General features: G+C 39.1%; 2 protein-coding genes across 4 annotated transcripts; one reads left to right on the top strand and one right to left on the bottom strand.

The window, feature by feature from the left end:
* Positions 1-10,444: 10,444 nt before the first annotated feature.
* On the bottom strand, positions 10,445-89,466 carry LOC145772233 (gamma-1-syntrophin-like). Of its 3 annotated transcripts, none has more exons than XM_082584085.1 (12): positions 89,271-89,466; positions 77,200-77,314; positions 58,604-58,742; positions 51,174-51,362; positions 50,239-50,521; positions 47,710-47,842; positions 32,049-32,189; positions 28,196-28,355; positions 26,234-26,298; positions 14,286-14,378; positions 13,833-13,943; positions 10,445-11,402 (listed from the first exon to the last, which is right to left on the bottom strand). In XM_082584085.1, the coding sequence occupies exons 2-12, from the start codon at positions 77,200-77,202 to the stop codon at positions 11,214-11,216; spliced, it is 1,506 nt and encodes a 501-aa protein (XP_082440211.1). In that variant the 5' UTR covers positions 77,203-77,314; positions 89,271-89,466; the 3' UTR covers positions 10,445-11,213. The 3 variants fall into 3 exon arrangements, with proteins under 3 accessions (XP_082440211.1, XP_082440212.1, XP_082440213.1); XM_082584086.1 differs by lacking the exon at positions 89,271-89,466 and adding an exon at positions 85,618-85,752; XM_082584087.1 differs by lacking the exons at positions 13,833-13,943; positions 14,286-14,378.
* LOC145771998 (uncharacterized) lies at positions 16,573-25,373 on the top strand. Its single transcript, XM_082583798.1, has 11 exons — positions 16,573-16,913; positions 17,585-17,664; positions 17,874-18,051; positions 18,340-18,523; positions 18,811-19,002; positions 19,318-19,477; positions 21,407-21,568; positions 21,661-22,238; positions 22,412-22,552; positions 24,177-24,303; positions 24,428-25,373. Exons 1-11 carry the CDS (start codon positions 16,747-16,749, stop codon positions 24,829-24,831), a joined length of 2,373 nt encoding a protein of 790 aa, XP_082439924.1. The 5' UTR covers positions 16,573-16,746; the 3' UTR covers positions 24,832-25,373.
* Positions 89,467-124,366: the final 34,900 nt, after the last annotated feature.

The following is a 124,366-nucleotide window of genomic DNA, read 5'->3' as shown; positions in this document are numbered from 1 at the left end:
AAACCACCAGAAATAACCAATCAAGGCTTTGTTAGTCCAAGGATAGATTCAAAATCAACCAACCACTAACCAGCATGTAAGTTACTACAAACTCTTTGCAACTAGTTTTATTAATAGGAAAATAGGCACAGAGCACAAAAAGATTGATGAAAATACACAGAACAAGGCAAAACAGTAATGCAGCAATGTCCAAGGCGTTTCAATATCAAATATTTACTCCTCATAGTCAGAGTCTTCTTCCACATTCCACTATGGGGCTGTTCCCGACAATGGTTCACCAAATCAAACGTCATATAAAAACCGTTCAGGTCTACTGAATCTTAGCGTATTACCTCATGGAATTTTTCCTAAAAATGAGCCAAGATTGCACCATCGTTCGTAAGACTTGTATCACACCTGTTGAGAATTACTTCACAATGCATATGGATTATTACATCACAGTAACTGTGTACGTGAGTTTGAGATGTTGCGGTCTATTCTGGTCATTCGTAAAATGATTGCTTGAAAGTTGGTAGCATATTTAACTGTTTGCTTAGTGCTTGCCAGCTGGACGAAAATTCCGTCTTTATCTAAGTAGTTTGGATTGTAGTGACAAGTTTTTAGTGGTGTATCGCGTTGCACCCCATTTTCGATAGCCGCGGGCTAATTTTACAGAAATACAAATTTGAATAGACGTTTCAAAGGAGTGTTTCTTTTTCGGTCATTACATACAGACGAACGGATCCGGGAATCTTATGTTACAATTTTCCCACGAAGAGATTATGGTTTACCGCTGTGACCAGGGGCAAGTGTGCATTCAAGCCTGTCATGTAGGCTACTATCATGCTTCTTCAAGATATTCTGTCAGTGATTGAACGTCTTTCACTTTCTAAGGAATTATAGAGCAAGGGCTTGTGTAAAGGGATCAGTGGAGTACTCAACCAGTGTAGCCTACCGCGGCTTTAAAAGCCAAATACTTTGCGTCATGGCAATCATGTCTGTAGCCAAGTTGGCTGTATCTGAGGATTTTAAACTGGGTGATTTCTGGTCTTTAGCTTTAATCTTTTAACTTTTTCAAAATATATTTTACAGTCCTTTATGTCACTTCCTTTCATGGTGGTCAACTAAAAGCGCTCACAGATCATTTCGTTCCAGCCGGTGCTGGTCATGTTGGCGCTTTCTCTGCATTCTCTCTGTAATGCCAAACTCTTTGTCACAGATAACAATGACCGCGTGTGGGCATATGGTGAGTTATGGAATCCAATCTGCCATCCAAAGAACGCAGATATTTTTTAACTGCTGTCATCGAAGCCCTGCTTAGTTGTTACGTCATAGTTGTGTGTGCCTTTGGTACTGTAGTTCTGTAGTGTTATGTTATTGCTTTAAGTTGTATTGTAATTTACGTTGATGCTGATTGCTTTGTTGCTACGTTGCCTTAAGTTCCTTTGTCGTTTTTACTGGTGTGTTTATGTTTAGTCTGATTTCATTTTGCAGTTTATGTCTCAGTCTTTTAGCGGAATAAACTTCTTCATAGAGGAATTGTAGATGGTTTCACTACATTTTATTCCGCTAAAAAAGTATGGATTTGAAAGACTTGCGCCTTAGACTCTTAGCTGCGGACCCGCAAAGTAAAGACGCTAAACGACAATGGGTGCATTGGTATAAGTCTTTTACAATTTATGTAGAGAAGCTTGGAGAAGTTTCAGCTAAGACAAATTGAATTTGCTTATAAATCACATAGACGCTTCAATATATGAACTGGTGTGTGAGACAACAAATTATGATGAAGCTATCGAACAGCTGAAGCGCCTTTATGAGAAGGTTTCTAACCCCATGTTTTCTCGATTTGTTTTAAAAACTAGGAACTAGGAAGCAGAAGCCAGATGAATCATTAGACGAGTACATGCAGACCCTAAAACGATTGAGCCTCTCCTGTGACTTTCGGGCCGTATCGGCAGTTGCGCATAAAGAGGAAGCTATTCGTGACGCGTTTATCGCTGGGATTTCGTCAAATAACATTAAACAACGCTTGCTAGAGGACAAAACTGCTTCGCTACAACAAACTTTTGATAAAGCTTGATCCTTAGATGATGCCCAAACGTTTTGCAATCGTTTTGAAATGACTGCGAGCCAGACTCCGTCTTCACTTGATTGTGGCGCAACAGCTTTTGAAACTCGTCCTACCTTTAAAATGGAAGATTCCTCAGATAAGGAAGAAAGCTCAGATGTTAGCGCCGCGTTGGTTGAAAAGTGTAACTATTGCGGAAATAGGCGACATAGTAGAAGATATTGCCCTGCTCGTGAAGTTATTTGTTTCAAATGTTCCAAAAAAGGTCATTTCTCAAAAGTTTGTCGTCTTTCCAGGGTAAATCGAAAACCTATTTATTCATCTGCTTCTACTCCACGAGATGTCATTATGAATATGACAACCGAATCTTTCGACACCCACGAAAAGGTCAACGTCCCTGTTACAGTTAACGGAGTTCAAGCCAATGCTCTCATTGACACTGGCTCTACCCTTTGTCACATGAGCGACCGTCGACCTGTTATCAGACGCGGTCAAATGGCCACGCCCTTCACTAGTTTTGAAATTTTATATAGAAGGAATTTTCCTAAAACGCTGATATTTCTTGACTTTTAGTTTTTATCATTTGAGCATCGTTTAAACCTAATTTGATTATTTTTGGAACTCTATGTGGTTCACAATAACCATTTTGTCATAGGTTGTTCAGAAATTTTGTCTAAATTCCTAGATTTTGGCAATCGGCATCGAAATGACTCATCGCTTCTACTATTGTATACACAGTGGCCGCAGTCAACCGTGAGTCAAGTCATCAATCACACATTAAAACTAAGAACAAAACGCAATGGGACTCATAGTACAATTTATCGTTTTATCTCAATCCAAACAGTTTTTGTTGCGTCATTGCAAGGCAAGTAAAGTTGACCAGTTTTTACGAAGATAAGACGTGTTCATAACATGAAAAGCAAACTTTGGCAACTAGGAATGATCCGTTACTTTAGTTTAGTATTTACACTTTGCTACTTCTGAAAAGAAAAACAGAGCTAATCACAACCGAATCATCAACCACAGCCATCCACAAAGCGTTTTGTACCATATGTGTAGACGACATCAGAGGAACAGGTTATTCCAAAATAAGAAATAATCTCGGCAAAGTTTCTCATCATGCAACATGCCTTTTTGCACAAAGCACATGTTGAAACTATGTATGTTTCAGTGTTGGGCGCGATAACTCATTTTTCAGTTAAGCGATAACGATAATCGATAAACGAAAAATGCCTAAAGCGATAACGATAAACGATAAATCAAAAAAAAGTTAAGCGATAACGATAAGCGATAAATTATCGCCGATAATGTCCGATGACGATAATTTTTTTTTCTTGATTAGCGCTGCCCCATCCCATGCAGCACGAACTGTTTTCATCAACATGACGAAAAATCGAACATAATATACTGTAAAGGGACAAAACTTTTTGTAAGTTATGCATGAATAGAATCGCAACAGCGGCAGTAGGTATCTAATCTTCAACCTCTTGATCCAGAATCAAACCACTGAGGTAACCGCCGTGCTTATAATTATACCTTCATTCTATTTGAATAATTATACCTTCATTCTATTTGAATAAGGCCTTCTGATGATCCGTTAGGTGAAACAATTTGTAAAGGCTTCAGGCAAGGATATCTAGAACAACGGGATTGCTGACTCTGTTTTGAAGTGGACAATAGGAGGGTTACTGCATCATTACTGCACAAACTAAAATGTGGATTTCTCAACATACAACCCATTTCTTGTTTTTAAAATGATGCTTGAAGATGAAATAATTAAAAAAAAGCAAAATAAATTTGAAAATGTGGCCGTTTTTCCCCAAACCGCCACCAAGTGGTAAAAAATACACAAATTTTAAACACAAATATTTTTAATACCACTTACTGGATTTGAATCAAATTTTAACAGAATGTTTATAAGTATCAAGACTGCAGCTCTATGGAAGGAAATGAAGATATTTTGAGAAAATAAAAAGTTATTCGAATTGTTGCATTTTTTTAAAAATTTTTGATCCTCGGACATGAAACAAATGGGTGCCAACAGCATCATGGACAAAATTTACAAAATTCTTTGACCAGAGGCTTTGCATGTTTACTCTGTCTGATAGTGTTAAAAATTTGAAATCGATTGGCAAATAAATGAAAGAGATATTTGGGATTAAAATTTGGTACTTGGTCAAAAATCACATTTTACGAAAAACAACAATAAACATTTTCAACACCTTAAAGCCTCCTTTATCATAAGTAGACCCTTTTTTGCCTCTGTTTGGGTTTGTAATTTTTTCTTAAATGCTTTAAATGTTTTTCCCCTGGCCTTGGATGTGTCAAAGCTTTTTTTTTTTGATTTGTCAAGTTAAAACTTGTCGAGTATTTGGCAGATTTCTGAATATGCAGAGATTTTGCTACTGTCTTGTTTTCCTAATTTTTTTTGCTGAAGTAGAAGGTTGGCAAAAAGGGCTTTGATCATCTGTTGTTGGATGGCTGTCTGGTGTTACAGGAAAGGTTACACTTGTGTTACAGTAACAGTTCATCAAGTCTACCACCATTGTTAGACTTACAACCAACCTTATCCAACTTTCTTTGTTTAGCAATACCACGAAATTGAATTTTCTTACTTCTTTTCATGTTTTTTTTATTTCCTATTTTTGATGACTAAAACTTGCCCAAAAGTGATGCAATAATCAATTAAATATGAAAACTAAAGCTGTGTTCAATACTCAATAGTCTTGGATGACTAACAGCAAAAGTTTGCTTTAAAATGATGATCTTAAGTTATAGACAAGGCCAGCCATTAGTTGTTGCTATGGGCGTTGCTAGGGAAGATGTCTAGGAGTGCCCACTTTCAAGACCATATTTTAGCTTCACAGCAGGGATATCTAGAAAAGGCGACTTCTCAACAGCGTAATTGACTCGCGCTTTCGCCTTTTTCATTTTCGGGCGTTAACAGCGCTGACCCTTCTAGTGTCCATCGCTTTATCGAAATTTGCAAAGTCAGCAATCCCGTTGTTCTAGATATCCCTGGCTTCAGGTAGTAATAACTATATTTGATTTAATTATACCTTCAGATACCAGTTGGATGCTTTTATCAATTGAGTTACACTGCCGCTTACGTGCAGTAGGAAAAATAATTAAATCAAATGAATATACCATAAAAAATTCCAAGCTTTGTATTTTGCTTTCTGCTTAAAGGGCTGTTTACAGCAAAGTTACCAATAATTGAAAAAATTCCTAAAAACGCAAAATGCTTGAAAATTTATCAGTAATCTTAAGCGTTATTGGTAGTAAAAATGTGCATACTGTGAAATCCATCAAGCTTGTCAAATTAGTCGTGTTTGTTTAAGAACAATAACATAATTATCGTAATTTACTGATAATTTCAGATAATTTTTTTTGCTTTCTTTGTGAACACCTTCATTAAAGCAATGGCAGAACGCTGAGTTGTTGAGATAAGAATTACAATATAGGCACTGTATTAGTGGGAATAAAAATATTTGATTGAGGTATAGGCTAGGTCGCATAGGTAAATGAGAAAGGTTATACTGTATTTAGCATAATTTTACCACGCAACTCGATGCGCCTATTGTCATGCAAAAACTACTACAAGATGCAGAAATGTGATGTTGGTCTGCATGTTAAATGCTTCAAGCAATATCATATTCCGCAATGACTTGTTTCAGTGATATTGTGTTACTTTGCTAATTTTCATCTTCATATTTTTTGAACTTTCATTTTAATAAAATGCTTGATGACAATAATGACATGACAAGACATGAACAAGACATTTCCCATTTATCACTTTGAGCATAGTTAATAATATTAACTATGCTTTGAGCGATAAGTAAAATGTAATAACGCTTAAGCATTACGCACAAGAAACTTGTGAAATTTGTTAACGGATTTGCCTAGCGTCTTATATATAGGACGTCTTTTTTCTCAAAAAGTACAAACACAATTAGGAAAAAAATAATTGTGATATGTTCTTTAGGTCATAATTATGCAATATTTAAATTTTCCGAAAACATTTTTAAGTACTTTCACTTTCGGCACAAATGGGTTAACTTTATAAGTTAAATGGCACTTAGGAATTTGGTTATTATTTTTGGATTAAAGTTATATCGCCAAGCTAGAAAAAAATCGATCTTATAGTCTATAACCGATCTTGTGTTGTTATTGTGTGTGGATTTTGTCTTTTAAACTGAGTTTGTGACGTAATCGCAAGTCTCAAGGCAAGTTCTTGCAATTTTAGTTAATCTACTCATCTAAAGATTTAACGCGCTTAAAACAGTAAGTTTCATGTTTTGACGAGAGGGATTTTATTTTTTTATGACAATTACTAAAAACTAACACTTCCAACGAAAAAAGAAAACACAAGAATAAAATAGTTGATCGTGAGGTGGCGCGAAAGACCATGTTTCCGATGTAAAAGCGGCCTCGCATTGCGACACTTTCAAAAACCACTTGCCAATTTCTTTCGCTTCCCTTCAAAGGAATCTGTGCTGTCTGTGCGCTTACATTTTAATTGTAAAATTCACTCGCGATTGCTGATTGCAGCAAAACAACAAAAGACTTGTTGCATGCATTTCATTGCATTGCAATTTGCAACTCCAAAAATTATTGTGTTGTCAGGGCCGTCGCTGCAGGGGGCGTGCCCCCTCCCTTGACAACGACCTGTGCACATACACGTCAGGCACTGAAGAAGAACTGGTTTTAATTTTAGTTTCATTAACTAGGTGGCTAGTAAAAATATTACTTTTCATGGTCTTTCCACTTGTGCGTTGATCCGAAATAAAATTTATCGGCGATTAATTATCGGCGATAATCAAATATTGCCTTTGGCGATAACGATAAACGATAACTGAAAAAATGATTGAACGATAACGATAAGCGATAAAAATTTATCGCCGATAATTATCGCCGATAAATTATCTGTATGTTATTGCCCATCACTGCTCATCACTGTATGTTATTGCCATTCATGACATGTAGGCCTACAGTTGAGAAGGAGCGATCATGTATGTTATTGCCATTCATGACATGTAGGCCTACAGTTGAGAAGGAGCGATCTTCCTGGCGTCAGCACTACCTGACTGCTCACGACAGAACAGCGAGCATTGTGTTTCGCTAAGCTGAATTTTTCATAACTCCACGATCATTCGATGTGTGTTGATCCAGAATTGTGGTACATTTCATTTTGAATCTTGAAAAGTAAAATTAACTTTTCTTACATTGTCTTGACATTGCCAGACTCAAGTTAAACAACCCAGACAGACAAACCCGTCATTTTTACATTGATTCAACGTCTGAAAAATGACGGGTTTGTCTGTCTGGGAAATTTAGCAAAAAGCAGGCAGCCCAGGCAGAAAAGTTGGCTTTTATATCGTTTCAACGTTTAGCTACATTGAAAAGTATCAAAAAGAAGTTTTTTTTCTTTTGATTCTAAAACATTTTGGCAGATTAAAATGAAAGCTACACTCTATGAAATGAAACGCCTGACAAAACAGCTGACTGGAAATCGTGTTACCTGTACTTCTAACCCAGCCAGTAAATCAACGCGGAATCTAATGGGGCAGGTGTATCCTCATTGACTGGCTCATTATTAGTTGTAATTTGTTCGGGAAATTCCAAAGGTGGTTTGTTTATCTCATCATGTCCAGGCAGATTGTGTGAGTTTGCAGGGCTCCCGGGATCAGGATCGGGATCAGGGCTCCCGGGATCAGGATCAGTGCCTTTGGTACTGTAGTTTTGGAAGGGTGAATGTTATTGCTTTAAGTTGTATTGTAGTTTACGTTGTTGCTGATTGCTTTGTTGCTACGTTGCCTTAAGTTCCTTTGTCGTTTTTATACTGGTGTGTTTATGTTTAGTCTGATTTCAGTTTGCAGTTTATGTCTCAGTCTTTTAGCGGAATAGGCTAAACTTCTTCATAGAGGAATTGTGGATGGTTTCACTACATGTGGCACTGCTGGTTTCATTTCAATTGTTCATCTGAAGTCGTATAGGCCTAGTAGTGAGCAATAGCAGTTATTTTGCAGAGCAGGTTTGTTAAAGAGTTTCATGTTAAGTTGTAGGGTTTAATTTTGTAATTATTATGTTTATGATAGTTTAATTAATAGCCTATTCCATTTGAATTTAGACATAGCAATGGTTCAATGAATTAAAGCTTTCTTAAGGTGTATGAATATTTATCAACACATTCATCATAATTTAATTCATTGATTATGGAAATTGGACAAGTTCCTGAAACCTGATCGTTTAGAGGTGGACTCGCATTTACGCAAGCACAGAGTTTAAGCACTGGCTAAAAAACATTCCGTCACTTCATTAGAATCACAGATGTCGAAACCAATCCTTCTCTACACAAGTTGAGTATAGGGGAGACTCGGGTAAGTTGGCCCAGCAAAATGAAAAATTGAATTTGTGAGCTAATAACAAAACATAATGTTAAAGCGAATGCTATTGAAGAGTAGAGAATTCATCACTCTAGAAGTGGACATATTCTTGCATCAAACAAACATTCTTAGGTATATAATTTTTCAAGTTTTCCGAAAAAAATAAAATGGACCATCTTGCCTTCCTGTGCGGGTAATTTGGCCCACCATGGAAGGTAAGTTGGCCACGTGCCCATCTACGGTATATTAAACAGTGGAAAAGTTCTTTCTCCCCAATTTTATTTTCTTTCTAATTATTTCTTGGTTTTATAGAGGCATACATACCGTACATAATTTATTCTATGTATGCATTCATGTATGGTTTATAATATAATCTATTAGGCTATAATGCTGTATTTTACCTCAGTAAACTTTTTTTACATGAGTAGCCTACACCAAATAAGCTTTCGAAAATAACAAAGGTTGTATCAAGCATCATGTAGTTGGAACGGCATGCCTTTATTCCTAACGATCTGGTCACCTTAACGATACTGATAGGTAGGACCTTGTTTGCAATAGGCTACAAATCCCATTTTTGCATGGGTACCAATATCGGATCATTTTTTAATCTATCTCCGAAACGAGGTACGTTTTACACCGTCGTTTGAGAAGTGGTTGATACACATTTCCGCGATTGGTTTTCTTGATCTAATTACTTACCATTATTCTATTATTACCATATGGGTTAGGAAAAAGTTGTCGCAATTTGTGGCATAAAAACGATGTTAGGAAGTGTATTATTGTTATTGATCGTTTAAAGCCGCGATTTATTTACTTTGGATAGGCTACTTCAATCTTTATCATTCTATGTAATACCTCATGAAGGCAAGTTGGCCAACGTACCCACCCACGAAATGGGCCAACTTCCCTGCATGGCAACCATATTGTAAAAACTAAAATTTATGTCAAACTATCGAGCTTCTAACAACGGTTTCACCGTCAAAGTGAGCCTTAATAACCACTCTAGCGCTGCACTCACTAAATAATAACCTTTCTTATATAGTAAGAAAAAACTTACTCGACATCTAAAAAATTCTAAAAATCATAATTTTTCATACAAAAATTGTGCTCACATGTTTATACTGCTTGCTAGAGCCTCCCAACCTGGTGATAAGGTAGTTTCAACAGCACTTTCTCAGTATGCGTACGATACGTAACAATAACTATTGTAGTTGAAAAATTATTTAGAGTGGGCCAACTTACCTGAGTTTCTCCTACTTGAAAATCTTGTGTCAGCATCTGTGTTTAACTACGACGAGGCCATCGCGGTGCTTGAAGCTACATGTGTTAAACTCAAAAATGGAATATTTGCTAGACATCTTTGGTTTTATTTATTTAACTGTTAAGTTGATATTCTTCTTGCTGATTCGTTGTCTGCTAGGATGGTCCTGTATGAGTGGATAGTTTATTCTATACAACGCCCGCTACACTTCCACCTGCGATACTGTAAGATCTGGATGTAAAAAGCTTTAAATAAAAAATGCGCTATCGTCGACTGCGTAACCGAGTGGTGAAAACGTCTGCGCGATGTTCGAACTGGACGTGGGTTCGACTCCGCTCCAGAGCACGTGGCTGTGTCCCGGCAAAGACACTTTATGGCAAGCCGCTTACGGGGAACAGCTCATTTAAGTATTGGTGGTTGCGTCCCCAGCATGCATCAAGCCATCCATGACCAAACATACGGTGCGTAGGTATTAATATTTTATTTCTCTGTAATGATATGTGTGTGGACTTAGCATGCACAAGTGGGGCCTGGCTCCATCAGAATGCGAGTGTGGTGCCACGGAACAGACTGCAGACCATGTCATCCACCACTGCCTAACCCACCGGCCTCCACACGGTGCGCACGGACTGAGGGTCCTGGACGACGAGACTGCTGAGTGGCTGATGATTTCCTGCCCTCCAACCTAGCCTGGAAAGATCTGCTCATACGGCGACGAATCTAACATTGAGAAATAACCTAAACTTTATGTCTAGTTCGTTTTTTATTTCGCAACCATCAATTACGACGCCAGCTCAATCCACCTGCTTAGGATGATACACAACAACAGCGGCGCCATTTACCAATTGACACACCGGAGCTAATTGCAATGCTATATATAACAACATATGAATTGAAACATCATTAGATTTCGTTAATTACAACAGAATCGCTGTGAAGCCGCTCGTTTGTTCTAAAGCTGTGAGACACCACCTAAACCTACAATCTGCACTCCTGGCCAGAACAGCTGCTGCTAGATGAAAACAAAGTGATAATAGAATTCCTTTGTTTCGAAAAATCGTGAATGTTCATGACATTATTGCTGTGTCAGAAAAGCATGGAGCTTGAGATCTGGCGAACACAGCTTCAAGTTTATCTTCCCAGATACCTCGGAAAACATGACGGAAGATGACTGATAAAGTTTATCCTAGTGAAATGGAGCAAAGGATGCGAGAGTAGACTCAGGGTGGCATGGTGATGATCTCTATGATGCTGGAATCTTCATGACTGAATTGGTGCAATTAAAGCAGCTTTGTGATACTAAACCTCAGAATAGGTCTTGGGCAATACAAACTTTTTATACTACACGAATCCTAAATCCTCTAATGGCGGCAAGAACAAACTGACAAGAAGAACGCATGAAAGCATCGAAATTGCAGCAACAGTAAAATACGTTTGGCACAAAATAGAAATTATGCATTTTAAATTGTTGACGTCACAAAAACATTTAAATTGCGCAAGATTTCCACGCGAAGTTATGTCAACGTCGCATGTCCTCCAGTGTGGAAGTTCCGTTCACGACGCGTGACGTGGCGTCATGCAGTTTGCGCGACGCAGTGTTTTGTGCGGTGACTTTGTTGAGGAAAGCGGGATCGACCAGGGATAGCTTCGCGGCGAGGAAGGCGTGAACACAGAAAAGTAGTGGATACGCACTCGCACACTTAAAACTCTGTGGAGGTGATAGTGTTAAGAATTCGCACAAGAAAGAATTCGCTGCTTGTTCAATGTTCATGCAACACAAAAAAAAACCATTACAATAGATTACATACAAGTTAGAAGAACATATAAGGGTACAACACACGATTCTTTAATTAAAACGTGTAACAGGAAGACCCCCCGCATGTAACTGCCTACAGAAGTCAAGATTTGATGAGGGCTTCATGGAATGTTGTGTCGCGCTCGGAAAAGTAATTACGAAGAAACTCAAACGAGTCCAACGAAGGTTTTGTTCTGTGGCATGTTGTGATCTTTTGTTGATCTTTATATTTGACAAATCCAAAGGCTTCTTCACCCACGTGGCTGAAGCTCACATCGTGTAAACTTTATACAACATCACGATTAGGAAGGAATCCTAGCGATCACTAGCCAAATATTTATTTTTTAGGTGCTTTGAATGTTAGACCTGCTATGCGGTATATTGGGGGTAACCTACTGATTTTAAAAATGTAATCATTTTTTTTCCATTAGCTCTAGTTTTGGAGATATTCTATAATATTCCCTGTGACACTGTAGTTTGCCTAGTTTTCATATATTACAACCAGAATGCATGTCGACGTTTTCAAGGCATATTATTGGCAGAATGTCAACATAATTGTGTATCCCCAAATAATAACATCTTAATAACTTCAAAGCAGTCAAAGATATTAGGCACAACTTTGATACAGCATTCTTATAAGTCTGGATTGACAAAACGTTTGGACTATTTACCGGGAAAGGATTGTTGGAAAGATTTTGAACATGCGCTCTTAAACTTTGAAAAACCCTCTTAGAACGTTATTGAAAAAGCAAGTGGGATAATTATAAACACTGCAATATGACCGCTTTTTCTTCTGGCATTATTCTCACTTCAAGTGGGGTCGCCGGTGAACAATGCAGTCCTTCACATCACTCTGTCGCAAGCATCTTCCTTCTTCATTGCTACTATTTCCAGATCTTCTGCCACAATTCCTCCATCTTCTTTTCGCCCTTCCTCGCTTTCTTGTACCAACTTCCAATTGTCTTATTCTTCTTACGACGTGACCCAACTATTTAAGACGCATCTCTCTTAGCTTATGTTTCAGCTCTCCGACTTGCATTCGTTTTCCGATAATTTAATTCTCACTCGGTCCTGCTTTGTGAAACCGAGACCATCGCAACATTTTCATTCCAACCACATGCCTGAGGTGGACACGAACATTGGCTTCCTTGCTTTCCCGTCCACTTAATCTAAATCTTCAACCACCGTGCGTAAGCCTGGATACAAAAAAAATCAACCCCTTGCTCCTTGTGTCTTTATCAGGACAACAGCCTGCATCCCATACAACATTGCTGGTCTCTCCATAGTTTTATAGAGTTTCCCCTTCAGCGTTTCTGGCATCTTTCTGCCACACATGATTCTTGTTATATTATTTTCTTCCATGCTCCCATTCTGCCTAACATCTTCTTGCCACCTCTCTGTCGCTTCTTCCGTTCTCATGGACTGTCGAACTAAGACAAACTATTTCACATGTTCCACCACTTTTCCTTGTATTTGAGTTTTGGCATAGGTTTTTACGGCCGGATTCCTTTCCAGCCGCCCACTCTCTCCATTTACCCGAGCTTGGGACCGGCAACCAGCTGGTCGGAAGAGGTCCACGTCCCAGTTTGGTAGGCCGGTTTTAATGACCCCAACTTTGTTATTTTGTGTTTCAAAACAGTCACTGTTGAACAAACTGTGCTCAACGTGTTCGCCAAGAACAAAAACATGACGTAGCTAGCACGTATATATTTTGGGGGGTTGGTTAGTATGTGCAGATGTGAGTGAGCCCGGCAACGAGTCACCGAAGGCGGGGACCCACAGAGAGATTTGGGGGGCTTTCCCAGAATATTGGGGAAAAATATCCTTAAAATTGCGCATTCTGAGAGTTTCAGGTTAAATCAATAGTAAAACTTTGTTAAATGCTGCAACAGAATGTGAAATTTTTATTTAAATTATTTGGGGGGGGGGGGGGGGGGCAATTGCATCCCTTGACGACGCCCCTGTTTAGAAACAAAAGTTTATAACGATTCCCTAAAATAAATCGACGTTTTTATGCTAATTTTTTATGGTCAATATAATTAATAATTTGTTGCTCAGTGGATGATTTTAGGGTTTCACAGTGTGGATTGAAAATGATTAAAATGAGATATTATTATTATCTTCCCTACCAGCAGTGCCAATGCATACGAGTATTTGTAAATGTTTCCCCTTGTTACGTGTGCTTTATCCAACACTGCTTGATTGTGTTGCGTGTATTTTATTACATGCAACCTGCTTTGTTGTTGTTTTAAATTGGTTGAATATTTCCAGCTGTTGTTGTGTGTTTATTTTGTTGTACAGTTCGATTGAGGATAAGTCGACATACAAAGATAATGAAGCCACCTGCTTATCGAGCTGATCAGTCAATCTGTTGTGGAAGTTGAAGGTTATGAGGTCGCCTCCATCGTCGCTGGACCCTTTCAACTGAGAAAACTTGTAGCTCCAGACCAGCTCCTGGAACATTGGTGCAAACAATTCTTTGTATATTGCACTAAGCACTCACATGCGTCACGGCCGTCACGCGTCACTTCTCTCATGGCGTAAACAACAGATGGCTTAGTGAAAAGCAAGACGAACATTTGCATCGACTTGTATTGGGTTAAGAATAATTGTATAAAAACTCAAAGCAAATATATAATTTACATAAATAAAGATTGATTTGGATCGAGAAGACATACCGAGCCTTCAAGCTCGCAGTGGATTTTTATAGATGGCCAGGTCGTATGGAAAGTACAGTTACATAAAGAAAGAAATTAAATGACACAAAATCTTGAAGGAGTGTGGGAAAGACGTTACCTGAGCTTCGGTGTCGATTAGCTTCAAGCCATCATTGAAGTGGATAGTGAGAGAACATGGCCGACCGTTGTAGACGCAAGAGTACGAGATGTTCTGCAACATACTTTCAAAATATAGCGGCACATTCTGCTTGAAGAGAGTGCAGCATCCGCATTCACACCTAGTTGCACCTGCGATGTTTACTAAGGGTGTTTCACATTTTCACCATTTACGACTTCCAAACACCTTAGGGTCCGATTTGCTGAGGTTTTGGGTAAAAACTCGACTCCCAAACTTTTATCTCATGATGACGTCACAAACATGACGAAGCTGATATACAATAGTACAATTCCGGATGACTTCACTAAAAATATTCTAATTCCAATACTAACATTAACAAAAAAATTAGATGCGAGGAACACAGGACTATAAGTCTGACACCACACATCAGCAAAATGCTATAGGTGATGGTCTTTACAACTTGCCGATGAAAGTTTTTGAACAGCCGAGTGTAGTGAAGTAAAATTGCTTCTCCCAAAATATTTCAGGTTTATCTATTGTAGGCTATTTGCCACATTGGCAATGATGTGGTATATTTCAATTGCTTTTGCTAAGACAAGCGTCTGAGAAACAATCCTACTCAATAAAGTTCTTTTACAAAAGTAATATCAAACAAAAAGAAGCTGATTGACTCTAGAACTGCCAAGATCTTTCAAAACCTAAAACAATCAAGCGGTCACATATGATCGCTGTTTCATAATACCGATATTATTCTTCGTGTACAATATTTTATAGAGTTTCGCATTCGTAAATTTATCATCGTAAACTGTCATAATAATAATTAAAACTCCTGGATGCTCTAAGTCCAGTTTAACGGACGAAATACCATTTACTTGAAAATGAAAGACGGTCAAAAATGACAGCTTAGTACTTCTAGTGTTAATCGTTGGTATCAATGGTCTGGTGAAGCAATGGATTATGGCGCCAATGGGTATTGTGTTAATGGCAGTCGCAGCAATGGACCAGCCACGCTAACATCAGACTGCTGCTGGTTGTCGCGTCATTAGACGAACAACAAAAACCATGACTTCGGCTACAATTAATAACCCTGTTTCCAACAATAACATAGCCAGACAACAATGATACGAGCGATTAGAAGGCTTGCGGAACAATAAGGCGATAGAACAGGTTGAACAAGTAAACTGCTGCCTTGCCGGGGGCGATCACCAGCCAGTTGTCGACTGATCGATGGATGCTTTAATGTTGGGTCAATCGTAAACTACGTTGAGAATGCACAAGCAAACAAGAAATTCGCCAGAAACGTTTAGGATTCGCCAAGAATTTATGACAAAAGGTTCTTGCTATGTTGATAAATTATAATTGCTCCAGCTGCACTAATGTTTCAGGAAAGTTAGCATTGAAAGACTAAGACTTGTTCAAGCAAACTTTGCTTTGAGAGACAGGAAATTGGTTCAGTGACAATTCACAGAAAGCAACGAACTAGTTCCAACACAAATCTTGAATAAGTATTGAGTTGATTACTTCGGTGGTTCCTTACCACTCTAAGTGTTCTGCCATGCCAGACAGACAGATAGCTTTTACCTGATCTAGCCCTCTGAAGAAGTCAGTGGTGTCTGACGTTATAATAAATGCAGATTATCATCTGTAACATCTTGTGATATAATTTAACTTATTTTACACCAGAAGAGCGCATCATGCTATTAAATTGAATACTTGGTAAACAGTCTCATTCCATTTTTACCAAAGAAGCCATGTTAAAGAGTAGACCAACATCTTACATTTATTAGTGAGTTACGTGAAAGAAAGAGGTGTTCGATAAAACATAGCTCCATAAACTATGTGACAGGCAACTCCGTGGTTGACCAGTGAGCTATAAGTTATATTGACCAGTTGATTAGAGAAATACATCAACCAACATCGAATCGACGTGAATTTAAAGGCGAAACAAACTAGCGACTTCTCACAATTACATCATGTCACCGAATCCCCAAGTTCGCGACAAGACAATTGGCCTGGTTTCACGAATTTGTCCATATCATCCAAGAATTGTCAGGCCGTTAGTGCTGCTGTCAGGCTGTTGGTGCTTCTACTAGCCTCTAGGGCCTAGATGGTCAAGGAACTATTGTAGGCAAATGCGTATCTCATTGCTTGGAAGACTTCTTGAAAAAATCATATTATCTATTATTAAAATCCTATTATTGAAAAAATTAATTACCAAGCTGATAGCAATATTATAAATTGATAGAAAAAATTATTACTTTGTTTTTGTTTTAATCACAGCAAATAACTAAGCAATTTCTCGTTGTATGTGCAACATAAAGTGGAACTAACATACTTATGACGCACGGACACAGCCTCAGACGTTTACATCTAAGAGCAGATTGACAAGTATAACGGCAAGAAAAAAAACAGACAAGTACACAAAAGAAAATTAAATACCAGGAATAGGAAGCAAGTTTATATGATGTGTTGGTATGGTTTGTGGAAAAGCACAATTTTCTCTTGGGCGTTTATCAATGTTATTACCTTCGTGACGTTATCACACAGCCAGAGCACCACTTCCCATCCGCAGGGCCATTGTTCAAGCTATCTGAATCGATACACTAGTCAGGAACAATGCGTTTACAGGTGAGATATAATGTTTGCGCTTAGCTTGACGATACAATCGAAAGTTTACCAGCTGCGTGTGGTGTATCACGTCTACAACGTATTGGTCAGTTCGTAGTATGGACTGTTATTTAACACGAGTTCATTACACAGATACACACTATAAACCTTGTCTTGCACAAAGGTTAATCTTTTGGATCCATTGCTTACCCACACACCACGATCGCCACCTGCACACACGCATGCAAGCTTATGAGAAACCACTTGTCTTGTTTAACCAAGTTGCCAAGTCAATAATTGATACAGCAAATAAACAAATTATAGGCTCCACCACCGCTTACATTGAACAACACGATTTTTGCCGCACAAAATGTGAATACTGTAGTGATAGACACAGTATATCGAGAAACAAGCACTGGAGAGGGCAAAGATAGCTGAAATATGATAACCAACTTTAACTTGTGTTCGACGCAAATAATTAAAAAATAACCAATAACAAGTAAAAAGGAAAGTTGAAAGCAATAACTGAGCAACTTCGTTTTTGCAAATGTGTTGCATCAAATTGCAAAAAATGAAGTGTGGCTGTTGAGCTTATTTAAGCTATGATCACCTTCTTGACACAAACCCTTCGCTATGAGAACATTACTTTATAAGACTAGTTCCTTGTCATAAGCGATTACGGATTGTTGCAGTTTCATCGTTCCCAAAAAGGACAAGGATCAATGTCCGGGATTAGCGGCTGAGGTGGACGATTTGAAGGAGCAGATGAAACGTGAGCTCTCTTTACACACGCGATGACCTCACACGCGATGTCGTCACCAAGTATTACTTTAATCTGAATGTTAAGCATGCATCAGTTTCAGAGTTAAACGTCTGAAATTATTATTTCTTACATTCATTTGTTTCGTCTGGTCACACTGCTTAGTCTGGTGGACTTCAATCCGATTATCTCAATAACATAATACTGTACATGCTTTGCAGAAATGCAGCGATGGAAGGAAGGCATTGATAGGAACATCTTACTGCTGTCAAATAGCAAAGAGGATAACAGGCGACTAGGGATCGCAGAGGCAAGGGCCCAAATGTGGACGGAGAGATTCAACAATCTAACAGCCGAGAACAACAGGCTACGAGATCACAAATCCCGACTTGAGATCGAGTCGGTCAAGTTATATTTTAATTATATATTTTAATTATTTGGCTAAATTAATAAAGAAGTCTATGCTTGATATTTTTCTTTTAAACATGAAAATTTGATCAAAGTCAATCACATAACTTAAAACAAATATGAAATGTTACATCTAAATCAAACCAACACGTGCACTACACAAAAAAGTCCGATTCTAAACATATCACTTCCACACCAGAAAACACGTACTTTGTGAGTGGCAAAGTAAAATCCAGGTAAGGATTTGCAAAAAGACTGAATTACCCCTTTCCTTTTCAGATTAAGCCAAAATACAATCAACGCGCAAGAAGCAAAAGCGCAACTGGAAGAAATATCAAAAGTTCAATTTCCTCTTCAACAAAACTATACCAGGCTACGAACTGCATATTTCGCTCTGGAGCGTCGGCTGGGAGAGCTCCAGGCGCAATATGATCGACTGGAAGGAGAGTACAAAGAAGTAAAGGTAGTGATACCTGTTGCTAATAGTACTTCACTTTACATCCATCTACAATCGCTGTTGTTTTTTGACAGGTTTAATTGGCTTAACATTTTCCAAAGTAAAGTAATAAGTGAACATTGCGCAAAAAATGTCAAACTAATTTTCATTGCCACCATGTCATCTATGTCTATGCCAAGGTTAAGTAGTTATCAGAAAACATCAATGTGAATTATGTATGTTTCCAAAAAGTAACACTACACCAGCACAAAGTTGACAGTAGTTGAAAACGTAACAAGCTGTTTCTCATACAGACAGCAAAAAATTGCTCAGACGTGAATAAGCATCTTCCTTCATGTGCAATCATCAAGCAATGGGGTTATACCAAATCAGGGGATGCTATGATTGACCCGGACGGTGAGGGAGGTGTAAACCCTTTCTTGGTGTACTGTGACATGGATAGCGACCCCACCACAGGAATCACCATCATTAAGCATGGAAACCAGGTTAGACGGATAGGAAAGATTCATCAGCAGTGAATTAACGACACGATTACATGCGCTATATTTAAGTGTGAATAACCAGTGCAGCAAGAGTTAGTCTGTTCATGATGTTGTCAAGTGTAGATAACCAAATAGCTGTGGAACAGATTCTGGCGCTATCGGCTATGCCCAGTGGGCCACTTTATCTAACCCAGATCTGGTTAGGATCTAGTCAGATCCGTACCCGATCTGATACAGATCTGGATCAGATAAAGTGGCTGTTTGGGTGGTTTGCAATGGATGATGAGCTTATCAAGCCTGCACTTCGCTAACTTGCAGCCCAAGTATCCGGTGTCGAACTGCGAAGAAGCTGGGTGTTTCTCATTGCCGGTACAGTACGAGGCGACACTGGAGCAGATCAAAACGCTGATGTCGATATCTCTGGCATGCGAACAGTTCATCAGATACGATTGCTTCGATTCTAAACTGTTAAAAGATAGTAAGTAGCATGACCGAATTGACCGTGGGGACTGTGCATTCTCCTTGTGACAAAGGAGTTCCTGGTTTCAAGTCGTAGTGTGAACATGCCATCGGTGAAAATTGCACAATAAAACACCTTCACACTTAAAATACAAATAAAAACCTTGGCATTGGTGTAAACGTCAAACTCATCTAACAATGAGGCAATGCACGCATTTAGGCTTACACATCAAGAGCCTGCTATATGAACGAAACTGGTTGAAAACGCTACTGGCTTTGCTTACTGCATCATAACAAAGCTACAAGAAATACAAAAGCGTGTGATTGACAAAACCAGTAACCTTGTAATAGGATGTGACGTTCATCACATGACACTTGCAACTTCCCTAAGACGCCTGCCTTCCCAGCGGCCGATATCAATTTAATCAGCACCACTAAACACATCGACCTTAGCTTGGAATCTCTGTTGGTTACTCAGTTACCATATCGACGACATTAAATGTCTTAGGTTAAAATAGTTACAATTTTGTAAACTTCCGCTTGCTGCCTATCCACGCGCATCAACTGTGAACGCAAAAAAAATTGAAAAAAAAACCAAACAAACCGAGAACAGGCAAGTAAATGAAAATTAATTTGGAAACAAAGTTTGATTTAAACGTAACGCACTAAACAAGTCTTCTGTTGGATTTTGAAACAGACTTGGTATTTGTGGTTATAATTGTCTGAAAGTACAAGCGTATAACTTTAATACGTAATAAAATACAGTAGACCTACATAAAACACAACCAATACGGTAAGGAAATTCGAATTTTTGCATGGCTACTTTTTTCTATTGCCGATAACTAAGTCTTGGGGTCTCTTGTTTGACTATTTTTTAATAGTTCCATGCTATTGGTGCTATTTAATAGTTCCGCACGATCAGATCAATAACGGATCCAGGGGAGAGCACTTGGTCCTAAACACATGAAATTTCTGTTTTTTTTTTGGGGGGGGGGGGAGGAAAACACTGGCTAACGCAAATTTTGGAGCAACAAAGATTTTGGTGCACTCACTAACTAACTAAAGATAAAAGGAGTTTTGAGGGTTTTCGAGAGTGGGAATCCGAAAAAAAGTTCGTTTTTTTTCGTATCAAATATGTTTTTTTTTTCACTGCAGCCATCACAACAAAAAACACTTTTATCTAATGCTCTTCTAATTGCTCACAAGTGAAAAATTGATTTCGGTATATTTAACATGATTTTGAAAAGTGTGAAGGGAATTAAGGGGCAGCACTTACCTTCACTACTGGTGAAAAGGCATCTAGCTTATTTTAGGCAACCAACACACATCTTCGGAAATTTAGTAATGAGTCTAATTTAACAGAAAAAGACCTGGGATTTATTTCAGGGCCACTGGTCGTCGCCAAAAAGGTTAACGTGTGATGCCTTCAGTTGAAAAACAGATTTGATAACGCAAAAACGGACCTTATTTTCAAATTTGCCCTAAAAACAATCGATTTGTTCATGCAGCAGAAAGTTGGTTTCAAATTGTTGACCTGAGAAATGTTCTTGGTCGCTCAATTTTATTAATTTAACTGGTGGCATAAGGCATGCATATTTTCAGCAGTGTGTGTAAGGGATAGATATTTTTGTATCCCTCAAAACATGACAAAATAATACCCTACAACATTCTGAAGAAAACACGTTGCTCAATAAACACTAGTGCAAAAAGAAGCTTTATGAAATCTGAAAGAATTCTTTTCCATTCGCTTTCAGACGAAGTCCAGTAAGATTTGCTACTTTTTACACACTCAAGTTGTTTATATCAAAATTATTATCAGTTTGATACCGATACGCTGATAGTGTTTAGATTTTACTGATATAAAAGTTTAACCTCAGCTAAGATTTATGTATCCACTCGACAAGGTTAAATAAACGATTAGTTCATTAATAACCGTCTTCGTTTGCAGACACAGCATGGTGGGTGTCGAGCAGAGGAGAAAAGATGCGATATTGGGGAGGTGCATCTCCTGGGAGCAACAAATGCGCCTGCGGAATGGACAACACGTGTGTGCCCACAACAGAAGTGTGTAACTGTGATGCTGATAAGGAAGAGTGGGCATTTGATGAAGGTAACAGTTGATCGGCTGTCATTACCATTCGCCTGTCACGTCCTCGCGGTGTGTTTCCTCTATTTTCAACATAATCACGTTTGTGTTGTCAGGAATGCTGAGAGACAGATCCACACTCCCTGTTGTCAATCTCAACTTCGGAGACGTTAATGACGCGGCAGGAGAAAGAGGCAATGTCACTCTTGGCCCTCTAAAGTGCAAGTGGAACATCAATATGAGCGTGCCATCGTGCGACGCACTGTTGCAGGCTGGAGTCACAGGGACTGGCTTCTTCATGGTAGACGAGGATGGTAGAGGTCCACTTCCCCCCAGAAGAACGCTGTGCAACCTCCCAGATTTCGTCACCATATCGGAGCGCACACGCACGAACCTGCAGGAGCCTGGTATTGACATCCCGGCCACCAGAAATCCGAACGAATACATATTCACCAGCTGTGGAAAGGATGAGAACCACCAGGGGCCGACCGAGCGACAATGTAACGGAACTTATCAAGATACCAATGTGCGTATCACCGTCAGGGATGGCACACAAATATGGATGGTGCCAAAAACAGGACGCTATAGGATCAGAGCAATGGCGCCCTCAGGATTCCACCTGGAGCCAGAGAAAAGAGGAAGAGGAGCAGATATGCAAGCCGAGTTCATCTTGGAGAAAAGCACGGAAATAAGAGTAAATAGCTTTTAAGTTACCTTTCGTAAATGCAGGAAATGTAAACAACAACAGTAAGTTCATTACTGGCCTTTAAGCGCTCATGCTTGATATAAACCGCTTAAAAATATGGAGTATCAGATTATGTGGCTTTAATTTCAAGGCTAGAATCTTAACTATCACCTGATCTCTAGATTATCATTGGGCAGAGAGGCAACCGCCACGCGGGATCAGGAGGTACCTTCATCATTAGAATGTTCGAGACTTACACGTCACAGCCATTGCTTATCGCGGGAGCAGGTGGAAGTTCAAACAGCAGAAGGGGAGACGCAACGGTTAGTAGACGCAATCAGTGAAATGTCCTGCATTTTGTTAACTAATTTTTCTCGAGTGCACTTCAAGCAACAAATGGCAAAGAAAGATATTTTACTACGACAGAATTTGTTGGAAAAAAGTAAAACAACTAGTAAGTAAGACAGTAAAAATAAAGTTGAAGACATTCAGTCTTTCGGGGCCGGTCAAGAACGACCTGAAAGCAGTGCGTCGTATTGAGCAGTGCGTCGTATTAAGCAGTGTCAGAATGTGGTAACTGAAGGCTGACAAAGGTTTAAGAGCAAAGAGCGTTTTCTAGTAATACAATTTAAACTCTTAAATCGATGCTTTTTTAACAGTAATGCACTTAGACTGGTATGAATCAGTCGGTCATCAGACCACTCGGCATGCGGCAACTCAGCAAGTAGGCCTACATGGCAACTACTGCCCAAGTTAACCAATGAGATTTACTTGCTCAGTTTGGACATGCTTGGTCATCGCTTGTTAAACTGAATTTTCTGACTTGTGACACGCCAGGTTTCGGCTTGCTCAGTTGTTACTTGCTTAGTTTCATCATTTACCAACTTCAGCCACTTGCTGAAATGTTGCTAGATCAGTGTCACTTAACTGCCATTTGCTTAGTTCACAACGGCTGGCTTGTAGGAGACTCGTACCAGTCAACCGCTTCAAGTAGATACTTTTCCTGGGTTAATTTTTAGGATCAGAAAGGTTTTACTAGATTGATTATAATTAGAATAACGTTTCTCTTTCTGACTATATTCGGTCGCCGGTGCAGATTTTAGATTTCCTCAGTAATCTAGTACGCATATCCTCTGTTTATATATAATTTGCCAGCTTCTATATCCCTTCTTATGTAGCCTTTCATCTCCTTTGAAACTTTACTCACTTCCTCTACCCCACTTTCTCCCGTTGAATAGATTTACTTATGTGATCATTCTCCTTCCTCAAAACATGCCCTTTCCATCTAAACGTGTATCTGTTAAGCTTTCTTGGCAGACTTCCACGTTCATCTTCTTTTACACCACTTTGACTCTGATTATAAACACTTTCATTATACCAAAAGAAACGCGTAGTACTTTCAATCTGATCACTTTCAATGTTTTATCTTGTTTTGAGGTTTTGGAACCGTTTCAATTTCGCAGAGCACGGCTGGTTGAACCATTGTTGTGTGCAGTTGTGCACTGGACACTCTTCTTTTCATCCAATTTGAAACTTTGTTTTTGCGACGAGTAAAAATTTGAACTACTTCTACACGATTGACATAGTAGTGAAAAGCACAAACAAATCTTCAATAGGCGTTGAATGGCATTAATTACAATAGCATTTAAAAATAGGAAAGGTGACATTCTGATTTGTTTAAAAACTTTTTGTCAAAAGTTAAGACGCCATCAAGCTTGACCTTGCAGCTTTCAAGTAATTCATTTATCAATTACTTCGTGTGTGTGTTTGTACATACAATTCACTGATTCTAAATTCAAACACTACCTGCCTTGCGCATAGCTGGAATGTTACCGGCGAACGTTTGTCGCATTGATTCAACACTAAACTTTGAACGGCAACAATTAACAAATTGACATCATTAAAAGGCAAGAAAATTATCTTTCATCAAATATGACACATACGCAGACACTGGATGCGAGCAAGAACGAAAATGCTAAAGACAGTTCTGGCGTAGGCCAGAACTTCGGCGCAGGAGGCAGGGACGGTAATGGAGGATATAGAGGTGGAGCTCGAACGGGGCCTAACACAGCAGGTAAAATATTGGTACTAAAAGCCCAAAAAAGTAAATATAAAGCAATCTATGGCGTATCCATAGCTACAAGAACAATATTCAGTGGCGGCGACACCATACAGCTTATTCTAAACAATCAACGCAGGTGGCGGCGCCGGATTCAAAACTGATGGCGAAAAATCGAGTGACGATCGATTCATTCCACTTCCTACAAAAGCAATCAAGGCCAACACGAACGGGATCGGCAACCTTGCAGCAGGAGTGGGCGGAACTTACACCTACATCACTTCATCGGGAGTGAAACGAGCTCTTCATGGGGGCTTTGGTGGAGGTGGTTCGGCATCTAAAAATGGTCCTGGAGGTGGTGGAGGGTATTCAGGAGGTGGCGGGGGCCCAGCTAATGGATTTTCTGGAGGTGGGGGCTCCTATGTGAGGGCTACTGAAGCAACAGGGTATACTTTCCAATATAATTCAAATCCTCACGGTGGGGCAAGGATTATCTATTTGGGGGTAGCCCCCGGCCAAACAGATAAGGAAAACAAGTTTTGAATCAATGAAATGGCTTCACTACAATTGCAACCTCAACAAAAATTGAAATATAAAAATTATGAAGTTGAAACTATTTGATTGTGAATAATCTTACCACTTGTGTGAAGTGTGCACCCCACGGCCGTCGGCCACGGCATGAAGACCTCATAACAACCCTACGGCCCACATTAGCATTATCGGACAAAATTCCATCATCGGTCGAAATAATGATTTGAAAAGTATATCAGTTAAAAAATTGCTTCATTATCTTCAGTTCATTTTATTCTTGCAAGTTCCAGCACATTAGAAAGTGTTCAATTCAAGGGCAATTTGTGTACGACAATCCGTCCAAAGAACAGCGCAGCGGCTCGCCGCGAAAGCAGTCCAGCGTGGTTGCATGCTTGTGCCATAGCGACCAATATACACATGGGCAAAATAAAGCTAAAATAAAAATGACTCGAAGATTAGTATGTCCCTTCGCCGTTTTGTCCCTTCTGTTGCATCGTATCTGTGATCGCAGTGTACTGCATGTTGTTGTAATGGGCGCAAAATAAAGCATAATTATTGTTATTGTTGTGATTATTACAGGCCTTGTCAACGTGCAAACTTGAGGCCGATGTAATTTTGATCTTGAACTCTAAAAATAACTTTATGTTACTTTGAAATGATAGTTTTGAGAATCCAATTTGCCAAAGTTTGAATACTGGATCTCAAATCACTGTAAAACTTTGAATTTTACATTAAAAAATGATTAGTATTTCCCTATTACCTCACTCTTTTCGTGTTACCAGACTCTTTTTAGATTTTCAGCACAAGTGCTAAAATCTAGCCAATTTTTTGTATGGCAAAAATAGCAATAAGTAGCTCACTCACACAAGATATACACAAAGACTATATCTATTAACTACTGCTCAAACTATGCACTTTTCCTTTTCGGCTACTGACAGATCGGCTCCGGAAATGTGAAGTTGCACATTGGCATGGTTTGTGTACACGGGTCGCCATGGTACGTTTTTTTGCTTAATTAAGCAAAAACAAAGAAATAATTTCTTTTTACAAGTTCATGTGAACTGCTGTCAGTGTTCCAACAATACTGCAAGTAACTTTACGGTCCGTTACATCCTATGACGTGGAATTGTAAATGTTATTGATTTCTATTTTTGTTTATTGCATTGTGCTTGAGAACCACATAAGTGATATGCCACTGAAATGCACCTAATCCGTTCACTTCGCACAAGCTAAGCGGCTCGCAAGGAAGTTACTTGGTTAATGGCTTTTGTTGCACTACCTGACTACCAGGATGTGTACCATATTATGCTATTTTCGTTTGAATAACGTGTGTCCGCAAAAGCAATCTGAACACCTGTTTAACCACGGTCGTGGCCTTACAATTGCCGGTATTCTCACAATACCCTGACATTACCTTTAAATCAAAGACAGCTTGATGCGTGGACTTTTGTAGACTGCTTTCCCATCTTTGAACGTCAGCTGAAATGTAATGGCCACGTTGACACTATTCGTACAAGCTGTCAATGCGTCCAACAAATAGCACCAAGTCAAGTCGAACTCAAAATTAATCACCACTCATTGTAGACTTAAAAGTTAACTAGAACAGTTTTCGATGCTTTTCAGAAATTATATTATGTTGTACGATAAGTTTAGCAAGCCATTGATTGCATTTGTTGCTCGGAAACCTCAAGTTCGGCGTTCCTTGCGGTCAATGTGTGCAAACAGTTAACTGTGTACACGTCGTTGCAAAAACAAATACTTTCGTTATCAAAAATCGTTGTTTTGAGAACAATGAAGAAAAGGTACATTGGCTAGGTCAAGATAAACATGTTACCGTCAGCGTATTTGTAATCTGCAGGTCTCTACAGCAGATAAAGTTTATTGCCCAATCAGAAGGCAAGATTTAAATCAGCTGATTGCAGTCATGTGACTAATGCGGCACGTGAAGGGAAATGGTTATTTCAATGACGTGGGTTCGATGCCCACCCCTGTCATTACTCTTTTTTATTCTGTAATTACAAGGGCAATTAACTGATTCTGTTGAATATTTTATTGTTTTTTTTTCATTGATTTAAATTTATTTTTTCGTTAAAGTGGCCTTATTTTAAATAGAAAATACATGCAACAATGGTTCATTTAGTCAAATTTTCATTAGGTTAATGTTTTTGAATTTTTAGGTCAATAAAAACTTGCTCTAGCAATTCTCAAACAAACTTTAAAGCAAGAATCAACTCTCTGGCTGAGTGCCAGAAGAGTCACAATGACTGCAGTTAGCTGGTTCATAAGGAACATTGTCCTATGTTAAAGTGCCCACCGACCAAAAGATCTCATCTGCTGCAGCGACTTACGGATTACAAATACGCTGACTGACAGACAGTCAGGGCCTTTGACCTGTAATAGATATTTTGTCTACACATATTCGCACGTAAATAACAGAAATATTCATGCGCTTCACTGCACGAAAGAGTAAAAAGCTTGTGAAACTTTCGAAATGGATTTTAAGTTGATATCGTTATATTTATTTAATTTGTTAATTTAGCCATCTCAATATAAAACTTCGTAAGCTAACTTTTCAATAAAAATCTTCTTTTGATTTTTCCAGTGTTTTGGACGGAAAGTTCAAAAAAATTATTCCAGAGGTCTTAGAATGTACTGTTGTTTCCTAAAATTAGGGCTAAAGTTGAAATTACAATTATCCCCAGTTACCTATACGAACGTTTGCTTGCTTGACGTGTTTTGCGAAGTGACCCCTCAAGAGTTGATGTAGGCATCGCGCTGCGTTCTCGCAAAACTATTTCAGAACTACCGAGGTTTTTTACAACCTAAGTAACAACTTTTGTGACCGCTGTTTAAAGTACCGACTTTATTTTATGTAACCAGTAAAATATGATATTGCAAATACTGCACTGCACAAACTACAGATGTAACAGAAAAAACTGTCTCGTCAATGTAAAGTTTAATAAAAGTGATTAAAAGTCTTGAAAGCTTTCAGACCAAATTTTAAAACAGATAAAACGTCATTTGCTCAAAAATGACCGCTCGATGCGTTGGTGTCAAAGTGGAGAGGGCAATCGAAAAGATATTATGCTCATCACTGTGATGCAGCACCGAATGCTTTATTACGTAGTAGAAAGAATAAAACTTTTAACGCTTCATTAAAAATGGCTGCAAAAATCGCGTAAATCGAACAATTAGAAAAAATATAAATTGTCAACAAGGTAAAGAGAAACAGGAAATTATTGGGAAAATAATTATTAAAAAAGTAACAAAATCCGTTGAAGTTTGTTCTCCACGCTTTATCAAGTCCAATCTGTCTTGGATGTGATTCATTTAAGCGGTTGACTGCATTACCATAACAGAGCCTGGACTTGCTAACCTGGAGTGGATACATTGCAGTACATCGGCGGTTCGGCACCATATTGGATACTGAAGCAATTCTTTCTCCCATCTAGCAACCTGGAAGTTGGGTGCGTACGACACAGACACTCGTACAACTTGTAAATGCGTTGGCAAGAGCCCCATTCTTCTCGGGTTGTCTGTGACAACAAACATACACAAATCACCATTTTTCAGTGTTGAACCAATACCTCAAAGGGTTGAGCCAACACAACGTAAGCATTTAATTTTGCAGTTGTTGCGTCGGGAAGAATTCCAATGAGGTTAAGCACACAAGGCCATCATGGGAAAGATAAACATGGTAGTGCTATGTGAGGACCACACAGACAAACACGACAGGTGACGAAAATCAACTGCCAATAGTTTAACATATCGCTAAGTTTTACATCACTAAAAAATACAATCAATGACAGATCAACACTAGACGATGGGACGGCTAGTGGTGCTCAGTTTCATACTTGCCCAGAGCACACGAGAGTGCATTGTACGCTAGCGCAACTACAAGAACACTATTGTCACATCCCGCAGAGAGGAAAGCATGGTCGACTGTACTCGTGCAATCCTTCATATTCGTCCCATGGACGTGATTTGTTTCACGCCTTGCTAGGCATCAATGCGTTGGTATGAAACACAGTCGCAATTGAAGCGAAAGTGGCACAAATGAGGTGGTTTCACTTCAGTAGCCGGGAAAAAACGTTTCTAAAAGTAGGTGCAACAGAATGTGCACAATATATATCGACGGTCGAAAACAAAAAAGTTGTAAGTGACATTTTTGAGAAATTCGCTTTTTTGTATTTTCAAAACCTATGCATTTAGGGCTATCTACTACTATTTCCAGCTTGTTTCTATCGTGTTTGTATAACGAGATATTCCAAGCCATTCATGAAAAATTTGAAAACAAAAAAGACGTATGTAACACATTAACATAACATAACACAAGTGATTAAATTGCTCTCAATTCCTTTTATTTGAAAATTTCATCGAAAAAGAAATGTGGCAATCAGTAAAGTATAGAAACGTGCTTCATTTAATAGTTACAGATATTAATGGTCAAAATAACAAAATTAAAAAAAGAAAAATTTTTTTTGGATTTTTGCTTTTTACTCCAAAGTGTAAAACTGCACTTACGACTTTTTTGTTTTCGACCGTCGATATGACTGCTTAAAAAAGTTCACAATATGAATTATAATTATTATTGAAGTTCTTTCATAAGTGTATTTCGATGACAACGGATTTGGCTTTATTTAACTTATAAGTTTACATCTTTTTTTCAAATGAGTCCTGAGCAACCGAAATAAAATCCGTTGTCAATGAAGAATACGTTCTAAGAGTCTCAATAACTGTATTGCGTTTACCTACATACCGATATTGACAATCGTCGTTTTTTTCCTATGCTTGACATCGACAAAATGTTAAACATTCTTTGGCCTATTTTCACCAGATTGCTGGAGATTTTGGATGGCGGTAGAAGTTAATTCAACCACTCAGAGTTATGTACAATTGAACAGCTTTTATTGGATTTGTAGCGAATGGTATTGTTTGCTTATTAAAGTAACTAAGATGTAAGGAATTCGGTCCCATACTAAAATCAATTACCTGATACGCGATCCTATTTGTCACATTTTGAATACCGCTACTGGTAGCCTACCCGTGACGGCTGGTGCTGTTTGTGAGCAGTAGGGCTGCAATCGTTTTCACGGGAGGGGGTCTCCCCCCAGAAAAAAATTGAAAAATCGCATTAAATTTAATGCGTTCTGAGCATGTTTTTACCCCAAATTTTGAAAAAAATGCACTCAAACGTTGTTGAAAAGTTGATGTATTCCTAAGCTGTATTTAAAAAAACTAACAGCATTGCTTTGGAGACAAACTTTACTAGTATTGAGCTTAGTCTTGACTAGCCTAGCCGTTGCATACAAGGTTTAAGTGATTTTGAGATGCCCTATCACTTCCTATAGGCCCTTTCCTATCACTTCCTACCTGTTGAATACCCTAACTCTACAGCTAACACTTCTACAGTTATGGCTCATCGCTATTCTGCAAAATAAAAACTAACTTTAAAAAGTCTGTAAAGTTATTCTGTTAGGAGGGGCTGTTTTCCATGCAGCCTCAACAGATTCAAAAATTGCTGTAAAATACCAAAAGAGGTGGAGCTACAAGAATAATTTTTAACCAATCTGAGCGCTTAAAATCCAGAATCTCGGACTGCAAAGCAGTTTGCCCAAAATCGGTGTTGCCAAACGAAACTTTTAATACTTTAATTTTCGATCCGCAATTCTCAAGTGAAAAAAGTAACCGGGTCGGACAAACACAGAGGAAAACATATTTCCCTCTTCTCTTTCTTTCTGGTGGGGCTGCAGCCCTGCAGCCCCATGGCACGAGCCGCCACTGTAGCCTACTGTCTGACTGAAACTTCTCACTTTTTTATATTTTGCTGACTCGTAATGATATAAAAGAATGTAAATAATCAGGCCATATCTCTGGGTAGTAAAGCCTGATTAAAAACCTGGTATCTCATTATGGCTTATTTTTAGTGATGATATTCAGATGATTTAACAGATGAACTCTTTGTTAAAGTTACATAATCCTTATTTATGATGTTCGTTTAGTTTCATTATGATGTAACAAAAACATTTGCGAAATAATAATGTGCTAGATTAAAGCGCCCTTCAACCTTTTTGTCATCGGGGAGCCCCCTGATTTACTTTCAAGTTTGTTACGGAACCCCCACTAATAACAATTCAGATTAAAACAATAACGTTCTTGTTGCATAACAATGAACAAGTGACGCAACAAGTATCAATGTTTCTTTTTTGGCTAGTGTATTGACTGCACTCAACATTTCGTTTAACTTTAAACTAACTGGCCTACTTGAAGTGCCATCACTCTTCTTCCACATACACCACATGGGTCAATTGTGGTGTGTCAATTCAAGCAGAAAGAAGTGAATAGCAATAAGCCCTTTATATTACAACTGTTGAATTTTTCGCAAGCGGTCGTTGAATTTGTTAGCAAGAAAATGATTGAATGCTCGACTGTATCACTCTTTACTACTGTCTGTAGTGTACTCTCTAGGAAATAATAGTTGATTTCGCAATGATGACGCAACAATGAATCTCACTTTTCTGGCCTAACTTTTGTCTGTGAGAAGTACATATTATCTTCGCTAATGTTTTTAAAAATGCAGGTTAAATGATTTTTGTGTGTCTGCGAGTCAAAAATAACAAATTGTGCAACAACAGGCTCGGGCCATACATACAACAACGTATCGGGGCGGACTTGTGAGACCCTTGCTATATACGGATACGATCAGAAATGATTAGAAAAACATTGTAAAAACGAAAAGAAAATGCAACGGAACGACTTAGACCTGGAAAGCAAAATGCTTGCAACCGACTTTCAAAAAGCGCAAAAAAAAAACAAATCCTTGAAGAACTGACTGCTGCAAATAGGCTATCAAGGTTTCTATTGCGATGTAATAAAACGCTTTCTCCACGCAATAAAATTGCGCCATAGCAAGCTAGCGTTTAAAAGTCTGGTGAAGTTGATGCGCATTGCGCATTTTCAGACTTTTTAAGCTATTTTAGAATGAATTTTATTTGTTAAATACTTAAAATTTCAAAAATGCATCGCGAGCCGCACCAAAACGTCCTCGCGGGTTGCGTGTTTGAGACCTTTGTTCTATAGTGAGTAGTCAGTATTGTGCTGGCACCGGAAAGACCGCTCCTTCTAAACAAGGTTAAGAACCTCCGATTTAAACTGGCGCGTATCAAAGGATGTTGTGTAAATGCTCGTTTTTGCAATTATAAAATCGTTATACTCCATGTGTAGCTTACCGGTGGGGAATCGAACACGAAAATGTTACATCCAGATAACACGACGAAGCAAGGCTTCCAAGACTGCATCGTCGTCCGTTCCGACACCCAGCCCATGTGTGCCACGTCATCGCCGGTGATGTCATCCTTTATGGTATCCACCTGTCAAACGGAGCAACTTTATAACAGGCTATTATACTGAGGTTGTTTATCATCACTCTTTCATGCCTCAAATCAAATGAAATCTAACTAGAGAATATCGTGCTGATAGTTCTCGTCCTAATGGTTCTATAGCACGCCACACAAGCTTGTTTCCGCTATAATCTACCTACACTAAAGATTTCAAATTTCGAGATAAATTAAAGTCTTGATTATACCTGATGACCAGAAGAAGCTTTTTTAAATAGATGCTTTATTTCGTTTCAATTTAGTTTTGAGATAAATTTTGGAGTGAAGAATTTCGTTTCGACCACAAGTTTGTTGCACACAGCCCTAGAAGCTTGTAGTCGCCGGAACTTACAAAAATATCTTAATGTCACATATTTGGTATTTTTAAGTTGATTTAATGCAAATATAACGTATAGGGTAGAAAAACAAAGCTTTAAAAGAATGTTAAGAAACCGAAAAAAAATGTCGGGGTTACGTCAATAAACGAAACAATTGGAGATTAGAAAATCTTCTTAGAAGATCTTTGCAACATTAAAAAAACATAATTATCAATGCCCGACAATCAGAGTTGCATTGAAACACATATTGCTTAGCATATATAAGCATAGCCTATTTGATCTTAGTTGGTGTGCTTGCGGACTCACCCAGAGCCTTCCGCGGACTCATTTGAGTCCGCGGACTCGGGTTGGGAAACACTGTCTTAGAATTTAGATGCATTGCTGATAAGACAATATGATCAGGTTAGCCTTTAGTCAATTAGTGCACAACTGTACCGGTAGGTTACCAGTTATATGCCATGGGTATTTTTTTGCCACAATTGACTTTGTAAAAAATAACGCGTTAAAATATTTTTTGAAAATTTTGTAATTTGCGGTGTGCGGTTCAGTGAAAGTTCCAGATAAATTGCAATGTGCGGATAGATGAGTCAGTTGCGGTGCGGTGTGCGGATAAAAATTTTGGGTTCGCTGCATCTCTACTAAATACCCATTGTCAGTGTTGCAGGGCGTTTTTAATTAAAAATAGTATTTATTGTAATGACGTCAGTACGAGTTAATAAGAAAGCATAGGAATCAAAAATATCACAACCTACAACTGATAATCTTTTTCCGCGAGTGGGAAGCAAAACTAACCCAGTTTAGTGGACAAAACTCGCGGATCTGGCAATTCATGAAAATAATCTGGCATCGTCAATAATTAAAAAAAAAAAATAAAAAAAAAAAATAAAAACGATCGTTTTTTTGCACTAACAATCTGTCTAATATTTAAATGTTGAAACAAAAATTTTCACTTTTGCTTCCTTGAAATGCGTACATCTGTTGTGAAATAATCTGTTGTGAACATCTGTTGTGAATAATCTGTTGTGAAGTAATCTGTTGTGAAGTAATCTGTTGTGAAGTAATCTGTTGTGAACATCTGTTGTGAAATAATCAAGACATCGGTAAGTTGCCAAAATAAAACTTCGTCACTAAATGTTTCATTAAAATCTTCTTTCGACTTCACCAATGATTCAAAAAGATGCGTAGTGTGATGAAATAATCAAAAAAGTGTAAAGTATCACACTAAATTTGGTAAATTCAAGTTTATTACGTTTAAATTGAAAGAACTTGAATTTGTCAATTTAGTTTGGTACAGTCCACTTTTTTATCGATAAGTTAACTTGTATCAGTCGATTAGACTGTAGAATGTAGATTCACCAATCAAACTTTAAAGAACATCATTATGCTCCATATAATACTCATTGTAATAAGCTATTTGAACGATGAAAAGAAAGAAATGACAGGAATGAAATAAATAAATAAACTAATAAAAGAAATTAGGACAAGCAACAAAAGAGGTTGATTGTTAACACGGTCGCCACTGGGAGCATGAGACCACACTTCTGATTTACAGGACTTAGTCAAAGTCAAACTGGCAAATGCGCGGTCGGACAGTTTTTACGATAATGCGCGGTCCATCAAATTAGAGTATCAAAACAAGTATTAATCGGCGATTCCATACGATAATATCAAACCTCCATCTTTACACTCTGACTACAAAAAAAACGTCAAACTTAGGAGTAATCAAGCATTGATTTCAACCACCTATTTTTTTTGCGCAAAATCAACTTTACTACCGGTTTTGCGAACTTTGATCTGCCGCTTTGCAAGGCAACGTGACAAAGTTACTTTGCGCTTTAGTCCAACGCAGAGTGGTCACACTTTAACCTGAATGAAAAAATTTCTACTTTCTTTCCCAATTAAAATCATTAATCAGCGCATTCGAAAAGGTTTTCGAGAATTTCGTTATTGCGCGGTGACGCTCATTTTTGTGGTAAACAACTTTACCTCGGTTCCTACTTTTTTCTCCGTTATTCTCTTTTAAATACCGGCGCGCGTATCTTGCTCCTCGTTCGATAAGTTGGAATTACGTTATTCATTATGACGCAACCGAAGGCTTTAATTTATCACATGGCTCAGTAGCCCAGACAGCAGACGTTGTATCAATGCAAAAATGACGGATTTTGCTGTCTGAGGTTAAATGGGTGAAAACACTAAATTTAAAAAAGAGGTTGTGATTTTCTTTTTAAAAGGTCAGAACGAGCTTAAGAAAATATAGTGAGGTTGTGATTTTCTTTAAAAGGTCAGAACGAGCTTAAAAAAATATAGTTTAACAATAACTATTAATTAGCCTGTGACGCTATATATTCTCATATAAATAACGTATTTTTTGAAAAATGCAGGCTTCCTAACACTTTACTCTATTTCATTATTCTAAAGCTATCTTTACTTATATTATACAATGGCTTCTTTGTGGACTGAAGGCATAATGCAGTTAGCTCTTGAAGAAATCAAATTAGGCACCAGTAGCGTGCGAAAAGTTTCCAAGAAATACAGTATTCCAGAAAGCACTATAAGGGGCAGGATAGCAAGGATGGATGACGTTTCTGCACGAAAAATGGGTCGGAAGCCAGAACTGGATGAGGAAGTAGAGGCGTCCTTGGCTCAGTGCGTAAAGGTTCTGTGCCAGCATGGGTTTAGCCCACAGCAGAACGACATTCTGGACGTGGTTCAAGAATATTTAGAAATCAACAACTTCGAAACTAGGTTTACATCAGGGAAGCCGGGTTATGATTGGCTACGCAATTTTATGAAACGTAATCATCTGTCCATGAAAAGAGCTAATATGATAAGTAGCGCAAGAAAATCTGCTACATGTAATCCATTTATCATTTATGGTTTCTACAATCTCCTTTGGGAGGTGGTAAATGGCTACAACTATGGCGACCTGTGTATACAGATCGCCATGGCTACAACCTGCAACCGCACCAGGTGCGGAATTGCGATGAATCTGGTTTCCCACACGATCCAGCAAGATGCAAAGTCGTGAGTCCACGTGGAAAAACAGCTTACAAAGTGACTTGTGGAGCAGGTCGGCAAAATACAACGGTTCTGGCTAGTTGTAATGCTGCAGGTGATCTGTTATCCCCACTGGTCATCTTTCAAAGGAAAAATCTACATAGTACGTGGAAGGGTACTACCGAACTTAGCGGCACTACATACGCTGTCAGTGAGAATGGGTGGATGGACAGTGACGTGTTTCTGGAGTGGTTCCAACATTTTATTGCAACAGTAAAGGTGAGACCCATTTTGCTATTGATGGACGGACATCTCAGTCACGTGTCAGCCAGAGTCATAAAAACAGCTTTGGACAACAACATTATTTTAATGAAATTTCCACCTCATGTCACCGATGTATTACAGCCACTAGATGTAACTTGTTTTGGTCAATTAAAACGAAAGTGGGAAGAGGTTCTAAATAAATGGTGTACTGTTTATGGAGTCAAGCAGGCACTTGGAAAGTCTTTTTTTGTGGATGAACTCTGCAGAATTTGGCGAGACTGCCTTAATGAAAAAAACGTTAAAAGGGGCTTTGAAACTACTGGATTATATCCAGTGGATGAGTCGAAATATCCAGGAGAGCGTTTAGATAGACGGCTGGTGAAAAGATACGAAAAGTGGGTGACAGAGGGAAAGATGAAGATTTACTTGCCACAGCTTTAAATACGTCCCAGAAATATAGGCCTGCTACTGCAACACTTCCTGCTTCCAGTAGCACAGCTACAGCGATCACAGCAGAGGGATTGTGTGATTGCAATGTCTGTTTGGCTATTGGGAAAAAACCTGACCTTCCACCTGGTGATGGAATGGAGTGGGTAGCGGCGTGGATTTCACGGCCTATTGCACTTGCACAACCGCAAGATAGTGCAACAGCTAGCTTTGAGGAGCTGTTGCTAACCATAATAAAGGAGCCAACGTCACGACCCCCTCAGAAACGGCGAAAGGTGGACTTGAAAGGACAGGTGATAACTAGTGACGACTTTTTAAAGGCAATCCAAGAAAAGGAGGAGAGGATTTCAAAAAAGAAAAATGGTGTTGTTGGGAAAGAAAAGCGAGCCAAGTGTTCCCTGTTTTCGCAAGCTTCCAGTTGGGAACATAATTTGAAATTGTTTTGGCAAACTATGTCTCCACCAAACGATGAAGCATCAGTCAGAAGTCGATGGTATGCATCATGCATGTATACTATATATCCCTCAAAGAAGAAGAACTTGCTCTACATTGGACGTGCATTGCGTCGGTTTCTGACTGAGGAGGATGGTCCAATAGCAAGTCTTGAAATAGACTGCTGCTTGAAGGAGCCTACTGGCGAGGAAGGAGTATATGACATGAAATTGAGGCCCTTCGCGGTGGTCGATGGCAAAAAAAGAGGACAGAGCTGTAGCATACCAACGCTTTGTTAAAAACTTCGAAAATTAGTTTGTTTATTTAATGTCGTTTATTTATAGAAAACAATGGAAAAAAAACTTCACAGCTGCATTTCTACTTTCTTTTACCACCAATCGTCTCTTTGTTCAATGCACATTTTTGTTTTTATTGTATTAGGGCTATCTTCCGACTCTTTTCATGGTATTATTGCATCACAATATTTCTTAGCGTAAACACTATCTTTCTCAGGTTGACATGCACGTTATTTGAATGTATTCGCTGCTTAGCGTAGTATTAAATATGCTGGAGTGAAAATATGGAACTCCTTACCTGTGAATTTCCGCAAGTTATTATTTTATTCTTTTATAAAAACAAAATAAATATTCCCTGAACGCCAACTATTAAGATTCTGAGTAATTTTGATTTATTTTTTTGTTATTTGCTATTTTTGTTTATATTTCTGCAGAAGTTTAGCAACTAACACTCTGACTCCATTTCGTTTTTGAAATATTCATCATGTTATTTCTTGATTTCAATGTATTTGTCCTTAGTGACTGGTAAAGTTTATCGCTCATTTGTACCGTACTTTTCGTTAATTAACTGCTATCGCAATTTTCGCAACTAAAGATTTTTATTAGAAATAAGGGTATCTGCTTGACTCGAAGACTTATGGTCTGGTCGCAGATCCCCGCTGCTGGGAATTCTTACTATTGTTGCAGTATTTTTGTTCACTGTTTGTACCTACAACGAAATAATCCAATCACAATGAGGTAACGTTGATAAAACTTCTGTGTTAAAGAAACGTATTTTTTTGCGAAACTAGTAAATGAATTGTCAGGTCTAGAGTTAAAACAACCCAGCCAGGAAAAGTCGATGTTTTAACGTTGATCTAACGTCTAACGACGTTGAATCAACGTTAAAACATTGACTTGTGCAAACTGGAGAGTGTGGCAATAAGTGGCAGATTTATTCGCTGTTGTTTAAAGACGTAATTCACTAGTTTTATCATGGACCACGCATTAATAAAAAGTGCGTGAATGCGCGAGTAATTGCGATAATTACCGTGACGCGAAACCACAAGTCGCAAGTTTGCAATTTTTTGCATAATTATAGAGCAATACTAGACCAACATAACTGAACAAAAACAAGACAAATTTTCCGCTTATTAAATGATGTAGAATAAAGTTTTTAAAAAACCTCCGCGCATTTGCCTGTTTGACTAGTTATTCAGCTGCTATAATTCAACCAGTGGTGGATTTAGGGCAAAATTTTAAGGGGGCGCCAAAGAAGTATGGAACAACCTCGCCGCAAATGGCTTGGGAAATTTTTTGCATTTTTATCAATAAAATTGCCTATCTAAGTCAGGTAGGCTACCAGTCATTCCCACATCACAAATCAACACCAGAAGTGACAATCAGTTGTAAAGTTGAGGCAATGCCATAATGCCGCTCGTGGCAATTAAAAGCAATAACGAACGTGAAATCATAATTTAGGTATTTTCAACTAAAACTTTAGGCTATACAACGGTGATTGCTCCAAGTGAATGAAAAGGGGTAACTACCAAAATCCATTTCAATAAATCACCAACCTAGAGTGCCTGAAGCTCACTGGTGCATAGCCCAAAAAAATGCAGTATAAAAAACATTCAAACGATGAGGCCTAGGTGTACTTAGTACAAGTTAGTGGTACTCAGGTAAGATATTGCGAATAAAAAAATAATTCAAATATGAACAAAGCGCTTGCAGCAATAAGAGTCTACTATTTCTATTTTGTAGAAGAAGCGAAATCGGGCCTATGCCCTATCAGTAAAACAAAATATTGTGAACTGACAATGATGCAATTGAGCAAAAGAACAATAAGATTAAACTACTCATGCTGATAATGTTGCAAAAACGTCTCTATATATACGTAATTGTAATTTGTAACAACGTATAAAAATGACATTAGATTTCCTCAAACAAGTAATTCGATCGCAAACATGTTTTGAATAAAATACGTAATAAATTTAGCAGAGATGTGTTCAAGGCCTGATCCAGCTTTACTGTCCAAAAGGTTGATGTATGGCATTCCATCCTATCTCTCTGCCTAAACTGCCATAAAATCTGGATTGCTACCATGCAATATATTATTTAAACTTGAGTTAAAAAAAGTTTCTTTTTATGTGATGAAAGGTCATCGTTACGCACACAATATATAAAAGGTTATTAGCGGTTAGTAGGTCTACTTGCCGAGACTAAACATCACGCATTGTTTTACGTTAGTAAAACGGAAATTCACAAGTTAAAGTATAGCATAAAAAGGAAATTTGCATGCAGACATAAAAAAAAAATAAATTGGAATTTTAGGGGGCGCCGCGGCACCATAGGTAAATCCGCCCTTGAATTCAACACTTTCTTTTGCAGTTCTTTGTTATGATAAATGAAAACAGGTGTTACTTGAAAAAATGTATGCAACTCGCATTAAAACAACACCATTGGTAAACATTTCTATTCCTTGCTTCGACGTTGTTTACGAAAACTCGTTAACCTCTGCTAGTGGGGTCATCACTGGCGCTGACTTACGGGGTTACGGGGTGGCCACGCGGGGTGGGATGGCGCAACGAATAAGGCGTTGGCTTTCCAATTATGCAATCCTGGTTCGACTCCCGGCTTCAGCTGGTTGTTGAAAAACACCGCTCACCTCTACCCAGGGTGTAATAAATTGGGTGGGCGTAGTTGCTGAAGTAAAGGCGGCCGAGAGAAAGGAACTGGCCACTCTACTCTCCTTAGTGCCGAAGGCTTAGTATAATGAGAACCTTATCTTCTCATTCCCCAAAGCTCAGTACCTGAGTATGGGACCTTTACCTTTACTTAAAAAGAAAACAACTCTCTCGTAGACAAGCTAAATTGAAAAGTAAACCCTGGCTGACTAGAGGATTGCTCGTCTCCATACGAAACAAACAAAAAATGTACAAAACTCACTTTCTAACAGAAGGCGAAACAGGAATATATATTTATAAAAAATATACACTCAAATAAACCAACTAAGATTAACAGTAGGACAGCATAAACGCAGTATTTTTAAAACCAACTTAACAGTAATGAACCCAAACAAATTTGAACTATTATAAATTCTCTTTTGCCCAATAGAAAGAAAACAACCCTAAATGTTGATTGTAGTCACAGTGATGATAAACTGGAAAACAATCCAAAAATAATAGTTGAGAGTTTTAAATAATATCGCAAGCCACCTCGCCGAACGAGTTGAAACTAATAAAACAATTAATTTTAAAGACTTTTCAAGTAATCGTATTTCCTCATCTTTTTTCCTTGAACCACCAGACGTGTACGAAATAATAGAATACACCATCTAAAATTAAATAAATCAGCAGGGGGTAATGGTATCTCGCCTTATTTCCTTCGAGTATCATAGCTTTGCCTCTATCCATCCTTTTCGACCACTCATTTTCGAATGGTATATTTCCAGATGTTCTCAAAATTGCTAAAATCATTCCAATTTATAAATCTGGAAGCAAACTTGAATTAAATAATTATAGACCAATTTCTCTACTGTCATGCTTTTCAAAGATTCTAGAAAAATTAAAGTTCAAACGATTGACATCGTTTATAAATAAGTATTCGATCTTAACGCCTACACAATATGGCTTTCGTGCCAATCAATCAACAAGTCATATGCTGCTCTAGACATTATTACCACCTCATATGAGCAGAACATTGAATTGACTGGACTTGTTTTACTAGATCTTAAAAAAGCCTTTGACACTGTTCATCACAAAAAACTCTTGCATAAACTCGATCATTATGGCATTCGAGGAGTTGCCAATGCTTTACTTACTTCCTACTTGAAAAACCGTAAACACTTGGTGTCTATAGGACAAGAAAATTCTAAATTAAAAGAAATAAAATTTGGTGTCCCCTTAGGGTCCATATTAGGACCACTTCTCTTTTTACTATACATAAATGATATATCAAACTGTGTTTCTTGTGTTCCTAGATTATTTGCTGATGCCAATTGACTTGTCATTAAAGCCGATACATTATTAAGTCTTCAAAGTTTAATTAATCTTGAATCAAACGTTTGATCAAATCACAATCGTAGATCAAAAAGAATCAAACGTTGGATCACTGTCAATTCACTCACGATACATGCTTCTAAGTCTAACTTTTTAATAATTGCACTTAAAACCAACCACATATCAACTAATGTTGAAGTATTACGGCAATTTTACGGCAACATCCAACTAAAAAACGTTGACACTGCTAAACACACTGATATCTTCACTGACAAGAATCTTTCTTTTTTTCATCACATTGATGCTCTATCTTCCAAACTCTCTAAATCTGTTGACATACTCTCTAAATTGAAACATCGTTTATCAACCAAAGCTATGCTTCTGCTGTAGGCTACTATTCTCTCATGCATCCTTACCATTATATACGGCTGATAGGTAGGGCAATATATGGTTTGAACCCAAAAAATTGCAACAAAAGGTTTTTCAACTGATTTGATTAGTATTGGGTGTCAGTATTAACACATTCAAAATCTTAAGGGATTCAACTTCCGGAAAGTGGTTATTTTCAAGATGGCTTCCAAGATGGCTGCCAAACCATTAAAATAACAGTAAATTGACCATAACTCGGTCATCATATGACCAAAACATGTAGTTTTGGTGTCTATATCTAGGTTTTTATACCCTGTGAAGTCAATGAGACCATTCTCAGAATTGTTGAATTATCTGATAGCCTATAAATTCAATATGGCAATCCAAGATGGCTGCCAAAAGCTATGACCGTTACGTTTGGCAACGATGGTAGTAGTAACCTGGAAACAAAGCGCTGCAATACATTTGGTCAAGAAAATTACAACATCCAAGTCCTTTGTTCACCCTGAACTTTTTCATCCTACATCATCCTCTACCAAATTTCAATGCTTCAGAGTTTACTACCAGATTATGGTCTGGATGGGTAGGCTACTGACGATGGTGAGTGGTATGGATGCTCTAGACTGGGGATAGAAAGTAGACAATAATCAGATGGTTCCAATCATGACGGACATGAAAGCTTCCCCGGACAACCTACTGAAAATGATACACTGCAATTGCGAATCGTGTCCACCTCACTGTAGTTGCCGGAGATATGGGCTACCATGCCATGCTGGATGTGGAGTCCACATTGTGGACCATGCCAAACTGGTTCATGTGTCAACCCATACAGCAATCACATAATTACAGACGATGACATCGAGAATGACAGCGATGAGCTTTAGTAATTTGCTTTCTTTACGCTGATTATGTCAAGAGTCTACTGTACATGACCACATCGTGTGAACTCTTTATGCCTGCTTAGTTTAACCAAATATATATAGAAATTTAACGGGTTTTTTAATAACCAATACATTGTTATAGTTCATTATTAATTGGTTTGGCAGCCATCTTGGATTGCCATATTGAATTTATAGGCTATCAGATAATTCAACAATTCTGAGAATGGTCTCATTAACATTACAAGGTATAAAAACCTAGATATAGACACCAAAACTACATGTTTTTGGTCATATGATGACCGAGTTATGGTCAATTCACTGTTATTTTAATGGTTTGGCAGCCACCTTGAAAATAACCACTTTCCGGAAGTTGGATCCCTTAAGATTTTAAATATGTTAATACTGACACCCAATACTAATCAAATCAGTTGAAAAACCTTTATTTGCATTTTTTTGGGGTAAGGGTACTATATGTCATAAATTGCCCTACCAATGACAAGTTGGGGGTCGTAATACAAAACACATATTGGAAAGCTTGGTGTTTTGCCAAATAAGGCAGTCAATGCTGTTGCGAAAGGCAAATGGGCTGACCATGTTACACCCTTGACCCTTGTATAAACAACTCAATATCCTAAAGTTAAAAGATCTGTACAACTTTGAAATTGCTAAATTTATGTACCAGTTTAGTTTTAACTCATTACCGTACCCGGCGGCCGGCACTTTTTAAAACTACTTTAAAAAATGCAATGAAATTCACAACTTTACTACTCGAAACTCGACCAACCTAGATTACTATTATTATCGATGCACAACCACTAAACTACAACGCTCTATAAAATACTCTGGAGCAAAAAGTTGGAATAATATACCAGTTGAAATTCGCAAATCCTCCTTCACAACTTTTAAAAGAATGTACAAAAAGAAAATAATTGACACAGATTAGGCATGGAAAGAATAATATTGAACATAAATAGAAAAGACAAGATTAGAAATGAAGTTATCAGAAACAAAACTTGTATCAAAGATGTCATAGAAACGGCAACAAACCTAAAGTGGCAATGGGCGGGACATGTAGCAAGAATGAAAGACAACAGATGGGCCAGGATAACCACAGAATGGACACCAAGATATGCAAGAAGAAATAGAGGGAGACCAAAAAGAAGATGGCGAGATGACATAGAAGAAAAGATTGGCATCACCTGGATGAGAACAGCAAAAGACAGAATGGTGTGGAAACATATGTGGAGGCCATCTGCCAGCAGTGACATGACCGGCTGATGATGATGATGATGATTAGGCAAAAGCTAAATTACTAATCAGACTTGCAATTGTAATACAGGCTACGTTGGCCTACCTAAGTTTTTAATTTCTTATCATGTTAGTTTAGACAACTTCACTGTTATCTATTTATTTGTCTCAATTAGCCAAGTATAATTATCATTGATGAGTTAAGGGGTGGCTGCTTGACTTGAAGACCCGGAACGGTCACTTCGCAGCCTCTCGCTGCTGTGATGCTATCGTCATTTTCTTTTCTTTTTTTCATTGTAGTCTTTTCAACAGTTTACTGTGCATTGTGTTTTGATATATCGTACATCTTTTTCGCAGCAGCCAATAAACATCTAGGCTATCTATCTATATATCCAGTGCAAATATTTTTTTTAAATGCTGAAAAAAAAACAGATAAGCTACTGCCTTAACAACTTGTTGTTTATCAATCTCAATCTGTGCTTCGTTTAGCTTCTTAACATTAAAAACAATGGCAACACTTCTGGTATAAAGATCATTAAAAGATCAGAAAATTAATTAAGCGCCGGTTCGACATCGCTCTAGAGCATGTGGCAGTGTCCTTTGCAAGGCAGCGAAAGGCATGCAGTCTATTGCGCAGTGGCACTCTTCCCTTCATTTCTTCTATGATTATAAACATAACACTGCTCAAAGAAGAAATTCTCACAACCCTTCTTTAGGCTGTGGCCTACTGAACTGAACATTACGTCACATTTCAACTCTTGTTTTTAGTGAACGTGATGTTTGCCTGCTCAAGGTGCTTATATAGCCTTCAATCGTGCCTAATATATTCTGTTGAAGATTTCAATGTTTTTTGATGAGTTACTTTTTTTTTCGTTCAAGCCGCCTTATTTTAAATATAAAACGCAAGAAACAATGGTTCATTTAGTCAAATTGCACGTGTGACTTCTGAAACGAAGACGTTTCAAGATCAAGCGGCGCTGGTTCGACTCTCGGCATGTGGGCTTGAGCAACGCAGTCTAAAGACTGCTCTCCATTCAGCGGCATCTAATGGATGGAATAATTTCTGGCAACAAGACTTCAACAATCGGAAACTTGACTCTGCCAATCTCCTTGACCGGGCCTGATCTAAGATCATGTTCTAAAAACAGCTAAACCTGAAATACAATTAGCTTGCTTTTTCCCTTGTACATTAGCATCGGGCTTCTTAGGCCCGTAATCGCTGTTTGTGTTTGGACTCGCTCAGTTAGCAAAGAAATTAAACTTTCTGATTTTTCCCTTGCTAGTTGGTGATTGCTGACTTTCGTTGTTTGTTAAGAGTGGCACAAGTATTCTAAGTCAAAAGTTCACAAAGTGGGTCGACACCCAAATTAGGTAACTTGTACATTATACAAAGGCTATAATCCCGACCTTGCTTTTGTTAGCTCAAAATACATCAACTCCTTTAAAAGAACAATCCTCGAACCCGTACCCAAGTCCCAACACCTCCCAGTATGCATCAACGTAAACCCAGTAATTCAGCCCCGAATCTCCAAACCACTGTCACGGTTCAATTTCTGCAAAGCTAACTGGGACAACTTTACACAAGTACTAGACGCAGAAATCGACAATATACCCCCCACACCCCAATCATACGCTGTTTTTCAAAAACTGGTTTGGAAGGTCTCAACACAGACCATACCAAGAGGAAGCCGCAAAGAATACATACCTGGTCTCACAACTGAAAGCAAAGAAGTGTATGAAGAATACCTGAACCCCTCAACAAACTCGATGAAGAAAGAAAAACGCGCTGGAGAGAAATGATAGAGTCAACTGACCTTCGCCATAATAGCTAGAAAGCATGTGCTACCATAAAAAAATTAAATTCTGATAACCAACTGCAAATAACCTCGCAGCAGTCACACCAAACAAACTCGCCAACCAACTGCTTCTTAATGGAAAGACCAAAGCCAAGCACCGATACCACAAACCCACCAGGCACAAAAACGATACTTTACTAGAAAGGGAAACCCACAATCAACTTTTCACACCAGCAGACCTCCAGGTAGCCTTCAAACACTTGAATAGTGGTAAAGCAACTGGCCTAGATGGAATCACTACTGAACAGATCCTCCATTTTGGTACGAAAGCTAAATCCTGGCTCTTAAAATTCTTCAACAATTGTCTGGCCGGTGCAACAATCCCAAAGATCTGGAGAAAAGCAAAAGTAGTAGCTCTTTTGAAACCCCAAAAAGATACCTCTTCCCCAAAGAATTTTATGCATCCTCATGAAAGTATACAAACGCGTCATACTAAGTAGGATCTCAACGCAAGTAGATGACCAACTCACACATGACCAAGCAGGTTTTCGACCAGGGCGCTCTTGCTGCGGTAAAGTTTTAAACCTAACTCAATATATAGAGGATGGATTCGAACAGAAACTCGCCACTGGAACCGTCTTCGTAGACCTATCTGCCGCTTATGATACCATCAACCATAGGGCCTTGCTTCTTAAACTGGATCAAGTCATCAAGAACCCCACAATCAACCAAGCTATTCAATCACTTCTTACAAATAAACAATTTTTTGTTGAGATGAATGGTCGCAAAAGCCGCTGGAGAACCCAACGTAATGGCCTGCTGCAAGGCTCTATGCTTGCACCTATCTTACTTAACATATACATTATACAACAACGATCAACCAAAACCTCCCAACGTACGTCGTTTCATTTATGCCGATGACCTCTGCCTACTGCCTAGTTACCCGATCAAAAATTTTCTCGGTGATAGAAAAGACTTTAACAGGAGCACTCTCCGAGTATTCCACCTATTACAAGCCTACTGGAGCTTAAATGCAAACCCTTCCAAAACCCAAGTAACATGCTTTCACTTGAACAATCATAAGGCTAGCCAAAAACTTATCATCAATTGGGAAAACACTGCATTATTTACAATACACCCCCTTTCCTGAAAATCTTGGCATAACACTGGACAGGACCCTATCCTATAAGACACATCTACTGAAACTCAAGAAAAAATTATCAGCTTGCAATAACCGTTTGCAAAAGCTGGGAAACTCAAATTGGGGAGCAGATGAGCACACATTGAAGCAAACAGCACTGGCTCTTTGTTATTCGACCGCTGAATACTGCGCTCTAGCATGGGCTAGATCAAGCCACACTAAAGTAGTTGACTCCGAATTAAACCAAGCATGTAGAATCATAACTGGCACACTCCGTCCACGGAATGGCCCGTTTCGGTGAGTCCGATTCGGTGAGTCCAATTCGGTGAGTCAGATTCCCTATATAGTCGGTGATTTTTTGATTTTTTTTTTTAAATTATTGGCTACCCTAGCCTAATTATCATTGCCGTCTTAGGATTAGGGGTTAGGAACTTACCGAATCGGACTCACCGAATAGTAGCAGACCCCTCCGTCCAACACCAATCTCCGACCTCTATAACTTAGCAACTATAGCTCCACCTCATATCCGAAGAGAAGTCGCTACAAAAAAAGAAAGAGTAACACAAATATCCGACCAACGCCACCCTCTCTATGAACACAAACGTATTCCAACAAGACTAAAGTCACGCAAGAGCTTAATCAAAGTCGGCCTATTGGAACACACAAGCGTGGCAGCTGCACGATTAGAAATATGGACCTCTGAGCCAGATAGGACACAACATCCTGCCATCCCAAGTCCTTCCGAAAGTCTTCAACAAACTCCCACCCTTGAGAGAAGAGAGTGGTGCTGCCTAAATAGAGCCCGTTGCGGAGTCGGGAGAAATAAAAGCAACCTTTTCCGATGGAAGATGACTCCTGACCCTACGTGTGATTGCGCCTAGACAATCAGACGATGAAGCACATTCTCACCAACTGCCCCCTCAGCCTTTCAAGTGATGACAACGACCTCAAAAACATCACAAACAATGCTCTTACCTGGCTCCGACACTGGCGTGACAAGCTATGAATGAATTACTCTATTTACTTTGTTTAATCGTTCGGTTGCATCCTAGTCATGCCTCATGGGTCTTTGTATAATAATGTAACATCGAGAAGCCGCGACAGAGATGGTAAGACATCACTATCAGTTGTTACTTCATTTTGAATAGTGTTATTTTATTACCCAATCCATTGCTGTGAATCATCAATGAGAAAGCTGGTTTAAAAGCTTATTCAAGTTTGAAGTGTCCAATTCTAGTTGAACCGCGTTTGAGTGTTGTAAATTAACCTGTTGACACACAAATTGAAAACACTGATACAGTTCAATTTCCTGGCTTGATTCTCACCTGCTTCATGCTTGCTTCATGGACACTGTCACTAATGGCGTCCACCCAGGAGTCCCTTTCACTGGCATCTGAGCACTCCACCACGCCCGATCTTAACCATTCCTTCCCACTCAGGACCTCGAAACTCTTTTCCCTGTAGCAACATAGATCATACTGAATTACATAAAATGAACAAGATTTGCAAGATCCATCATCGAACTTTCTCCTTGCTGACCAAACAAACTTTGCAAGTTATGGTGCAATAATCAAAATCAGATATATGAAAAAGTAAATGTTGTTGGCCAGGTGAACAATACTGTCCCTTTGTAGTATACTAACAAGTTGTGAAACGGCAGGTAGCGCCTTTTCTGTGAATAACGGAGCAAGGATACATCACAATGTCTGGAACATCATGGCAGTTTGACACGTAGCTGCAGTGATGAGATAAATAACTGTCTGGTTACAACAATAACAGATGAGTGTGATTAAAAAATATTCAACGACTGGATTAGAATAGACTCCAGTTCAACAACATCTGATTGACAAAAAGTGCAAATATAAACATCTAATCTTATCAAACAATACAACAGACATGAAATTGAATCGTCTTCTCTGCTCGGCCGTGCGCCAGTGGGGAGATGGCCTCTTTCTCCTCCTGTGAATGTGGTGGTGAGAAACAGACTAGACCACATCATCAATGACTGTACTAATAGTACAGTGTACTATCTCCAGGCCACCTAACGGAGTAGAACGTCTGTGCCTCTTGGATAAAAACATATTTGTACTCGACCGTCCTCGATCCCAGACGCGAAAAATTTTTTCCCTGGAACTTTTTGCTACTTCGCATAGAGTTTGTATTTATATATACTGTATGAATGCAAACATTTTTTGTTGGCGCGTTTGGTTCAGCGGTTTCGCCTTATAAATAATCGTGATCGTGAGGATATCGGTTCGACACCCATCGAAGTCAATTTTTTTTCCTTTAGGCCTAGCCTACATTAATTTTTGCGGTGCACAAAAGCTTTTCAAAAAAAGTAAGGTTAGGGCTAATGGGTTAGGGTTAATTCTTAATCAATTCGGAAAATCTTACTTTTAGACTAGTGACCAGAATCAATTTCTTTTCTCAACTTTTTTAAGCTTGACTAGACTAGGTGTGTCTCCAGGCTACGTATTTTTTCAAGTTCAATGGTTAGATTTGGACCTGGAGGGCGAAAATCGGCTGCTGTGAGGGCGAAAATCGATAAAAACAGTTACGCGCGCTGCGCGGTAACCACTAACCAGTAATGGTTACACTTACAGAAATATGCAAATGAGACATAAAGTTTGTGGAAAAAAAAATTTCGCATCCCGGACGAGCCCCCAGTGTAGGGTTTTTACTTATCTCATTGCTGTCTTTATGTTTATTAAAAGGATAATTTAGTCTACGGTCTAGTGATTAGGCTACCTACAAAACTTAAACAAGTAAAATGTAATATTAAATATAATATATTATTAATCAAAGTTACAAGTTCTTATTCGAGAAATTAAAAAGTACTTATTCTGTCGCTAACTAATTTAGTTTTATCAACCGGTGTCAGAAGAGCGACATTCTCCCGTCGTGAATTTAACCTTCTCGTTCTGCCGTGCCTTTATATAAAAACTCTGTTTTATAAACAAAAAAACAAAACAATTTCCATTTAACAAAACAATAAACAAACAATTTCCATTTATTTTGTTCAGATTACTACAGGTTGCATTGATCATCAAACTGCATTTTGCTTTTTTGTGATGTCATAGAGGTTGCCATCAAGTTGCTTGGTTTCCAGATGGACAAATTAATTGAAACTTTGTAGTAATGGATGAAGGTAGCCCTTAGTAATTCTGAGGGTTTTTTTCTGCAGATTGGATTACGGTTATAATATTTAATATCTTTTCAGGAAGTACAGCTTTAAAGGTTTTTTTTGCAGATTAAATTACAGTTGTAATATTTAATATCTTTTCAGGAATTATCGATTCATTACTTTTTTTGCATGTTTTTGCAGACCTTCTGATGATCCGTTAGGTGAAACAATTTGTAAAGGCTTCAGATAGTAATAACTATATTTGATTTAATTAAAACTCTGTTTTATATATGTTATAAGCATTTTTCAATTCCTCGCTTATTTCATAATATGGTGCCTTTTTATCAGTAATAGCCTATCGTGAGAATTATGAAGCGAAACCGGTTACACATTTATATCGCTTCAGAAATACGAATGTGGTGAGCTAAATTCCGTGAGAGTGGCATTTGTGGGGAAGCGTGACCTAGATTCCGTGAAAGCAGAATTTAGGTTTTGAATTTTTCCAGTTGGATTGCATTTCCAAATTTAGTTCTCATAGGTTTAAATTTGTTATTTAAAAACATGGTACATGTTACAGACTCATGTGAAAATGCTTGTAGTTGTATTACGACAGACATGAATGCAAAAGCGCCATAGTATCTTGAAAATCGTACATTAACTTTTTTTTACATTTACACATGAAAACTGTTAACCAGGCTATACCAGACTACATAGTGATACCAGAACTTACCGTTCTTGGTCGGTACCAGGGTAGTGCGTCTCCACTCTGGCATGGAGCAGTGGGATGATAAGTTCTTTCCTCCATGGCTGCACAAGTGGCGAATCTATTGTAGTGCTTCTGTTTAAGCCAGGATTTTTGCTACAACTGTTTGGAGAGTCGCTCTTGTCTTGACTGGTGACATCCTTAATCGATCCATCACTATCCAAGACTTTTTTTTCTGTCAAAGTGGCGCCTTTTGCAGTGTTGTCAGGCAAGTTGAAAGTCTGTTTTGACTTTTTTGAGTCTTTGCTGTCTGTGCTCATCAAGGCAATTATCACATTGTTGTGCAGAGGAACATGAAAATAATGTTAAACAAACGATGTATCATCAAAAGAGTGCACAGATACCAAAATGATAAGTTTCATCAGTCAGCAGCATAAGAGCCACATGATGCTCCTCGCTCTACCACTGGTGACTGATGGGTAGATAGAGTGAGAAGCTCAGTACAATGATATACTTAATAATAATAATAGCATTGAAATGCACATTAATACATAGCACAAGTGCCGCAGTGCGCACCATCCCAATAGTTGCAAAGCTTTAACTTTAAGCTACTTATAACTTAATATTACAGATTTTTTCTTTATTAGACAATCGGTCATTTTTGACAGCTTGTGGTAATTCTAGGTAGGTCTACAATGCGGTAATTCTAGTATTATATCTTTGCCATCTTTATTGCAGGAGGTGAGTAAACTACTGTATGTAAGCGTTTGTCGCAGAGTAGATCCGAACTTTTGAGTATTCAAAATACTAAATAAAGTTATTGTAAAAGTATAGTGAGGTCGCAATTTCAGTGCGAGTAATTCATTCCTTATGAAAAGTTGAACTTCAATACTTTCGTACTCACAAAATGTAAGTTGGCATTTATGTCAAGTAAAACGTCAACAGTTCTTAAAAAAGCTCACTTGCTAACGGGGATGCAGCTGACAGACGAAGCACTTGGTTGGCCTTATCAAAAGGGCAGACAGTGAGGGCTACACGATCTCCGCATGAGCGCAGCTCTGCCACAACATCGTCATGCATCATGTGCTCCACCTTCTTATCGTTCACAGCAATTATGGCATCACCAGGATGGAGGAGATGGGTCTGATCCGCTGTGGACACAATGCTAAATAATACTATACACGTATTGTAGCGATGTCACACTGCCTAGAATAGTGGATCCCAAACATTGTGTGAAAATTAATTTTATTCGGAGACAGTTCAAGCGTTTATGATTCACCACGTACGTCAGTGGTTCTCAATTTTTTTTTTTGTTGCGACGCCTTTGGAAAACTTGCTGGACTTGCAATGCACCCAATGATAGGAATTTTAGCAATCTTTATTTATTTGTGTCTCCTTCACTTTCCTGGATTCCAATTTTGTTTCTCACCCAAAGTTAAGGAATGCTGATAAAGGTCCAAGAGAGGAAGCTACGTAAAGATGTCCATTAGAAAAGAAGGGGAGATAGTTTGGTTTTAGCTACAATCGAAGGAGGGATGAGTGGAAAAAGTAAATCTGAAAAAATAACAAAATGGATGGACAATGTTCTCGATTGGAGAGGTGGACTCGATCGGGCGAGAAAAACTGCTCAAGAGAGAAATGCCTACAGCCCTCCATCGGGTTATGGCCTACTGAACTGAACTTGTGTCTCCAGCCTTCATTTGTCACACGGCAAAGTGAATTAACCATACATCACACTGGATAAACATCGAATCCCATAACAAATTTACCAAAAAGTTAACCATAAACAGAAGATACATGCAAGCACTGAAGTAATAGCAAGATCACAAATTATATCACTGCAATTGCATATCTGGATGAAATCAGCAAAAGCACACAAACTAAAGTACGAGAGAGTACAGTAACCTTATCGTGACAAAATTCCTTTTTAAGTATGATACAAACAATAGTGTGGGCACATTTGTCATTAAAAAAGGTTTCGTGTTTTTTTTTGTTAAAAGCAAAAACTTTCTTGATTTTGTCAGATGATACAATAAAGATGAAAAAAATTAGGGTGGCGTTTTTTCTGTGCACTCTAATGACCTGAAATCCCCTATCAAAATGGCCAAAATTAAATTTTGGCCCCGTTCATTAACAGTAAAAAAATTTACAAAAGTACTTTATGACGTAAATACTTTGTAACAAAGTTACTTTGTGACGCACATACAGCAAGCTTATTGAATCATTTTAATCAGCTGTTTTTTATAATTTGTGACGTCATAGATGAATGACAGTAGGCTACCAGAGAGAACCCAAGCTTGTATAACGGTTTTTACAGGTTTGGATAAAAATAACAAAGAAGTGATACTGAAGTGAAGCGGAATGGCCCGTTTCGGTGAGTCCGATCCCTTAACGGGGGATTTTTTCAATTTTTTTTTTTAAATTATCGGGTACCGTAGCCTAATTATCATTGCCGTTTTACGGTTAGGGGTTAGGAGTTAGGGGTTAGAGGTTAGGAACTCACCGAATCGGACTCACCGAATCTTGGGTTTTTTTTTCGCTGAGACTTTTCGGTCATTTGTCCGAAATGACTTGAAAACTTTCGGCCATTTTTTATTTATTTCGGTCATTTTTAGTCGTTTTTGGTCATATATAGTCAATTGACTATATATTTTTTTGGACATTTTGACCGAATTGACTATACTTTTTTCAGACATTTTGCTAAAAAATCGGTCAATGACCGATAAATGACCAAAAAAAAAACCCCAGCACCGAATAGTAGCAGACCTGAAGTAAAGGGCGAAACAGGCTGTTAAAGATTTTTAATAAATTGAAGAACTCATAGTGGCTGCTTTTTATGTAGAAATAGTTTCTGGCGATGATCTGTGAAGCAAACAGTCTGCGAGTAGCCAGAGTGTCTAATGATAACATGTGATGCACAAATAAACTATTGCCCATGATCATTTAAATTATGCACGCCTTTCACCACTTTACATTTCTACAATGCAGCAAGCAGAAAAGGAGCACCCAGAGATCTTGGCAGAGTTCATGAAAGGGAATTTCTGCGTAACCAAAGGTGTTGTTGGATTCACATCAATAGGTGCAGACCACGGGATTGAACAAGAAAATCGTGAACTCAAGGTTATTGGAGGCATAGTTGGAATTACACAGAATCAAAAGTCACTGGACAAATACTTTCTCATCGCATCCGAACTCTCAAATTTGCAGCATGACTTTGAGAAAAAGTACTACTCTGGTAGCAAGGCAAAGAGAACGTAACACCATGAGCTCACAGGAGAAAAACTCTCCCGAATAACACAAATGCTATCAAACTCAGCGTAGTATTTCACGAGCATGGAAACCCATTTGAATCCTCTGACGAAGATAAAATTTACAATTTGCTCACCAAACCAGTTATGAATGAAACTGCTACCAACGACATCCTTCGGCATGATGAGATTGGGCAACAGATTTTCGAAAGTTTTGTCACAGAACGAGTGAACGTCTTGTAGAAGGAAAACTTTCCGTGTGGGACAAAATGACCAGAAAGAAACTGTCTACATTCGAAAGTGCCAATGCAATTGCAAAAATCAGCATGGGAGACAAGGTAATCAAAATTAAAGAAGAGCGAGGACTGTTGCAGCGTTTCATTGTAATATCAAGAAGTCGACTGAAGATGGACCTCAAGGAATGCATCGGAACGTATGAGTTTGGTGTGGTGCCCCGATCACTGTTTGCTTCAGATGGATCCCTCCTGCTGGCATATGATAAGGCATCAATACTCCGTCATCTTGAGAAGCTGCTGGATACTGGTAGTAACAGACAACGGGTACAAGTTGACAGGAATGAGGTAACTGTTACTCAGCTGTCTGATAACCATTCATGCCAAGTACCTTTAAAGATGACAGACACAGCCGTTGAATATACCACTGTGGACCCACCAGATGAACTGACAACTCACCAAGTGATCATCATTGATGGGAGGGCTATGGTAAACGCAGTTACCAAAACGGAACAAATGAAAACATGCCAAGACTTTTCCAAAGCCTTTCTTCAGATAATTTGTAACATGGGTAGTTGGGTACATAGCATGACGAGATCAAGTTGGTGTTTGACCGATACATCGAAACATCACTCAAGCAACAGATGCGGACAAAGAGGGCCAAGGGAAAGTCAACATATTACCACGTGAAAAACAACACTTTAATCCAGAATATTTCCCTGAAGGACTTTCTTTCAGATGTCCGCACCAAAGGAGAACTGACCGAGTATTTAGCTGAAAAGGTTGTACATCACAGCAAGAGCTCCAACAACAGACTGAAAAAACTACTGGTGACATCGGAAACACAAACCAAGGGCAATGTTAATATTCCAGACTTGCTCCTAACTCACAGCCAAAAAGAGGCAGACACTTTGATTGTTCTGCGCGCTCTAGCTGTTCCCAATGAAACAGAACTGGTTGTCAGTTCCCCAGACTCAGACATCTTGTTGTTGCTCATCTACATGTATCCACACTTACCCAGGTCTAAAACTTTCCTTACGGGAAAGGGCAGATTAAAGAAGGACATTTGTGTGCGAAACATATACAACAACTTGGGACCAAAGCGTGCTTCTGCACTTCTAGGTTTTCATGCTCTGACTGGTTCCGATATGACTGGGAGATTTGCTGGCAGAACCAAAGACTTGGATGCGTAGATGCGAAGGAAACGTAGATGCGAAGGAAGGTGCAACTGCCACAAGAACAATATTCCATGTACAGAAGTCTGTGGTTTCAGCTGTAAAAACAAAACTATCCAACCAGTGATCAATGAAGACTGAAAATTTGAAGATGACTTGCTTTCTTTGACATTCAATAAATATTATAAATTCCGTAGATGTCGGTTGTTAACGATAACTGCCATTTAATCAGAAGCCCTAAGACTTCTTACATCTTTCGCGTGTAATACGACTTAAGGATCGAACATTAATTCAAGTTTTATTGTATTTATATCAGTTCATTGGCTTTCTAGATGCGTATTCTTTGTGAAAATGCATGCATTTAAGTTAATACAGTCCTTTGTGTAAAATTATAAAATTACGTAGGTACCTTAGCATACGTTTCAGGTGCGTGGGGGGTATTTTGAATAACATTTTAAAATTTGGCACATGTATATCATATATGAAACCTAAATTCGATGATTCCATTAGATTTCCTGGCTCAGAAAACATATACAGACGAAATCGGTTAATCGAATCACCTATTTGCCAGACATTTTGATACGATTCTACGATTGATTCGTTTAACCAATTTGCTAAAAAAAGGTTTATTGTGAATGGGCGTAATGTTGAGAAGATGTCTGTGCTGACTAGGCTGCAACGCACATTACCACTGATACTTCCTACAACTGTTTACATTTCTGGTTAAACTTTAAACAATTTCCTAGTTCTGTGTTAACATACCACTACGCTGCAAAGCATTTTTCTGCAAACTGCAGCAATCGGACTGCAAATCGGCAATCTTTCATAACACCGATCTCTGTGACGTCACAACGCGAACTTTGACGTTGAAGATTTTGATTCAAGCGGGCTATTTTTAGCTCTGTACCAGCTGTGTAGTTTTGAGTATGGAAAAGGGCCTACGAAAATAGTGGTATGGTGGAAAAACACAGCTCACACTCATTGTTTGTTTTGAAATCGCAAAGGTTTTTTTTTCAAGTGTTTTGCCATGTCTGGTAAAATAATTAATTTGCAATGTTCTTCAACTGAACAATACTGCAACAAATGAAATTACGCACTGCATTTCACAACAATCATCATCATCATTTTGTTCCTTCCTCGTATGGAGGGTTGGATACAATGCGCCATTGTTCTCGACCATGATCACAACAATAGGCTACTTTTTTTCAGCAATTTAAAAAAAAAATTCTCCACAGTTTTCTGGTTTAAACTTTTAGACATTCTTTTCAACACTTCCCTCTCAAGCCGAAATAATTTGTCCGTGTCCTTTCCTTGCAAGGCCAGTCGCCGACCGATGACATCAAAAGCATTTAAACTTCTTTATTGGGAAGTGTGATTATTCCTTTTGTGTGCTCTTCTGATTTAATGAAGCCCAGCTGTGCGAAAATTGGTTCTTTGTAGTGCGATGTCTAGCACATAAGATTATGGCCTGGGATTACAGACACTTGTCTTTGTTTTGATCGCTTGCGTCTGTCTCACCTTTGCTTCATTTCGCCTTTGAACATTGCAGACAATTATGCGAAGCAAAAAAGAGACATTCTCTTTTCGCTAACGGGTACAATTATACGATTAAATGAATGAAGTAGGCAAACTAGAAGCAAATCCTGATGCTTTTATCCAACTTATTCTTTTAAGCGGTATACGCTTAACCGATGTTTTTACTTAACATTAGATTGGATTTGGTTTGGGATTTCAGGTTTTGATTCAAATAAACGATTGATACGTTTAAGCAGTATACTATTAACCGATTTCGTCCTGTATTCAGATATTTTATTTGTAATTGTATCCTATATACTTGCAAAAATATTGCATAATTATTGTTGTGCCCATTTTGGACGCCATCTTGGATTTTGTGCCCCAAAAATGTTCATAAAAAATGCCACCCTAATTTTTTTTTTAAGCTTATCATGTTTTCTTTCAAAAATAAGTGAGTTTTTGCTTTTAACAAAAAAAAAAACACGAAATTACAAATATGCCTACACTACAATGACACATTCACAGAAAATAAAATCATAGACTGAAAAATGGTTTACTTTAACAACTGATCAATCTAATGGGTGATTACAAAATTGTCCTGTGGTTACTTAGACCTCACAAATACCATAGCATTAGCACAATGCAATGCACGAAAATACTTCTTCAAAAAAATAATATTACTCTCTAAATCTAACTTAATTCTAATTCCCCCTAATTTAAAAAATCTTCTGTAGTTAGTAATTGCAAATCAATGTCTTCTCTGCATATTAATATTGCTCGTATAAAAATTCAAAGCAAAACAAAGCTTACACTTTTCTACAGGGTGAACAAAAAGCCCTTTTTGGGCCAACTTCTAAACGATTTATTAATAGAAAATAAATAAAATTTCATTAAAATGTTATCACAATGAGAGCTTACAATATTAAGAATAAGTTTATTTATATTCAATGTGGCTGCTCTTCACTTGGATAACTCTCTCAATTCATTGTCAGAAGTTTTCGACCGAGGCACATAGCTCATCCTGGGATATTTTGGCCCATTCCCGTAGGACTGATTGCTTCGAAGCATCAACACTTGAGCTAGCAACGAAACAGGCCTTTGCCTCTAATAACGATCACACACAAAAGTCCATGGGTTTCAGGCGATGAGGAAGGCCACATTTCCTTGCTCCAGAATCTTGGAAGTTGACGTGATCACCAGTCCTGAGTCTTTCTTGAGGTGTGAGATGTTGCACCATCTTGTTGGAATGTGAAGGTCTGATCTTTGTAGTGTTTCATCATCTCTTCAAGGACTGGAACCAAAATATCGTTGATGTAGCGATGTGAATTGATTTTAACCCCTTATTCCACTAAAATCAGAGGAAACTTCCAAAGTTTGGAGATGTTGGCCCACACTTAGACAGTGAAAGACAGTTTTTGGCAGCATTAAGCTGGTCTCACAGAATCTTTAATATCTGTTGAAGACTTTGCAAAAATTCTATCATTCTTACTATCGAACTGAGCTTTAATTGTGAAGAGTTTTTCACCTGAAAAAATGATCCCTTGCCCTGCCTTCAGTTCTCTGAGAAGAATTTGTGCTCTTTTAAGCATCTTATGCTTTTGGAGAGGTGTAAGGAACTGCCGATTCTCATCTTGTAAGAAGAACACTGAAGATCCTTTTCCACAATGTTCTCGTTGAAGTGTTGCTCACATGCATGTCTTTGTCCATTGATGGATGGATATGTTTAGGTTTCTCCTCACCCTTTCTCGGACAGCCTTAACCACTTTCTTTGTTCAAGCATTGCGAGGTTTTCCACTCCTAGGACGATTTTTCAGATTTACCAAGTTCCTTAAATCTACTCACAACATGGTAAACAACGAATTTGGCAACTTTTAAGAGCTTAATGATCTCAGAGTTGGTTTTTCCCACTCGATGGAGCAGAATGATGGCTTCATTTTAGACCTTTTTACACCTTATGACCTTATATACAATTAATGCTTACAATTAAGTATAATATATAAGTGACATTCAATATGTTTAATCATGGAATAAAAAAAGTCCAAGGACTTTCTGTTCACCCTGGAAATCTGGGTATTTCAATAAAAGAGGCAAACAGTAAAAGTATGTAAAAATGATATCTTCCAATAAAAATTTAACCAGAGCATAAAAAATTACATTTCTTTTTCTACGTTAAAGTGTGAAATGATTGAAGAGTTCATCACACACAAAAACAGCCAATCACCTGCTTGTCCCGGAAAAACCCTTGAAATCAAGACAGGAATCCCATGCTCAGCCCCACCTTTTACTGTTATGCCTAAACCTCCCCCAGGCTGACGTTTGATCGTCACACAGCGCTCCTCCAATTGTGCTTCATCGACGGGCTGAAAAACAACAAAGTAATAAAAAAACCAACAAACTATGTGTCTCCACAAATCTACAAATTAAATAAGTTTTCCTATTGTAGTAGGAGTGGGCTCGAAATGACCCGTTTCGGTCAGTCCGATTCGGTGAGTCCGATTCGGTGAGTCCGATCCCTTAACGGTGGATTTTTTCAATTTTTTTTTTAAATTATCGGGTACCGTAGCCTAATTATCATTGCCGTTTTAGGGTTAGGGGTTTGGGGTTAGGGGTTAGAGGTTAGGAACTCACCGAATCAGACTCACTGAATCGGACTCACCGAATCGGACTCACCGAATAGTAGCAGACCCGAGTGGGCTATACATTAGGGTGGAGTGAAAACACTTTTTTCCTCATTTTGCTTAGCTTGGGGTTGGAAAACTTGCCAATTACTACCAAAAACAGTTGTGAAAAATTAGAATGTAATCTGACAACATCTTGATCTGCCACCAGCCACTTGAAAATTTACTATTTCCTTCTACATTAGGGTGGATCAATTTAGGGGGGTGTAAAACTTTTTTTCTCATTTTGCTTAGTTTGGGTAGCCAAAACTTGCCATTGGGCATATAGAACACTGTGCTAAAAGTAAATTTCGATCGAACAAATTTTTGATCTGCAACCAGGCCATTACTTATCGACTAAAAACGCAAAAATACATGCAAATGTATTTGAATTTGACTTTAGCATAGAGATTTATTGCAATGCAATGGAATTGGTAATATGTATCAAACTTCCTCACTTTCGATGAAATAGTCACTTCTTGTCGTGATTCAATGCGTGAGCATATAAATCCATCTCGCAAATTAACCCCGCACACCGCCGCTGAAGCTTCCGTCACCAACTTGACGCACCTTTCTACTACCTGTGTGAGACATGGAAATCGAGGGATAAAAAGTTTTGGAGTGTCCTTAGCTGCAATCATGTCTCGCAATTCTTTGTCCCCCATGTTTCTTGTCACAGGAGGCTCGGTGAGATTGAGAGCCTGCCAGTCAACCATATCGTAGTATTCGTTGGCGTCAAACTTTAAGGCGGAATACAAAATCGTCGCATTGTTCTCTATTCGTGATGGCTTGATCGAGCTTTTTGAATTTGCTTAAGTCCAAGCTCACGGATATCACTACCAATGGCAAATTTAAAGTGGTAAATAAGAAGCATGCCCATGCGGTGAAGCAGGAATGCAGGTGGCTCTAGAACGCCCCAAGCGTAGATAGTCATTTGTAGATAGTCCTTCAGCAACAGAGAACTTGCATTTGTCAATAAACAAGTTAAAAGTGGGAAAGCACAAGGGCCCGATAATATCCCTCCAGATTTCTTAAGGCACTGTAATATCAAATATTCGGCATGGTTGAAAAGCTTCTATTCTACTTGCCTGACGCTCCAGGCCATAGCTACCTAAAATCTGGCGAAAAGCAACTGTTGTAGCACTAGCCTACTTAAACCAAACAAGCCAGCTGATGATCCTAAGAGCTATCGTCCAATTTCACTACTCTGCGTTCCATATAAGATCCTGGTACGGCTCGTGCTAACTAGACTCGAGCCAGTTGTTGATTCCCAGCTACCAAAAGAACAAGCTGGATTTCGGCACGGACACTGTACGACTCATCAAGCAGTCAAGCTGACCGAGGATATTGAGGAAAGTTTCGAGAAGGGCAACGAAGCAGGGCATCTTGGTAGACCTCACTGCTTCCTATGATACTGTGTGGCATCAAGGGCTAACCCTAACGCTTCTCCGCATGATCCCAGACAAAAAGGTAGTGCGATTTCTCGCCAACATTCTGGCAAATCGGACCTTTTTGGTGAAGACAAGTGATGGGAAGTGCAGCCGGCCCAGCCGCTTAAGAAATGGTGTTCCGCAAGGATCATGCTTATCACTTTTACTATTTAACATCTACATCAGTGACATGCCAGAGACTATGTCACGCCAGTACGGCTATGCTGATGATCTGGCACTACTCCATTCTGACAAGTATACTGGCATGTGGTAGAGGAAGCACTTACAGATGACATGGCCCAAATCGCAGACTACCTGAAACTTTGGATGCTAAAACTGGGGTCTGCTACTATTCGGTGAGTCCGATTCGGTGAGAGCCTTTTTCGGTGAGAGCCCTATTCGGTGATTTTTTTGAATTTTTTTTTGAAAATTATCGGGTACCGTAGCCTAATTAAAACCCTTAACCCCAAACCCCCTAACCCCTAACCCAAAAACCCAAACCCCCCAAAAAAAACCCAAACCCCCAAAAAACCCCAAACCCCCAAAACCCCCAAAAAACCCCAAACCCCCAAAATACCCCAAACCCCCAAAAAACCCCAAACCCCCAAAAAACCCCAAAACCCTCCAAACCCCCAAAAACCCCAAACCCAAAAACCCCAAAACCGCAAACCCCCAAACCCCAAAACCGCAAACCCCAACCCCCAAAAACCCCCAACCCCAAAAAACCCCAACCCCAAAAACCCTCAACCCCCAACCCCAAAAAACCCCAACCTCAAAAACCCCCAACCCCAAAAACCCCCAACCCCAAAAACCCCCATACCCCTTAACCCCAAAAACCCCCGACCCCAAAAACCCCCTAACCCCCAACCCCAAAAACCCCCAACCCCCTAACCCTATAACGGCAATGATAATTAGGCTACGGCGCGCAATAATTTAAAAAAAAAAACTAACCGAATAGGGCTCTCACCGAAAAAGGCTCTCACCGAAAAAGGCTCTCACCGAATCGGGCCATTCCGCTAAAACTGAGCCTGGCAAAGATCACTGTCACACCTTTTCACCTTTGCAACATGGAATCTACTCGCCAATTGTCAGTTTCTTTCAACGGAAACCCACTTCAACACAACCCATGCCACACCGACCAAGAAGTGAATCTCGACCGACAATTAATCTACAAAAACCATGCTGAAGCCCTCCATGCTAAGCTATCAGCACGCAACAACTGGCTGAGATGCTTAGCTGGGACATTTTGGGGTTCTAGTACATCTGCACTCGGTACAACTGCTTTTGCACTTGCTTACAGCACCTCGGAATATGCTTCCCCACTTGGTGCCGCAGCGCACACACTAGCAAAATTGACACTGCCCTCAACACCACCATGAGAATAATCACTGGTTGCCTGCTTCCAACTTCCACCGACTTTTTGCCGGTGCTATCCAGCATCGCCCCAGGTAGACTGAGTGGGGAAAATCACGTACACAGTCTAGTTTTACAGGCTATGTCAAGGAATGACCACCTCCTCAACCAGATTGTCATAAACTCACACTCCCAAAAGCCCCAGAGCTTGAAATCTCGACGCCCCTTTTCCCGACATGCTGCAGATATCTGCAAGTCTAACTTCCACTTTACCGAAGTTTGGAACAGTGAATGGAGAGAAGTTGCGAGACCAACCCAATTCACAGGCCCTCCCAATACTAACACACTACCTGGAGCAGAACTACCTCGGAAGGAATGGGTGAAGCTCAATCCCTTGCTGACTGGGGTGGGCCATTTCAACAGCAACATGTTTCAATGGGGCCTCACCGACTCACCATTTTGTGCATGTGCCTCAGAATCTCAGACTGCAAAACGCATTATCTCACAATGTCCTGTATATCAACCCCAGGACAGATAATATATTATACGGAATGTGGACCTCACAACGCCCGATGAACACACAACCCATTGGCTGCTGTGCCTGGATGTAACAACATAATGTGCGGCGGTCTCAAACGCAAGGAGAAGAATCTTCTCGAATTTTTGGGAAGATGCTCCATACACGAAGCAAGAGATTTTCCAAGAGGAGCCAAAAATTGACGCGGTCCGGTTGTTAGTCCATCCAGATATGCTAATACATGTCTCATGAGAAACGTGTTCTCCAGAGAAATGGATACTTCGCGCACTCAAAAAACATTACGTTGGCCATGATCACAGATGAGAGGCAAATAATCCGTGAGCTTGGACTTAAGTGAATTCAGAAAAACCGATCAAGACATCGCGAACAGAAAGCAATGCGATGATTCTGCATTATGCCCTTAAAGTTTGACGCCAACGAATACTATGATATGGTAGACTGGCAGCTTCTCAATCTCACCGAGCCTACTGTGACAAGACATATGAGGGACCAAAACTTACAAGACATGATTGCAGCTAAGGACACTGCAGAACTTTTATTCCTTCGCTTTCCATGTCACACACAGGTGGTGGAAAGGTGCGTCAAGTTGGTGACGGAAGCTTCAGCGGCGGTGTGCGGGGTTAATTCGCGAGATGGATTTATACGCTCACGCATTGAATCACGACAAGAAATGCCCAAGTTCGAATCGAAACGTGACTATTTTATCGAAAATGAGGAAGTTTGATGCATATTATCATTTCCATTGCATTGCAATAAATCTCTATGCTAACGTCAAATTCAAATACACTTGCATGTATTTTTGCGTTTTTAGTCGATAAGTGATGGCCTGGTTGCAGATCAAAAATTTGTTCGATCGAAATTTACTTTTAGCACAGTGTTCTATATACTAGGGTGAGGCTGGTGCCCCTTAAAAATTAAAAACTTGAGCTAGTCATTCGGCCCTTTGTACATATGTTCTACAGCCTCTCTACAATCACTATTTAAAAAAAAGGATGTAAAAAATTAGCATTTAAGGGTGCCAGTTTTGATCTAAAAATTTGAAAAAAATGTTATTTTTGTTAAAAAAAACCCACATAAAGTGCGTTTCTAATACAATCAAAAATTTGTTTTGCCAAAAGGAACTTTATTGTCAGTACCATTTTTCACAGTTTGATGTTGTTGAAAAGACCCAAGGATAAAATAGGAATGATTTATGAAGTCAATTTTAGTCGTTTTCTTTGGTTAGAGAAAGAGATTTGGTTCTGCTCATGTTCCACAACTTGCAGCACGTTTTGAAAGTTTTCTTCCAGCCTATATCCACTGATAAAATCACTTGTGAGCTTAACACCTCTTTTTGAACAATCGTTGGTAACCAGCAGAGATTTGATAACATATTTGGCATTAAAAAAATTGATATCCGTTTTAAGACCGTTTTCCACGAGCAGACGGGCTTATACAAAAACTCTGTGTTAATGTTCAGCAATTCAAAGAAAGACCAAGAGTCTCGTTCGAACCAATCCTTGTATGTAATTGAGTAGGTGAAAGTGCAAATATCAGGAAACTGTGGTTTTCCAAACCCAGTGCTGTATCTTTTTAAGGGTTTTGATGCTTTCTCAAAAGACAGCAGTTCTGTAGCTTTGCTTGTCATTTTCATTTGCTTTGTCACTGAACAAGATCACAGGAAAGATTCTGCTGTCAGATACTAAAGATGTTTTTTGAAAGCAAATAAAGCTGACTCTGCAATTTCTTCATCAATTTCTTTAACATGAAAAAACACAACAAATTTTACAAAACGTTGAATTTTCTACAGTTGTTTTGGGGTACATCTGGCTTCATGCATTGCCCCACAGCTCAAGAACCTGGACTTTTTGTGTACATCGGAGATGTCTGCTTGTAGGTAGAAGGCTGTGAGCTCAATTAACTCTTTGTAATCATCTCTTGGTGTTTTCTTGGAATGTGAGATAGCTTTCATTACTATCATCAGCTCTTATTTGTACTGTATATATCAAGTTCAGGGTGAGCACTGAGCATCATCGATATACGAAAATGAAATTTTGTCTAAACCACTATACGACTAGTCGTTGAAGTTTTCTTTGAATCTTTAAAATATCATAACATCAGGAGATTTTGATGATTCTATTCGCAGGTTATTAAACACCCGGCAGACAATTTATTCACCTGCGTTATGTCTGCATTCATGCCACAATAACGATTTATTTAACTTATTTTGGATGGCAATACAGCTAGCTGTGATGTGGCCAGTATTGGAGCTGGTGGTATCAAACACCATAGCTCCAACCGATGCTTTGCAGTTCCAATCATCAAGTAGCTTTTCTGTTGCAGTACTGATCAATTCTCCCATAGGTTCTGATGAGCTAGCAGGCGACTTAGGCATTCCTAGTAGTTTAACGCCACTCGGACCAGAAACAAGGACAGGTAGCAGCCTTTCATCAATGACCTTTAAATTGAGGCTGGACATCAGCTTTCTATCCCAATGTAGGGATCTAGTCCCAGGTAACGGAGGTTGCCACTTTTCTTTAATGGCACTGGCAGTTTCTTTAGCTGTTTTGGTGCGATACCTCAGTGCCTGTGTAGTGTGTATAATTAAGGTTCACCTTTGATATCTCCACCACACGCAGTGATAAATTCCCTTATCATTATGGAAGCGGCCACAGGGCTAATTTTGTTCCTCAAACAACACCCAACTATCGAAGGGTATTTGAGGACATCATAAGGCACCCGAATCGTTGTGCCATCTTTGACGATGACACCTTTTGTAAGATGTTGGCAAAATAGCTTCAGTTTCAGAGACATTATCAGATGAAAAGTCTGCTGTTTCATCAAGTGTTGTGTCTATGAATTGTCTAACTTTTTCCAGTTTTCTTCCTTTTTAGCTAATTCTACAGAGTGCTGCTCGGTTCTATTTTTGTTTTTTCTATTGTTACCATGTCTCGACCTGCAAATGTGGCAATCCTGTTTGTCATCATACTTTCTAAAAATTTGACATCTTCTTCCTCCTTAAGCAACTTGAACATGTTTTTAAGCCAAATTGGCAAAGTTTTGCTTAAAACATTCTGAAAATTTATTATTGCTGTATTGTGATCACGATCAGTGGCATTTATCTTTTGCAACTTTTTTAAATCTTAGTCGTAAAAATTAACAATTTTTCCATCCATCTTCTTTTGGGTAATTGCGTTTATGTTTGCAAGTGAATATGATCTAACCATTTGATTAGCAACTTTTTTGACAGCTTCTCTTTTATTTCATGTTCCACCTGGATGCAATGCTTGTATTTCATCAGTGAAAGCAATACACCACTGCACTGCATGCACTTCTGTACATAGTTCATAGTATCGCCATAGTACATAGTTCCATGCTCTATGTTTCTGTAGGCTGAACTGAAATGAATTGAGAACCTACAGCAAATCGTTGACCACATTAGTACATTAGTCTTATATATAGCGTATGTTGCTGCCTTGTTGTTCTGCCATGCTGATGGCAGATAGCCTCCCTCAAAGCAATGCCTCCAATTCACATGTATTTACAAGCGGTATGACCATTACCTCACCTTGATCAATTGATCATATTCATGGCCTGTTGAGTAGATCCAAAATTGACTTAACATTGCTAAAAATGGCAATTTCTTTAGATTTTGCTATACGAAGCTGGAGGGTATGCACAGCACACCACTGCAGGAATTTGAACATGAAACTGGCACCCCAAGGGGTCAACCAATTTTTCTGAAACTTTGGATTTTTACTATTTATATGATATAGAACATTTGTTGAAAGGGCCAGAAAAATTGGGAGTCATAGGGGCATCAGCCTCACCCTACTATATACCCTATGGTAAGTTTTGGCTACCCAAGCTAAGCAAAATGAGAAAAAAAGTTTTACACCCCCCTAAATTGATCCACCCTAATGTAGAAGGAAATAGTAAATTTTCAAGTGGCTGGTGGCAGGTCAAGATGTCGTCAGATTACATTCTAATTTTGCACAACTGTTTTTAGTAGTAATTGGCAAGTTTTCCAACCCCAAGCTAAGCAAGATGAGGAAAAAAGTGTTTTACCCACCTAAATCGATCCACCCTACTATACATGGGTCAAAAATACTTTTTTTGTTATTTTTCACTGGGGACAGTTTTTTTTATTCCATTTAACCTATCTCAAGATAAAATGACAAAATTTTTGATTTTGTATCCAAGAAAAAAGTGTGCAAAGCAAAAATCCAAAATGGCCGCTATTTTCCATAAAAAATCACATTTTTAGCCATAACTTTACTATTTTGGGGTTGTTTTCACTGATTCTGGTGTCCAACCCTATGTTTATGGGATCAGGCAATCTGTTAGTGCATATCGGAAAAGTCACTGACAATTGGAGGTTGACTTAATACTAATTTATCGTTTTTTTACCTTTATTAGGTGATTTCTTTAAACAAAGTTTCAATTTCAGGGGCATTGTTTAATGTGTAACATGGTTTTCTCTGAGAAAAGACTGAAGTTCCTGAAACTGTCACATGGACAATCTGTTGCTCCATAGTGTCCTGAATGTCATCAGTACCAGGTGGTCGCTGCCAAGTTTCATCTCCTGTGCCAGCACACATCAGAAGTTCCACCCCCATTATCGTCGAGGTAAAACCCAACGTACCATCTTTTGTTTTTTCTCCCACATCCTATATGACGGCAAGTGATTGGTTTGGCTGGAACACCAGACCTTCCATATCCTGACCCTCGGCCTCTTTAGCTCCTGTAAGTGTTTGCACTATTTCCTCTTCACAAGGGAAGACCACTGCTTCCTCAACTTGGAAATGATTTCCAAGTTGAGGAAGCAGTGGTCTTCCCTAGAAGTACAGTGAGATTCTCAATCATCTCCTCTTGGGATACCTTGTTGACCTGGTAAATATCTTTGCGGACATCTGCATCATGTTGGTAGGTGACTCTCTGATATTGGATTTCTTGCCTGAAGAATGTCTTTAGCTCAGGTGACTTTTTTAGAAACAAGAGTGTTTACTTCACGGACAGATGTAAAAGGCCCCCCATGTTTTTACATTTCACAAGGAGTTGGTCAATAAAATCACTGGTTGTCACTTTCTTTCGTAAATTCTCTTTCAATCTTTGCTTTTTCTTCTCTTTCTGCTTGTTGCTTCAGGCCACCTCCATTAAATCTAGTTGTTTGAGAATAGTAGTGGTTGATCGCTCAACTTCAGTGATTTGTCTTTCTGATAGCATAAGGTCATCTTTGATCCTCTTTGTCTTGAACATTCTGTTTGAGTGTTTGGCCGATTGTGAAGCAAGATAACCAAACTTGGCCAAGTACCTCTCTGCATTCAAGTTGTTTGTCGGCAGGTTTTTTCGTTGGTCTGATACCAGTGTATGGAGAGGAGTTGCTTGAGCAGCATTAAGATCAACATCTCAATACTCAAGCTTGCATTGCAGTTCCAGCCTGGATGCACATTTCTCCAAGAAGATGATCAAGATCGCTTTGTGGAGCATTGTCTTCCATTTTCACATGTGTCCATTCTACATGGTAGTCCCGAAGGGTGTGTGTCTTTTTTCAGCAAGGTCACTGCAGAGCTGAGGAAGGATGTCAATTACCAAATCCGGTTTTCTTGTTCTACACGGTTAAGGAAGGGCATTGTCACTTGGCATGTAAAATTTTCAAGTGCTTCGAATCCAGCTATGATGAAATCATTCTCAAGGTAAACTTTACAAGGTCCAACAAGATTATTTAGCGGTGTCTTGGCAAGTAACTGCTTCATGTATGGAATGCAATCATAGACTGCATCTACCTGATATCCAAGTCGGGTAAAACGTCGCTCTTTGTAGAGGCTAAACGACTTATATACTCCAGCTTCCTCTAAAATCACATCAAACTTTTCTGCTGAAGATGCTGTCTTGCGCTTGCCATCACCCTCATGGGCTGTGAGCTTTAAAAGAACTGCCAGAGCAGTTTCAACCACAGATTTGTTGTTTCAACTTACAATATTATAACAATATTCAACTCTAGTTTCAACTTACAAAGAAAATGATATGGCACATGCTTTGATGCAAGTTGTTCTGCAACCCCTATCTCAATCTTGAGATTTTTGCCTGTGGCATCTGTCATGATGGCATCAATCTGCTCCCATAGACGTACTGCAGTCCAGCGAGGGTCATTGGCAGATACCTATAGTCTCTTCATCGTCTCAACATAAAAGGGCAACTATTTGGTTTCTATCTTTAAATGCAAAGAAGAGAAGATGTAGAGAGATCATCTTACATTAAGTGTAATCATCATCACAAAACTTTAAAATCAGAGTAATCATTATCACGAAAATTTAAGATGAGCCAGGGCCAATCACCGTCTATCCTACGTCTCTGTGTAGTGTCAAAGTGTAGAGTTACTTTTGTTGTGGGCTTCTTATTTACAAAGGCATTTGCACCTGCTACTTCCTGACAGAGTGCCTTTTTATGTTTGAATTTGTTTATAGATTTACCTGAAAGCAGGACAATTTCATACAGTTTAAAGTCTGTTGATGATCGAAATAAAAACAACAAATAAGTTTTAAAAAGTGGGTAACTTTGTCAAACTATATCATAACTCTACACATAAAAGATATACCGGTAGCATACTTATTATTGCTTAAACAGATTGCCTGACCCCACAAACATAGGGTAAGTCACCACAACCAGGTAAAAATACCCCAAAATGACCAAGTAATAGCTAAAAACGTAATTTTTCGGGAAAATGGCGGCCATTTTGAATTTTCGCCCTGCACACTTTTTTCTTGGAACTCAGGTCAAAAATTTTCTCATTTTATGTTGAGATAGGCTAAATAGAACACAAAAAAACTGTCCCTAAAGCAAAACAAAAAATTGCCCATTTATAGCCCACTGCTAATTGTAGAGAATTAAAAACTTGAAAATATTTAAAGAATCAAATATGCCATTAAATTATTGCTATATATACAAGATTGTAATGCAATAAAGCCAGCGTTCGAATAGAAAAGGTAACACTATATGGAAAAATAAAGAACCAATGGGGCGATTTTGGGACTCATGTTGCCAACTTCCTCGTGGTGAGTCCTGGTAATTCAAATTTATGAAGCAAATGGCAACAATCAGAGACCGCAACTCACAGGGCACCCAAGGTGGTAAAAGAATAAACCCTTGGCCCCGGTGTCCAACAGGAGGAATTCATCCTCCTGTCGGAGTAACAATCTTGCAGTTAAACGTTGAAGTCGTTACCAAAGCCAAATGCAACATCTCACACAAAAGCATAACGTGACAGCATTGCTCCTGCAAGAAACCCACACCACCGAAGTATTGAAGTCAAAGATCAGTGGATATACCCTGGCAGCATGCACCAATAGCAACATTCATGAAATAGCCACATAATATGTGAGGTAGAGTTACTCGAAAGGAGGTGATGCAAGTTATATAGAAAATGAAATCGGTTAAGGCTCCTGGACTATCTAAAAAAACAATGATGGAGATCAGTCAGCATGTGCTAGATCGGGGGTTCCCAACCTGGGGGCATGGCCCCCGAGTGGGCCATGAGCCTTTTTCAAGGGGGCCATGGAAAAATTAGAAAAAAAAGTAATTTTTTTAACTTATCATCTCTAAGTCCCAGGGTTGTCGGTATTTTACCCAACCCAAAAAAAACCATAAAAAAAACCCAGAGCATCATATTTGTCCAACTTTTATCAGAAAATTGAAAAAATGAACCAAAGTACCACAATGTACTTAAAACAAACTTCAAATTAGGACTTCAGGATGTGATTGTGAAGGAAATTTCCAGGGATAAATTGAGAACACAGCGGATATTTCTGTACACAAAAATCAAGTAATGCCACTTTGTACTGCACTAAAACTCATCTATGCAAGAAGGCCTCATAGTTAAACAGCCCCAGGGCTGCGATTTTTGCCTTTTTCGGTGACGAGGTCACTTGACACGCGCCATCACTATTCGACAAACGCCGTGCCTTACGAAAAAAAAACGAAAATAAAAAGGAAAAAAAAACCGAGAGAGAACTAAACATCGTCAGGTCGAGGAACAATCGGGGGGGGGGGGAGCATCACGTGATGCAATCATAAGAGTGCTGACTTACGTAAACTTTTTTGTGCCAGGTACTTCAAAGCAAGGTCTAAAAGCGACGCTTCACACGAGAAACTCCCAAGGCGTCAGCGCCGCCATTTTGAACACTGCGGGAGAACGCTTTGATCGAAGTTCCAACACCTGGCATCAAACATTTCGCAACACACGTTTCGTGCTATTCGACACAACGGGTTTCTTTTATAGATGAAATAACCTAGGCTACGTTGAGTTGTCAACGTCTATGCCAGTTTGTATTTCGCAGTTTGAGCTAATTAACAATATTGCTCTGGTAAAATGACTGTTGGATACTTGCTACGAAAGTTTTTCACATGTAGAAAACAGCCTAGTTTCCGACCAGACGTGCAGAAATACAGATGAAAAAAGCCGCTATTTTTATGGAAAGGAACATTTTGAACACAGCGGGAAAGTACTAACGCCTGGCATCAAATATTTCGCCACACACGTTTCGTGCTATTCGACACAACGGGTTTCTAACTTTCTTCGAAGTAGGCTACTTTTACTTGTCAAGGTCTATGCAAGTTTGTATTTATGTCTGACTTATCCACTTGTTGTTCCAAGAATGGAGAATTTTTTTGCAATGTGAATGAAGAATAGTAGACAGATAAACACGGTTGCAACTCGACTTCCTTCCACTAAAAGGGTTTCTGTGATTACGTAATGGGCGATTTTGCACTTGCATTCACAAAAGCACACAACCTAGCTAGCAAAACCCGTCATTTTTACATTGATTCAACGTCTACAGACGTGAAGTCGCAATGCAAAAATAACAAATTTTGATGCCTGCGTATCAATGCCCAAGAAGTTTGTTTGACATTAATTCGACATCTAGCGACGTTGAATTGAATTATCATAAAATAACGTTAATTGTTCAACCAGGTACCGGTAACAAATTAATAGCTCACTACGAGATGATTGCCTCGATTTACGTTTACACTAACATAATTTCGGCACAATTGGGATACTGCGAGCAAACACGAGTCTGTTTGATAAAGAACTAGCTGTCAGAATCGGAATTATCAGATGCTGTATCGGAGGATAAGGTTGTCGCGTCGTCACTAGAATACTTGAAGATGCAAAACTGCCCGTTCATGAACGCGCGATGCCATATGATCGGAAGCATTACTTTACTGCCCAAGAACCATTTATCGAATTTCGTACTACTTTTTTAACTTGACCCCGTAGCTTTTCTAATTCCAGTTTGTTTCCGTCATAAAATTCTTTACAAATTTTGCAAAATACCACACTAACTTTTCCTTCTGTTTGATAATCTATAGCAGGTAAATTCTACTTTTAAGTGTATCTTCTTTCACTATAATCTATATTCGCAACGACATCGGTAAACAATAAGCATTCGATGAAAAAATAACTTTTGCGTAACAATAAGCCGGCATTTATAAGGTTGCAAACTTTTTACAGTTCATAAGAGCATTGTCAGCGCATAAAATAGCTTGCGTGATGCTCTGGGCTACCGCCGTGTGACACGCGATGAAGAAACGCATAAAATTTTGTTTGATTAAACATTAAAGCATACGGCAATTGCCGCCGTAATCCAAGGTTTGTTGATTTGGCGACGGCAATGTTTTTGCCGTCGTAGATACAAGCTAATATCGAGGGCAATTTGTATACATGTCCGGTAGGTACATAACTTAGCGCTTGATACCCCTTGCAATCACTCAACCAGCGTGCGATTAAAAGCTTAAGTAAGTGACTCTGATACCACACAACTTGTGCGGTAACTCGCAGCCAAACGCTTATAATCTGACTCTTGTGACAACATATTACTATTCGACAAACATACGCAGAATTTTTGGTCGTTCGACAAGAAAGAAAAAATCGCAGCCCTGAACAGCCCTAGTGCATTATTTTATTGAGTTATGCCAGCATGTACTGTGAGAGCGGAATGGCCCGTTTCGGTGAGTTCCCTATTCGGTGAGAGCCTTTTTCAGTGAGAGCCCTATTCGGTGACTTTTTTTTTAATTATTGGGTACCGTAGCCTAATTATCATTGCCGTTATAGGGTTAGGGGGTTAAGGGCTAGGGGGTAAGGGTTAAGGTTGGGGTTAGAGTTAAGGGTAGGGGTTAAGGGTTAGGGATTACGAGTTAGGGTCTTATTTCAACGTTTAACGACGTTAAAACGATGTAAAAGCGGCAATGACAATTAGGCTACGGTACCCAATAATTTTCAAAAAAATCACCGAATAGGGCTCTCAACGAAAAAGGCACTCACCGAATCGGACTCACCGAATGGTAGCAGACCCGAGTGAGAGGCACTTCATTGATAAAAAGTAGTATTTGAGGTGCGAAATAAGCATGAATCTACCTTTTTTGCATCTTTTTAAATATATAAAACCCAATAAAACCCCCCCAAAAAAATGGGTTTTTAAAAAAACCCATGCGGGTTGGGCTTTTTTAAAAAAAACCAGGTTTTTTTCAACCCTGCTAAGTCCACTCCAACACTATATAACAAAAGAAATAAATTAAAATTTAATAAAAATACTAGTACATTTTGCCAAAATCTTCATGAAATGGTCTTTAATTCCCGGTTGTTTCAAAAATAATACAGTCAACCCCGCTTAATCGGACCACATCGGGACCAAGCCAAATTGGTCCGATTAAGCGGGTGGTCCCATTAAACGGGAGAACGAATTTCGTTATTTTTTTCGTTTTTGAAAATAGTTTAAGCATTTTACAATTGCGGCTATAAACACAACCAAAACACCATCAACAATCAAAACAAAATACAGTACAACTGTACAAGTGTACAGTAGTCACTGGAAAAATGCATCAAGGGTCGTCTGTCTTTTGGCTTTATCAGCAATTTTTCGGACTGTCTGTACACAAACATCCAAATGCTTGTGGAGGTCTTGCTCGGCTCCTTGTTCGACAAAATATTTTTGGAGTATTGCAACGCAATGCTTGGCTTCACGATGGGTAACCTTAGGCAAAGGTTTGGCCTCATCATCTTCGTCTTTGCCATTTTTATTCAAGCACTAAAAGCATTCATTCATTCTTCTGTACAGTACTCGGTGCTGCATCACAATTACTGCAATTCTGATTAGATGACAATTGACCTTATGACGTGACAACAAGCGTTTGTTTATCTGTAGCCTACTTCACTTTAAAATGGCTTAGTGAGAACGTAGCACGTTGCCCATCAACAACTCTTGACGCGTCACCTCGCAGAAAAATGTATAACAAGTAAAAAACGTTAACCATAAAGGCCTATTTTAGGGCGGAAGGTGGTCCGTTTAAGCGGGGAAAATTGTACAGAAAAATGGATTTGGATTCGGGACCAGTGCAAAATGGTCCGAATAAGCGGGTGGTCCTATTAAACGTGGGCCGATTAAGCGGGGTTGACTGTAATATAAGATTTCAATATAAAGTTGTAAACAGTTGCGACTTGCTCTTTCCACCACCAAACCAGCAATAAGACATTGTCAGAGCAAAAACAAGCTCAACCATCACATTAACTGCATAATTATGTAATAACTAATTAATGTACTGTCATGTTTATTGTGTGTTGTATTTATATCACTTTATCATTTTAACTACCGGTTACTGTATAAACAATTTTTTTAATGACAACGACGTTTCTTAATTTTTTCAAAAAGTTGAAAAAATAGGGAGGCCATTGATTTTTCAAAATTTTCAAAGGGGGCCAACAGTGTAAAAAAAGGTTGGGAACGCCTGTGCTAGATGGAAAAGGAATTCCAAATGAATGGAAGATGAGCGTGGTGACTGGTGATATAATGAAGTGTGAGTCATACAGAGGAGTAAAACTGTTAGAGCATGAAATGGATGTAGTGGAAAGGGTGTTGGAGAATAGAATAAGAACTTTAGTGAACCTGGACGAGATGCAGTGTGGATTTATGCCTGGGAAGAAAACAACAGCTAGCCACATAATATGTGAGTTAGAGTTACTCGAAAGAAGGTGATGCAAGTTATAAAGAAAATGAAATCGGTTAAGGCTCCTGGACTATCTAAAAAAGCAATGATGGAGATCAGTCAGCATGTGCTAGATCGGGGGTTCCCAACCTGGGGGCCCCGATAGCTCAATTGGTTAGCGCGTCACTTCTGGAACTAAGAAGCTTCAAGAGCAAGCGGTGCTGGTTCGACTCTCGGGGTGTGCGCTTGAGCAACGCACGTTAAGGACTGCTCTCCATTCAGCGGCATCTTAAGGATGGAATAGTTCCCTGGCAACAAGACTTCAACAATCGGAAACTTCACTCTGTCAATCTCGGTGACCGGGCCTGCGTCAGTGATTCAAAGCCTCTACAGGTATGTGAAACTGCCAGGATTAAGCTCTGCAAGAAGCTTTCCCAGTCCGAGGATAAAGATTCAATCAATCAATCAAACAGATGTTATTTTTATTTTGACAAGGTTGATAGAATGGGCAATGATAAAAAAAGAAATACCAGAGGCACTCGTGCAAGCAGTTATGAAATGGGCAGTGACTGCAAGAGTAAGATTTAGTTGGGTGAAATTCAGGGAGTGTCGTTAGTTGTTATGTGGTAGAAGATTTCCGTTGAAAATGAGAGAAAGAATTTATATTAGTTGCGCGAGATCAGCAATACTGTATGGAAGTGAGACATGGTGCTTACGGGAAAACGAATTGGTGATTTTAAGAACTGAGGGAGCGATGGTGAGGGCAACAGTGCACTTCTTTAAAAACAGCCACATTGGAGGCACTTGTGCGAGTGTCGTTAGATGGTCCCACAACACACTACTGGATCACAATCCCCATAAAGCAGTTATTGCGTGGTACAACAATTCTATTGCAGAAAATCGCCAAGACTTCAACAATGCTAAGTGATCATTTTAACATTGTTGTAAATTTAATTCTATTTACTTGTGCTGTCGTTATTTTTATTTTGGTATCCAAGTATGCAGGTTTGGCCGCCGAGAAGGAGCTCCCAGTAGGGGGAGCAAGTCTTTTAGGTGCAAACAGTTAGGCGCGCACACTGTGGCATCAGGATATTTAGGTGCGGAGTGGCGCCCGTTCATTTAGGTGCTATTCCTTATTCCTAGTATAGTTTGCAGATTGCATCAGTTTGGCCGGTAGGGCGATACTTTCACACAAAATGTTATAAAAATCTTCATATTTACACCTCCTGAACCTTTTCAAACAAAAGCATATGCGCCGACTTCCGGGGTGGCCGGGGGGTGGTGCCCCCCGTAAATTTATGGTTGAGGGGCAACAAAAATGGTTATTACAAGTGGTGTTTCAAAGATAAAGCACTTTGCAAAAGAGATTTAGATCATTTAAATGGACTTAAAGAATGCCGAAAGCGAAAAATAGCCTACGTTGCTCTTGCCCGCAAAACAGCAGCTGATCGCATGGTTTTCTCATACAGTACGGAAATTTCAAAGTAAATGGTAGAGTAACTTACGCTGCTGGAATATTCCCGGACGGACTGAAAGCACAAACTGAACAAATGATACGAGAATGATTGCGAGTAAATTATGTGTAATTGAGTAAAATAGCGTTATGGTTATGAGGTCATCACCTTTCTCGCCCCCCAAGGTTTTTTGAAAAGTCGGCGCCTATAAACAAAAGAGCTTGCTAAGTAGGTTTTTTGCTGTACCTGTATAGTCAGGCACTGCACACCAAAATTTTTACCACCCGCTTGAATATAGGCTACGGTATATTTTTAGTGTAGTTACTATTTGACTCTGAAAGTGAACTCAGTCATGTTCGGAAACTTGAATAATAATTTATTGATAAAGCTTTCGCCAAAGCAAACCTGGACCAACAACAAATAAATGCCGAACACGCGCATTAAAAAAACTATATATTTTCTGTTCAAAACTAAGAAAACTATTAATACTACAAAAAGTGCTCAATGCTAAGCAAAAAAGCAAAGCAGAGCGAATTAAATCAAATATAGTTATTACCGTACTATATTTGATTTATTTTCTGTTCAATATAACATTTTGTGTGAAAAGCATTGCAGGTCTAAGCAGCTTCAACAACTGAAGCCATGACATATTTTTCTGTACAATATAACATTTTGTGTGAAAAGCATTCCCTGATAAAGCAGCTTCACTCACTGAAACCATGACTAACAACACATAAATGCACGCGTATTAACAAAACAGACATATTTTTCTGTTCAATACAACATTTTGTGTGAAAAGCATTGCCCTACCTGTCAAGCTGATACAATCTGCAGACTTTACTAGGAATAGCACCTAAATGAACGGGCGCCACAGTGCTCCGCACCTAAATATCCCGACGCCACAGTGTGCGTGCCTATTTGACCGGCGCCTAACTGTCAGCGCCTAAAAGACGTGGACCCCCCCCCAGTAGGCCACGGTCGTTGCAGGAAAAAAACGAATTTTAATGCCTGTGCTGATAAGTTGAGTGGCAATTCTATGCAAAACTATAGTAAACTAATTTCTAAGTTATTCTGCAGTTATAATTTTATAATACAGCTTCTCTTGCATAACTTTATTATGATTAATGAAAACAGCTTTATTACTTTTTGTTTTGTTACTTGAAAAATGATTGAAATGATAGAAAATAGTATAAAAACAAAAATAATTATAAAAAAACAATGATTAAAAAAAATCCTAAACATCCTAGTGATGATTATCAACCAACAACACCGTCACATTGTGTGACATACTGTATTGTAGATTGCTAAAACTTTTAATGTATGATGCAATATGGAAGAGGCTAAAAATAACAAATTACATGATGTGAGTAAACCATTAAACATCCATAGACAATAATTAGATGAAGAACATATTCAATTCATATTACCATAATATTAACTGGAACTGGTCTTGCAAAATCACTCAAAAACTATTTCAGTAGCTGTAGAAGAATTTGCAACTTTGAAGAGACTTTCTAGAAAAGTTGACTCGTAGTTTAATACCTGCAATGCAAACAATAAATAACTTACAATGAGGGCATTTCATGTCAATCATTTTTTGTTTGTTTGTTTGTTTATCTTTATCCTGCATTGCAGGAAAGCGGACTTGAGCGCTATGCATCGGTGTACGCCTTCCGACGTACACCTGACCCACGCTGCAGCCGACGGCAACGTCTGTTTCCGGTTGTCTACTTTACTTATGACTGAAATTTGGTACTATCCATTACTCGAAATCGATCATTGGGTAGAGGCAATTATCGTAAAGTTTCTTGCCTAGAGAAACAACAGCAAGTGCGGGTGTTTTCTTCTATTTTGCGCATAAAGAAGAAAATTGCAAAACCTGGAAGAGTTAAAAATGTCAATTTGATTCAGTATAGGGGCAGCATCTCATATCTTATGTTGAGAGGAGCAAGAGGATGCAACCTAATTCGTACCGTCAGTTCGTACCTTGAAAAGATCGAATAAACAATTTAAAAAAGCCGATGTCGCTGATCACAGTTTCTGCAAACATTTTAATATTTTCCGCAAACAAACAAAAACCCTTAGGATCATTACCAGAAACTTTAAAATGTTTGCGGAAACTCAGATCAACCCTAATGTTTGCGTAAACTGCGATCAGGGTCCAGCGACTTCGGCAAACTCTTAGGATCATTACCGGAAATTTTTAAATGCTTGCGGAAACTGCGGAAAAACGGAAACTCCGATCAGCGACTTCGACTTTTTTTAACTTTTTCTCTCGATCTTTTCGGTGTACGGTCAATTGGTCGACAGACAATTGGTCGACAGGACAATTGGTCGACAAGACAATTGGTCGACAGGACGTTAGGTCGACAAAACGATTCATTTTAGGGTCAAGGTTAGGGTTAGAATTAGGGTTAGGTTAGGGTTAAGGTTAGTTAACTAACCCTAACCCTAAAATGAATCTTTCTGTCGACCTAACGTCCTGTCGACCAATTGTCTTGTCGACCAATTGTCCTGTCGACCAAATGTCTGTCGACCAACTGACCGGGTACCATCTTTTCAGGGTAGCCTACAAACTGAGGGTACGAACTGTTCAGGGTACGAACTAGGTTGCACCCCTTACCTTTAACTATAGGTAATAAAAAATAGAGACTTAGCCACTAGCCCAACCAGGGCCGTAGCCAGACCGCAGAGCTAGGGGGGGCCAACTTTTGTTAGGGGGGGCCAAAAAAATTTAAATGATTTTGGCATTTTAACCTCTTAAATACCGGTATCCACAAAAATTGCAATATATTAGATTAGTGTAAAGCCCAACACTGGTCTCTTATTTTATCCGCTAGTTAAATCACGGCAACCATATTACAATGACCAACATAACACAGCAATTGTTGACTTGTTGTATAAATAGCGTTAGGCTACTTGTTATGAGCAGTAGCGTAGCCAGGAATTTTGAAAGGGGGTGGGGTTGACGGCGAGTTTCGCTTATCGTGACACCCAGCGGCGGAGGGTCTGGGGGGCCTCCCCCAGAAAATTTTGAAAAATTACTTTGAATTTGGTGCATTCTGAGAGTATTTTCAACAAAAATGTGGGTATGAATATTCCTGTAAAATGGTGCTGTCCGGTGGCATAGCAAAAGGATAAGATCATGTTTTCTTCGGCATTTTTCGGAAATAAAGCTACAAGTCTCTATGTTTTCTTGTTGCTAATTCCAGGCTAAGATATTTGAATGTTTGGTAATGGCAAAACTCGCTCTTTGCAGTTTCGTTTAAAGTTAGGCAAACTTTGTTTTAGAGACATAAAGAGACCCCCCCCCCCTTTGGCTACGCCACTGGTTATGAGCAAAAACTTTAACTGGCTCGAAGAAGCTAGTGCCGAGGATTTTGATAGATATGATTACATTCCGCCTATACACCCGTGAGCTAGTCTATTGCAGTCGCGGATGTTTGGATGCAAACCGTCTCACAAACAAGTCTACATCGATAGATTTCGATACAGAATGTTCAAAGGCCATAAGCACCAAGTTTGCCTGTTTTGGTTGTAACATGCTCCGTCTAGTGGGAGCGTCAACCCTTGTTAACACTGAGAATCCACACTCACAAACGGCAGTGCTAGATCCAAATGTAGCAATATCTGCTGCAAGGTTGAACACTTTACAGATTAGAAAACTAGAAACAAAATTTATTTACACGTCATACCAAAGACTTTTTAAAAAATGATACTGAATCTAATTTCTGCTTGGCACTGAGTAATGGAGTGGATTCGGGTAATAATGTACTCAGTTGCGCCTCTATACGGCTGCATTGACACTGTCTGCTTTGTAAAGCGCTGAGGAGCAACGCATTCTGCGATGGATACAGCGCTATATAAAAACTAACATTATTATTATTATTACCGGTACACTGATTGAAGAGAAAAAATAAACACTGCTTAAAAGATTACGGTTTATATTTTGTATGCGTTGTCTTCAAAAACCACTTGCTTTACCACTGCACATTTTGCGATTTATCTCTGCACTAATTTGATTTATCAGTGCACAAATTGGTTATCACTGACCCTTAGAATATGGTACCGAAAATAGCGACAGCTGATGTCAAATAGCCTAATTTGTACCGGTTTGTAGGCCTGCTGGAAAACCATTCCCTCTTTGTTAGGTTATCATTCTTTCTCAAAACATTTTTATTTTGCACAGTTTCTGACAATTTTTCTACCAACCTAACACGTGTTGGCCTTGGTTGAATTGAACATGTTGAGGTTGCCAAAGGAGGGGGTGGGGGGGGGGGGGGCGAAATTGTTTAATCATAGCTGTTAACTAAACAAAACAATTGTAGTTAATTGGGCCTAGGTTGGAGCTCTGCAACGGGAAAGATGGGCAAAATCATTACAATTGTAGCTGTTGCTCGAGAATGTTGGAATTTTGCCAGGGGGGGGGCAAAATTTTTTTCAGGGGGGGGCGAGGCCCCCCCTGGCTACGGGCCTGAGCCCAACTCAGGGATATCTAAAGAAGGGGATGCGAAGGCTCACAGCGATTGCCTTATTCTTATGACACTACCAGGGCGGTAGTTTATAGCGCTTGAAAGATGCGGTTATATTCAAAATTGCAGAAAGTTTTGTAGTGCAGCTGGTACAGTCAGCCACATAAGACAGTTAGTAAATGTTACATAGAGCATATTTAAAAAATACTTGTTTGGAAAGACAGTTGAAAAGTTACCAGTAGCCTAAGCTGTTTTTTTAACAAAACCTTAGCAGTAGGCTAGATGTAAAGCAAGTATAGGCTACGGGTAGTTGAATTAACAAATAGCCCATCAGAGTGGCGTATTACCGTTTTTTTCTCAACCCTGCTTTTGCTACCCTATGTCCCCCGGACAGGAGAATAACCAACTTTTATGATTTAATTTAGGGTGCTTTTACTAGAACATGTTTGAACGTAAAGCATTAAGTCACCACTTTGGACACCTAATTTCTTTCCTGGCCCTTTTACTGCATTACGGGCCCCCCAAGGACTAACGAATAACAACTTTTATGCTTGAATTTAGTCGTTTAGGATGGTTTTAACCAAACATTTTTGCGCGTAAATTATAAAATCACAATTTCGGGCCCCCCAACAATCATAGGCCTGGGCCCTCAAGAGTACGCCGTACCTCCCTCTCGTAGGCCTTGCATCGAGTCAGCTGCTTCCCAGTTCTTAATGTGACAAATGTCAAGCATATGCATATTACGTTGAAACAAGACAGGCTTATGTACCCCGGTTTCTTGTAATTTTCGGCTTTCTGAGTATTTTATGGCATCACTTCTTTTTAAAAATGCTTTTTAAGACTCTCAAAGCAAAAGTTCAGAAAATTTGTCTCCTTTTGGATTTGTGTAACTAAGTTTAATCACCCTTGCACTTGCAAGATCTCGCTTCTAAGTTTGGTGGCTGTGCAATTTTAAGATAATGGTAACACTGTTTTATTGGTGTACGCCTGTAGGGGAGATCCAGGAGAGTTGAGCCACAAGGAGAGTTGATCCACCCCTCTAAAATCTTACTTTTAGTGCAGATGTTTCATCACTAGCGCCCTCTATGTTAGCGTCTATCGTTTTCAGCCATTTTAACGTAGACAAGGGTGTGCTCAACAGCAAGCTTAAAATTTGAAGAAAGAAAACGTTATATCAAGGCAAAAAAGTAAAATTTTGGTTCACAGGTAAGATACTTTTTTTCTCTATAACAAAAGCAGATAGTATTACTGCAACAGGTGTAGCATGTAGGTTATAGACTGTGCTTTAGTTGGGATACGTTTGATCTACTTCAAAGCACTGTTTCCAAAATATTAATGACGAAGTCAAAAAATGGCGTAGGCTACTGTAGGAGAGTTGATCCATTTATGCTTAGGAGAGTTGAGCCATGGCTCAAATCTCCTGTTAAATAAGTTTTTGTAAAACATGTTTTCTTTCTATTCAGAATACAATGCCGCAAGTATACAAACGAAAGACACAACGTGGAAGTACTGCAGATACACTCCAACGTGCAGCAGATGCGATCAAAGGTGGCCTCAGCATACGCTCTGCAGCAGAAAACCACAAAGTTGATAGAATGACGTTAACACGCTATATTGCAAAGCAAAGTGGAAGATCACAAGAATTTAATGCGACTGGTTATGTAAACTGTAAATTAAGCAACATGATATTTTCTCCTGAAATGGAAGCCGAATTAGCACTACATATTAAAAACCTTGCAGCTAGTTATCACGGATTGTCAAAAGCTAAATGTCGACGCCTAGCATATGAATTTGCAATTCAAAACAACGTTGAAGTTCCTGACAATTGGAGGGGAGAAATAATAAATCCGCTGGAGAAGGATATTGGTTAGGGTTTAAAAATCGGCAAAGTCTTAGTATTCGCTCCCCAGAGGCAACGTCCCTAGCGAGAGCTAAAGCATTCAATCGCTACACAGTTGGCCAATTTTTCACCAACCTAGCTGATGTCATGGATCGCTATCATTTTCAGGCTCAAGATATATACAATATTGACGAAACTGGTTGCACCACTGTTCAAAAGCCAGGCAGTGTTGTTGTAGAAAAAGGAATTAAGCAAGTTGGATCCGTGACATCAGCTGAACGAGGGGAACTTGTAACCGTAGTTAATGCAATTAATGCTAGTGGTCACGTGCTCCCACCTATGTTCATATTCCCAAGAAAGAATTATCGTGAATATTTTATCCGTGGAGGTCCAGTAGGTTCAAAAGGAACCGCAACTAAATCTGGCTGGATGAATGAAGATTTGTTTCAACAATATTTAGATCACTTTATACATCACACACGTTGCACTCCAAATGAAAAAGTATTGCTAATTGTAATGAACATTAAATAAAAATGAACATATTGTTTCACCTTAAAGTAAAGGCTTTAATCAACTAAACAAAATATAAACAAACACAAGTTAAAGTCTGCCCATCACAAGCACCTAACATAAGATAAGTGAACAACTAAGTAAAACAGTCCACAACCATCTAGCTGCACGTTCAGCAAGAAAGCAACAACAATAACACAAAGACGAAAGCAAGGATTAAACGCCGCGCAGACTAATCAGCTTGAAGCAGTGCGCGGCATCAACTTGAAGCAACATAAAATTTCACAACACTAATCATGGACAACCATGAATCTCATGTGTCCCTACGAGCAGTTGACAAAGCAAAAGCAAATGGCATTGTTCTACTGACGATTCCACCACACACAAGTCACAAACTTCAGCCATTAGATAAGGCAGTTTACGGCCCGTACAAAAAAGCGTATGGGCATGCTATGGATGCTTGGATCCGTTCTAACCCTGGGAATACTGTGACAATATACCATATACCTGCATTGGTGAATGAAGCTCAAATTTCTTCATGTGTTCCTCGGAATATACTTTCTGGTTTTCAGAGCACAGGCATATTTCCTTATAACAGTGATATATTTACAAAGGCTGACTATGCACCTGCAGCAGTCACTGACAGAATACAAGAGGTCTCCTCATCTGTCAATGATTATGAGATAATGACATCATCAGCAGGTAGCAATGGAGAACAAAATACCTCCCCGGTGAACACTCAAAATAACCCCTCTGCAACAGTTGATGGAGAACAATCTACCTCATCAAACGCCATTAGTAACACAGGAAACAACCCGAAGGTGCTAGGTGAAAGCGAAAAGGACAATGAAGCAGTTTGCTTACCTGAAATTACACCTGACACTAGTCAATCAACAATATACGTGTCACCAAAGGATATCCTGCCCTTCCCAAAGGCTGGTCCAAGGAAGAACAAATCCAAAAGAAGAAGAGATAGCACTAAAATTCTAACTGATACTCCTATCCGAGACGGAATTGCAGCAACCCTTGATGCCCGAAAGAAAAGGCAAGTAAAGCCTGCTCGTGAGTCGGTAAAGAAAACCTTGTTTAAACTCACCAAGAATAAAGCAAAGCAGAAGCGGCGGATTTCTGAGAGCAGCTCTACCAGTGAAAGTGATGTGGAGATAGAATTGAACGATGACTCCGACTTGGAAGAAGAAGTAGATCAGGAAATTGTTGAGGGAGATTTCGTGATAGTCAAAATACTTGGAAAGTCAAGAATTGTGCATTACGTTGGTAGAGTTGATGTTATCGATGGATCTGAGTGTGAAGGAGTTTTTCTTCAGCGAGTGTTGGGAAGGAATAGCAAGCACGCAGATTCCATAACTTTGTTTGACATTATGGGACAAACATGTTTTGACATTATGGGATACTGGACATTACTTTGTGCCGCTTGAGTTGTGCTACGTGTGGAGCTTATGGTATTTAATTGTTTCCCCCAATAAAAATGCTGCAGTAGACTGAGCGTTGATAAAACGGATTGCGTTTTTCAGAGTGTTTTTGTACATTGGGTTTTTCACTAATGAGAATACCCAAGCAAGATTTTAAAACTTCGTGTCTTATAATACCAACGCAATAAAACGGTTTTCATGTGCTTATATGTTGTATGTACTTATACAATGCTATTAGCATTATGGCTCAACTCACCTTGAGACTATGATCAACTCTCCTCCATCGGCGGAGAGTTGAGCCAAAATGACTTTTTTACTTCATCGACGAAATACACATATATGCAATGATGTTAGATTAATTTCCTTTTTTGTGTATGAAGGCGAATGGTTACCCTTCAGTTTACCAAAAAAATTATTTGTGTAACCTAAAAATTTCGATAGATATTTACCAAAGTAGAAAAATTGGCTCAACTCTCCCGGGTCTCCCCTACGGTATTTTAATTCCCTTTTGTTGGCGTCAATTCGTATGTCTACTTAGCCATTCTGTTTATGTTTGCGCAAGCAGCAAAAAATAAAAATTGAATTGAAATTAAATTTTCTTGTAGCAGAATTCGATTTAATTTTCACACACGGTATTACGAGCAGCCTAACTTTGAGTAGGCTATCATGTTGCTGTAGCGGACGTCGGAACACAATAATGGCGTATTCGCAAAGAAAAAGCCGCAGGAGCTACATTGCCGAATGCCGTGACAGAAACGTCACGGAGAGTCTTTATTATGGGTTCTTAAACTCTTTTGGCTGCGCGCCTTCACTTGCAAACTTTGCTCCCCCCTTCTAGTTTAAGTTATGAATCAGAGCCACACTACATAAATTTTACATGTTTTGGAATTCAAAACAAAGTTTATTTTTATAAATCAAAAAATAATTCCATAATCTACTTTTTCTCGCATTTTAATGAGAAGGACGTAAGCATGTAGCCTAGTCAGGGGCGGCTCGCTAGTGTGTGCTGCGGTGCTGCAGCACTCCCATGAAAGTTTTCACAAGAAATTTCTTAAATTTCTTAGCATTTCTTCTGCCCAAAATGTATTTTATGTTCGCTGTTCACAGAATTGCTGACTGTTATAAGTGAAAATTATATTTGGAAATTCTGCCTGCTGTGAAATATTTTGCGCAAGGTTACAGCTAAAGAGACACTTGACTGTGACGTTGTAGAGCCGCGTGTTTTCTTGAATTGCCTGTACAAGCGAATAGGAAAGCGATGTGCTGTGTTTAAAACGGCGCAATAGCGACACCAGTTTGAATCCGCCTTCACGTTGTGAAATTACGCATTGTTAAAGTGTTACGCAATAAACCAATTAGCAGTTTACAATTTCGCTGATTAGTGTTATGTTAGTTACAGATGAACGCAAATAGGTAGGCACTAGAAAAACTGATTTTTTTTAGGATAGGTCTACTTCTCATATTTGGAAAAAAACTGCTTGAACTTAATATGTCATGCAATAAGCAACGTATCTACTGTATATCCAAAATGTAAAGTGACATAGGCCGCGGGAGTCCGCGGGAGTCCGCAGCACCCCTATTTCTAGGACTCACCAGCCGCCACTGGATGTAGTTGCTTGTTTTTTGAAGCCAGCAATTCCATTCGTGACTCAATCAATCAATCATTTTATTTTTCGTCATTAACGCGTCCGGGACGAAAAAGATAGTAACTACAAAAATCGATATAAACCTACCAGCACGTTAACGAACGGAAAGGGTGGCAAAACCTTGAAAGGTTTAAAACGTGCCTGAATGAAAAATTATGTAGTAGCCTAGGCTATAACTTATATCAGTAGTTAACACGGTCACAAAACCCAAAAAAGAAATAGCAAAAAATAAAACAAAAACAGAGAGAAGCACACATGTAGTATTGAATGACAGCCTAATGAAAAGTGTTGTGGATTGAATTTTCTAGTTCCAATATTGATGTGGATGAGCAGTCATAATAATAATAGGATGGAGAAAGAGAGAATGTGTAGTCTATCAACTGCAGTGGTGCATTATGACCATATTTGTATTCCACTTTAATCAACTTTATAGTCATTTTAATTATTAAAATTTGGACTTTGGCAACACAGCCAGCCTATGTGATTTACTAGAGACACCTTTTCTTTTGACGTTTAAAAGCTCGAATCCAATCAACCTTACGAACATTAAGAAACAAAACTCCGCTCCTCTAGTTTTTTTCTGGTATATAAACAGGCAATCGCCATGTATATCCTTTCCTTTTAATTCCTTTTCGTTCAAATATGCTTTAACGATAAGCTGACGTGTTGACAGTAGGCTACTGAACGCAATCTGCTTTAATCCCCACGTGTGTGGTAGGCTACTAGGCTAATCTTAAATAAATCTGTTTGAATCACATGGAGTTTCACAATGGAAAATTTGAAGAACTCTTCAACCTTGATCAACACCTCTATTGCTGGTAACGTCACATGTGCCTTTCTTCCTTGCTTTATGCAACTTTGTATTATAGCATATCTCAGTAGTTGCCATAGCAGCCACCTTACCTACGAAGATTATTTTTTTTAACTACTGTGATCAACTATTATGATTATAGCATACTATAATCTCATTCACCATGCATCGTTTTCCTACAGTGTCTCATCATGCTTTCAATAAGCATTAGGCTGGCTCAAAATCTCAAAAAAAAAAAAATTTTCTTTTAAATTTTTCGTCAGTTTGTAATATTGTTCCTTTTGGTAAATGTATCTCCTATACCAAATTTCACAAAAAAATATTAACGTTTGTTTGAATTTTTTCAAAATATCGAATTTTCGCTTATCCCTGAAACCGTGCACTCGCTATCTTCTAATGCATTCTAGCATCTTAATGGACACAATAAGAGGCAGTAACACAAACTTGTAGCAAGCAACCCAGGTAGCAATAGTCGGCGTGCAGCTGGCGTCATCAGGGCGGCGAGCGCTCACATTGGCGACATCGAAAATCGTTAGCTGTAGGACAGCGCCTCACTGGCGAATATTGTCATGATTTTTTTCTTTAAAGTCATGACGATATTCGCCAGTCAGGCGTTGTCCTACAGCTAACGATTTTCGATGTCGCCAATGTGAGCGTTTTCTGCTAGCTTCGCGCCGTCAACTTTCGAGCGAGAGACGCGCTTTCGATTTTTGCTCGCTTTCCGCTGGCAACGCGCCGTCGAGTTTCGTCAGATGGTGTTGGTTTCGTACGAAAGGCCGAGCTTCGCGCTTGATTACAAAAATTTCGTCATCATACCATTTAGTTGCGCTCATAGCCGTACGAGCCAGGGGGCAGCCGCCCCCCCTGTTGTTTCAAAACGTCGCGAATTCGGGCAAAATCTTGCAATTACTAGGGCAAAAATTGCTATATGAAAAGCTACAAAATTGCATGAATTAAGAAAAACTATAAATTAATATCTTTTACCTATTAAACTAAGTACAGCTTCTTATTTGCACAAGAAATGTGCCGCAAAATCTTCATTTGGCCACACAATATTGATGTATTGTATTGCATGGTGATCAAACTGTAGTACGAAATGCATTTAACCAACAGCATCATGCCAATTTGGGCAGCCACCAAAATATGTCTGTAATACTTTTGTGAAACTGCCCAAATCAAATCGCAAAATTTGCTATATATATATAGCTAATTATATTAATTTTCACAAATGCACCGTGTTGATTTGGGCAGCTCAAAACATGAAATTATTTGATAAAACTGATTAGTCCGTTTATGCAACTGCTCAAATTAGCGTGAGGCAGTTTCCCCAAAATGAACGAATTCATTAATTTAAGGTAGTGGCTTTTTCGTGAACAACCACAGTAATGTAGGTTATATATGTTATCGGTTATAGCCTATAGTGTTTCAGATTGAAAGACTGGAGCCGGTTAAATAGTGTTTCAGATTAAAAGACCAGAGCTGGTTAAATAGTGTTTCAGATTAAAAGGCCGGCGCCGGTTAAATAGTGTTTCAGATTAAAAGGCCGGCGCCGGTCAAATAGCCACTGCCTTAATTTTTCCCATTTACATAACTGTAGTCGTTTAGATTTGGGCAGTGGCTATTTGACCGGCTCCGGTCTTTGAATCTGAAAAACTATTTGACCGGTCATGACGTCACTGCATAAGCACTTTTTTCTTTTTCTCTTTCAAAGCAAAAGACGAGAAGCGCCGATATAAGTTCTAAATTCAACACGTGTTCTTCAACTCAGTCCGTGGCGCGTGCGATACATCTCCGGCTGTCAATCTAGAGGGGATGAGTTCGATACCATCCGGAAGCATTATTTTTTTCATTTTTTTTTTATCTAAATTTTGACCCGAAGCGCATTTATGTGGTCAATTTTTAATTTGAGTAGCCTACAGTCCAAGTTAGTTAATAGTTCTCAAGTATAGTTCTCAAGTTAGTTATATACAATACTTCTTTTAAAAGAAATGATAAAGGTAAAACCATTTTTTAAAGAAGTATTGTATATAACTAACTTGAGAGAAAAATGTAGGGTCGTTCGGCAACACACGTTCACTTATGACGATCGGAAAATTACCAAGAGAAATTCTCAAATTCCAGCAAATTAAAAAAACTCTAACAGTATTACTCACACTTAAAAAGAAATAAAAAATGGGCTGTAGGCTACTCAAATTAAAAATTGACCACAAAAATGCGCTTCGGGTCAAAATTTAGATAAAAAAAAAATGAAAAAAAAGAATGCTTCCGGATGGTATCGAACTCATCCCCTCTAGATTGGCAGCCGGAGACGTTTCGCACGCGCCACGGACTGAGTTGAAAAATTCGTGTTGAAGTTAGAACTTATATCGGCGCTTCTCGTCTGTTGCTCTGAAAGAGAAAAAGAAAAAAGCGCTTATGTAGTGACGTCATGACCGGTCAAATAGTGTTTCAGATTCAAAGACCGGAGCCGGTCAAATAGCCACTGCCTTAGATTTGGGCAACAAAAAAATATGAAATTATCTGATCATAGTCTATTTATAAAACTGCCCAATTGGCATGATACAGTTGCCTCGCATCAAAATTTACAAAGTCTATAATTTTTTTTCATAATATCCATAAATGCATCATCTTGATTTGGGCGACTACAAAATATGAATTTATATAAATCTGGTGAACACTTTTATAAAACAATTCGGGTAAAGAGGTTACAGTACTTTTTCAACCATAAACAGACATAGCTATTAGCTAAGCAACTCCACAACATTTAACAAAAAAATGTTATAGCCTACCTGTTAAAAGTAATGTTAAGGTGTAGCTTAGCTTTGTTTGGTTACTTTTATAAAAGGGTCTGCGACTATTCGGCGATTTTTTGAAAATCCAACGACGCCTTCTGCAAATCCGACGATTGAATATTATTCACTATTCAGACGTTGAAAATGTAAAGACAAACTGTTAGACTAATTGGGTTCTTTGAATCCTATGTCACCGTCTGTATGCAACCTTAAAATATATTACGGTAGTTAATTTTTGTCATCAAATTACCTAGTCTAACTATATTTTTAGAAGTAGTGCTGCCAGACCTTTTTATTTTTTGTACTAAAATTCGTATCATTAAACCACAGTCTCTATAATAGACTGTGATTAAACTACTTTAATTGATTTCAGAACAAAGTTTATTTGAACAGAAGTAGTATGTCTGTGCTTTATTACATTTAATTATAATTTCTCTATTGTTATGTACTTTTTTCTGAATCCGTATGGTCACACTGAGCATGTTTCCTGCAATGTTTATTTTTCTGAGTCTTTTATGACATCACAACTGAATATTTAAGTGGGGTTGTTTTTTATTTGTGGTGTGTAAAACAATATTTGTTACTCCTATCTACCATGCCAAAGTGCAGAAGCATCGAGCAATGCACATGCACAAGCAAGGTATCTTCAAAGAGGAATTCAGTTCTTTTATCTTGATTCCTTTGAGGTAGGGGGGGATATATCCCCCCCAATATTTTGGCAGCATCCCCCCCAATAATTCAGAAAAAATTAGTTGCTATGAAGTTGTACTTCGATTTAGTTGTTTGTAAGCATCTCGAATTGCTGTTGTTTTTCTTTTATTGATGTTTAATCACAGTTCTAATTGTCTTGGATTTGACGCTAGACAATGAAGGACCTTCATTGAAGGTATTCCGGAAAAATTTGCTGCTAATTTTATTTGCAAGCACCACGGCAAAGAAGAGGACCTGAAAGATTGGGTGGAGGCTCGATGGCAGCTACTGCAGACACTCAACTGCATTAAGATATAAAATACTTTACAATCAGTTCATGGACAGAGTTATGTCTGAACTGACCGAGAGGTTTGAAAGTAGCCTGAATTCTGATTTGGCAAAGTATAAAGAACTTGCACGAATTTTCAAGACCGGCTTAGTTCCTGAAATGGTCAAAAATTATCCAGAGCTGAATAGACAATCGATGAGTTATCAAATTGATTCATTCAGCAAGGCAACAGCACCAAAATCTCTGTACGATGCCAAAAGAGCTTACCAGGCATTGTCCGAGTTGAAAAAAACCTCTCTATTCTCAAATACTCCAGCTGATTAAGAACCTCTTTTTGCCCGGTAAGCTTTGCTGCTTGTGAGAGGTCGTTTTCCAATCTTCGTAGATTGAAAACCTGACTGAGAAATACTTTGGGACAGGAAAGGTTAAATGCTAGTGCAGGGGTTCTAGGTTTTATTTATATTAAATGTTTATAACCCCTTGATAACAGCAGAACCGCTGCTGGCGTAACAAAGCTTCGATGGCGTAGAGATAACACAATGAGTCTCAAGTTCTTTTATTCGTGAGTTCGAGTTCTCTGTTAATTTTCAGTAATATTATGAGTCTCTGTAATATTATGAGTCTCTGTTAAGATTGTGAGTCTCTGTCTGAGTCTACTTTCAATAATATTATGAGTGATAACACAATGAGTCTCAAGTTCTTTTATTCGTGAGTTCGAGTTCTCTGTTAATTTTCAGTAATATTATGAGTCTCTGTAATATTATGAGTCTCTGTTAAGATTGTGAGTCTCTGTCTGAGTCTACTTTCAATAATATTATGAGTCTCTGTTAAAAATTGAATTTTATGAGTAAATCTTATATTATATGTCAAAATTGTTTTGTGCAGAGGTATATAAAGCACTTTCAGAAAAAGGAAAAAGAAACAGTTTCGTAATTTAAAATTGGCAAATTCCAACAATGTTTACGAACTAGGTTGAACTCCTACTAGTGAGATTCCATTGCAGAGGTGAATCGCGGATATACTGAATAAGCAATAAATGGCCATTTTAACAGACTCACTTGAGAAAGCTGCGGGTGGTAGGTTATTTGAGTAAAAAATGATCCATCAAAATTATCCCAGTGCACAACAAGTGAGTTTTCTTAAGAAACGCAACTAGCCTATTTATTCTCACTGTTGGGTTCAGTGAGTTTTTAAGAAACGTAAATGTTATGTGAGAATTACGTTTTGTAGAGAGCTAAAAACAATGGAAATTCATTCGGGTCCCTACACTAGCATTGTTTGCAACATTGACCAAAATATTCTTAATGACATCAGCATAAATGACAGTGCTAATGTATTTTCAATGAGCACTACCGTAAAACGCAATTTGGTTGTAACAAGTTCTTGTGATGTGTTTGAAAGTTAGCATTTTTGTCATAAATTTGCAAATGTTCTTCTGTAGCTTCGATTGTTTTCAGTCTCCTGACTAGTGACTTTGTCCTATAGCGCACTAAGTGTAGTGATTCTAGTGAAGGAGAGGGTAAAAAGAAAAGTAGCCTATAACTTCTGTTGTTTTTTTTGGAAAAACTAAGTATTCATTGGAAGGTCATAGCTTCGAATCCAGCTGGAGGTACCAATTTTTCTTTGCTTGTTTCTTAATCTTACAGCAGTCATTCACAAGAGCACAGGTAGCGCTTTTATCTCCACTATTTCTTGTCTGTGTATTATGCTGTTAGCAGCTAATTTACCGAGGTCCGGTGATTGTTTAATAGGCTAAACCTAATTGTTACAGACGGTTGTTCGCCTGGTCAAACGTCATGTAGAAACCGTTCGGGTCTACTGAATATTACGTCATGGAAATTCCTAAAACATGAGCCAAAATTGCACCATCGTCCGTAAGACTCGTGTCAATCCTGTTGAAACCGGTTTAAACATGAAATGTTGCGTCGCCTTTGAGTTATCACAAATTTTTCTGATTCATTCTCGAAGTTGTTTGTTGGAAGTCGGTCGCACATTTAACTGGTTTATTTGGTGCTTGCTAGCTGGACAAATTCTCCGTCTTTTATCCAAGTAATCTGTATCGTAGTGACAGTTTTAGAGGTGTAGGCATTGCACCAGTCATTTCGATAGCCGCGGGCTAATTTTACAGAAATACACTGTTTGATAAGAAGTTCAAGTGTGTGTTTCTTCGGTCATTATATACAGACGAACGGATTCGGGAACTTTATGTTAAAATTTTCCCACGAAGAGATTATGGTTTACCGCTGTGACCATAAAAAATAAAAGACGAGTTCTTGTCAGTTGGTAGGTCAAGAAGAAATTAAAGCAAGAAAAATAAACGACGAATTTGTTAGCTGGTAGGCCAAGAAGCACTTGAAGGCATAAAATTAAACGTCGTGTTTGTTGTCAGCTAGTGCAGAAGAACTAATTAGAAGTACAAGAAATAATAAAAGAAGATTTGTTGGTTGGTAGTCTACACTCTTACAGAAGCAAAGAAAAGTAAAGACATTTCTTCTCAGTTTGGTACTGAAGAAAAATAACTTTGACATTCATTGGCAAGAAAGAAGATTAAAAGACAATCCATCTGTGCTTGTAGATTCAAGTGGAAGAATCCAAGCAAGTTTTGTGGACTTTAGGACTTCATACTCGTACAGCTACGGTATCGTGCATTTAAATTCTTTTTTGTATTTTTACGGTCTTTGCAGTTAAGTTTTTTATAACTACTGTAGCCTAATAATTTGTGTGTTTGTGTAACTTAATTTTTTTAATTGTTAATTTAGCCCCAACATTTAATATGTCTACACTCGGTGGCGACAAGGACTCGACCGCCGTAGTCTCGACTGAGTTTAAGCCTGATGATGTTCTTTGCGGTCGGGCAAGCTATTCTGGGGAGGGACCCATTAACGATGAGGCTAAGTCAGTTCGAGAGGCCCGGCATCTTAGACGGGATATTTTGACTCAAATTGGGAAACTTTCTGTAGCCCTAGGTTCTTTGAGTGATAAGCAGGAACTGTTAATTTTTAGATCTAAGTTATCTACTTTAGAAGAGGAATTACGGCATTTCCATGCTCTTTTGACTAAAATCTTTAACTCTGCGATCGTGGCAGAACTTCGTGATAGGGTAGACCCCGAATTTAACTCGTTAAAAAATAACTTTGAACAAAAAGAAAGTGAGTTCTCAGATATGTTGGATGCTGACATACATCCTGAGGATAGCGCCTCAAATGTAAGCACTAGGATGTCTAGGACTTCGTCTCGGATAGTGGCACAAATTAACCTGCAGCTAAGACGAGAGGAGCTCCAGATACAAGCTGAGGCCGAAGCGAGAGCTGCTGAGGCTGCCGCGAGAGCTGAGGCCATTCGAGCTGAGGCTGCCGCGAGAGCTGAGGCCGAAGCGAGAGCTGCTGAGGCTGCCGCGAGAGCTGAGGCCATTCGAGCTGAGGCTGCCGCGAGAGCAGCTGAGGCCATTCGAGCTGAGGCTGCCGCGAGAGCTGAGGCCGAAGCGAGAGCAGCTGAGGCCGCCGCGAGAGCCGAAGCGAGAGCTGCTGAGTTCGCACTCAAAGACGCTCAGTTGAGGGCTGAACAACGTAAAGAGGTAGTTTTAGCTGAATATCGATCAGAGGCGGGCTCCCGGCGTAGCTCTAAGAAGAGCTCTTCTAGGCATTCCAGAAATGAACATCAATCGCAGTTTAATTTACATAACCTTTTCCAAACGCCCGTTCAACCTGTGAGTAGACCAGGGCAATCCACACGTTTTCCAGCTGTTTCAGGAGGTCTCAGGGCCGCGGCTAAGGGTCTTCCGAATGCTGTAGAGCCAAGGTCTGCGAATTACAACCGAACTCCTCCCCCAGAGCGTACAGGTCACGGGGCCGCCATTAGTAGTAATGCTTTGCCCCCTTCACAGTTTTCTGCGCCGCTAGGTTTTGATCGCCCAGCTACACGTAATTTGGGTGGTTGTGAGAGGCGTATTGCGTCTCCTGATTTTAACGTGTGTGAGGATCGTGGTCGGGCTGTGCATGTGACTGAGCCCACTCAGCCCCTTAAGGGATATAGCTTGTCTTCTCCCGCTAAATCGAGTTCTCAACAGCAGGATTGCTTTTTTGAATACCAAAATAGTAGGACGTTTTTCGATAAGGCGGCCTTGATTGGTTACGATGGTAATAATCAGAGGTGGGCAGTAGCGCGCTACTTTTGTAGCGGCGCTACCAGCGGCGCTACTTTTTTGGTAAAAGTAGCGGTAGCGGCGCTACTTTTTAGTTGGAGTAGCGGCTGCAGTAGCGGCGCTATTTTAATTCCAAAGTAGCGGTAGCGGGAGAGGCGCTACTTTTTTCAGTCGCACTCCCGCTACCCGCTACTTTTTAATTTAAATTGAAAAAAATGCTTGTTCTTTTTTGCAATACTAGCGTGGTCAAGCAGCTATATAATCGGCTTGGTTGCAAAGTTTCGGTCTTTTCTAGCTGACGTCAACTTCTTCGGCGAATATCTCCGTGTGATGAAGCCTATCTGCCAGGCTTTAGACATTCTCTAGGGCGAGTCCAAGGCATATTACGGAGTCTTGCTTCCAACCATCACAATTTGCGGGAAGAAGTTGACCGAGATCAGTGATCATGTGACCTGTGTGGAGTTGAAAGTGAAAGTCCTTGAAGGGGTGAAGAAACGATTCAACAAGTGCTTCAACAACATGAAATGCGTTATGGCATCATGTCTTCATCCCTCCTTCAAGACGTCGTGACTACAATTTCTGCACTACGTTTCCACGGATGATGTTGACGCACTGGGAGAAAAAGTCAAGACAGATGTAATTCGACTGTTGCGGGAGACATCAAGCCAGGTTGATACCGAGAAGAGTGACACCAACACCAGTCATGACTCCAAGGATGTATTTTTTGGAGTGTTTGCGCCATCCCGTGAAACTTCGGTGCAGAAGGAAGCAACAATTGTGAACGCCTTTTTATCGGACAAGAGCAAGTCCTTGAGCTTTTCGAATACCGAGTTAAAACATAGGAGTTAATTCATTAAATACAACACCCCCATTCCTTCCAGTGCTGCGGTGGAGAGACTTTTCTCTGTTGGAAAAGATGTGCTTAAGTCAAAGCGGGCAGGACTTATAGTGACTCTCATTTTGAAATGCTCGTGTTTTTGAAAGATGCGTAACAATAAATTTCCCTTAGAATGTGTTTTCTATAACGACGTTAAAATGACAGCGTAAACGAATGGTAACATTCGTTTTCAAGGTCATTTTTGCGTCACTATGGACTTGCGTGTTTCCTAGTGTCATTTTAGACAAAAGTAGCGGAAGAAGTAGCGGTAGCGCGCGCTACTTTGGCCCGAGTAGCGGTAGCGGGTAGCGCGCTACTTTTGTAAATTAGTAGCGGGTAGCGGTAGCGCGCGCTACTTTGGCCCAAGTAGCGGTAGCGGGTAGCGCGCTACTTTAAAAGTAGCGGGTGCCCACCTCTGGTAATAATATGCCATTTATCTTCTTTAAAAATCGTGTTACGGCCTTAATGGCAGCTTCGCCCTTTAAGGGGACTTGTTTGACTTTGTTACAAGCAGCTTGTGTTAGAACAGCTGCGCAAACGATTGCTAATTTGGTTTCTGACACCCCTGGCTTGTCAGAGGAAGACAGGATAGAAATGTCGTTAGCTCGCTTGTCCCAGCGTTTTGGGGTTCGTGGAGGTCTTTTTGCAGAACCGGAAATTAGAAAGTATCGCTATGGTAGCAAATTGACTTCGACCTCTTCCAGTGATCTGAAAGAGTTTAAAGATGAATTATCGCAGTGTTTGCTTTATGCGCAAGCTTATGGTCAGCGTGATAAATTAGAAGGACGTTTTGTTTTGGATTTGGCTAAGCGACTCCCGTTTGACGCTAAGCAGCGTTATCTTGACTTTTTAGGTGATCAGTATGGTGGCACTAATGAGCCTACTTTTCAGAGTTTGTTCGATTTTGTTGTACGAGAGGAAACGCGTAAGTCGACTGATTTTAGCATTATGCCAATGGGCGATTCTGGTGAGTCGCAGCATTTTAAAAAGTTTGGCAAAGGAAAATTGCCTTCATGTCCGGTTAGGCAGACGTCCGTAAAACCCCACGATGATGTGATGTCAGGGAGTTCGCAGTACTCGACTGTTGTTGGCGCACCGCGCGGTGGTGAAGCCAGACGTAAAAACCTACCGGCATGCATTTGTTGTTCGTCACGTGGTCAAGTTGAATATCATTTTTTGTCTAATTGTAAAGAATTTTTGCGCTTGACACCTAAAGATCGGAGAGATGTCATTGTGAAAGCTGGCAAATGCTTGAATTGTTTGCGCCAGCATATGGTTAGGGATTGCGTTCATGCAAATAACTGTCGTAAGTGTGGGCCTAACAACGATAGGAAACACTATTTTCTTCTGCATGATTTTTATGTGACGTCACGTGATTCTCTGGATTCGGTTGGGAAAGATGATGCTCGTGCCAGAGTTTCTGTGCGTAATGTTAAGATTGGAAATGTTAAAGCAGCTTTTAACCGCGTTACTGCTGCTCGTGTTTTGAATCCAATGACTGGCAAATCGAAGTTGGTGTATTGTCAGCATGATCCTGGTTCGCAGTTGACGTTTGTTTCGAGTGACTTGGTGTGTGAACTTGATCTTAAACCGTACGATAAAGCGTCGTTTAAAATGGATACCCTGGCTGGTCAGAAAGCTACTTGTGCTAACCTTGTCAAACTCAACATCCAGTCGTTAGAGACAGATGAACTGTTTTGTGATATAACTTCGGTGGTTAACCCAGCTTGGGCTGATGAGGTTAAAACTTTACCGCATAAACAAGATTTAAATGGTTTCCGTCATTTTCATGACGTGAATATGTTTCATTTGAATGATTGTAGTACTGTAGATGTACTGATTGGCAACGACAACGCTTATTTGATGTGGGCAAAAGAAGAACGTGTTGGTGAAAATCGTAGTGAACCGCATGCTTTACTCACTCCTCTCGGTTGGTTGGCTTGTGGTGGTAACCCAGGTAGCAATAGTCGGCGTGCAGCTGGCGTCATCAGGGCGGCGAGCGCTCACATTGGCGACATCGAAAATCGTTAGCTGTAGGACAGCGCCTCACTGGCGAATATCGTCATGATTTTTTTTCTGTAAAGTCATGACGATATTCGCCAGTCAGGCGCTGTCCTACAGCTAACGATTTTCGATGTCGCCAATGTGAGCGTTTTCTGCTAGCTTCGCGCCGTCGACTTTCGAGCGAGACGCGCTTTCGATTTTCACTCGCTTTCCGCTGGCAACGCGCCGTCGAGTTTCGTCAGATGGTGTTGGTTTCGTACGAAAGGCCGAGCTTCGCGCTTGATTATACCGTTTAGTTGCGCTTGATTGAAGTCACGTGCCATTTCAAACACGCGGTTGATCTCATTTGAAGAGCCTGTTTGTCTAATCAATTGTCTTTTGCGCTTGCTCAGTTATTTGGTAGACTGCTGTACAGTAAAGCTTACTTTGCACTTATTTTGGTGTACCCGGTTACGCCTACAGCATGTAAGAAAGTGTCGAAAGAGGGAACTGTGTCCTAGTCTATTGTGTTTTAACCTTAATTACATGAAGATTTAAGAAAGCTAACAAACGCTCTCTTTTTGATCTGGAAGAAAAGTTAGAAGAAGATGCGGATGTTTTGGCAGCCATTGTAAGTCACTGTACTCATTTGTTATAACTTACACTTTTATGCCACAAGCTACATGTGCGGTAGGCCATGTCGGAATAGGTACATGCAATCCTATTCCGACATGGCTACACCAGCCTTATGTCATGCAACAACCGATCAGTTAAATTCTAACATGACGTGTTGACAAAATATTTGTTATTGCACCTATAAAGTAACTGTTGTCATATTAGTTACATGTTTGTTTTCGCTTTGCAGGTGGTAACTACAGTAAATCATACTCAAAAAAGATTAGAACCTCCCAGACAGCAAAATCCGTCATTTTTACATTGATGTGACGTCTGCGGACATTGAACCAATGTAAAAATGACAGATTTTGCTGTCTGGGCTTTTAATTATTCAACTGCTCAGTTTCAATTTTTAAAACTTGTTTGTTTTGCTCTAAACGCTTCCACATACATTTTGTGTGCAGAAATAACTTAGTTTGTAAAATAGAATCATGTTTATTAAACCAATTTATGATAATTTTTAAAGAATAACCTAACGATTAACCAATATATAGAACGTGTGGTTGTTTGGTTTGAGTTTACGATCTAGACTTCGCTTGTTACCTTGTTCAGTTCTAAACTGACTATTGCCTAACGTGTGGATGTTCATTTAACAGCGATGGAAAATAACAACGGTTGGAGGAAATGATTGTACGGAAACTGTGTGGAGAGTTATGCGACTTTTAATGAATGACGATCTGGCCGCTCAGTTTAATTGGAGTGGAAAAAACGAAAAAACTACCTTTCTTGATCTGAAAATAAAAAAGTGTTATTTGGTAAGTTTGTATTTATATAATTGTATATTTAAGACTTAAATTTTAAGTTTAAGTAGTTTTACGATTTTAGAATGATCTTATCCTTAAATTTCAAAATCGTTTTACGATTTTGAAATTTAAGTAAGTTTTACAAACTTACTTAAATTTTAAGTAGTTTTATGAGCTACCGTCAGTAATAAGTGCTGCAATGCTATTGCTAACGCCATGCATACTACAATACGATGGTGGAAAATGCCAGGCTTCTTTGTTTTCATGAATGGAAGTTAAATATAAATCAAATCAACTGAGGATTGAGAAATTGGAAGATTTATCAAGGAATGGAATATTTTTCTGTAATATAAACGTTAAAATGTGACAACGTCCTGTAATATATCAGTTTCTACTATTTAGCCATGCCTTCCCAATATCACATGCGTGGTTGTTGTTGCAGGATAAAACACGGGTTTCAGCAGCACCTTATCACAAACGATGTTTCAATAATGCTGAGTATTATCACTGATGAATTATATTAAACCCCTCCCCCACCGATGTGACGCTAACATAACGCTTTACATAACCCCCCCCCCCCCGTCGAAGGCGTTACGTAATATTTGAACGTTTCCTAATTACAATTTTTTTTTATTACTACCCGTCTTGCTACGTCATAGGGGGGCTTATACAGTACATTTAATTGTAATGAACCCTCTCATGTCCTCATGCAGGTTAAGGATACTTGCCATCGGTTCGATCCCTAATAATGAGTTAGTAGTGTAATTAAGTTGTTGTTGTGAGCGAAATTGTTTTCACAGAGAGCTCATATTGTATTATTACAGATGTGATTCGAAGGCAAGCCAAGGCGGCGGACAAAGTTATCAAATCCGCAGTGAAGCGGTATTTGAAGGCGGCTGGTGACAGAAATGAAAAAAAAAGAACCGGGCAAACAAAACTTCCGGCGCAGATAAAAATTCGGACGCTACATGAAGGCTATCTGTTTTTTGATTGTTTGTTGACCTTTTAGTGTTCTCTTTTAACATCTTGCTGCGAATTATTATTTTTGCGTGCCTCTTAATTCGGTTTGTTTCCTTCGTACAGTAGTTGCATTTGGGGACAATTTTATCCCGACAAGCTATTGCCAAACACTGTTGTGCCGTCTATTTACTAATATTAATTTTTGTAGTGAAGTCGAGTTTAATGTTATGAATCATTTAATTAATATGTTTAATGTTGTTATTCAAACGTGTTTTCGGAGGTGTGTTTTGCCGCCAGTCCTAATCCCTAACATTAACCCGAACCAAAGCTCTTTGGCGTCAAAACGACCTGTTTCCATTTTTTTTTTTATATTTACCTAATGGATGTCGGAACGCAATAATCACTCATGATTGTTGGTATACTGCATGTATCCTACGTGGATTTACATTTTTTTTCATGCAATGGTATGTTATGAGGGTTTGAATTTTGTGCTATCTGGCTTTGAAGGTTGCCAGCATGACAGCCACAACAGATGTGCAAACGAATATGCGTTATGGTCGTCGTTCAGGCGCCCTTCCCTATAATTGTGGTTGCCGTGCTGGCAACCCTCAAAGCCAGACAGCACAAAAAACTCATTAATTTGAATTTCCATGCTGGCTACGTATTAATCTTTATTACATCATAGAGTACAGTGGAAGCAATAGTAGTGTTCTTGATGTTGCTGTGTATTTTCTTCCAGTGCTGTGATTTTGACGTATTGCAATACCTATCATATATGCTTATATAATTATGATACTGTCGTATGTAGTACACAATTGGTTTCTAACCGGGAGTAAATTTTACTTACCCCTACCCTAGGCCTAAGGTAAATGTTGCAAGCAAACATTTTAATCAAACTCATTATAGTTTCGAAAACCAAGAAAGTTTTTTTTAATAGAATTTTTTGCTTAAAAATTATTGTTTTGCGAAAACTGTCAAAATTCACTTTAACAGCTGCTGGGCTTTTACAAATAATCTCATGTTTATAGTCTTTAGCTTTGCTCTCACATGGCTTGGATTTGTAAATTGTTCTGTTATTTGTATTACAAATGATCAGAAAAACCGCCATTCATTATTACTGAAACATTTTTTTTGCATTGTGTTACGAAAATGGAGCTGTGGTAAGACAGTGTATGAAAAATCTTCATTGTTTTCGTTGTTTTACATTCTTGAATTGCGTCTCGCTTTAACCACAAAAAGACAATTAATACACGAAATGCTTCAAAAAGTTTTAGTGTTTTGTTTTGATAATTTCGCAAACAACAGCTGCTGCTGGTGGCCGAAAAAAAAGGGCTTCAGCAGGGCGACATTCGTCAGTCCAGCGACAGCGCGCGCAGCCGCAAAAACGTGCCAGTATATTTAGCGAAATTCGTTGGCGTACAGACAGCGCACCGTTAACTATAACTTGAGCGACTTTCGCGATCGAGGCGCTTACGCACAGCCGACTTTATTGTCGAATTTCGCCAGCGTTACGCCGGCTATGCGATGAGCAGATCGGTGGCGGCTGGCTGGCGATTATCGCTGGCGCGTCGCCAATAACTTCGCTAGCGTGGAGCTGGCTAGACGCCAATCTTTGCTACTTGGGTACTTGTCAAAGGCATATTTTATTAGCCTATATGCCATTTATTTAGCCTAAAGACTAGAAAAAAACTTCTTGCAGCAAAGACTTGGTCTTAGCAAAGGCTTAGAATAAAATTTCATTTGTACAGTGTCCATTTCAGTAGGCCTACCTTTTCAATATAAAGCTGCATTCCTAAACACATGACTTTCTGGATATTTTTCTTGTGATGTAGGCTTACTGATTCACAACTGTTTTCATTGAATATTTGTGTCCCCCTTACGTTAAACACAGTTCATTTCAACCTTTGCTTGCGTTTTGACCTTTCGTGCAATATGAACCAATTGAACTAGACAAGTGCAATTATGACATCATAATGGTAAACAGGGCTGAAAATAAGTAATTTGCTAATTGAAAGCTTTTCAGTAACGATTCCAAAAAGATTTTCATTGTCGAATATCTCGAAAACTAAAGCCAATTCGAAAAAACTAAGTGCACTTTCGGAATCAAGGGCCCTGAAATACTCTAAAATGACTCTCATCTTTTATGCCAAAAATTTTTGTTGGTCTATAACTCTATATGATATAGATTCACTGACTGCGAAAAGGCTGTAAAATCAACCAAAATGACACTAAAAGAATGCACTATTAGTGACGCTCAGACTTGGAGTAGGGTGAAGATGTTCCATGTGGAAGTTAACAGAGGAAATGATGTCAAAATCACGTGGTCAAATTTTGAGAAATCCCCTCTTCAGATACTGCTAAACCACTTCAAAATTTACTAATTTTTCAGAAAAATTCAGAATTTCTCCTTGGGTGAACCAGGGTCAAAGGTCAACCCCCAACAAAAATTTTTGGTTTTGCAAATATCAGTGAGCAAAATGGAACATTATTCCAAACTGACAAAAAGTTTAAAAAACATCAAGGAAAATGAGCCACCCTAATAAGCATTCTACTCCAATTAATGCCGCGCTAACCCACATGTCTGTGCCCTCTTTAACTTGTGTCAATAGTTATCATAATTTCACGTATGTTTTAACTCTTGAGCACGCCGTTGCGCCCCTCAGTTACTGCGCTGCATAATCTTAATACAGTAGGTTCCATTTCCACGCTTACATATTAGTCACCTCTTAATAATATCATATAAACCCCAAGTCTCATTTATGGCTCCACGAAGTTGGTAATGCACACCAACGGCCACACCCTGGTAACGGCATAATGCTGGCTAAACTAAATGAGGCGCGTGTTAGAACAGCTTTAACATGGTAGGGAAGTCAATCCCTTTAAGTGCATAAAGTCTAGAATGGCTGAAAAGGCAGAAGAACCATAAATAGTCAATGGCTTGGAAGGCATGATAGCAAAACGATGTGATCCGTTTAGGCACACTTTTGACATTTAGAGTACAGTGGCTGGTCACCTTGGAAAAAATTGGAGCCTTACCAAGTATATATTCCATAGTAAACAATGCTAGCTATTAAAACGAAAATGAGTCATGGAGACTGATCAGGGCCCCCTGCTGTGAAGTCCCCTAAAAGCTACAGGGAAGGAGGAACCTCTTCTATGTGTACAGCTGCTCGTGATGATGGCTTATGCCCAAATCTCTCTGGAAGGCATAAGTCTGATGGTAGACTGCTAAATACTAGAAAAAGGGCACTCAAAATAGGAACATGGAATGTAAGAACCCTTTATAAAGCAGGTCGATACGAAAATTTAAAACAAGAGATGTCGGTCATGAACTTTGATTTAATTGGGATAAGTGAAACTAGATGGATAGGTGATGGTAAAGTGACAGAAGATAGATTTGTTTTTGTATATTCAGGAGGAGAACAGCATATGTACGGCGTCGGTATGATAATGAAAAAAGAAATAGCTAACTCAGTCATTTGATATTGGCCAATTTCTAACAGAGTTGTGATGATTAAATTGTCTGCAGCACCATTTATTGTAAATATATTACAAATCTATGCACCAACCCAAGAACATACCGATGAAGAGATTGAGTTGTTTTATGAGTCAATAAAGGATGTACTTAAATATACTAAAAGTGGAGAAGTTAATATAGTAATGGGCGATTTTAATGCAATAGTGGGTGATCATCATGAATATCCCACAACTGGTCGTTATGGATTTGGCAATTTAAATGAACGTGGAAGAAGGTTGCTGGAATTTTGTAAACTTAATGATTTAGTAATAGCGAACACTCTTTTTCAACATCCTGCTAGGCGGTTGTATACATGGCAAAGTCCAGGTTATCAATTTCGGAATCAAATTGACTATGTTATGATAAACCAGAGGTTCAGAAATGCAGTAAGACAAGTTAAAACGTATCCAAGATGTGACATAATGTCTGACCACAATCCAGTTGTTATGAAAATCCAAATAAAGCTAAAAAGAGTGAAAAGAACAAATATGTCAGAACATACCGACATAACTTCCTCAATTAACAGAAATTCCTCATGTAATTACACAAGAAACTATAGATAGAAGTTGGAATGAAATTAAAGAAACCTTAAATGATGCAGCTACTAATTAACATTCTACCATCAAAGAGGAAAAATATTAAACAGCCTTGGATTACTGAGAAGATACTTGACTTAATGCAACAGAGAAAGAAAATCAAATTCAATAATCACAAGAAATATAAAGCTTTAAATAAGGAAATATCCCAATTATGCAAAGATGCTAAACAAAGGTGGTGGGAAAATCAATGCAGTGAAATAGAACATCTAGAAGCATCTCATAAGTCACTTGAATTACACAATAAAGTTAAACAGCTAACATGTTTGAAGAAAGTTGAACAAGCAAACAGCTGCATCATGGATAGTGGAGGAAAAATGTTATTTCAGGAAGAGGATATAAAGAGTAGATGGGAAGAGTATGTAACAGAATTATATGATGATGATAGAACATGTATGCCTGAAATTACCAATAATGAAGGAGAAGAAATATCGATATCTGAAGTTGAGAAAGCCATTCAAGATCAGAAATGTAATAAAGCTGCAGGAAAGGATAACATTTATCCAGAAATGCTAAAAGTACTCAATGGCATAAGTTTAAAACGCATACACAAATTATGTAATGAAATATATATGACTGGATTTATACCTAAAGAAATGAATGAAACTGTTTTTGTCAGACTACCAAAGAAATCCAAAGCAAAGAACTGCAGTGACTTTAGAACATTAAGTTTGATCAGTCATGTACTGAAAATTTTGTTGAGAATAATTTTAATAAGAAATCGAAAATCTATTGAGAATGAGGTTAGCATGACTCAAAGTGGATTTATAACTGGTAAAGGAACATGAGAGGGGATACTTAACTTCAGAACAATTTGTGAGAGTTACAATGCAGTAAATAAAGATGTATATGCATGTTTTATTGATTATGAGAAAGCATTTGATAGAGTTAACCATTAGAAACTGATTCATTGTTTGTCCAATATTGGTATGAATGGCAAAGACTTACGTTTTATTATCAATTTGTACTGGAATCAAAAAGCATTTATTCGCATGGAAAAAGATTTGTCTAAAGGAATTGATATCAAGCGTGGAGTACGCCAAGGATGTGTACTTTCTCCATGTCTTTTTAATTTATATACAGAAATGATTTTTCGATCCATTGATGATATGAGAGGAGTAAAAGTTGGTGGCTTGAATATAACAAATTTACGCTATGCTGATGATACTGTTCTGTTGGCTGAATCACAAGAAGATCTTCAAGAAATATTGGACAATGTTAACTCAATTGGTAAAGAATTTAATATGAAAATTAACGCTAAAAAGACCAAATCAATGATAATCTCAAAATCACCAGACACTTCAGTACTCCAAATTATAGCCACAGACATATACAACCAAGCAACCACACGGCATTTAACATAATGGATTAAAATTGAACATAAACTATAAGCTACAAACGTTTTCGGCCATACACACGTTAGCCCTTATCAAGTAACAAAAAATAACTGCTTATCATATCTACAATGAAAATGAATGACTGATCTAAACACTGAATTGAAAAACGAAATGCAAAATGAAACGGCAGAACAGAAGAAAGGCACATCACGTGGCGTTTAAATTACACCAGGCAAAGACGCAACATATGACGTATCAAGAAAAGACGTTGAGTAGATAAGAAGCACCTGAGGCAAACAACTGTGTATTGAGGCGAGGATTGTATGATTTTATTAGCAAAGCCTCGTGGATTTTAGTGTCGAATTCGGTGAAACATTTACGCATAATTCTAAAGGACTCCAAGGATGGTTTGTTATTTGAACATGTTTGACAATCGAATATGTGATCTTTAATGGCACTTTGCTTGTTCAAATTAGTTAAATCCAAGTGCTCCCTCACTCTCGTGGCCAAATGCCGCGTAGACATACCGATGTATGTACAATTCGCGTCATGCGAACAAGTGAACTTGTACACGACATTGTACACGACATCCAAATTATAGGTTGACAACGAAATTATACAAAAAGTAAAATCTTTTTCATATCTTGGTCATTTAATAACTGAAGATGGGAGGTGTGACCATGAAATTCTTAGACGAATAGAAATTGCAAGAACTACATTTGGAAAAATGAAAAATATTTTAACCAATCAACGTTTAAATTTATCAACTCGTCTCAGGATATTAAAATGCTATATCTGGTCGACCCTATTATACAATTCCGAAACTTGGACAATGTCACAAAAAATGGAGAAACGGATCGATGCCTTCGAGCTCTGGACATACAGGCAAATGTTAAAAATTTCATGGAAACAAAAGATCACTAACGATGAAGTACTCTCCAAATTCAATTCAAGCAAAATGCTCTTACAAACAGTCAAAAGAAGAAAATTGAAGTATTTCGGACACACAATAAGGCAAAATTCATTACAAAGATCATTAATAGAAGGGAAGATAAACGGTAAAAGAAGTAAAGGCAGACCAAGAATGATTTGGACAACAAACATCACAAAATGGACAAAATTAACTTATGAATGTGCAGTACGCACAGCTCATGGTCGAGAACAATGGCGCATTGTATCCAACCCTCCATACGAGGAAGGAACAAAATGATGATGATGAATATTAAAGGGATACTAAAGGAAAAACCTGACTTGGCGATTGTACACTTTCTTTGTGTTTAACATGCTACCATAAAACGATTTTCAATAAAATTTGCCCCATTTCGGTTTGATCAGCATTCCGCACGTGCTTTTGTCAGAGCTTTCAAAACAGGAATGGGCGTGAGCAGCTTGACTGACTGTATAGTCTACGTCACTATAGACTAGCAATCAGCTGATTGGGCAATAGTTGTTACTGCAGGTGATTTAACTGTAAGTTATGTATGTATGTACATCAAAACATCACATTTCAACATCAAGGCATCAGACAGTGTGCTCAAAACATCAGATCTGATATTAAAACATCAGATGTGGTAACGTGGCTTTTGTAATTGCTGTCGATAGTGACGTATTCTCGAGCAGTGTTTCCAGTTTTGGTCATTTTGAAAAAATTAAAACTAAATGTAACATTGAACTTAGTAAAAGTAACAGAATGTAACAACAATGTAACATTGAAGAATGTAAAAGAAACAGAATGTAACATTGATCGAAAACCAGTTTTTTTCGGTAATTTTTTTGAAATGTATTCTTGAATATTCAGTTTACGCATTTTAATGCTTAATTCCCGTTTGAAAATTTCATTTAGGCTACTATGCCTTTAAAGTTCCCGAATTTCTTAAGTCGTTACATGTACCACTGCTGGTTTAGTAGCCTACTTGTGAATCTATCTTTAGGTCTCACAGCATTAATAGTGAGCAACATCAGTTTGATCTTGTCTTAAATCAGAGGTGACGAACCTGCGGCCCGTCAAAGAATTTTGTGCCGCCCGCAAAACAATTTGGCAATCGCTCATGCATTAAAGACATCTCAAAGCTATTTCATGCTTTCACTGGTACACCTTTCCTTTGCTATTTTCTTAGGTCGTTACAGGTCGAGGCTGACAGATGAAAATCTTAGTATGCAGTTGAGAGTTGCCACATCGTCTGTTCGACCTAATATTGAACGCTTAGTCAAGCAAAAAACTTTCCAAAAATCCCACTAAGAAAAAAAATTCAATGCTTCAATGCTGCATTAGATAGCTTCAGCTGTATGATTTGCATGGGCTTTTGTTTGTTGTTTGAAAAAGAAATTTCATTAACTGAATTGTTGTTTTGGAGCATAATGGTCGAAACATTTAGTCAACTTGAGCAAAAAGGATAGAGCCAAAAAAAAAAAATCATATGAAAGGAAACGCTTCCTATGGAAAACGTGACTTGGCGATAATACACGTTCTTTGTGTTTAACATGCTATCATAAAACGATTTTGAAAAGAGTTTGGCCCATTGCGGTCTGATCACCATTCCCCGCGTACTTTTGTCAGAGCTTTCAAAACGAGAATTCCTTGCTGGCTTTCTGGTTCCTGTGTTTTTTGTCTACAGAGTCTGCAAAAGTTTTTCCATCCTCTTTGACCAATCGCCATCTTTCGGTGAAACGGTGGCCATGTGCTCCAACCAGTTGTTTTATATCAATACCTTGGACTGGATCGTCATGCTATTGTCTGTTTGTTTATCCATTTTTTTTAACGTAATATGCCGAATTTTTTTTTCACTTTTATTATGGTTTAACGTGTAAAACATATGGTAACCCAAATTTCTCATATTACTGTGACATGCCACTACTACGTCCCAGCTAGCGATGCCTATCATTTTTGCATTAATTCAAAGTAAACAAACGTTGGATCGGTGTGGAAGTGACGAGTTTAGCTGACTGGGGTCTAAAATTATCGCTTTATCAACGCAACTTTATATCAAAGCACGCTTGACATCTTCAAGACATAACTTCTCTGGGTATAATTGAATTTCCGCAAGATGATGATGTTGTTTTTGCTAGTTTGTTTTCGTCATTGATTCGCATCGTCAAGTTGTATCTTTTTTGTGAGTCGTGCAAGGCCTGGTGCGTTGCGGTTGAAATGGCTTTGCCCGTGGTGGGATTTCTTTGTGGGGTTTTCTTTGCCTGCCTTGCTCTTCTTTGCTATGAGCTAAACGCATCAAGACGTGTTCCCCTCACGACCATCAGCACTCTTCATAACGCTGTTCCAGACAATTGTTCACCTAATCAAACGTCATATAAAAACCGTTCAGGTCTACTGAATCTTACGTCATGGAAATTCCTAAAACATGAGCCAAAATTGCACCATCGTTCGTAAGACTTGTGTCAAACCTGTTGAAACCTGTCTCGGTTTGAAACCTGTTTAAACATGAAATATTGCGTCACACTACTGCTGACGTGCCTTTGAGTTATCACAAATTTTTCTGATTCATTCTCGAAGTTGTTTGTTGGAAGTCGGTCGCACATTTAACTGGTTTATTTGGTGCTTGCTAGCTGGACAAATTCTCCGTCTTTTATCCAAGTAATCTGTATCGTAGTGACAGTTTTTAGAGGTGTAAGGCGTTGCATCTCGATTTCGATAGCCGCGGGCTAATTTTACAAGAATACACTTATTGAATAGACGTTTCAAGGAGTGTTTCTTTTTCGGTCGATACATATAGACGAACGGATTCGGGAATCTTATGTTACAATCTTCCCACGAAGAGATTATGGTTTACCGCTGTGACCATAAAAAATAAAAGACGAGTTCTTGTCAGTTGGTAGGTCAAGAAGAAATTAAAGCAAGAAAAATAAAAGACGATTTTTGTTAGCTGGTAGGCCAAGAAGCACTTGAAGGCATAAAAAATAAACGACGTGTTTGTTGTCAGCTAGTGCAGAAGAACTACTTAGAAGTACAAGAAATAATAAAAGAAGATTTGTTGGTTGGTAGTCTACACTCTTACAGAAGCAAAGAAAAGTAAAGACATTTCTTCTCAGTTTGGTACTGAAGAAAAATAACTTTGACATTCATTGGCAAGAAAGAAGATTAAAAGACAATCCATCTGTGCTTGTAGATTCAAGTGGAAGAATCCAAGCAAGTTTTGTGGACTTTAGGACTTCATACCCGTACAGCTACGGTATCGTGCATTTAAATTCTTTTTTGTATTTTTACGGTCTTTGCAGTTAAGTTTTTTATAACTACTGTAGCCTAATAATTTTGTGTGTTTGTGTAACTTAATTTTTTTAATTGTTAATTTAGCCCCAACATTTAATATGTCTACACTCGGTGGCGACAAGGACTCGACCGCCGTAGACTCGACTGAGTTTAAGCCTGATGATGTTCTTTGCGGTCGGGCAGGCCATTCTGGGGAGGGACCCAGTAACGATGAGGCTAAGTCAGTTCGAGAGGCCCGGCATCTTAGAAGGGATATTTTGACTGAAATTGGGGAACTTTCTGTAGCCCTAGGTTCTTTGAGTGATAAGCAGGAACTGTTAATTTTTAGATCTAAGTTATCTACTTTAGAAGAGGAATTACGGCATTTCCATGCTCTTTTGACTAAAATCTTTAACTCTGCAATCTTGGCAGAACTTCGTGATAGGGTAGATCCCGAATTTAACTCGTTAAAAAATAACTTTGAACAAAAAGAAAGTGAGTTCTCAGATATGTTGGATGCTGACATACATCCTGAGGATAGCGCCTCAAATGTAAGCACTAGGATGTCTAGGACTTCGTCTCGGATAGTGGCACAAATTAACCTGCAGCTAAGACGAGAGGAGCTCCAGATACAAGCTGAGGCCGAAGCGAGAGCTGCTGAGGCTGCCGCGAGAGCTGAGGCCGAAGCGAGAGCTGCTGAGGCTGCCGCGAGAGCTGAGGCCATTCGAGCTGAGGCTGCCGCGAGAGCTGAGGCCATTCGAGCTGAGGCTGCCGCGAGAGCTGAGGCCGAAGCGAGAGCAGCTGAGGCCGCCGCGAGAGCCGGAGCGAGAGCTGCTGAGTTCGCACTCAAAGACGCTCAGTTGAGGGCTGAACAACGTAAAGAGGTAGTTTTAGCTGAATATCGATCAGAGGTGGGCTCTCGGCGTAGCTCTAAGAAGGGCTCTTCTAGGCATTCCAGAAATGAAAATCAATCGCAGTTTAATTTACATAACCTTTTCCAAACGCCCGTTCAACCTGTGAGTGGACCAGGGCAATCCACACGTTTTCCAGCTGTTTCAGGAGGTCTCGGGGCCGCGGCTAAGGGTCTTCCGAATGCTGTAGAGCCAAGGTCTGCGAATTACAACCGAACTCCTCCCCCAGAGCGTACAGGTCACGGGGCCGCCATTAGTAGTAATGCTTTGCCCCCTTCAAAGTTTTCTGCGCCGCTAGGCTTTGATCGCCCAGCTACACGTAATTTGGGTGGTTGTGAGAGGCGTATTGCGTCTCCTGATTTTAACGTGTGTGAGGATCGTGATCGGGCTGTGCACGTGACTGAGCCCACTCAGCCCCTTAAAGGATATAGCTTGTCTTCTCCCGCTAAATCGAGTTCTCAACAGCAAGATTGCTTTTTTGAATACCAAAATAGTAGGACGTTTTTCGATAAGGCGGCCTTGATTGGTTACGATGGTAATAATATGCCATTTATCTTCTTTAAAAATCGTGTTACGGCCTTAATGGCAGCTTCGCCCTTTAAGGGGACTCGTTTGACTTTGTTACAAGCAGCTTGTGTTAGGACAGCTGCGCAAACGATTGCTAATTTGGTTTCTGACACCCCTGGCTTGTCAGAGGAAGACAGGATAGAAATGTCGTTAGCTCGCTTGTCCCAGCGTTTTGGGGTTCGTGGAGGTCTTTTAGCAGAACCGGAAATTAGAAAGTATCGCTATGGTAGCAAATTGACTTCGACCTCTTCCAGTGATCTGAAAGAGTTTAAAGATGAATTATCGCAGTGTTTGCTTTACGCGCAAGCTTATGGTCAGCGTGATAAATTGGAAGGACGTTTTGTTTTGGATTTGGCTAAGCGACTCCCGTTTGACGCTAAGCAGCGTTATCTTGACATTTTAGGTGATCAGTATGGTGGCACTGATGAGCCTACTTTTCAGAGTTTGTTTGAATTTGTAGTACGGGAGGAAACGCGTAAGTCGACTGATTTTAGCATTATGCTAATGGGCGATTCTGGTGAGTCGCAGCAATTTAAAAAGTTTGGCAAAGGAAAATTGCCTTCATGTCCGGTTAGGCAGACGTCCGTAAAACCCCATGATGATGTGATGTCAGGGAATTCGCAGTACTCGACTGTTGTTGGCGCACCGCGCGGTGGTGAGACTAGACGTAAAGACCTGCCGGCATGTATTTGTTGTTCGTCACGTGGTCAAGTTGAATATCATTTTTTGTCTAATTGTAAAGAATTTTTGCGCTTGACACCTAAAGATCGGAGAGATGTCATTGTGAAAGCTGGCAAATGCTTGAATTGTTTGCGCCAGCATATGGTTAGGGATTGCGTTCATGCAAATAACTGTCGTAAGTGTGGGCCTAACAACGATAGGAAACACTATTTTCTTCTGCATGATTTTTATGTGACGTCACGTGATTCTCTGGATTCTGTTGGGAAAGATGATGCTCGTGCCAGAGTTCCTGTGCGTAATGTTAAGATTGGAAATGTTAAAGCAGCTTTTAACCGCGTTACTGCTGCTCGTGTTTTGAATCCAATGACTGGCAAATCGAAGTTGGTGTATTGTCAGCATGATCCTGGTTCGCAGTTGACGTTTGTTTCGAGTGATTTGGTGTGTGAACTTGATCTTAAACCGTACGATAAAGCGTCGTTTAAAATGGATATCCTGGCTGGTCAGAAAGCTACTTGTGCTAACCTTGTAAAACTCAACATCCAGTCGTTAGAGACAGATGAACTGTTTTGTGATATAACTTCGGTGGTTAACCCAGCTTGGGCTGACGATGTTAAAACTTTACCGCATAAACAAGATTTAAATGGTTTCCGTCATTTTCATGACGTGAATATGTTTCATTTGAATGATTGTAGTACTGTAGATGTACTGATTGGCAACGACAACGCTTATTTGATGTGTGCAAAAGAAGAGCGTGTTGGTGAAAATCGTAGTGAACCGCATGCTTTACTCACTCCTCTCGGCTGGTTGGCTTGTGGTGGTAAGTCACCCTTAGATGAAAGCGTTGCTAACGTGTGCAGAGTGCAGACGTCTTCAGAGTCGGATGTCATCTCTGGCTTTCAGCGTAAAATTGAGTCTCGCGATATGGAAATAGCAGACCTGAATAAAGTCATTCAGGATTTGACCTTGCAAAATGAAACCTGTGAATTGTCTCGCAATGACATTTTGGCTAGAAAACTTGTTAAACCGAATATTGAGTTGAAAGATGGTCGATTTGAGATACCTGTTCCGTTGAAGGAAGATATTGATCTACCTAACAATTTTGTGTTGGCGTCAGATAGAGTTGCTGCTTTAAGGAAGAAGGCTTTAAAACAACCTGAACTTCGTGATTTCCTTACTGACACCATGAAAGATCTTAAATCAAATGGCTATATTGAGCGTACTGGTGAAGCAGGAAATGTCAAGGGATTTGAATGGTATTTACCATACTTTTTTACGTCACAATTAAAAAAGCGCATTGTTTACGATGGAAAGTCTGAATTTCGAGGAACTTGTGTTAATGATGTAATGTTTTCGGGTCCTGACTTGTTAAACCCTCTGGTAGATGTCTTGGCTAGATTTCGGCTTGGTAGATTTGGTCTCATGGCTGATGTGACTAAATGCTTCTTTCAGATAAAGTTACCTGAGTCGCAAAGGGATTTGTTTCGTATATTGTGGTTTGAAGATGATGACCTTGAAAATGGTAGGATGGTACCATTTCGTTTTTGTGTACACCCTTGGGGAATAAAGAGTAGCCCGTATATCGCTTGCTTGGCTATAAAGAAAATGATCGAGCAGAATCCCAGCAGTGCTGGTGAATTGACTCTCTGCAATATTGCAAATAATATGTACATGGATGATTTTATATTTTCGGCTGATAGCTTAGAGGAAGCTCAGCAAATCACTCATGAATCAATTGCTTTGTTTGATAGCCGTGGGTTTAAACTTGGTAAGTGGAGTGCTAACAAGGAGGCTATGATTGTCTTGTCAAATTTGGATAATGAGATGCTTTCACCTTTGATTTGTGACATTGACTTTCAGACTGAAAATATGACTTTGCCATCAGCGAAGACATTGGGTTGTGTGTGGCAAACCGAGTCTGACGAGATGCGTATCACATGTTCCTTAAAGCCCTTAGCCAAACACACGCGCCGAAGTATACTCAGTCAGCTTGGACAAAATTTTGATCCGCTAGGCTTTGGAGCGCCATTTTTTCTAAAAGCACGCCTTATACTTCAGCAATTGGCGATAGACAAGTTTGATTGGGACACCGAGGTCCCTGATAGCTTTGTTAAAGAATGGGAGTCGTGGCTTCGCTTTTTGGACCTGCTTAAGGATTTTTCGTTACCGAGATGGTATTTTGCAAACTCTGGTGTGTGCAGTCCGGATGATATTGTTTCATATCAATTGCATGGGTTTAGTGATGCTTCGAATCAAGCTTTCTCTTCTGTTGTTTACTTACGTAGACTGGTTAACGGAGTTCCGAGTGTGTCTTTCGTTCTGGGTAAATCTACTATTGTTGTAAAAAATCAGTTTTCTTGGCCGATAGCTAGGAAAGAGCTTGTTGCCGCTTTGAATACAGCAAGACTCGTGAAGCAGGCCTACGAGGCATTGAAGATGCCCGACTGCCTTAAGTATTTTTGGTGTGATTCTCGTACTGTGTTGCAGTGGGTTAAAAACCCTGATTTACGTTTGAATAAGTTTATTACGCGTCGAGTTGAGCATATTTTATTGTTGTCTGGAGCCCAGGATTGGCGTTTTTGCCCTACCGATATGAACCCAGCTGATGTTGGCACAAGGCCAAATCTTATTACAAAGAAAGAATTTCGAGAGTTGTGGTTAAATGGTTCTAGTCTTCTCTACCAGTGTGAGGAAATTCCATCTGTAGAAAATGCCACTCCAGTACCTGTCCATAGCCTATATCTTCGTGACGAAGAGGAGTCGCTTGACGTTGGACAGGGTGGTCTTCACAGATTGATCGAGGCCGCACCTTCTTTGTATGTTATGAAAAAGAGAATCGCTTATTTGGTTGCTTTTGTTGAATTTTTGTGCTGTAAAACGAGAAAGCGTAGCTTTGTGAAGCCAAAACTGGATGCATCTTATCTTAACAGTGCTCAGAGTTGGCTGTGAAGTTTGTTCAGAAAAGCGTGTATGGCGATGTGGTACATTTAATGACCAAACGATCGCCGGATGCCCTTGAGGAAGTGATAAAGCGAGGTAGTGTTGGCGCTTCGCAACGTGAGAAGGAACGCTTGAAAGAATTACGTTCACTTAAAAAGTACAGACCTTGTGTAGATGACGCTGGTGTAATCCGCATTGAAGGGCGCTTAAGTAAATCTCCCGAGATCTCTCTTGAAGCAAAGCATCCGATTGTTTTGCCTTCGAAGCACCCCTTCACTAGGCTTGTTGTACTGTCGCATCATAATGGAAATGCGCACTGTTGAGTACAGCACACTTTGTTGTCTACGCGACAGAAGTTTTGGATCGCTAATGGTAATGCCTCCGTGAAGAGGTATCTTAATGATTGTGGTGTATGTGCGATTGAGAAAGCACGGCCTATAAGGCAGCTCATGTCTGATTTACCTTTGTCTCGCACAACTGCGCATAGGAAACCCTTTTTTGATTGCGGCTTAGACTATCTTGGACCTTTAACCTTTGTTGAAGGTAGAAGTCACAAAAAAGCTTGGGGACTCTTGTTCACATGTATGGCATCTCGCGCTATTCATGTTGAGCTGGTTACGTCATTGTCGCTGAGTGATTTTTTACTTGCCTTTACAAGGTTTACAGATTTACGTGGGCAGGTTAATGCTATCTATTCCGACAATGGAAGTACCTTTCAGGCAGCATCTAAGAAGTTACCCGAGTTGATAGAATCAGCTGAATTTCACAACGCCCTGAGACAGAGAGAGATAAACTGGGAATTTATACCTCCGTATGCTCCGGCGCAAGGTGGCGCCTGGGAGGCAATGGTTAAACAATTTAAAATTGCATTTTTTCACATTTTGGACTCTTCAATTCGTAAGCCCAATTTTATTGAACTGCTTACGTACACAGGCAGTGCCGTTCGGATCGTGAACGAACGCCCTTTGGTACCTTTGAGTGACGACCCTAGGGATTTTACTGTCATCACCCCTGCCTCACTTTTGACCCCATACTTAGACCCATACTGTGCTGTTGGGCAACCACATGATCGTGACCAATTAAGAAGGGATTATCGGTTCAATTTGTCACTTTCTCATCAGTTTTGGAGTAAATGGATCGATTTTTACTTGCCAGGTCTTCAGGGCCGGAAAAAATGGCTAAAAATGGCCGAGAATTTGGAGCCTGGTCAACTTGTAGTGGTAGGTTCTCTCCAGGACATTGGTAAACGTGGGAAGTATCAACTTGGGAGGGTGCATGAGGTAGTTCCACAAATTAGGAAAGGGAAGCCTGTGGTTCGTAGAGCTAAAGTTGCCGTCTGCAACTATGATGAGAGTACGGGGAAAGTGAAAGTAGACTATGTGTTGAGGGATATTTCGTGCCTCGCCCCCGTAAAGAACACCTAAGTGTTAGGGTTTGAGCCTGGTTTTGTCTGCGGTGGCCGACACTTGTCTGAGCCCAGAACAGTCGGTTATTATCGCAACCATTGTATATAGCGTCATTTTTTGCGTGTACCTAATACCTATGGTACCAATTTCATGTATCGTCGTGTTTATTCTTATTGCTGTTCATTCTTTGCATGCCCTTTGTATTTGCGTATTAACTTAAACGTGAGTGATTCAAACAATTTGTGTATCATGTGTTTTTATTCATTGGCTCACAATTGTCGTCAATTCTTTTTTAGTTATGCCATGTCAGACTGTCATAACTAGGGGCCGCTATGTTCCAGACAATTGTTCACCTAATCAAACGTCATATAAAAACCGTTCAGGTCTACTGAATCTTACGTCATGGAAATTCCTAAAACATGAGCCAAAATTGCACCATCGTTCGTAAGACTTGTGTCAAACCTGTTGAAACCTGTCTCGGTTTGAAACCTGTTTAAACATGAAATATTGCGTCACACTACTGCTGACGTGCCTTTGAGTTATCACAAATTTTTCTGATTCATTCTCGAAGTTGTTTGTTGGAAGTCGGTCGCACATTTAACTGGTTTATTTGGTGCTTGCTAGCTGGACAAATTCTCCGTCTTTTATCCAAGTAATCTGTATCGTAGTGACAGTTTTTAGAGGTGTAAGGCGTTGCATCTCGATTTCGATAGCCGCGGGCTAATTTTACAGGAATACACTTATTGAATAGACGTTTCAAGGAGTGTTTCTTTTTCGGTCGATACATACAGACGAACGCATTCGGGAATCTTATGTTACAATCTTCCCACGAAGAGATTATGGTTTACCGCTGTGACCAAACGCACCATGGCCGATTTTCATAGCAACTGTCCATACAAATCTTAACCCTTACGAGGTTGGGCTCCCTGGAGTCTTGCTCAGTTTGGGGGGGGGCTGTCGATTCTTCTTATGCTTTAGGAGTGATATCTCTGTTATTTTTTAAGGTACGGCTTCAAACTTTGGGATTCACTTTGTAAAATTATTCATGCTGAGCATATCCGAAAATTGAACCTATGTGAATTTTAGAACTGCTCATAGACGTTGAAATGTTGAGGTGACTTATGACTTTTGGATTATTTTGCGATTAAAGCAATTGTAGCGTGAGTTTACACATTATTTTTTGGTAGAGTAATGAAGAACATGCATTGCCATGTTGTGATTAAATTTTTTTTACATAATCTCAATTTGAATCTATATTTTTCATGCAAAATAATAACTTTTCCCACGCTCAAAATAAAGCTCGCTTCTTGACTAAAAGAACAATGCTTCATCAATTACATGCAGTAATGAGATTTCTGAACGCGTGTCACACCAATTTGGATTATGATCTTGTGACCTCGGTTCCAAGAACAGCAACTCCTACGCTTTATTAACAAATGTAGACCAGCTGAAGAAGCAGGGTGGCGTTTATCAAATACTATTATGTAATCCACGAAACGAATGGAAGATCATGCAACAAAAAAAGCGGTTTAAATGCAATGTATTGTAGTTGCAACAGCGTCTCTCAATGTAAGTTCAATGTGAACTCGGCTACATACAAGGCTAGTACTAGGAGTAAGATTACCCGATAAAGTCGATGATGCTTTACATAAACAGAAGTCAGAAAGAAATTCAAAATAAAACAGTTACGGTTCATTAATTAACAGAACGTCACAACGCTTTTCATCAAAAGGAAAATCTGTAATGCCTCGGGTCATTTTCTTGTGGATTCAATAAGCTCTCTAAGATTCATATGCCACACACTAAAATCCAAACAATATTTAGATTTATTCAAAGTAGTATTTATTATGCGTCAAATCATTGTGAACCTGGAGAAATACTTTACAAAGAATTAGCTGCCTTTTTTTTTTTGCCTAATGGGCGTTTATGCGATAAAAATGTCAGTTTGGCAGCAAAATATTGATAAGTATTTTGATTTGGTTACAGCAATGCCGGACTGCAGCAATTGGCACAAGGCTCTTGCAGCAACGTTTTTCAACTTGATTCAATGGTAAAGCAACCTGTGTTCTGTCAGGTTATGTACACACAAATTCAGAAATATTTAAGAATATGCAATGAGGCACATTGAAATTACAAGTGGCTGCACATTTACAGTTCGATAATACGAGAAATTGAATACAACGCTAATACAATCATTTCGACGTGGATTCAACATTGCAAGACGATGTAAACATGCGCGGGTTTGCAATTAGATTACTTCTCTTCTGTCCTTGTTTGTATAAAAGTCATAAAATCAGTCGTTGTATCCGTGCTAAAATTCAGCTATGCTCAAACCGCATTATATTGATATTTTCTAAATAGAAAATGGATTTATAAAATATGAATACAATACTGTTTCAGCATATAAAAATGCTGAATTTTACATCGAGTATTACGATTAGTTTTATGACCCACTTTTTATACAAAAAAGGATAGATGATTTTGATAAGCAATCTAATTGCAAAACCGCACATGTTTACAAGTATTCAACGTCTTGATATGTTGAATCAACGTAAAAATAGCTATCTGTCTAATAAAAGGAAAAAAGGAAAATCTCTCATTGAGCTCCGCGTTTTATTTAGGCTGTGGTTGAAGCCAAAGTTTATAAAACCGCAATCATTCAAATAGTTTATTCTGCGCAAAAGCAAACTTGACATACTCGTATGGAATGTGCAGGGCATAAAGGCTTTTCACAGCATTGACATTGGCCACGGTTTTTTGGTAGTTTATTTTTTGTGGCTTTGGCACCTTCTCAATAAGCAAACGCAGTAGTTGTCCACCGTGGGGACTTCGCTTTGCACGTGAATGAACCAACCCATCCTTTGGTCGATGATATCGGTGCCACCCTTTGTGAAGTCGTAAAGCTTATACAAGCCTGGCTTCTTTTTGCCGTCATCCTTGGTAATCCCCAATAGAGGTTGCATGGTCGTCAACATCAACACATTCCGCATGCCAGAATTCTTCGTTTTTACTACATTTACGCCTTTTCTGCTTTTGATAGTGTGTCGGACAAAAGGAAAGATTTGAAACCAAAATCATAATATGTTACAGAGCAGCTTCTATAGTAGGCAATAACGTTGTAGCCTATGCTTTGTTTGATTGAAAGGACATAATTGTCTGCGAAAAACTATTCTCGCTCTAGATGCATTGGCACCAAGTCTTATGTTTAATTTTACGCAATTTCAACCGCAAGCGACGGTAACTCATCGTATCAAAGTTGAAGCTTTTCTTGTATCGACGTCGCTTATAAGCCGTGGTGAGAACAAAAGGTCCACGCATACTGTCAATTTCCTTCACGCTGTGAAGCAGTTAGGATTAACGAGACATGGGCCAAATTAATTACTTTCATCCAGCTGGTGGGAAAATTTTGAACAATAGAATATGAAATATTTCAGAGGATGTGCTGAGAAATGCCTTATATCTCTCAATTTATAACCTTTATTCGCTCAAAATTTCAGCTCAATAGAGGTGAATGAAAGTTAGGAAAAGTCAAGAAATCTCATAGTCGCAGCCTCAGTGGTTTTAGAGATACAACTGTTGATGCAAAAAAGTTGAATTGACAGCCCCCCCCCAACCTTCAAACAGTTAAATATATCAGCTAAAGCTATTTGGGCTAATAAAGCTATAGCCTAAATATATGTTGTTTATTTCATTTTTTTGTAACAGTTTTGACTAGCAAAACTAGCAAAACAAACGGACTGAATTTTAGAACAAGAAGGTAAAATTCACGACTGGGGAATGTCGCTCTTCTGACACCGGTCGCACTAAATTATATTGATTAGAGATATTTTTCAATTCCCGAATAGCAAATTTGAAACTTTGATTTAAATAAAAAATGATTCATTCTATTTAATTCGTTTGCTTTTTTTGTAGGAAGTCATACCCCTAGACTAGACAGCCAGAAGCCTAAATTATCCTTTTTTAATTAGAGACTTAGAGTCACTCAATATTCTTTAAATTATCCTTTTTATTTTTCCTATTATAAAAATAATACTACATAGAATAAGTAAAAACCCTACACCGGGGGCTCGTCCAAACAAAGTAAAAAATTTTTAGTTTGTGAAAAAATTTTTAGTGTAGCCAAATTAGACAGAATATTTATCAGGTAGTCAGACAGTCTTAATATAATTAACTTATTAAACCTTTAATTTAACATATGTAATATAAATATTAGCCTACCACATTGGTGACACTCAGACAAGTAAGTTTAGAGAGATTTTTCTCCAAACTAGCTATAAAAAAATCTGGTAAGTACGCTATGCTACAATGTTTCATTTCTGAGGTAAAAAAAGCACGTACTGATAAATATATTTTAAAAACATGTTACTTGATAAAATTTCACACGTTGATTCGCCAACAAATTTTTGTGAAGCCTACTGTACTCTTAAGCGCAACGCCCGGCATTTATTGCTTGTCAAACGTAACTAATTTCTGTTTTTGATCATGGGAAGTAATAAAGCGAATTGTTCAGCGGTAGACCGCTTATTTAGCCGCCGATGTCGAAAATGTTATTTTCATACCGAAGCACCATTTGCCACTTTTAATATTTTTAAACGTTCACATTAGGTTTAGCCTACTAATTGCCTACAAGTTGCCTTTTCAGGGAAACATAACCATGTAATTTTTTAGAAAAATCGCAGTGTCAAATGTAACTTGAATTTTTAGCTCATTTTAATATTCCTTTTATTTTGCCTTACTCGGCATCGCAGATTGCAGGACACCTCGTCCCAATCTTATTTTATACAGACGTGCAGGCGCCGCTCTGCAAGGCGTTGTGGTTTCGCTCTCAAGCAACCATCGTAATTTTTGTGCGTCTTTTTACTCCGGCTAGGAGACACTTTGGTACCCTTATACGTTCTCAGCTGAAGCTATCAGTTCGTGCAACTCCCTGGGGCAAAGGAAAGGGGAAATCATGCGAAGCCGCCTGGACACATAAGGTTGTTATCGTTCCCCCCATTTTTTTTTAGTATTATTAGGAGCTAGCATGATTTGAGAAATTTTGTTTAGTTATTTTAGCCGCTGTTTTTCTTTTGTTTGGAATTGCAGTATATGCACAGTTATTTACCCTGAATATGGAACTTTGTGTGCAAAAGCTTGGTTGGCATTTGGCCATGTAATTTCTTTTGTTTCTTGATAAGGCAGGAGCGCTGCCACGTTCTGAAATCGATTAAACAGCACCATTCATCCCACGTCGTTCAAACGTTGATTAACCATTACAAAACATGCTAGACGTTTTATGCCTACCGATTTTATCTCGGTATGTTCGATTGAACCATTACTGTTTCCTGTTACATACACCCTATTAGCCGTAAGCTTAGCCTACGCCATGACACTGTCATGTTACGTAGTATTTCCATTTACCCTATGCTATTATTTACCGCTTTTACATATCGTACTTTAAGCTACGCCATGTCTCACTGGCATTGTTCATTCACTGATATCGCATCATCACCTGTTTTTCACTGCATTTTATTACAATTTTAGGTGCTCATCATTTCACCTTGCCTACGTTAACTAAGCTATTCGTCCTCAACGACTTCACTCATTCACTGACATTGCATCCCCTTTATTGTATCACATTGTACATACTTAGAGATACAGTCTACCGATTTTTCCTGCCTGTTCTCACACTTGAACAGCGTCTAGAACCTCATAAGCTGGCATTTGCCGCCATGATTAAATCATGTCGCCTAGTGGTTTCAACAATTTTATGCTATATTTTGTTATTGTGTTATACTACCGTGTACGTACTTTACTTATTATACCGCAATTATGTATCTTGCGCATGCTACTCTGTATCGAATTTTGCAAATGCGCCACCTTACCGCATGGTTGTTGCTAGATGAGATGCGAGAGACCTCGAGAGACTACAGCACTACGACGGATGACACGACAGAGTTCTCTATCGCCACCACACGGTGACTCTCATCAACTTACCTCCACGCGAGATGCCTTTATTCAGAGATGCCTTTACTTAAAGAAGCTCTGCGCAGACGACGTCAACTCGGCTAACCTCATAGCCGCCAACATGCACCGAAGCTGCATCGTTACCTTTCAACATGGTCAATCCCATGTCCACTGCTACATTGCGACACCACGCGTAGTGGCATTGTTACGCACTCAAGCCTTCTTCACACAAGAAGCACTGCTATTTGAGATACACAGACTTGCACCACAGTTGCACTGTCTATCCAGCATCCAGCTGCTCAAAACGTCTGCTTTACAGCTTGCGACTTTACAAGCTGGCCACTCCCATGTCGTGCTCATCATCTGTCAACAGTCATAAACTGAACTGCTCATCAGCACTGCTGTCAAAGTCTCGAACTCAACATTGCTCGAACTCAATAGCATATCTGGTCCTCAAAGACATTACTCTCATGAACGCCATCTTCGCCTAGCAATCAATCAATGTTTTATTTGTCAGTAACAGGAACATAGGTACATGTTTGAAATATGCAAAATACACGGTACAAAAGTTACACAAGTTCCCATACCGACAGGGAGACAACGAGACGACCATACGGTCTACTAGTCAATTGCCACCCTACGGAAATTACGATTTTGCCATTTAAAATAAGCTTACAAGAGAAAAATAATAATTGAAACGTTCCCGCGCTTCAACAACAGCATACGCACAAAAAAAAAAAACATATTGATGATAACGTAGGCCAAAACACAAAATTCCATGAAGCAAGCAGAGAATAATAAAGTTTCCGAAGCAACTGACAAGTTGGTTTCCATAACATATCACTTACGATGCACTGTAGCTTTGTAAAATTAACGTTTTGATCTCTTTTTTGAAACAATGAAATGATAAGTTTTTTAGCCTACTTGGAACCTCTGACCAGAGCATTGGTCCCAATACCTGCATGGACTTCTTGCCAAATTCTGTGTTTGATCTGTTTATAAAATAATTATTGCCTGTTTGATATCTTGTGTTATGCTGATGAATAGATGAAGCATTTGTAAATAAATCACAATACGTAGACGGATACTCATTTGTTTTTGTTTGTTTGTTTATCTTTATCCTGCATTGCGGGAAAGCGGACTTGAGCGCTATGCATCGGTGTACGCCTTCCGACATACACCTGACCCACGCTGCAGCCGACGGCAATGTCTGTTTTTCGGTTGTCTACTTTACTTATGACTTAAATTTGGTACTACCCATTACTCGAAATCGATCACTAGGTAGAGGCAATTATCGTTAAGTTTCTTGCCCAGAGAAACAACAGCAAGTGCGGGTGGCTGGAGTCGAACATGCAGGCTCTCGACTGCGAGCCCAACGCGCTAACCACTCGGCCACGGCTGCCGCCTTCATATCGGCTGCCGCCTTCATTCATATGAACTTTGTACATATGTTTTTTTATTTCAATGTTATGTATGTCTTTTAGTTTCAAGATGTTCATTTTGAAAAATAAAAAATTAGTGTGAGCATAGTAATTTTGTTTCGTAAGATAATTATTCTTATAACCTTTTTTTGTAATTTTATTAATGGATCCAGTGCACTGTCACAGGCCTTTCCCCAGCTTGAAATACAATATTGCAAATGACAGTAAATCAAAGCGTGATACACATCTTTTAAAGTGCATAAGTAGCACAACTCTCGCGCACGCGTAGCTCACCGCTATTCTATTATTATTATGGTTGCTTCTATGAGTGTCAAGCCTATCTCCCCGGACGCGGGGCATGAACGGTCAAGGACACTCACCTGCCTACTATATTTGTGTATTTTATTTTTAAATTATTCGTAATGCTTACTGAAGAATGACGCAACAACGTAGCCTACCCAACCCATAGTTCCTCCTGAGCATGAGGTAAAACTGCATCCCTCCTGGACAAGAGGTAAAACTGTACCCAACCCATAGATCCTCCTGAGCATGAGGTGAAACTGCATCTCTCCTGGACAAGAGGTAAAACTGTACCGAAGCCATTAGTTAAGCCACTGCTGCCTTGCCTACTAAGCCAAAATGGCTCCCAGGGAATTACGACATCGCCTTATCTCTTATGATAAACGACTGTTACCCCAGTAACCGCAATTACTGTAGCCCATTAGCCTACAGTCCTGTAATTATTGTATATCGTAGCCTACCAAGCCAAAATGGCTCTCAGGGAACTTAAGACATCGCCTTATCTCTTATGATAAACGACTGTTATCCCTGCAATCACGTTATTGACTACTTGTTAACTTATGTGTGCGTCCAATCCTTAGGGATCGCCAACTCGGCTGGAAATGCGACAATCGGAGTGTAAAAGTGTTGCCAGATATTTTTTATATTCTTGGGAAAAAATGTTATTTTGGCATTTTTAAAGAGTAGTGGTCGCCCAAAGCTTGTCCGTTTAAATCTAACCTGAAGTTTAAAGTTGCAAAAGATTGAGTTAAAGTAGTTTGTAGTTGTGTTACTTTGCAATAAGAATGTGCTGAATTTATGTGCAAAACTTCAATAAAACTTGCAGGTTTAAAAAAAATTCTACTAACCAGTTAAGAACAAAAAAATTGAGAAACTTAAAAATACACCCCAGGAATAAAGAGCTTCATGTTTTAAGTG

The sequence above is a fragment of the Aplidium turbinatum genome, chromosome 6 (assembly GCF_918807975.1).
Source record: "Aplidium turbinatum chromosome 6, kaAplTurb1.1, whole genome shotgun sequence".
NCBI lineage: Eukaryota > Metazoa > Chordata > Ascidiacea > Aplousobranchia > Polyclinidae > Aplidium > Aplidium turbinatum.
Note: the sequence above shows the minus strand (reverse complement) of the source record. Positions and strands in the feature narration are given on the sequence as shown.

What these genes read in the sequence shown, in the direction of transcription:
- LOC145771998 (XM_082583798.1), top strand. Translation starts at nt 16,747, where the DNA reads ATGATGTGTTGGTATGGTTTGTGGAAAAGCACAATTTTCTCTTGGGCG. An exon ending in GAGAGTACAAAGAAGTAAAG is followed by an intron (nt 18,524 to 18,810) that starts GTAGTGATACCT and finishes TTTCTCATACAG; the next exon opens with ACAGCAAAAAATTGCTCAGA. An exon ending in AACGGGGCCTAACACAGCAG is followed by an intron (nt 24,304 to 24,427) that starts GTAAAATATTGG and finishes CAATCAACGCAG; the next exon opens with GTGGCGGCGCCGGATTCAAA.
- LOC145772233 (XM_082584085.1), bottom strand. An exon ending in AGCTGCATCCCCGTTAGCAA is followed by an intron (nt 50,522 to 51,173) that starts GTGAGCTTTTTT and finishes TGATGAGCACAG; the next exon opens with ACAGCAAAGACTCAAAAAAG. An exon ending in TCGTGTTCGATTCCCCACCG is followed by an intron (nt 28,356 to 32,048) that starts GTAAGCTACACA and finishes TTGTTGTCACAG; the next exon opens with ACAACCCGAGAAGAATGGGG.